At 41.2% G+C, this 132,903-nt stretch overlaps 5 protein-coding genes across 10 annotated transcripts in view; 3 read left to right on the top strand and 2 right to left on the bottom strand.

Annotated features, from left to right (window-relative positions):
• Positions 1-4,274, top strand: part of spock3 (SPARC (osteonectin), cwcv and kazal like domains proteoglycan 3) — a 19,616-nt gene extending 15,342 nt beyond the window's left edge. Inside the window, exons 8-11 of the mRNA XM_034542720.1 lie at positions 1-205; positions 1,118-1,180; positions 1,304-1,441; positions 2,051-4,274. The exon at positions 1-205 is cut by the window's left edge and continues 17 nt beyond it. Of these exons, the coding sequence (XP_034398611.1) occupies positions 1-205; positions 1,118-1,180; positions 1,304-1,441; positions 2,051-2,208 (564 nt within the window). The 3' untranslated portion in view covers positions 2,209-4,274. The remainder of the gene's footprint in view (positions 206-1,117; positions 1,181-1,303; positions 1,442-2,050) is intronic.
• A 3,002-nt stretch (positions 4,275-7,276) lies between these two features.
• LOC117736161 (choline transporter-like protein 1) lies at positions 7,277-15,837 on the bottom strand. The gene is made up of 16 exons (XM_034541283.1): positions 15,583-15,837; positions 15,247-15,333; positions 14,340-14,482; positions 13,215-13,351; positions 12,948-13,041; positions 12,454-12,623; positions 11,779-11,868; positions 11,487-11,629; positions 11,104-11,290; positions 9,997-10,165; positions 9,663-9,819; positions 9,471-9,554; positions 9,229-9,366; positions 8,882-9,118; positions 7,954-8,028; positions 7,277-7,761 (listed from the first exon to the last, which is right to left on the bottom strand). The coding sequence occupies exons 1-16, from the start codon at positions 15,604-15,606 to the stop codon at positions 7,738-7,740; spliced, it is 1,959 nt and encodes a 652-aa protein (XP_034397174.1). The 5' UTR covers positions 15,607-15,837; the 3' UTR covers positions 7,277-7,737.
• Positions 15,838-23,638: 7,801 nt separating this feature from the next.
• dlc1 (DLC1 Rho GTPase activating protein) lies at positions 23,639-98,667 on the top strand. Of its 6 annotated transcripts, none has more exons than XM_034545139.1 (18): positions 23,639-24,209; positions 25,376-27,326; positions 31,762-31,896; positions 32,239-32,352; positions 44,781-44,814; positions 81,943-82,014; positions 83,683-83,764; positions 84,923-84,986; positions 87,135-88,825; positions 89,525-89,704; positions 91,390-91,549; positions 92,567-92,774; positions 93,114-93,330; positions 93,791-93,905; positions 95,032-95,247; positions 96,128-96,345; positions 96,470-96,643; positions 96,757-98,667. In XM_034545139.1, exons 2-18 carry the CDS (start codon positions 25,443-25,445, stop codon positions 96,854-96,856), a joined length of 5,664 nt encoding a protein of 1,887 aa, XP_034401030.1. In that variant the 5' UTR covers positions 23,639-24,209; positions 25,376-25,442; the 3' UTR covers positions 96,857-98,667. The 6 variants fall into 6 exon arrangements, with proteins under 6 accessions (XP_034401030.1, XP_034401021.1, XP_034401039.1 ...); XM_034545130.1 differs by having other exon boundaries at positions 23,643-24,209; positions 83,668-83,764; XM_034545157.1 differs by lacking the exons at positions 23,639-24,209; positions 25,376-27,326 and adding exons at positions 30,997-31,068; positions 31,460-31,500 and having other exon boundaries at positions 83,668-83,764.
• A 6,559-nt stretch (positions 98,668-105,226) lies between these two features.
• On the top strand, positions 105,227-117,023 carry lonrf1l (LON peptidase N-terminal domain and ring finger 1, like). Its single transcript, XM_034534520.1, has 12 exons — positions 105,227-106,001; positions 108,605-108,714; positions 109,832-109,954; positions 111,318-111,503; positions 111,627-111,840; positions 112,142-112,247; positions 112,369-112,483; positions 112,591-112,712; positions 112,817-112,975; positions 113,146-113,308; positions 113,561-113,713; positions 115,275-117,023. The coding sequence occupies exons 1-12, from the start codon at positions 105,395-105,397 to the stop codon at positions 115,431-115,433; spliced, it is 2,217 nt and encodes a 738-aa protein (XP_034390411.1). The 5' UTR covers positions 105,227-105,394; the 3' UTR covers positions 115,434-117,023.
• An 802-nt stretch (positions 117,024-117,825) lies between these two features.
• cabp4 (calcium binding protein 4) lies at positions 117,826-132,439 on the bottom strand. The gene is made up of 7 exons (XM_034528585.1): positions 132,384-132,439; positions 131,389-131,527; positions 125,390-125,420; positions 124,909-125,052; positions 121,614-121,723; positions 120,002-120,149; positions 117,826-117,854 (listed from the first exon to the last, which is right to left on the bottom strand). Exons 1-7 carry the CDS (start codon positions 132,437-132,439, stop codon positions 117,826-117,828), a joined length of 657 nt encoding a protein of 218 aa, XP_034384476.1.
• Between the last annotated feature and the right edge of the window lie 464 nt (positions 132,440-132,903).

Genomic DNA, 132,903 nt, shown 5'->3' with positions numbered 1-132,903 from the left:
TCACCGATTTGTAAGGACCCTCTAGGCTGGATGTTCTCCCGGCTGGACACAAACTTTGATGTCCAGCTGGACCAATCGGAGATCAAGAGCCTCTATCTGGACAGGAACGAGCCGTGCTCTGACGCATTCTTCAAATCCTGCGATACACATGCAGACAAAGTTATAACCAACTCTGAGTGGTGCACATGCTTCCAGAGGTACACAGGTACGGTATCTCCATGCACTGACCTGCAACTCCTAAAATGCATTCACACTTGGATACGTTATTCCTTTTCATTCTCTGCATCTTGTGATGGAAGACATTAGAAGCAAAGCTCTGATTTCATACAACAATTAGGTCTTATTTTCATAGTTTTCTTATGTAACAAGAAATATGCAACCATTCTACAAACAACTAAATTATTACTCACAATGTGTTTGTTGTAAAGATCCATCACAAAAGAATGACTTTCAATTTTAACGTTGACTACTCTTAGTGTAGTTGTGCTCATACACAGCAATAAGGGATTAGTATCAACAAGCACTTTCACTTTGATCTCTAAGTTTAGTGGTTTCAAAATGTGGCTTAACTGGTGGCTTATTCAACCAGTTTGATCGCCTTATCACTCGTGACCGTTGCCCCTTCATACTTCGTTGTTCCCAAGATCAGCAGTTACTTTGGTTCATTGCACATTGTTCTGATAACTAATAGAAATTATTCTCAAAATCAAGATCCAAGTTGTCATAAACCGGAAATGTAAATGTTCTCAAATTTCTTAACAAACTTAACTATCGTAAAAAAATAAAAGACACCTTCCATTCAATCAGATTGGCATAGTCTTCTTTGATATGTACAAAATACATTATTATCCAATAACACAACCCAATACAGTACAACACACTGCGTTAGAATGCTATTGGATTAGACCAAGACGAATATTTGTTTTGTTTTTGGTAATAAAGAAACTGTATGGTTGAACCAACAGAGCTGCACTTGTAAAAGCAAAGACGAGGATAGCAAACATCACGACGAAAGCAAAAAGTACACAAAGGAAGCAAAGTTCACTCAAACAGATGCATCCCGAGAAAAGCAGACTTCTGCAGTTTGTTACCAGCCTTCTGTGTCTCTCCCGTTCAGATTCACCTTGTAAAGCAGAGCTGTCCAGTATCAACAAAAAACAAGCGGGGAAGAAACTGCTTGGTGAGACAACACAGACCTACACACACACACCTACACACACACACACACACACTCACACACTCACGCTCACACACAGTGTGTTACCCTAATTCCTTGTGTGTGTCTGTGTGTTTTGGCTTGTAGGTCAATACCTGCCATCCTGTGATGAGGAAGGTTACTACAGGTCCCACCAGTGTCACAGCAGCAGCGGCCAGTGCTGGTGTGTAGATCGCTATGGCAACGAGGTGGCCAGTTCTCGCACCCATGGCCCTGCAAACTGCGGTAGGCAAATAGTGTGTCATGTTTCAGTGTAAGAAAACAAAGAGATTATTTGCAGTTGATGCATCGTGGAGGAAATAATGCATAGATGTACACTTGATTTCCCTTTTTTGTATTGCATGACATCTGTCAGTAACCACAATATAATTGTAACATAACACTTAGATTGACAGGTTTGTTAGAGGCATATTCACTTGATTGCTAAGAGTTAGATGACGAGAGTACCACTCTCATATATGTCCATTCAATTTAAAGCTGCAGCCAGCAGCAACTGACAGAATAACTGGAAACAGGAAGCATGGCTCTTTGCAAAGGGAACAAAACCCACCCACCAACACCTCTGAAACTCACTAACTGACACATTTCTTGTTTTCTTCTAAAATAAAATAGTGTAAAGATCACAAGTTCTGGTTTAACTGGGTTCATGTACTTCTTGGCTGGGCAACTTCCTGCAGCGTTGCCCTTGTCCATAACATTGACAGGCTATGTGGCTTTATGTTAAACTAATATTGACTGTGCAGACATGAAAGTGGTGTCCATCTTCTGTGATGACTATCTACTACTTATTCCGCAAAACAACTCCTTTAATTGTAAGATGTGGTACATTTTCAGGCGTGATTCTGGAGTCTTCCGGAGACCTTGGCAGCGGAGACTCGCTGTTCACCGATGATGATGAAGATTCCTTTGTTCTCAACGACCAGGCTGGGATGGACGATGAGGACGACGAAGATGAGGATGATGACGACGACAACGACGAGTATCTGTCGTAATTTCAAAAAAAGGAAAGAAAAAAAGAAAAAAGAGAAAACTGTTTGTTTGGTCAAACTGCACGTTTCTAGGCGACTCCCCAGGCAGATACTTAATCGTACTAACAGCCTATGGACTACTCTCTGTGTATTGTTTGTTCATAAGTATAAAAAAACAAAAAAAACAATTCCTGGCAAACGTTTATGATTTCTCGTCCTCTCTAAGTATAAAATATGAGTGGTTAATGGCACTTGTGTGTCAGCCAACCAGAGAACATGGCCAGGACTAATCCACAACCAATCCAGTGTTTTGGATTTGGTCATATGTGCAAAGACCTCTCCCTTCTTTGGACAGTCCATATCTTATAGTGTGTCCTGTCCTTGTGCAGCACTCTGATGCCTAAGTCTGTTGATGCCTGAGGCGCAATGTTAAAGAGATTTCCCCTTCTTCATTCCACCATCCTCTTCCTCCCGACCCCACCTCCCTTTTTACTCCTTATCAAATGTTCCTGTGTATAGTGTGGGATGTTGATGATGTAGATAAGAGAATATTGCACTCTTTAGGTTTCTTTTGATCTTGATTTGTAATCGTGACTGTAACTGTGTGGAGGAACAAGATAAGAGTTAGACATGCTTCATTAGGAGAATTAAGAAAAGAAAAAAAAAGAAACCCAGCGAGAGTTGGATAACAATCAGAACCGACATGCTATCTGTTTTCATAGAGACACAAATCAAGTCAAATCATCTCAAAGCAACAAGACAATACAAATTACTGCTTGGCCGGTGGTGGTAGGGGGGAAATGTTATTGTTATCTATTTTTCTAATCCATTGTTGGATGAATACAGATGATGAAACAGATTTGTCGTAGCATGTCTAATACTGCGTGATGTTGTTTCAGTCTGTAGAACCAGAGGCTAAACCTTTTGTGGAACTCAAAACATAACGGAGCTCCAGGGGGAAATTGTCCCTCAAGTGTGTACAGAGGAAGCTGCACTTGCATAGTTATAAACTGCTTGAGACATAAGTCTGTGGGATAAAAAAAGAAATAGAACATGTTTAATGTCCTTTAATACGTCAGTGAGCTAAAACGAAACTTCACCACAGCTCAGAAGTGGAGTTGATGTTTTACATTTTACGTTATTTGAGCACACTGTTTAACAGAATAACTCTCTTGCAAGGTAATAAAACCACAGAGCCACAGAGACCTGGTCAAAATGTCTTGCAGGGATAAAGGGTAAGGTGTGCCTTTTACCGATAAGGACAGGCGGGGGGAATAGTAGAGAAGCATGCTTAATGGACTGACACCAGCTCGCTGTGCTCGACTGTCCAGCCCTGATACCATTTGGGTTTTGATATGGCTTGTGTTTTGGGTCTCTCTTGCGGTGATGTAACATAGGCCATATTTCAGATCTTGATTTGTTCCATAGGATCGCTAGAATGTAGAGAAGCACAGGTGAATTTAGCAGTTAAGGCATAAAGAACACTTAGATTCTGCTGGATTTGAAAATGTTTTATATATTAGTACACTGGCTTTGGTTTAGAGATCTTTGTATGAAAGACAGATGATTATCTTACAGTGTTTTGCTTTTACTTTGTTTTAAAAGCTTGATTTGTACCTGATTGTTCTAAATACTTATAGTGTATATCTGTCGGAGTTGAGAACTGAAACTGATCCCAGATGTGTCTATTCTTGACAAGTCCTGTGTCTGTTTATGCAGACCTGGGATTAAATTAGCTCCGATGTTAATTTTCAATTATTAATCTGCCTCCGGGCTTCATCTGTTGAAATTCCATGTTAAGACCTGAAAAGTGCCATCTAACTGTCCAATAGTTTAGTTTGCTGCTCCCTTCCTTCCTTTTAACTTGGAATTTCAATTCACTTTAGGAACTGGAACATGTTTCAGTCTTAAAGTGTCCTGTTTCACGAGTGTGATGACATGCAAATCATTTTAATGACCTCAGACACTGTAGCCACTCTCAACCAATCACACGTTGTCATCACAGCTCTGATATGTTTCAAGGTTATGATACAGATGCATTTTTTACAGTGTATGTATGATTTGCTGAAATAAAAGCTATATTGACCAATGTTTGCTTGACTGCGTGCTACTTGGAGAACGGACGTGAATACATACAGAAAACCTCTTGTTTCTTTGTTTCTGTTCCATGTATATTGTTTCGTTTCTGCATTTATCTGCATATATTCAGAAAAAAAGACACGCACGCTGCCTGTGGTTTGTGCTATACAAGTTGAGTAGGCTTAAATATATGAGAATGGGAGAACTGAGAAAACCCAAGTATCACAAGTTACCCCACCATTGGTGCACAGCTGTTGTTTAGAGGGGTTTATTAAAAGACACAACACCTGCCATAAAGGGAAGCTGAAAATATTATTACCAGTTTTAAAAGAGAGGAAGCTGACAGTCAGGAGTGACACACTCTCTTAGTACGTAGGCAAATGAGTTCTGGGTGCAGGAACATTACTCCATTATGTATGTGAAGAACAGGTGAATATTTTATAAACTCCCGTCACGCCCACACCATACATGTATGCATGCACAAAGCACATACAAGCACATGTAGAGCAAAACACAAACAACTCCATACTAGGCACATTCATTGACCTGGAAAAGTTGGTTTCCTTATTTTAGTTTTTTAGCTGTAAGAATTGAATTGTTTTTACACTGCCCAGTGTAAGCAGGACACAGGAAGTCACTGGGTAAATATCCAAAGTTCATTTCACACACTTTTCCTCAGCCTCTATGTGCTGACCATAGAAATGTGAAGAGATACCATCTCTGTGGCTAATTTCCACACAGCGCAGCCTGTTGTTGGAGGCCGTCCAACAATAAAAAGTCATTTGCCGGTGTATGGGGAGACAGTATGACTGAGCGCTGATGGGAAAAGCTTCAAATTGCAGGAAGCACTTATGATGTTTGGAAATCAGGTTTCTTGGATAAGCAATAACCTGTGACGCAGGTTCTTTTATCACTTCCACACTCTGCTGCGTAATGAGCTATTGTTGCTGTATGAGGTGTGAACAACCACTATGTTATTGGGCATAATATATTGATATGATAATATTGATAGGCAGTAGAAACATGTCAGTTCAAAGTGAAACGATATAACAACAAGGTCCATATAGTGGCTAGTTTTGAGCTTTTTATTGAATCACATGATCTTCATCAGCAGAAGGAGTTTGTATAGTGAAATGTCAACTTCTCCATTTCCTGAGCACAATGATCTCTGAACCTTAGTTTAGGTTTAAATAAATGCTTTTGATTTTGTATGCATTTGCCATTTCATGTACTGGTATTCAATATTTAAATAATAATAATAAAATACAATCGTTAACCTATTTTGACCATATCACTCATCCCAAATTGAGAAATTAAAAAAACTAATTAAACATGACTTGTATGGCCTTGTTCTTTTCACTCTTATTATGATTAGTTATCCGATCCTACATAAGAGGTTCACTCTCTGTTTGCATACAGCTGCATTGTGAGCTCTTTTCATTGTGGAAGTCTTGTTTGTGTGCTAAATGTAGGCGCCACTGAAAAAAAGGCCTGAGCTGAGCTGCTTATGAGGCAGTGTGGCTCACCTTAATGGTGGAGTCCCTGTTTGGTCAATACACTCTCTGACTCAGACATACAGACACTTAGCAGGATCATGTTACAACGCCTGAGTCAGCGCATACAATAAACATCCATATGGGATGGGGCAGAACGGGTTGAATGGTTGTAAACTATTAAACAGTTGAATCAGAGCATTAACGCTGCTTTCAAGAAGCAAATGATGATTTCATAAGCTGCCTGTGCAGAGAACACTGTAGGATGGCTTACATTATCTGCCATGCAAAGTAAATAAATAAAATGCACTTTAGAATATGCTGAAATGGAGATTTTAAAATGTAAAGAAAGGGAAAAAGCATGTTGAGAGATTCATTTAATATGTATTCTGAAAAGCTACAATTTTACAATATAGTGCATATAAAAACATATGTCGAATAACTTCCAAAAAGTGACATGGAATGAAAATGGCAACATCATTTATTCTCCTTAAGTGGATTCAGGGAACTCTAAACTTGTTATTGAAGCTGAAATGTCATTTTGTTCTCATTGTTTTTGAAGGGCATGACATTTAAATGCATTCAAAATGGAGATGTAATTTATTTAACAGGATTTGCTGCCCTCAGGTGGTTCCTGTCAGACCCCACAGCTTCATTCTATAACTAATGGTTTGTTACCTTTGATGCAGTTAAGGAATACTGCAATGAAAATTTTACATTTTGTGTTAAGACAACCTGAAATATCTTCAGGAACTTGGGCTGCAGTTTGGGTTATTTGTTATTGGCAGATTCTTTCCATGAATTTAGACTACTTTGATGCAGCATAAGGGCTGCTTTCCATGTGCATATTTATCAAATGAATGCTTCGTCTCCTGCACATCAGCTTTTATACTTTGTGTCAACAGACCCTGAGATTTAGGAACGACTTGACAGTGATATCTTCAACGTTGGTAGAATATCCTTTACTCAACACAATTATCAAATTGTTGCTCCATTTTTCTATTCTCTTGTATAAATAGCATTTGCACTACTTGTTACAGCTGTCGTATCATTTACAGTTTTTTGCCATTGCCATTGACTTGTGTCACAATAATAAGGACCATACCTCATGTAGCCTGTTGACCATCGATTATGAATCATTAGCACACTGTCTGCTTTACAGTTAGATATTCTAACGCTTTTTGTGAATAACTACACGCAGTTATCCACATTAGACATTCACAACTAAAAGCCTGTTGTGTGGTTTCTTTAACCACTGACGGTGAAATACGACACTCGGTTATCACCTGCACCATGAATTTGCATTTTGTTTATGTTATTTATGTGTATGTTTAAAACAGAATAATTAATTAGCTGGCCCAGGTGACTAGAAGTGATACACAGTATAATTACTGCCCATACGTGCTCTGTTATCTCAGCTGAAGTTAAGAGAAGTGGGCTACAATAGATGTGTGGCTAAAGGAGACAATATGTGACATATGGAGGAGGGTTTTATAGATTTGGAGAAAAGATAAAACATACAACTTTGTGTTTTAATTTATTTGAGTATAAAATTTGAAAAGTAATAAAACAACTTCAACAACCTTTGACAAAACACAGTTAGCCACACATTTCAAAATGTACACAAAACCATTCAAACTATAGTTAACACTAATTATGTAACAAAGATAACCAAACATGTTAAACCATGTCAAATCATTCATATTATTTAAAACTGAAATAAAAAGTAAAAATGAAGCAAACCCATCTAATTAGTATCAAAACACACCCAAATAAGCGTTTGCCCTATTACAGCTATTAGTGTCAAACTTTAAATTTAAGGTCACTCTTACTCAAAAATAAAAAAATACAACTCTCTCTTGTTGAAACTCTCTGTAGCGTCAGTATAAAAAGCATTGTTATCTTTATAACGTCCCTGGAGTGAAATGCTAGAAAGCTCTGAATGTGTCTTTTTAGTGGTTTTGGTCTTTCTGGCACTCGGTCAAGCAGAAGTCCCTTCACCTGCCTGCAAGAAATAGAATATATATCTTTATTCACTTTCATAACCACACACAACCTTATCTTATTTACTTGATCTGAGTGGGACATTAACCCAGTTGTATTTCTTTTAACATTTCCCATTGTCAAGAATATTTGCTTTCTAGCTGGACTGAAACAGCTTCCATACATTAGTACTGTTGAGAAGACGACGACTCACCATGGACTTCATCTCCCGTCCATCTCCATCACCGGGCTTGTACCAACCCATTTTCTTACTGTTCTCAACAAATTCCTAGGGAGGGAAACAAAGAGTTATAGGACAGTTATTTTACTTATTGTTCATTGTTAAGATTAAAAGTATTATGGTCAAGAATCAGAAAGCATTGGGGCTTGAGGCAAAAATGGACCTTCAAGTTAATATGTCCAAGAAATAAAAAATGTCAGTGACCAACTATTCATACATGAATTTGCACAAAATGTTCCCCATGATCACTGTGAATGATTCACTGCAAGTTCTGGATTATAAATATGGACAGTCTCTCATCGTAAATAAATAGCCATGCTGCCTGAAGCAGGTGAGAATGTGAGGACTGCCTAACCAGGTAGAAGAAGAACTAATCACCAAAATAAAATCAATAAAAAACATCCGACACTCAAAACAATGAGTCTCATGCAAGACCTTTTCAGATTTGTCAACTCTCTTAACCGGATACATTCGTAGTAAATCGCTCCCCGAGCACTCAACACATAAGGCTCCATGTTCCACACCAAAAGAAAAAGAGATTCAAGTCTGCTTTCAGATGTCAGTGGTGGTATCAGGGTGGCAAAATAGCCAGAAAATATTAATAGTATGTCTGACAAGGATGTGTCATCAGAGCAGCGCTGTGCTGTGACAGACATTAGAGTGGATGGTCGTACATAAAGTTTGATGCTTAAAAACTCCTTTCTGAAACAAAGCAATCCATGACGAATATGAGATGCGGTCAAGCGAGGGGACAATTAGAGTTATTAGATCGGAGAATATTATGGACTATAGTCTCTGCTTCTTAAACTCACTGGGGACGAAACATGCCCTCTGAATAAATATAATACATATAATGGTGTTACTTCATTAGTTTTTTACCCTTTCCACACTATCCTCTCACCATTAAGGCCTTGTCCATGTAGTACTCGTGTCCAGGGCTGCCATCGTTGTACTTTGTGTCCACAGCGAAGCAGAGGAAGAGAACGTCAACCACATTCTCAAAGACCGAAAGAAAAGTGTGAGCCACCAAGAAGGCAAACAGACAGACAATGAGGAGCGGCAGCACCCACACGGTGTAGTCCCTCTGGTAGTTCAGGGCCAGGACGCCGGCGAAAGCCGTACAGGAAACGACAAGCACCTGAGAGAGGAGATATAAAACTCGTTAAAAACATTAAGCGCAATTTGGTTTGAAGGAGTCGCTCACGTAATACATTTTTGTTCGTGGACAACGCAGCAGAGTGTGACTACCTTTGCCAAGAAGAGGACAAAGTCGCCCACAGTGTTGATGGCGGCCACTCGGAGGGCATTCTCCACCAGGATCAGGAAAGCGTCACGGGCAGAGGTGCAGAAACTGGTGCTGTTAATGGCCGTCGCAGTGTAAGCGTTCTGAAATGATGCGATATGGACATGTGCGCCGTCAATACGCGGAACCTTATTTCCACCATACAGTTGACGAGATTTCCTTCCTCCGTGAATCTGAAATGACTTACTTGATTTAAGTATGCAAGGCACTTCTCAAGACACCACAGACAGCAGACGCAAGCTTTCAGCATGCAACGAGCACACGCGTTCTCCTATGAAAAATTAAGGACAAACTGAATTAAAATGTATGTTAAAATGTACGTGTATGGCCATCGTGGAGTTTTTGAGTTTGTAGCACTTTGCTTAATTTCACGGCTCACCTTTCCTTTGAGCTGGCTGTGGACATACATTAGGATGAGACGAGGGATCTTAACAAGCGTGATGATGAAGGAGCCTTTGGCCAGAGTACCAAGATGGTAGCGGATGGTACGTGCCATGGAGGAGAGGATGGGAGTTATTGGCAACTGGGACTTGTTCCTGAAGTAAATTAGAGAGAGAGAGAGAGAGAGAGAGAGAGAGAGAGAGAGAGAGAGAAGCCATGTTTGTAATTATACAGCCTAAAAAAAGAAAACGATCAGATAAACATCACAGCAAAGACAACGTTAATCGTCCATGTGATAAACTACAAATGACATCCTGTTTCTTCTTTCATACCTTGTGAAGTAGTAGGTGACCACAGCTCCGGCGATGGTCATCTGCTGGAAGGCCAGTATGAACTCATTGATCCAGATGAGACCCACAGCGTGATACCACACCATGTACTGAAGAGGCCCTTGCATTTGATATTCAACAACACCCGTCGAGTTGTTTTTTACTGGTGTCCCTGTGGAGGAACACAAGCGTGAGTTTGGGTCGAATGTTTTGCTGATCAGTCAAGAGTAATTTTACACAATCTCCTGTTCATGCCTCAATATTTCCTTGATATTTTGGAGCATGCTTGCCAGAAACTAGTGCAATACATTGTACCTGTTTGTATGACTGACTACCTTTTCTCTGCTGTTCTTCATGAACACAATTCCCAAATTGGCCAAAGATTGTATTTGTATTCCTTTTTTTTTACAATTATATTGTGCAACAGCTCCTACTAATATTTGCCACACTTCTGTGGGGGTGAAGGTCAAACAAGTTACACATTTCATCTTACTAATGTAACCAAAAGACATGGTTTAAGCTTCATTATACAATATATGTCATCGCTAATGCATTGTGAAGAGATTTCACTGCTATTGAAATTAAATCAATAATATAATTTCCTACATTTGAATACTTACCAAAAAAAGTTTCTTAAAAATCCTAATTTCTTTTCAAAAGAATGCAATTTTTCACAAAGATTTTCTTTTTTTCTGAAAAATGCTTTCTTATGAAAAGAAATGAGGATTTTAAAAATAGAACTGTAAGAAGTTTTGACAGTATTTTTTGCTGGCCTCCATTTGAATAAAACGTTGCTGAATTATAAATCCACAGTAGAAAAGAGAAGTGGGAGATGAAGAAAGAAGTTGTTCTCATGCTCCATCCTCCCACATCACACAAGATTCCAAATGTGGGAGTTTGTTCATGCCACGAAACCAAGACAAAATGTCACAACTACCAAACCTAATATTCTACTTGTTTGGGAAATGCTACTACTGACACATCTGATGCTAGACACGTGTCTGTGTGCTGCATTGATAATAAATGCCAATGCTGAAGCATACAAAAATGTATGATTCTCACGTAAATGGAATACTCAAATTGGAACTCCCGAGGAGCTTTAGTCCTCACCTGAAATCCCGAGAGAGAGAAGCACAGTGATCCAGTAGACCCAGAAGAGCATGAGGCAGATGAAGGTCCAGAAAGGCTGCAGGGCCAGCAGGGGAAGGTGGATAAACACCTTACCAGCCACATGGAACAGGGAGATGGTGAGAGCCACGCGCTTCCTCATGAAGAACATCACAAGCAGGAGAACCACCTGGAGGGTTACACAAAGACTAGTGATCAAGTGATTCATGCATTGAATGGAGCTGTAGAGTTTAGGAATTCAATTTGAACACGTAGACCTTGCACAAAAGCACATCAATTCAACTTTATTTAACCCTGTTTAAATCCCACTGTTTACTAGTACTATGGGTTACTGTATCACCAAATTCATGTACACTCAGACATACCGTGAAAATTGTAGCAACAATTGCATACACAAGCAGTGCCTTAACATTGTCCGAGGCCACTTCTTTCCCAAACACCGATAAGGCATTATTATCAAGGGCTTTCCTGTGGTCCGCATAGAGCCACCAGAGGACACCGGTCCCACCTGCAACAGATCAGAGCAGAAAAGAGTTCAAGTATCACCTGAATATAAAAACATCCTGAGCCGTGTCTTGTGTCAACATGTTGTAATTAAGACACAAAAGGAATTAAGTGTGTCGGTACGACAATATGTATGCTGCTTCAGAAAGTTACCGATAGAGCCGATGATTACCAGGACCGTCAGAATCCACACCAGTACTTTAGAGATGTAACGAATGACGACCATCATGATCAGGGACAGCACTGAGAAAAAGAACACATCATTTGAATACATCGAACACGACTAACATCTGTTAGTAGTGTTTTATTACATGTACAGCAAGCTACAGAAAAGTGCTGATTTTATGGCATTGTAAGGTTTGATAAAATACTGCCTTATCTTAATAATTATCTTATAAATAATACAGGCTATGCAATACAATTAAATGAGAAAGGCCCAGATAAACTCTGTGCTGTTATGAATGGTGCAGCCATGACATTCAATACAACCACACCAGACAGATCAAATAATTGAGATGAAAAGAGATAAACTTGGGATCCCTTCTATCTTTTTGCTGTAGAAATGGGAGGAGTTAGAGCAGACCTCAAATTAATACTGCCCGTGGGCTAAACTTCAGCGGATACAATGTCTGTAACCACTCAGACATTTCCTGTTGTTTTAATGACAAAAATAGTGTTGCTTCCAAAAGTTGCCTTCCTACTGAATCCTCATGAGTAATTACGGTTGTGCAGTGGGCGCAGCAAAAGAAAAAAACAAAGAAAACAGTCATTTATCATTGGATAAAAACAATTCATCATGTGTCTAAAATAATTCCAGATGTGTTATACCTAAAGCCAGCACACAAAGGCCCATTATGATCTCCTTGCTGGCCATCACCCCGGCGATGACGCGGCGCAGCACACTGTTGTCACTGACGAATGTAATGAAGGCCTGGGCGAATTCAGCATAGCAGCCGATATCCACAGGAACGCAGCGGCGGAGTAGTGGGACAGACTTACTACAAACAAGAAGAACAAGAAGAACACGGGCTAAACCATTAGTTAGGAATACACCTTAAGCAGTGGAATACAGTCTATGTCCCTTTTTGGTCCTGGAATGTGTACATGTAGGTTAGGCTACGGGGCACAGTGGTGTGACATGTTGTTTTGGAATCAACCACTGAAATACATAATTAAACAAATTAACAAATGACTGAATGAATGGTAGAGTTTCTGTATTCATGATGTTTGTTTGAACTCACAAGTGATGTCATCGCTCTTCCCACCAACTTCCCACTCTTCAAGTCTCTTAACTAAAAACCTAACAGGACGCACTTAGTTACCTTGGAGGAACAGGGAGTTTGGGACATTTCGTGGATCTCTCTGAATGACTCGTGTATCTTGTAGGAGAAATATCGTAGGAGCAGAGATGAGATCCTGTCAACAGAAAAAACCCAAAATGAGATTAGATGTTAAAAATATTCAAAACATGTCTGCAAGTAATTGTATTGGTATGTCATACTGTATGTATCCCATATTAGTCCAACATTTTTAATAAATACATGTAAATATCAAGTGAACTAAAACTCAAAATGTGTGACTCTTCTCACCGTTATTTAGAGCAAACTGCTTTAAATCACTGAGAGTCTTCAGTTCAGAAGCGGGACATTTGGAGACACACAGGGCAACGGACTTGATCTTCCTGTTAATTAAGTCAAGGTTGCATGGTTCTAAAAAGAAAACATACCTGATGGGAAGAAGAAAAAAAAAATCTGAATTATTAAGTGGTTACATTTTCCCTTGAACCAAATATCAGTACATTTGATTCTTACTACGCCAGTGGGAACTGTTCCGTCGGGGCCGAAAATAAAAGATGGTGACATTTGCTACCCTCTCGCACAGATCCGTCTTTGTAGCTGAAACGCCTTTTATTCAAAGCCTCCATGGACAATCGGCCCATCAATAAAGCGTGACCCATTGTTCCAGTAAGACTGGGCCTACAGGCTGCATGCTGATGGAAAGCTACAGCCCAAAAGTAGGAATACAATAAAAGACTTTTCACATAAATTATGACAAGAGGAGAACATATTTGCGACAATTCTATTAACGGGGTAAAAAACACATTATACCAGTCTTTCTTATTGACAAGTTATTTAAAATAAATAAAGGAGATATGTTCTTAAACTATGCTATTCAAACATGAGTCTGTGTAACTCAGCATTTCTGATTTTAATATACATTAACCTTCTGACAGATGACATCCAATATTCTCTTCAATTTACACACATTAAGTTGCTCACACAGACCAAACATGGGACTGTCCTGGACAGAGAACTCAGAATGTGTCATTTTCAGGAGAATGTAAGTGTGTCTTGGTCCGGACCGCTCAACGGTCTCAACTATGTAAGCCAGAGAGGGAAGTGAAGTGTTTACAAATGCAGTGACCGGTTGATTGAAGCAAATTAGATTAGGATTACATGATGCAATCCTTGCATGCAAACAAGCAATGCTGAACGCCTTCTTCTGTGACACCAACACTCAGAGGGCAAAAGAGGTCTCAACTTAAAAGTACTGAATCTATAACTAAATGTTCTGCTACCGTCGGCGATCCGCTCAGGAAAACAGAGCAAAGGAAAATACTTTTTCAGCACAGCAGGGATTCAATGCATCTTCAACAAATAAATAAATAAACATCTATGGCACATGTTAAGTCATTTGTAATCAATCGGACTAACTTGTTTTCCTTCATGTCCCGGCCACTGAGGGGCACTCCCTCGATCTTGGTGTTATTCTTGCCACAGGTGTTGCCATAACTGTCATATCCAGAGATGAGCCTGGAGGTGGCTCCTGTGGCGATGGGAAAGGCACAAATGCACACCTGCAGGCGACACAGAAACAGGAATTTAATTTGCCAATTTGTCACCTGCACTTTGGCTCCAGTTTTACAGTAAACCGACAGTAACTAAAACTAAAGCAGTGCATCATTCCTGCAAAAGATATCTTCATAAAGACTAGAATTTTCCGTTTTTGTTGAAACAGTTTGAAGAGGTGTTGGTTCAGTGTTGATGTCATTTTAGAGGATGTATATTGTAGTGCGGTTGAACTTATTTTTGTTACACTCACATGTATTGATTATTATCTGAAATTAGGGGTGGATTGAATAGGATAAACATCTCTCAGTGTAACACTGTGTAATTCAACCGCACCGCAGATGACAGCCTGGGAAGTTGAATCAACACTTGGCTTTAGCCCAACCTGAGTTTATGACATGGCTCAGGCTGTTATGAAAAGATTACCAACTTCATTTCTAGCATAATTTGGCCAATATATGCAAGCCAGTAATAGACAGACATGCATAAATACAGAACAAGGTCAGTTTATTATGCGCTTCTGCCAAATAAAATGAATTGTATTTTTATTTTTTTTTAATACTTCAACAATGCAATAAAACAGCTACACAAACTACAGTCTCCAAAAAGACCATGCAATTGAATAAACATCTAAAAAGATCAACAACAAAAATAATATCTATATGTCTACCCTCGTGAATAAAAGACGTATAGCACATTTGTTGTATTAAATTAAAGCTTCAGCTGGGTGGTCAAATAACAAGTAAAAAGGCACATTCAACAGAAACCTTACCATCCCAATACAAAACAACAGGAATATGATGAGCCATGGGATGTCCGTGCAGCTGCGCTCTTTCAGCGGTTTCCAGTCACGTTTGCTCTGCAAAGGCATAAATGACAAAGACAGTCACAGATTTACAGATGTCCGTGATTCTTGTTGTTGTGACTGCGGTGCAGTAGCTTTCCCGCTCGTCCCACAGCAGCAGACAAATCCCGGACTTGTAAAACAAGCAGCTGCTGCTGAAGAAGTGACGCTTCCGCCCCACGTTGACCCAAAGTCTTCAGCGAAACGCGTGACAGTCAGTTTTGCAGCAGTAACATAACTTCCATCAGATCGGAGCTGACTTACCTCGGTGCTGTTGCAACATCCCATTGTGAACAACTTGAGCTAACTTTCACGAAAACAAAACTTGAAGTGCACTTGTTTCAGCTCATTTCCCGTTTGCTTTTCCCTTTTCTTTCTTTCTTCCTACCTACACAAATATGCAGCTCTGTTTGTGAACTTGTTCAATTCTGCAACAAACGCCCATTTAGGAGACTCCAGCTGCAGGTAAACGCGGAAGAAGTCAACTGTAGTATGATGCCTTCAAGGGCTATCGGAAATATCTTATTATAATTTAAGAAATACCACAGTAGGCGAGATAAAACAATTAGCAGCTGTTGTTGCCATCGGTGCTTTCTTTTGCTTTTTGTGTGTATTTGCCACTTGAGTAGTTGTGCGAAACATTGACAACCACACCACAAAGAAACATGAGCTTTGTTGAAAGAATATCTCAGTAATTGTGAATCTCTTCAGTTTCCTCATAAATAGCTAGTCGGATGATGTGTAATGATGATGTATAATAAAACACAAAATAACAACTCAGGATTATTCAAAACATATTATGACACCGTATACATGCAAAGTGTTGGGTGACAGCAACTGCTTTAATAATTGCATTATTATAATGCAATAAGTAGCTTTAATATCGCATTGTAAATACAATTAATGTTACTATTATCATTATTGTTATTATCGTTGTCATTATTATTATCATTAATGTTCCATAAAAAGTGAAGTCCCTGCGGGATTTAGAAAGTTACAAGGTGCAGTGAAAGCAGCATAACTTTGTCTGTTGACACGAAGTATGCAGCCTAGAGTCGTAAAAAGGGAGGGTCGCTCCAGCGGAACTTCAAAACCTTTGTTAGTCACGTGATTTAGACTTTAGATCGTACTTGGCAGGCAATTTCAATGCGTCTATGGTGGTCGGGGGCGGGGGGCATATTACATTTAAGAATTTAAATAATAAAGGAAATGAAAATGTCAAAATAAAATAAAAATGAAAGTGTGTATAAAGATTTTAGATTTGTGCTAATTAGTGGTTAATAAATGAATCGATTTAGAATAATCATATAAAGAAGCAACATACGCATTTAGAAACATCAATTTTATTCATTTTTAAAGTAAAATGTGCTAATATTTGAAGATTAGTAAGGTTAACAGCTAGAGTTACCTGCCTTGTTGTCATATTTTAGGCTAAAGTTCCATTGTTAAAAGGTACAGAATGACATTTGGTGGCATCTAGTGTTGAGGTGGCAGATTGCAAGCAACAAGATACCCCTCCGGTCATCCCTCCCCGTAGTGTGGAAGACTACAGTGGCTATCTGGTAGGGATAGGCATCTTTATGATTTTTTTATTACTACAAGGAGTTACGATTATCAATTAATTCATCTGTTCTTTTTCGTGACTAAATAATTGCTTTTAAAATGTCACACATGTTGTAAAAAAAGAATACATTCAGAACAGAATAATAAGTGATTTATAATTTATATAAAACTAAATATTGTTTCTAGGTCAACGACAGTAATGTGTACAACAATGTTACTATGTAAAGTTGTTAACATCTCACTAGAAACAAATCTAAAATGTCAATAAATAAATAACATTCCCGAGTTAAGTTTATAAATGATTAAAAAAGTGAATGGAGATGACGTGACTCACTAAACGGCTCAGATGTGGGTGACTGTGGGTCAGTGGTTAGCAGGTCTGTCTTTCAATCAGGGGGTTGGTGGTTCAATCCCCGCCCTAGTCGATGTGTCCTCACTTAACCCGGATTTGTCCCTGTAGCTGTGTCTACAGTGTGTTAATGTAACATTATTGTAAGTCGCTTTGACACCACGTTTAAAATCTGGCGCCGCTTGCTGGACTAATCAAGTAATGCAGGCTTACTGCGAAGATTTGAGGACGTTTTAAGGAAATGTGCCAACGTCAGAGTGCAACCACGGCTGCCATTTCCCCCGCAAAGGTGAGTGACGTCAAGGAATATAATGAGCTTCAGGTGCAGACTGCCTTTGCTCAAGTCAAGAGACTTTCCTTTACACTTGGTCGGCGTAACTCATTCTTATTTCGTCATGTGCGATACGTCTGCGTCTCCTTTTAGGAAAGCTACACTTTAACGTTGAAAGGTGTTTAGTTTCCTCTCCTGCTGACGTTACATGACGTTACATTCAGACGTGACATTCAGTCCGAGGGCCACGAACGTGAACCGCACAATTTAAGCCACTTAAATTTGATAGCAATGTGTCAAAAAATAAGCTACAAATCTAAACTTATATTATCCATAATGCCAAACAGTTTCTTATCTTTCATGAGTCCCCCACATGACGTGGTGTCGCCCCCAGCAGTCTGTGTCATGTTATTACAGCCATCACGTGCTAATTGTTTGACTCGTTGCACACAGCCCTGCTGCTGTTGGGGGACTACAGGACTGTATCTCTGGTCAGGCCCACTTCAGTGCGGCTCTCTGGTCTATGGTGGGACACCTGCTCACAAAGAGACTGCTGCAGGAAGGTCTCCTCGCTTGCTGCCTGTTCTCGCTGCATGTGGTAGGAGCTTTCCAGACACTATTCACAAGTCCATGCAAAGGGAAAAGGTTAGAGATCTGGGCCCTGTGTTGAATCCGGTCTCTTTCAGCATCTCTTTATATTTATAAACACTCCTTGTGCATCATTATTTCTGTCTCAGGAACAGCAGCTTGCTTCGCTTTGATACACTCGATACATTCTCTGCACTGGGCTTGAAGTTGGTTTGACCGTGGCAATATAAAAGCCATTCAGGGCTTCTGAGTGTATTGAGTCTGATGTTTTTTGTAGCGTCAATTTCAAGAAGGCGTCCCCCCCCTGCCTGTTGTTTTTCAAGAGGTTTCTTCTCCTCATAATGAAGGTACATTTCCTCAGTGGGCTGGAATGTCAAGCAGTGTCCTAAAGAAGAAGTGCCTTGCGTATGATTGTCCTTATTGCACTATAAACGTGTCCACCGCATTGCGTAGAAGACCAGAAGGGAAGGGAAATATTTAACTGTGGCAATCTGATCCACTTTTCACTCTATGGAGGTACAGTTGTGTACCCGACAAATGCAACACTCCTGCAGCCTGAGGCAATATAAATAATCCCTTTAAAAAAACTGAATGCCAGACTGATACAAAGGCAAAAATAAGTACGAGAACTTTGTGGACCAGAACATATGCTGAACGCTCCATTATGGAAACATGTGGGTGAACAAGGGCAGATGTCGGGCGGTTACATTTGGAACCAAGATGCAAACTAACGTGGAGCGCGAACATCGGTGTTCTGAGGTCTTTCCCCTCATATGAAACAGGCCTCTCATCTCCTGACTCTTCATCTCAAGTATTTCCTGCTAATGCTGCTGTAGCAACGGTGTCCAAGGACAACACATTTTTCTGGATCTACTGGATGAGTCGATGCCAGCACAGCATATGTTCAGCATAATTCTGGGTGGGGTGGAGTGGGGGGGTGGGGTGTAGTACGTCACTATACTGGCCCTCACAAAGTCTGGTCCGAGCTCAAGAATCATTCCTCATAACCAACAAGACAAGAAGATAAATATGATGTTTTCCTGTCCCCAGATGCTTTCAAGATTCAAGCTGTGAGAAAATGTGAAGCTGTGGAGGATGTGATGCATTTCAAAAGGTCATTGCACCTACTTTTTTTGTTTTTGTTTTTGCAAAAAGGGATAGACTGTGTGGTGATGAACTCACTTTTCTGTTTCACAATAGAGTCTTTGTGAATCACTTGACATTTGTTTATAACAGTGCATCATCCAAAATGAGTCATTTTTTAAAATGTAAATAAAAAAAGTTCAAAAGCAAAGTTTATCATCTGCTGGGTCAACCAATGTAAGTGTATTAGATGTGTAAGATATTAGCCTGTGAATCACTTGGCTGTGTGCATTCCTGCACATATTTTAAGGCTGCAGACGTGTGAGAATGTGCTCAGGTGCTGATACGGTTATTGGGCATTTGTTTGACTCAGACGTACGCAGATGAAATCCAGCTGTTGTCTGCCTTGATCCATATGGAGCTATCTGTTTGAGATGCAGGTAGATTGTTTAAGCACTGCAGATTGATTCACCCACACAATGTGTATCCGTCACTCACATATCCCCTTTTAAATAAACAGAATGTAAATGTAACCAATCGGACGTCTTTTAAGGAGAGTAGTTTGATTTTGAACAAGAGTCAAGTCAATTTTTCTTTATACTGCCAAAAATCACAACTCTCAAATCTGCCTCAAACAGCATATGGCACCCTCTATCGTTAGAGCTTTGGTTTAGATAAAGAAAAACTCCCCCCAAAAATTCCTTTTAGTGTGGAAACAAAATGGAAGAAACCTCAGGAAGAGCAACAAAGGCAGGATTCCTCTTGTAATAGATGCTATGTGTCTGAACCGGACATAAATGACATAAGTGAAACGACAGTATGGAGGAAACGGAACAACTACATTAAGTGGATAGATTGTAAACACAGGACCTGGGCCACACAACCTCCTCTCCACCATGACATGCTTGAAAGAGGACAGACTACACAATATACACATCACATCACATCACATACACAAAACTAAAGGATGAGGGAGAGCCAAGAGTTCTTATAACATTGTGATAGCTTTCTAGGTTGGACTGTTTGTTGTTGCCTTCTCGTTCAGAATGAGGTCACATTTATAGTCACTGTATTTCAGAAGAGGGATTTTTTTGGGGGAATATAAGTCCCATTTTGTGGCATCGTCAAGATCTTGTTTAGAATAACATTTACATGTGTATTAGTATCTTATTCTGTGCTCCCCACAGAATTATATTATATTAGTGTTGGCAGCTGAGGGGTATTGGAGAGAGAGAGAGAGAGAGGCAGCTCAACGATGAAATATGATTTTACCTATTTTAAAAAGTAAAAAAAAAAAGTATATTAAAATATCAATATGTGGGGGTCAATGTGGATATTGTAGCGGGCCGCCACAAATATATCCATGTATGGAAACACTGTATTTTCCAAAAGGTCTGTATATGATAGTCATATTGTGTTCAGCCGTCTTAAAAGCAGGATAAGGCCTTATTAAAATATTTATAAATGGAATATCATGTTTAGAAGCAGCAACACAAAAATTGGACATTCCAATCACCTGAATATTATGGGAAAGTGTGTGTGTGATTTTTACATAATTTGGGCAAAAATAATTGGCAGATAATGATGTTCCTCCCCAGTGAAAGAAGCTGGTGGTTTGGAAGTCTACAGTTACGGGACATTCTCAGTGTGACACTGTGCTTTCAGTTGAAGGCCAACATGAAGCAAGTCTTTATCATTTTATTTGACAAACCAAACAACAGTAACAACAGTTACACATAATGAGCTCTCTTATCTCTTATACACATAGACACACACACACACTCTCACAAGATTAGATAGATTATATTAGCCTGTTTTTTTTTATGGTTTGTATCCTCAATAACTTGTACTTCCTGTTCCCACGGTAACAGTCCCACTAAAACCCACGACCAGGGGCCAAGGTTCCCTCAGTTTCTCCCACGGCGACTTGTTGCATTTAGACCCAGATGATTAAAAGACATCTTTTTTATTTAGACAGCAATGGAGCCCTCAACTGCCTTTCTAAGTGCACGTAATCTGCTTTGGAAAGTTTCATCCAATAATATTGCGATTGCCAAAGCCAGGCCTGAAATGCTGTCATTTAAAGCAGCGTGACTGTCGGTTTGAGAAGGACTTGTTAACCACAGGGCAAAGCAAGTGCCAGGAAGGATATTGGTGTGGTTTGTTGATGATATCTTTAAATCTTCACATAAGATTCTGGCATTTTGTTAAATTTTCTTTTTTATTGTAAATGACGCCAAGATCCGTTTTTACAACTTTGCACAACTACCACGCAAGTATAGTAGAAAATGGTTATTTAAAGAAACCTTAAAATTTGTGAAATAAAATCTCCTCAAAGCAGTCTTTGTATATGCAAGCTCAGAATGACTCAGTTATTGAAAGGGCGGGATATTCTTTTCTAGAAGCGTCACCTACATTTTCCTACATGGGCAAACACTCAGTGTTCTTCAATGCCCATGATTTAGATTTATTTTTCCAATAATAAACTATATCAGTGAGGAATGTGAGGCTGTTTCCTTTGGACCCTCACTGCTCCATTTAAGAAGCCCAGGGGTCGAACAGTGGGGTATTATAGGGTGAATCATGAATAGGTCTTTCTTAACCGTGTATATGACTGCTCGTCCTCTGTGATGTGGGACTTAGACTCTCTGTCTGGCCTGTAGTAACAATGACTCCTAAAAGGCAAATACATATTCAGTGCATCATCATCTACAGATTCCAAAAGAGACTGCACACACATGCACTCATTCAGTTCATCTGAAAGACTGGGACTTGTTCAAGCTACATTTTGGTTTAATTTGTCCATTCTAATGCTTCATTACTCGAGCAGCTCACGCTTATAGTATAATGCACATTATACTGTACCGAGACGTTGCGTGAAGGGCATCTAGTCTCACACATGTTGTTGATTGAACATGTGCTTGCACAGTGTCACTGATGGATCAGGTTGTGACGTAGACCATTTGCCCTGTGGCTGTGCAGGATGGTAGACGGGGAGGCCTAGCTTTTTAAATGATAGGCTCGTGTTGGATATCCACAGGAGGTAATGAGTGGATAGCCTGAGTCATGTTCTGTGTCGGCCTCTGCACTTCAATCACAAGCCATATCCACATGGAAGCTACTGTGACCGAACAGATCTGCATGTGGTTACACTGCACTCGGCGTAACCACATGTGACATGCTCCAGAGGAGTCTTGCTGAACTTGGAGGCTTTCCCTTGAGTACGACCATCTGTGTCCCTGGAGAGCCGACATTGATGGCAATGTACAATTTCCCAGCGAGGCCCCTAAGAAAAGACTCATCCGGACCAGAGCCTCACCTCACATCTGGACGACCCAGAGGCTAGAGGCCGGGGTTGCAGATAGTTGGACGGGGCTTTGTTCATGTTCTCGCATTGCCCTTGTTGCGTTGACGTATCGCTTCTTTTGTGCAACTGCCCCGACTAAAAACAGATAGTCTTGATAGCTTTCGTCATAGCTTGTGTTTTTAAAACTAGGTGACATAACTTGGATGAAGATGCTGTTGTTAGAATGTCGTAAATTTATAAAGCACACATTTAATGTAAATCAGGAGGGGTCTGGGCCCGAGAGTTCTTTGACTGGAGATGTGCTCTGCAAATGGAAGTCCGGAGTATTTAGTTTTCTCAATCAAACTTTAGAGATCAAATTAGCTGATTAACATTGTTCTTAAATTGTCTCAGTGACATCAAGTGTAAATATCCTTGGCTTTGTCTTTTTTTATTCTGCTGAGTGCCTCTAGAAAAAGGACTATATTAGGAAATGAATTACTGTCTTTTAGGTCCTTGAGTTTTTTCTTCCCTACGGTTTACTATAAAACAAAGATATCAGGTGGACAACACCTTTATCCGTGTCTACATCGTCATACAACTGTTCAAAAGGGGTTTTACATATATTATATATATTTTCTTACAGATTATTTGGAAAAGGGCATTCTCATTGTGTATATATATGTGTGTGTATATATATATATATATATATATATATATATATACACACATATATATATATATATATATATTGCCCTCGATGGACTGGCGGCCTGTCCAGGGTGTCCCCTGCCTTCGCCCTATGTCAGCTGGGATAGGCTCCAGCGCCCCCGCGACCCTAATGAGGATAAGCGGTATTGAAAATGGATGGATGGATATATATATATATATATATATATACACACATACATATATATGTGTGTGTGTGTGTATATATATATATATATATATATATATATATATATAAAAATATATGCTCTCTTTCATTAATGCCAATGTCTTTGGTTAAAATTCCTTGTAGAGTTACAAGATGACAAATTAAAAAAAAACTACCTCAGAAATAACTGCCAAAACATTAGAGCAATCTCTCTTGGCCCACAGCCAAAGGTCTTACGAGGCAGCCTGTCCTGTTACTAATCTAAACCAACTGGTGGGAGCCTTGCCCAACCTAGTGGATAGCAAGCTAACGCAGAACAAGAAAAGTCCACTGGGAAGAGGAACGCGACAAGAGAAGAAGGCGAGAGGAAGTTTCTGAAATAGTGAGGAGTAAAAGTACATTTGAGGAGTGTGGGGAGAATAAATGCGTACAGTGTGCTGGGTGAGTTGTCAGACGGGGGATGGGGCTCCAAGGATGTGACTCAGACTCTCTGTCAAAACCAGCGGGGAGGGAACCTGATGAGAAAAAGGACAGAACGGAGGAGAGCAGGGGTGGAGTGGGGGAAAGAAAACCCGGCCCCTCGAACACCACCCCGACTCTTTGGCATTCAGCGTCAGCAAAAACCCTAATGTGATCAAGATGGAAGTTGTCTTTGGACTTTTCACTGCTCCCCGGCTTTCTAACTGCCTTTGGGGGCTTCAGTTTTTTTCCGACAGTTTTACAGCGAAGATCCTGACTGGAGTCCAGAAAATGGCTTGCAGAAACTAAGACTAAGGACTGCTTACACAATTAAACGGATGTCGAGTCACTTGAAAAGAGATGGATTCATATTTCCCAAACAACTACGCATTTCTTTCCGTGGATGAATGAAAAGGTAACTTGCACTGTATTTCTGGATAACTGCACTCAAATCAATTTCAGAATCCATAACCTATTTGTTGGATTATCACCCGTTGTTTAATCACTGAATATACCGCTATCAGATTATATTGTAAAACTCTGTGTCATCACTGGAGAATGTACAATAACTAAACATTGTTACTCCAGCATAAAGTAATCTGAATTGTATTGAGGTGTCAGCTTTGCTGTCGGTTTGAGGGCAAATAGAAGGAGCAACTGCTTTGAGACACTTTTTGGGACCCCCCCTTACTTAACTAATACCCAGCAGCAGCTTCATGCCATGATAATACTTTTACTGCTTAGGAAACTGTTAGAGGTGTTGTAAAAATGGACTCTTTAACGGAAACAATGATAGATAAATTGTATTGAAAGTAGATTTGCATGCTGCTTGTTGAATCCCTGTGTTCCTTAACTTATGTATATTCTGACCTGGACAACAGGGGAACACAACTTGGCTTGATTCATGCAATATAACCCACAGTATGCACTATAATAATGTTGGCTTGTGGACACCCAGCTGTTAGGGACACTGACTGTCTTTGCTCTCTAACTCCCTTCAGTTGCATCATTCTCATTTTAGTGTGTGCAGAGTGACAGTTAACCAACACCAGTCATTTTTCAGACCACAATTGCACAGTTATAATTAATGTGGATTGAAGATATGTAAATGTGTAAATATGACAAACTGGTTCTGTTACAGTTCACATTGTCAAGATGTTCAAAAGTACAACATTATTCTTTATAATTATCATGATATTTCAGGCAGCTTTGTTGGCTTTATTCCTGGAAGCTTCTTGACACTTCAGGCAAAATAAAGGGTTCCAGATCAAGAACATTCAATGTAGTTGGCGTGCTGTGATGAATATTGGAACAGCCCTGCTTGAAAAGATAATCCCATGTTAGATTAGCATAACTGGGAATCGAGTTGTTTTATACAGATCCAGCAGAGTTTATACTTTCCAGGGAATTATGATGCATTACAATTACGCCCTTCTTGAACTTCCACTCACTACTCCCAAGCTGTTTACTTTGAGAGTTAAATGTTATTTACCATATTGTCATCTGCACATTCAGGTTCTGTAAACTCATAATTTGCCAACACAGGCTGTTTCTCATCCCCATTTCTCATCTTGATTGCAGAATATCTGGTTCTCCACTTTTCCCTGCCCTCATAAGCAGCTCTATGGGATAGCACTGGCTGTCCACCATGCCAGTAGCCATACGGAAAAGAAGTTGGGAGGAGCACGTGACTCATGCTTCAGGATTACAGTACAGCTATGATGATCTGGACCTGGTCTGCTGTCATGGGGTGGGCAGCGAGGGGCCTTGGATGGGAGCAGGGTCTTCAAAACAAGGTCGACGGACGAGGTGTGCCTCCATGCCTGAGGGCTGCCACCAACTGCCCACACAGGACCTGGCTCAGACACTTGAGGTGACGGCCTCGGTTGTGTGTGATAACACTGCATCAGAACAGCTGAAGCTAATGGACAGTGATGTAAAAGTTCCAGTGGATTTGTCAGTTCATGGTCCTAATGAGCTGGTGGATGTTAATATTGCCCATAGGGCCTCTGAATCAGAGCATCTCCATATCGCAAACATTGGGAAGTCTGGAGATTTTCACTGTAACTCAAACAGGGAAATTATTTCTTGTGCAATTTGTAGCAGCAGTCATACGAAGAAGACTATCAATGGTGAAATTGGCGGTGAGAGTAGCCTGAGTCACAACATCTGCAATGACGATAATGTCTTTAAAAGTCCACATATCTCACGTGAAGGGCAACAATGCATCTTTATCTCTTCCAACAATGGGCCTCTACTGTCTAGATTGGCTGGTGAACCGCCTGGCAAACTTCCAAATCATCAGGAAACAAAGGAGAGCCATACAGAGGGTTACAGCAGACCTCCTGAAATCTCTGAGGCCGCACTAAACCAGTTCTCTGCTGAACTGGAACCTCAAACTGACCTTCCAGATCTCGAGGGAGAGAAGATTTCCACTTTTGGCCATGCTGATACAAGTGTAACCTTACCGGTCGGTGTGCTACACAGTTCAGTTAATACGATGGAGAGTGGTGATGTGATGTCACAGGCTAACAACACTGTGGAAACAGTTGTGACTTTAGTGGTAGAGGAAGTATGTGACAAAGGAGTATCTGAACACCAGAGCACAGAGGCTGCTGTCAAGCTGGATGGATTAAATGACCCAGAAACTCTAAATGAAAATACAGGACTTCACTCAAGCGAGGCACAAGGAGTCGAGCAGGATCATCACGACTGTCCTGGGGGTTTGGATCCGGCTCATGGTTGTGAAATATCCCACCAGGCATTGTTGGAGCCGTGTAATGCTGGGATGACAGCGATGAAGGGGCCTCAGGGAGAGGAAAGTGCACAAGAAGAAGGCAGCCAGAAAGCAGCAGCAGAGGTCAGGTATGAGCCAATCATATCATCCGATACATGTTTCAATGGGCAGTGTTGCTCTGTGACAGTTAACAGCAACATGTCATCTGAAAAACTGGATACTGGATATTTAGAAGAAAACCCCATGCATACGAAAATGACCCAGTCTTCAGACCAGTATGTGGAAACGACGACCTCCATTAGTCAACCAATAGAAAACACTGATGTAAGAGAGTTGGCTTGTTGTGACGATGAAACCATAGCCCTGCAGTTGGATACTATCCCAGAAGTTAGCTATGTGGAGCCAGATGACACCCCTGTACTGGATCCTCAAAAGAACATCGCCTCAGATTTTAACCAAAATCCACATGTTCAGCAGTCTCATATGGATGTTAAACATGCAGGATCCGAACAGCAAACTGAAAACTTGCCACCGTGCCCTGCTGAGGTCAACGATGAGCTCTCACCAGGGGGACTCCATGGCAACCAAGCCCTTGGTTGTTACCTCAGTGAGTCACCTGCCTCCGAGGTGGCAGATGGTCAGAGGGAACACCAGAGGCCGGGAGCCACAGTCTCGAGAATGGACGTGCACGCCGTTATTCACAATGACACACAACTTGCCAGTCCAGCTTTAGAAGGAACGAATGAAGCTGGAGATCCAAAAGTGGACGGCGTGGTCCAAGTGCGTATGAGAAAGGTAAGGCTTTATTTGATATTGATGTGGAAGAGATGCAGTGGATCACAATGTATATTTAAATACATATTGATTTTGTTTCTGCGTAGTAACTGCAATTCTGGCACTCCAACCTGGCACTTTTTACATTTTTCTTTTTTAACTGACTCTTACTGGGCATTTATGGACTACAAATAATTTTTGTCCCACACTCTGGCAATTGTCTCAGGAAAAGAATGACTTCACTCTTACATGCTTACAGATTGTTGAGTGGGGGGGGATCTGTGAAATGTTTTACTCTTTCTCAACGGCTCATTGCAAAACAAGGTCCTATAAGGGCATGGACACCATGAACACCGAAGGGGCTGGAAGCTCAAGGGATCTGTGGGGTGAAAGGCCTAAACTGCACTCCAGAAAATACTGTGTGTTGTGCTCTTTCCAGACTCTTTACACACTGGTAGCGAGTGTCAAAAGTGCCAAAAACCTAAAATAAGCAGTTCCTGGAGTTGGGCTAATTTAAGCAAAGCAATGATCCGGGAGTGGACACAGTATTTATTCATTGTTAGTAGTCGCAGTGTTTGCCTTTTTGGAATGACAACAATAAATCCATTATTTACAACGCAGGCATGTTGTTTAGACAAGCATCGTATTGTGGAAAGTCAGATTCTTGCGATTCAGGTTCTAGCTGAAGACGATCACCCGCTTGTGAACAGCAACAGTTTGAGATAAAAATCCCAAGCATGAGGTTGTATTCAAGGTTGTGTACTGGTTATACATTTTGCATTTTGAAGCGTTGCAAAAACATTTATTAAGTTGTTTCAAAAACACTATACTGTAGTTGTGAGGCCATATAAAGGACATTTAAAAGTGCTTTTTCATTGCATATCAAGACTATCTGTTGTTTTCTGAGGTTTATATATTCCTGTGAGAGGATATCATGAACAGAGTTATACTAAAGCGTGCAACGTGGCGGTTAATAGTGGCTTGTCGGTCAGTGTGTGGGATGATTTGATACCCATGGTTTATAAAACGTGACACAATGTGCTGCACTGGTAATGAAGAATGGTTCCGTCTTGTCCTGTTCAGTTGACTGTTTTGAACTTACTGTAATATATTTTCAAAGGAGTTTCTCTGTATGTATCCGCACAGATAATGTGGGATGTCATGTTGTTGCTTATGCACACGCCCACTGGCCCCTTTACAGAGTACACGTCATGTCACATGTAAAGTCTTTCGACCTTAAATTGAATGCGTGGCACGCGCTACGATGCTGACGGATTATTTCAACATAAATTTTGTCCATGTGTGCAAAAACTATTTTGGAGGCCCTCTCAGTCATGACCGATGGTGAAGTCACTCTCAGCAGCTGCCAAAAAAACAGAGATGACAGTCCAGTGCAAGGACATGGAAAACCAGTGCCTCACTTATTACCACTGGCTCCAGTTTCAATCTTAGAACCTTTGGATTTAATATGCGAGAAAAATAACTGTCCCCTTGAAATCAAGTAAAGCAGTTCGGCCATTAAATTGTAGGGCACCAAAGCAATGTATCCACCATATGGGGATGGCTTGCCTCTTCTTTGATAGCGCCACCATTTACATTCTGTATGAAGACAGTTTACGAAGAAAATGTGCTTCAGGGAAGGTCATGAGGACAGGAAAGAAATAAGGTTGTACAAATTAACATTATCATCTCCAAGGGAGGTAACAGACTGTATTCATCATCAAGAAAAAGGAGAAGAAGCTCTTGGATATGATGAAGGAAATTGCAGAACTGATGTTATTATCTGTTAGTGGGCAATGGCAACAGCAACCTGGAATTATCTCTGACAAGATATTGTACTAATAAATGATTATGTCCCCAGTAAACCATGTTGTTGTTGCAGATTCCGTTTGTAAATTGAAGCCATCTGGTTTGTATAATGGCTTCAGATTAACCTGATATTGGGCTTTGTTGCTGTGTTTATTTGTTTTAGCAACAGGGCTTTATCTTGACCCCAGGGCCAAACTGTTGATTATCTGACAGCCGACCTCTTGGCAACATCATCATCTCGGTGCTCTCTCCGTCTCTTGTTCTGCCTTTCAGTCCTCATTTATCAATCAAATGCTCATGCTTTTAATGTTTATGAATGAGATACATACAGTAAACAGTGGATGCATAATTGTGTGCGCACTATGTTTAGCTCAGCAGAGGAAGAGACCCTCAGTTTAATGGACAGGGTTGAAATATGGGATTAAGGCTACAGGGTAGAAGGAGGGGGTTTGAAAATGAGAGCAAGTAAAGGGGAAGGGGGGGGTCTAAGAGTTCAAACAGTGTGGGAACTGTCTCCCATCTCAAAAAAACAGGAAGTTGAGAGGAATGTAACAGAAACCTCAAAAGATTGGAAAGAGAGAAGAGAAACCTTCTGAGAAAACCCAAACCGCCAGAATGCCCCCGAAAAAGCGTTGCCTCTCTGGGCGCCTGACATTGCACTGCACTTGTTTTTTACTCTGCTGTTTTGTGGTTGTTGTTGCCATCTCAGGCCAGATGCTTTTGTTCATTCAGTGATGTCTCGTAAAGATGTCATTGTTTTACCACAGTACAATGTTTCATTGTGATACTTTGCCAAGGAGACTGAACGTAGCGATGTGCACTGCCACTAGCTGGGAATGCCAATGAATGCATCAATGTGAGACACATTTCCACGGCCCTCCATGTCTATTTGCTCTCTCAACAAAAATCCAATAGGGACGGCTTTTGACAGGCTAATTGGGCGCTAACTGGAAAATAAATGTAAGTGCAAGTCATAAGACATTATATGGGGCAGAGCAGGGAGCCAGGCGGAGCTGAAACTTGTTTACCGTGATGCCGATTTTATCTCGGATCCATAAACCTGTCAACCTCAAATGCATTAGTCACATCTCATATGAATGTTGTCATCTGAATACACCCATTGTAAACTTAACTCAAACAAAATATAGCCACCTCACAGGAGTTGTTTAGTACTTAATAACTTAACTGTAAGATTTCTCTCTAATTGATCATACATAAGAAAAGATGGCGCATTAAATCCAGTCTCACATTCACACAGTGACATGCCTCCATACCTTTGCAACATACAATCATAGCTGTGTGTCCCATGAGCTCACCCTCATAAACTGTTTAACAGAGTCTGTTCGTGGAGATTGTCATGAGGTTGGTAGGGACTAATGAACCAGCCGTGTGATGTCATTTCGTGGAGAGAAGCTCAGACAGCGAGACACACCCGGAGCCATTATAAAAGACAGGCAAGAGGAAATAATAACATATATACTGTGTTAAGAATTCCAGAAATGGACTTTACAAGATTGAACTTCAGACAAGGGTTTATGTTGTATCAAAGAAAACCGGATTGAGGCACAGCAAACAAGGACAGAGTGGTGGGAGGAGTGTGAAGGTGGGCTGGATTGCAAGTTTTTGAGCTTGTCTTACTGATGAGACACCACCTGAGGTCACTGTGAGACTTGTTATCGCAGCGTGAGAGCGGATAGTTAGGCACTGCAGAATAGCAGCCTATGTTTGTGCTTTTATATGATCAAAAATGGACCAGAGATATATATTAAATGCCCAGGGGGTGTGGAAAAAGCACAGGAAACAACAAGGACTATTTTATGTGCAGAAGGGAGACGGATTCAGAAGAGCAGAGGGTGAAAGTGTCAAGATCAGAATTATCTGCAGCAGTTGGAAAGGAAGAGGAAAGAGAAGTAGAAGCAGGGAACGATGGATGAACATAGTTAACGGTCTTTTGGTATGAAGGGCTACAAGCCCATTAACTGAGTTAGTTTTACATACTTGTTTGGAAATGTAATGAAAATATATTTCTACTGTTATTTTTAATATGATGATGATGATGATATATTACGGATCAAGGTAGGCCTTACATGAAAAAGAAACCCAACAAGTATATTTTATCTTTAGCTTATTCGAATTTCTTTAAATCCAACTAGTCTGCATCTGTTTTATGTTTTTCTTTATTGACTCAATCTCTTGTATATTGTTAATACCCCGCTCATTTAGTCCTTTGTTCAGATCAAGTAAGAAGCTGGTAAGCTTCCCTTTTGACACTTTAGAGGAAGCAAAACACATCTAATCTATATCTCCATGCTTCCAACTTTACAATGCACTTTTGTCATTTCCAGTGGCACTCTCCTGTCTCATTCTCCATCCTTGGAGGCATATGGTAAATGGACTATATATATATATATATATATATATATATATATATATATATATATATATATATATATATACATACATATATACACACCAGACAAATGTGCCTCTCATTCACCCACTCACACACTGATGAGGGCAGAGCTGCCATACAGGGAGCTGGCCTGTCCATGGGGTGCCATATGGGGTTCAGTGTCTCCCCTAAATTCATGAGCTGGTTGCAATGGTAATATTTCATTTTTTTTCTCTGATTTGTCTGTTTATTCAGCGTGAGCATGCTCGTCTGGACTCAATGGTGTTGCTGTTGATGAAGCTGGACCAGTTGGACCAGGAAATAGAGAATGCCCTCAGTGCCACCTCCTCCATGGACAGCACGCCAACCCTTCATCGACGACCACTCCAGGTACACACCTGCATGTAATCCTGCTGGATTTGGCTGCAGTTTCTACTGCATTTGAAACAACTGTTCTCTTTATATGAATGTATTGTACCCAATGGATCTGAAAATTACCTTTTATTTGTTGATTTTGTCGAAATGAATCTTATCTGTCCCTTAGTGGCCATTACGAGGCATAGCAATGTCTACAAACAACGTATCATTCATCTGCAGATGAACTTTGTAGTGTGCTGATAAAACTATGAACTTGATAATTTTTGAAGAAATACTGAAATATTGGAGGAAAACGATGCTCTTTGCACAATAATATAATGCCGGCATTGTCATCTTTGTCTTTCACCTGTGCAGGAGTTTGATTTAGGATCTGTGCCAGCAGCATCACAAAATCCTCCACATCCACATCTTCTTGCTGCCTGCACCTCAGGACCTACACCAGCCCTTGGAGCGAAACCTAAGAGTGGGGTAAGTCAGGAGCTCATTATCATGCATCTAATTCTAAACCATAATCAGCAGATTGCTTTGAGACCAATTAAGACCCCACCCTCCCCCCTTTCCTTGGCTTCCTGTCCTCGCTTTACATTAATAATGGCCAGGCTTGTTGAAAGTATGAATGTTATTCTGTTTTTGCAGTTTTATATGATTTTAAAACCTGCACAACATCAGTTGTCCTTTGTTGTGGCTGTTTTAGTTTCTGGTGTTGAGTGAAGAGCTGTCAAATAAAAAAAACCCTCTTCTCTTGGGACATAGTGGTAGAAAAGTTTAAATTAAAATGGCAAACACAGGACACACACACACACACACATACATACACACACTCCTAGTGAATCCCCCAGTTGTAGGAATGTCCCCCAGCACTTAGGGCTTAGCCAAGCAGACGTTAAAACTCTATAATTAGCTGGTTCCAAAGATCTAGACCCCTTCTCCCCAACAAAGGGGTCAGGAGGGGGGTCTGGGGGTGAAAAGCCAGGGCAGGGGGGAGCGAGGAAGGACACGCTTCAAGTGAGACGTGAGTCTCCAAACCTCTTGCTTGCTCACTTTATGACTTTGTCCGCCTTGCTTTGCAAATGCTGTCAGGGCAAAGTGAACGACGCTGGGAGCCAGTGGACTGAGCACTCAAACAATTGTTTGAAGGGAAATATTAAAAATAAATAGATTTGAACTGCTTTGAGACATTTTATCACAAGATGCATGCAAAGAACGTCACACATTCGTGATTTATCTTTTGCGGTTCCTTCTTGATAATGCTAGGTTTTGTTGCACGTCACAACTCTTACGGCGTCTCAAAGGAATGCAATATTTCCCTCCCGCGTGACACTTACTTTAAGGGACACAGAGCAACATGCTCGGTGATGTATAATGTCTGCAGCCAACTGTTTCCACAACCTCCATTCCTGCAGTCACCCAAGGTAACTCACTAAGCTTGGGTAAACAGTGCTTTCACTGCGCCTAATAGGAGGCTTTTTACAGTGGAGGCCCAGCAGGGTGATTGATGGAGGCCAAAGAGATGATGACTTCATGAAGGGGATTCTCAGTGGTTAGTAGTCAAAGGGACTGTTGAGTCCTTTCAAACTTAAGTGTTGGGACGGCCACTTAATCTTTTAAGCCAGACAATACAAATCCTTTAAATGATGCAAACTCAAGGCAGATGTGAGGAAGAACCATGATTGAGGTTTAAATTCAACCAGACATTACAGTTGTGCTTTACAAGAAGTTGTTGTTGTATAAAAAATACAACTCTTACAGCTGTTCAGGAACATTTGTTTCCCTTTATGTGAGGGTCATCTAATGTTATAATGGGGAAACAAATCTCATTCTTTCTCCCAGTGTTCCCCATTACACTGTACGGTTGACTGAACAACCAGGGCTGCTCACAATACAACAAATACACCACCATAAACTACACCATCAACAATTTTGTTTATTTAATACCTCTCTGGCATTGTTGACAAAGGCTTAGCATTACAAGCCTCAGAGTAATATGTTTTATCGTAGGACTTTTGGATTATATTTAACTGCTTTAAACTTGTTCACTTCATACACATTAAATACATGCTTTACTGATTATACTGATTCACTGATTTTGGCTTTTTTTAACAAACTGCATAAGGCACAAATGTAAACCAACTTTGTGCTGTGTATATATAGTATGTTAAAAAAGCCAAAGTCCAAGCCTATGAAAATCGATGAAAATAAAAAAAGAATGCCAGATAATAGATCACTGGCTCTGCTACATAGCATTTGCATTAGCCTTTCGTGTGTTGCCTTAAACATGTCTTGACATCCATCCCAACAAGAAACTATTTGCAAGTTAACACATGACAGCAAACAACATATATCTTTCTGGCAAGCCACTGCTGAGCGCAACCCGTTTTAAAGTCAACACAGAAATGGCTTTTCTACACACTCCTGTGATATATTAGCAGAGATCCAAGTAATCAAAATAAAAGGGAGTAGTATGTCAACATGTTACCACACAAATGTTATACTATTTGTAAAGTATTTAAGATGAACATCTCCATGCAGAAGGTCATTGAGAGGTTCACATTTTAAATTCGAGCAGGAAGTACATCTCAGACCAACTGACAGCGAGATCAATGCAGTTTAGGTGTCTTTTTTCATGTTTAAAAGGACTAAAATCCCTTTTTTTCAGGAGCTGTATTATGTGTACTGTCACTTAATTACACTATCAATTGATCCTGGTCCAAAATCCTATCTAACCCTTTTCCAGTGAAAAGTAAGCCCAGAAATTCTTTCCTCTGGACCAAAGCAAATACTTTGGTTTAAGACACATTTGGATATTAGTACCTCCAGTAGCCACGCTAGCCGTTCAAATGGCTTTGAACCTCCATCTTGGCCTTCAGTGAATGTGCAGAGGAGTGGTTGGTGTGTCTGTGGATTGTAATTGGTGTTTTGTATATTTGTAGAGGCAGTGTGATTCGTTATGTGTTTATTATTGTCCATTTGCATTCCTTCCGTCCTCTGCTGGATTATGCAAGAGGTAACTGGTATTTGTGTTCTTACTGTCCCCCTGACACCTCCTGGAACTCAGTGTAAAATGTTGGTGTGATTGTACCAATTGTACTATTCTGCCTTTTATGTAACAATGATACATGTGAAGTGATGATAAGTAGACATTCACTTGGCATGTACTTTGTCATTTACTCAGTGTTGTGGATAAGTTCAAGTGAATAGATTCTTGGCTCCTTGCTAACGGAGCTGATGGCTATTGTTAGCCTTCAGCAGGTGGCTGTTATTCTTGCACCAAATGTGGGGCTAATATCTAGCGGATGTTGTGCCACAGCAGGTGTTTTTTTCTTATGGTGGAGCTGCTATTCTTTGCCCTTGAGTGTTGTTGTTGGCAGGTTTCTATTACTTGCTTAGTGTAGCAGGTGCAATGTTATTTGACGTGCATTGTTGTGTTGCAACAGATGGCTTTCATGTGCTTTACAGCCTGATGTGTGTCTATTGATTTGGCTCTATTATATTTAGGGCTGCAACTAGTCATTATTTGTATTATTATTATTATTATTATTATTATTATTTTGTATTGTTTAGTCTCTGAAATGTCAAAGATTGCTAAAGCTCAAGGGGAGGTCGTCAATTGTCTTGTTTTGTCCGACTAAGAGTCTTATTAAACAGTCAGTACAAACGCATAAAGCCAAGGAAAGTAGAAAATATTCACTCAAGAATCGTAAACCAATGATTATTTTAAATGAATATTATTATGTAAATTATTGGGGGGGTTTTGGACTAACTAATCAGTTCTTTGGTAAGTAATTATCCATAATGACTTAAGTGTCTAAATACAAATAATGTATAATAAATAACGATTAGAACAGCCTGTTAAGTTCAGAATGCAGTTTGTTAAACCAGGAAAAGAGACAACATGATTCAATCTACCAACGTACTCATATAACAATATCGAAATATCAATATATCGTCCAGCTCTTGAAGAATGTCCTTTTTTTAAAGAATTTGTACAATAGCTTGTCATAGCAGCATTATCATTGATTTGGATTCATACGTGTAACCTGTCGTAACAAACTTAAGTTATGCGTGGCGTGAGAGTCATTTGTTATGCGACTCTATTTTTAGAGCTCTGTGGCTGTAGAGGATGTGCCAAGCCACAGAGGCGGGCGGAGGCTGCTGAACCCTGACCACCTTCCTCTAAATGTTACAGTCGGAAACAACACATAAGTCACCCTCGGCGTGGAGCATTCCCACCAGAACAACATAGTCCGAATCCCCTGCATACCTCCGCTATATACTCAACGAAAGCACAGACTATGGTTGTCCGTTAAATTTAGCACGGGGGTGTTTAACGTTTCATGCATGCACTGTATGGTGACAGGGAAGTCACTGCCCTAACCTAGCCTTAATTGTCTTTGGTATACATTCCATAACAGGGCAACCTTTGACCCTTGGTTTGACATGATTGATTGAGAGATATTTTAATTTCAGAGTGACAGAAATACTTTATTCCCTATCAGATGGTTATGTATGTATATAGCTCTTTATCTGTCTGTAGTTCGGTGGACAATAGAAGTGCTGTGGTTTGCGTGCTAAGGTCACTAGCAGATCTCTGCTCTGTGCTTCCTCCATGTTCCGGTTTGGCAGCCTCATAGTCACCAAACATCCTTTATCCAAACCACACCTTCTCTCATCCCACACAACACAGACTCAATATTGTGCTACTCTCACTGCCTTTTATTTATCTCTATATTTGCTCCCACTCTTATTGCAGCCCTCGGACCATCGTCAACACCATGTGCAGCAGCGATAATTATGTTTGCCTTCCACATTACATTCCACCCACATATTTGTCTTGAAGGCTGTAGTAGGCCATAATGAGTATGAAGCCATCCGCCATTCAGTCTAACAAGGGGTGCCAGTTGTTGCTCTGGTCATGGCCACGCTAGCCGCTTTGTGTTGTGTCATTGTCCCCAAGGTCACTCCTCTGCTGAGCACAGCTGTAAGAAGGAGACAAACATAGACCTGCTGTGGTTAAAAAAAGAAAAAAGAAAAGCTTGTGTTTGGAACAGGATGTGGAAAGTGAACTTCTCTATAACCCCATGAGACAATCTTGTTTTTCCTGTTGATTCAAGGCTATAGCCATTGCATTAAAGACACAAATATACCGAATAGAGTTATCGTTTCTTTTTTGTGCTAATTTTGTAGCCAAAACTGGCCATCATGAAATGTTTCTACATACATCAGCCTGACTCAATAACCATACTCAACATGTTCTCTCAATGGCTTTGAGCTATAAAATTTCCTTAATTGTTTCACAAAATACAGAACGTTTTCTGTTATAGCATCTTTGTGGAAATCAAACGTCACATAAGTCCCTGTGCTCAATGACAACTCTCTTGACAATGTTTGTTTTGATGACAACATATTCTAAAATCACCTAAATCACATCAGCTCAATCACCAGGGGGATTTGCTGGCTTCATGGGTTTTGTGCTACATTTAAAAAAACTTCAATGAATCATAGATTTTCATCCAGCATAAAAACCTCACTCTGCTGTGTGTGTTGCCAACATTGGCATCAATGGTAACCTACATCTGGGACATAAAGGAGGCAGTACACAGTGCAGGGAATAGTAGCAGGATGATGTACTTGTTGACAGTAAATCTGAAGAGTGACTGGATAATGTAGGCATCTGAAAACACCCCTGCAGCCCGCTGATAATGAACCGCCATAAATCACAGAACGAACAAACAAACCGCATCCAAAGATGCTGAAACATGTACACAGGAATTCATTGTAAAACCAGGTGCAATTGAGCTGTTTCAGGCTGATGATTGAGGGTTGTCATTGTAACGTTCTTTTGAGCATGTGTTCACATTTTTGTTTTGGATGTGTATTTTCATTCAAGTTTGCTTCGAAGTAGCATTTCCTCAGCGAATATACACCTGCGGGTCTCGTCCAATCAATCATCTTTGCCCTCAGCTGTAATGTTAAAGGAGGGCATGTGGCCTACTTATCGAAGGCGTTCGTTTTTTATTTCAAAGTAAATATCCAGTTACCCAACAGTCAATGCTTTGCTCACCAGCTGAATGCAGTGCCCTCTACAGCAGACAGTCAAGTGTGTGCGTTCTTTAGTAAATGTCACAAAACCTTCTGCGACCCAGCAAGGTCTCGCCCACTGGTCCTTCTGGTAAGTCAATAAGGTGGATGTCTGCCATCAAACTACTATGGGGCCACCAGAGTCTTCTACAGAGGACAGTCTAATCCCTCTGTGTTGTTAACCCACTCTCTGCTTTCTCCCAAAAATGTCAGTGGCTAATCCACAGGCTAGCATTGTTGGTGCAGTTGGTTTCATAAGACTTATCCCTTTTAACTTCTTAAGCCACAAATTCAACATGGTGAGCGGGAACAGGTGACACATTTTGTCTCTTAATCAATGTAAAAAGACGGGAGGAGAATAATGCATGGTGTTGGTAGCTTTTATATTTGAGTGGGCCCCCAATAGGTTGTGTTTATTTTTTTGGATAAATTAGTAAACTTGTGTTCGATCTTTTATCAATTAATATGGTTATAATTATGCTTATAGTAATGTATATTGAAAATGTATCTCGAATTGAAACAAATGAAATGCCCAAACTGAAAAACGTTATTTATAAAACATACAAAATCAATGTGAAAGTATAGAGCCAGACTTTTTTATTCACATTACATCAAACTTGATTAAATGTCCCCTGTCACATACTGCGGGACAGGGGACATTTAATGTGACAATGACCAATGCTGGGTTTATGCGCAATCCAGTTGTTAACATAATACGCTGTTGGCATAAGAGTAGCATGATGTGAGAGACAGAGTGACGAGTGTACGTGCTCAGAGCTCATAAGCTGTTTGATTGTTGCGGAGAAGAAGTAAGCGCGTTGTCTCGTGTAACCAAATGGACGGACACACACACACACACTTTTTGGAAATGAATACAGCGTATCTGATTATCAGATATCATCAATAGATTGTTTTAATGTTTGAGAATACATTTTAATCCGTCAAAGACGCAAGACGCGTAGCTTAACATAACATCATTGATACCGTGTATAAAACAGTCCCATAGGTTTTTTGTTATCCATTTCCAAACGTATTATTTTGCATTCATGCAACCACTGGAGTTCATGATGTCACTTAATTCAGCAATAGCTTGCTGAAAGGCTTCCTGCCACAAAGCCCTTCCTGGATGTTGATCATGGATTTGTTCTTTTTTTGCCCATAATAAATAAGAAGACCCTTTGAAGACTAACATTTGACTATCAAACATGTGAATATTACAATGTCACTGCTGAAATTATGTTTAGGTTATCTTATACTGACTTATACTGTACTTTGCAATATGTATCGTGTTACGTCATGCCAATAAATCCATTTGATTTGAGATAAAAAAGTTTTTTATTATTTGTATTCATTGTAGCTGAAGCATTTCGATACATGATTCATAAATAGACACTCAAAATGCCATCCTATACACAAGACACAACTTTTAAAGTTGTATCTGAATTTACACATTATAAAGATAAACCTAGAATATGACCTGAGTGAGTTTGGTGATTACCAGCTGGTTTGCTGTTTTGGAAGAAGAGTCTTATGCTTAGACAAATTAAGTGTTATTCTGTTGGATTCCAAGGGCCAGTCAACAGTTCACCGTATATGCTCCAGGGGCCCAGCACTAAATCCCACCAACAGGGCCTGAAACCAGAAGCCTGTTGCTTTGGCTTACTCTTGTAAACAAAGGCAAATATGTTTATGTATCTGTCTGTGTGTGTGTGCACGCATATCCTCTTTTCTCACTGTCTGTCAACCAACATCACCCCACACAGAACATGCCTCACAACTTAACGAGGCCTCGGCTGGTGTGTGTGTGTGTGTATGTGTGTGTGTGTCTGTCTGTGTGTGAGTGTAAATCATTAGCCTCCTACATACTCATTCCCACTAAAGACTGAAAGTGATTTCACCTGGGCTTTTAGCGTCATACAAGTCAGTAGACGTTACTGAGACACTTTTCAAATGTCACCAGATTTCATCTGCGAGTTGTTTTCTTTTGAAATAGCTGTTAAATCCAACATCTGGACGCTAATATACATCTTCTGCGGGAAACGTTCCAACGCATCATTACACCAAGTCCTCGCATCACTTCCTGTTGACACACTTCAAGTGTGGCATATGGAAACTATTTAATGTGGAACGGGGATGCGGGGGAGAAAGTATGAGGAGTGGGGGGATTGGTCTTTCCCTTAAGTAAAATACCAAAATGAAATTGTTTCCCACGTTTCCCTGCACACGTGCACTCAGGGGTCGACGTAGCATGGAGAATAAATTCTTTTATAAGTGCAGGGCAGAAAGAGCACATTCATGCCAGTCAAAAACCAGAAATGAGCAACAGATAACATCTCCAAAGGCCCTCGACAGACGTGCGCATGCACTCACAGACACACACACACACGCACACACACACGTGCACACACACAATGTCTCTGTTCCCTCTATCACACACAGTTACCTTATATGCTCAGTGACGGAGCCGCTAGCTTACCTGACCATAAGCCATCTGCACCAATTTAGCCATTTGCGTTAAGTGGTGGAGAAAAAGGTTTGGGTTAGCCTGAGCCCCCTAATCCTTGGCCAGCCCAGACCATGGGTGGTCACACACACACACACACACACACACACACACACACACACACACACACACACACACACACACACACACACACACATACACACATACTTACACGCACACACATACTCACACTCACACTGCAGCTGCAGTGCAGGAGGGGGGCTGGGGATGACAGGGTGATGGTGGGGTTGTAAGAGGCATGGTGGACTGCTCGGATTTGTTGTGCAAGAGCCACATGCCAATGGTTTGCTTCACATCTCTGACTCACTCCCTCACCAGAAAAGTGCTGTACACAATGGGTCTATTACTAAAAAACGAAATATTATGTGTTACTAGGGCTGTGTATTGGGTTTTTATTTGGTACCAACTGAAATGTGTTTTGTAACACACAAAAAGGAAAACTGTCTCATCATGGGTTTTATATGTTGTTCATCAAACTATTGTTTTTTGTGTTGCTACTTGTGTTTAGACTGTTAAACACCAGCATATACAATATATTTGTTAGTTGAAACATAGTCAACTTTTTCTTTCAAGATTACTGAAAGAATTAACTAACTAACTTTTTCTGTTTGTAATTGTACAATTATTACAAAAACCTAAATACATTGTTGTAAAAGCTTGCTTCCTGCTACAGTAATGACTATAATTACCCATCTGTGGTTAATCGTGTAGGCACACCTACACACACACACACACACACACACACACACACACACACACACGTGTAAAGCAAACACATACCATACTCCCTGTGCCCCCCACACAACCCACTTCCAGTAAATTAGTGGCCGTAAATGAGGCAGCTGACGCTTGTGTGCTCTGCAGCCTACAGCTCCCCAGTGGACACCTGACACGGCCCGGACAACCTGCACCGTGGCATGCCGGGAGGGAACGCAGGCAAACATTGGGAAAATATGTGACCGTAATGCTGTGAAAACACTGGTACTTGCTGGTACCCATTCATTCACATTCTTGTTAGGCTCGGTGGTCTTTCACTCACCTTTATTCAACTGTAATTGCTATTATGAGGGAAAACACCGCATTGTGTGACGGTGAGATTTACACCGTGTGTAAGTGACTTCATGGGTCATTGACAGGAACCCGTGGTGTGGTGTTTACACAATAGGAAGGGCGCACACTGGTGAACTGAAATGTCTTGTTAGTGCTGAGCAGAGAAGCCACACAGACCTCCCATATTGATTCAGTTATTCAAGGCCCTTCTTTCTGCGAGTTGTAGCTGATTATTAAATATACAGAAAGCTTTTGATTTTGTGTTTTTCTCATTTTAACACCACTGGTAAAACCTTCGCACAAATCAACATGTGATGTGTTGCAACTTTTTTCTAAATGTAGCATACGATATGTGTAGCAGTGGAATTGAGGGATAAGGCTGAAAGGTGCTATATTCAGTCAAAATCAAGCGATGTGTTACTCCATCCGTCTTGATACTTAGCTCTGCCCCAACTAAACCCAAAGCCCATTCATGCACTTAAAATGTTAATCAGGTCAAAAATATAAAGTTTCACTTTTAGAAAAGACTCAATAATCTGTTTAAAACACCTGGGCAATGTAGTTTTCAGGAAATGTTACTCAAACAGAATGGAATATGGCATTATAATGGACTATTTCCATCAGCGGATTAAGCTAAGGAGTATTTTCAGAAGCAGGAGGGTGCATGTGTCATTGACTCAAATAGCTACAGTTTGAATAGGTTTGTGACGAATACATTAATAAATTATATCAGGCGTTGGCTACTCAAGACGCACTTGTTAGTTGGATCAATTCAATGTTGTTTTTTCTTATGATTTATTGACGATGAGAAAAAAACATAATAATTAGAAAAGAAAAGAAAGTTTGAGGAATGCCACCTGTTTGCCAACGGAGTCAGTTTATATGCAATTGATAAATAGGCAACAACTAAACAGGTTCACACCATATACAGTGTTTTGCACACAAGGGAATGCAGCGAGGACACTTCTGTGGCTGAAAAAGCAGAGCTAATATTACTCCGGAGTTCAACAGCTGAAACGGCACTGAATATAAATCTATCTCTGATTTCACCTCACTGTTGTTGTTCTGTTTGTGCTGCTGATTTAGTGACCGAGGGTGAGAAGGAAGCTTCTCCATGGTGTCTTTTTAGGTCATTAATCAGCAATAAATTGTAAAGCTATTTGTCCACAGGGGATATTTTACTCACTCTGTGTCTGAAACTTGACCCAGAAAGTGATTAAATGCTGTTTTTGCCCACACACTGTGCTCAAATACATGTTCACACATTTAGACACACCTCGACAGACGTACCACTAATGAATTTAGGTCAAGTTTGCAGCTCACCCACTGGCTTCTGAAGTATCTGAGTAAGAGAGATTGGGACCAAGACAACACTTTATCCAGCGTTAATCGGCCAACAAGTTAGCAGAAATACGTATGAGCCGGCATTGTATTCACTCCCACCTGACTCACATTGTTGCTTTTATTGATTCATTCAGTTTATCTCTCATATTATGACACGCTCTTCCGTCTGATTGTGTAAAGTCAGAATGAATAATCATGGAACTAAAAATCTTAAATTTGTATCTGTTTATCAGCCACAGCAAGTGAATCAAAGGAGAAATTCACAAAAGCTACAGAACTTCACACTAATCAGATTTATTTATTGTATAGTTACAGTGGACTATTTATGGGGAAAATTGTGTAGAACTTACTGTAACGGTTAGCTGCAGTGACACAATTATCATAATGCTGAGAAACAAAGGCATAAGTACACCTTCAGCTGACGGGTAGATCGATGGAGCCGTTACCAGCCGTAGGACTATTTCTTGGTCTCACTTCCCGGAGTCTTTCTTCACTGTGCGGTTGTCAGGCAACCAGAGGAGACTAAAGTAATTACTTCTCCCAGTCGAGAAATCTGGCACATATCCCTAGTACAATTAAAGAAATATATAACCTGTAATATGAAATAATTTGTGAGTTTTTGAGTATTTGGCAGTTGTATTTTGTAACCTTGGGACAGAGGATACCGTTGGGATATATTTTCAAAATGTCAAACTGCTCCTTTAAGATGATAATCAGTGTGGCTTTGGCTGTCCTGGATCTGTTGTGTAAGTAGGTGCTAAAGGGTAAACAGGCTTTAAAGTAGTCACAGCGGGACACAGCTAAATCACTTTAATTAGGCCTCAAGGGAAACAATTATCACGGAGGCATTTATCTGAATAGAAATATCAGGAGAAAAAGACATTTACACATTTTGCACACCAAAAGTTATTTGGACAAAGTGGATGAATCGTATTGAGTGTGTACCCTATCCTCCTTTTCCTGTCTGATCTGTTCCAGGGGAGTCTGGATTAAAATAGGTCAGCCTATGGAGGTCAGCCAAAGAACCTGAGGTCAAAAGTCAGAGGCGAGAAAGACCTCTGCATTCCTATTGACTGCTGTCCTACACGCACACACACACACACACACACACACACCAAAGTAATGACTGCTTGATGTCATTTTGACCAGAAACCCTGTTTAAAATCAGTTACATTTTTTAGAACCCACTACAAATCCAAAGAGGAAAATATTGTGTGCGCAGAATAATGAGAATCTACAAAATATGTTGTGATTTGATCAGTTTTGTCTCTGCGGACTATCTACATAAGGTTTGAACATTGAATCAGAGGAGAGTGCACTGTGTGCTCTGACTTTGAAGGATGTTATATTGGTTCACAAGTATCAAGTGGGTTATTAACTGTGACCATTTATTACAAAGTTTGCATTTTATTAAATTATGCATCCAGAGTCTGTGTCTGTGTGTGTGTGTGTGTGTGTGTGTGTGTGTGTGTGTGTGTGTGTGTGTGTGTGTGGGGCCAATTTTTATTTTTTCGTATTGGTGTGTGTAGCACTATATTACTGTAGCTGCACAATCCTTTAGATTTCAAACAATATTCTTAAAATCCTTTTAAAATCTTAAACTTCTTCAAGGATTATTATACACGATCAGACTGGAAATACACACAGACAAGACATAGACGTAGATTCTGTTGCTCAGATCCGAAGATGTCCATCAATTGGGAGGGAGAACATGCAAAGGAATTGGATCTAACAGCATCATGTCACTGCATGAATATTATTATTTGATGTTTTCCATCAATATGCTTTTTCATGAATTTTCATGCACCAGACACATTTGATCAAGGGATTCTACTGAATGAGTTTGAATAATGATGACACTACTACTTATCTATAATCTTTTTTCTATTCTCTTTCTCAGAGCACATCTACCATTCCTGAGACAGAACAAGCTGGTGAGTCATTCTCATGTGTTCAGTTAACTCACAAACCTTGAGACTTAAAATATTAGGGTTGTGTTTTGTTAGATTCATTTTTCATAATTGTGTTGCGTGTTTGGGAAAAGTGTTTGTCTGCGTTTGATCTGGTCCAGGTGTGGTCTGGTGTCATGTGAAGAGATTCTTAGGCACATTTCTGATTGATAATCTTGTCCAGTGTTCACAACATGGGGCAAGAGAGGAAGAAGGGAGGGAGTGGAGGAGGACAGGCTCTGTTTCTATGAGACACTGGATGTGAATGTAGATAAGATCCTAGACTCATCTACAAAACCATCAAGCCAGTCGCCTTTCCAAGATAAGAGCCAGACTGGATGTCGTGAATGATGCCAAACACTTTTGACCTGTATTTATTTACCTTTTGCCCTCACGTCTTACTTTCCTTCCTGATAAGATGTTTCTGTGATCAAAAAGATATTCTGGTATAGAAAGCAACTAAGAATAGACAGCTAAAAGACTGAAATAAGTCAATCTATCCAAATACACACCCTTGCACATATGCTTTTTCAATCAACCCTCATTTGACTTCCTCCTGAAGAAAAGCCTTCACAGTATTGACATGCAATGTTATTACTTTGAAAAGCTCGCCGTCATCCTTTTTGCACACTTATATTATGAATCAATCTTCAGAACAAACTCGATGTGTAGTGACTGGCCCCTCCATGCTGGCTCCGGCCTCTCCGTCAGCAGTCTGCTGGTAATGCACAGGGTCATCAGCAAGGATGGACAGACCTGCTTTCAGACAGCCGGCAGGGGAGCAGTGTTCATTAAACACCCCCCTGTGTCGTCAGTCCCCTGATAAACAATACCAGAGAGGTGGTTCGACGTGGGGACAAGGCTTTCATATTCCCCCCCCCCCTGTCTCAAAGCCTGCTGGGAGTCCTCACTCGCTCTCGCTCTGTCTCTCACTTTAATTATCGTTCCTTGCTGTGTGTGTGTGTGTGTGTGTGTGTGTGTGTGTGTGTGTGTGTGTGTGTGTGTGTGTGTGTGTGTGTGTGTGTGTGTGTGTGTGTGTGTGTGTGTGTGTGTGTGTGTGTGTGTGTGTGTGTGTGTGTGTGTGTGTGTGTGTGTGTGTGTGTGTGTGTGTGTGTGTGTGTGTGTGTGCGCGCATATATAAGCACTACCTTTTGGCGAAAGGCACTCTCTAAACTTTTTTTACAAGGAGGTTCAAGCTTGCAAAAGTGCACAGTGCCAACTTCAAAGGGGTCAAACGTCCTTGGTCATGTTTCTTCATTTAAACCAGTCTGACTTCCTGGAAGCAAGTTATGTAACCTCCATCTCTGGGTCCATGTGATGGAACCCAGGACTGAAGTGGGGGTGGGGCTACAATTGGGAATTGGCGAAGTTTTGGGGGACTTGATGGAGCACAAAGCCCAGTGTTCATTGTGACACTTCAAAGCCCCCTCTGTATCTCCACCGTTTAAGCCCCTGGGAATGACACATTTGTGACATTTGTTACATCACCCACCATGCCCTAAAGGCTCCTGCCGCACTGCCATGAAAGAAACCTCATTCATGGTTAATTTTACTATCACTGTGACAACAGAAGCACACCAGTGATCAACAAGAACTTTCCGTAGCTCAGGCTTTGAAATGGCTCAGTTAATGACCTCCCTGCGGCACTGGGTGTACCTTGGTGAGCGGTCAGTGTCACGGCTTTCCTGTGCACAAAGACGATGTGCTTATACAACTGACAACCTGTTGCTTAGATGTGTTCTTTATAGGACTCCTGTGATGCTGCATAGGCTGAGCCTTGTGAGCCATGGGGCATGCAGAGTGCAACTGCACTGGAATGGCAATGACCGAGCATCTGGAGATGATGAGGACCTTCTCATCGGTTGGGCACGGTCTAGTGGGATGATTAATGTGAAGGGAGGAGAGATATTATGCAAACTCTAAAATGGGATTTAAAGAAAGCCCAAAATAAATCTACTTAGTGCTGTCTGCCAATTGGTTTTCACTATTTTCAAACAACACATTGAAAGGATTTTGGGACAAACCCTATTATAATCTTTTTATGTGAGCTTTCATCATAAGACTTACTGGATTTTTTTGTCTTAGTTTTAAATGATGAATGGTATTGTCTGTTCATACAATATGAACATGATTTTTGATATTGTAAACAGAGTTGTTTCTAGCTGAGCTTCTCAATATCTCTCTCCTCGAGTCTATTATGGCAAAATCATGGCAGTTCATATTCAGGAAACAGATGGACAATGGAGAAATCCATGAGGCAAAAGTGGAAACTAATGTCTACTATGTTTCATACAGAAAAGGTTTGAGAAAGACAACATAATACATGTGTTATTCAGTTTAGTGTCTATTTAGTATGCACCTTTACTGTAGTATGTAGGCTGAATAATATAGAGGTAAAACACAAGACTTCAAATCATCCAGTGCTTATCTTCAGAGGCAGCTTGTTTAGCTGTGACCTCACATCCTCTGATCCAGGAAGTTAATAGGTTTACCTTGTATGGGTGAAGGACAGTGAAGGACAGATTAAGAGGTCAGAGAGGAATGGGATTCATATTATATTGAAATTTACCATCTATTTAGTATTGGTTGTATACATTTTTTTTTCTTGAGTTGTCCAATGCTGTGAACACCTATATACCTATAATTTTACATTATGTAAAATGTAGTTTTGTTATGACTGGACATATGTACGAGCTTAGTGGCAGGTCTGTAAAAACCCTTTTTATTGTGTCCGAACCGCAAAAACTAAGAAGGAATATAGTTCTAGTTAAGGCTGTTTTGAGAGATTTTTTCAACCCCTATATCAGAGTAGATACTCACATCACAAGAGGAACCATGAATGACATAATTGTATGATGATTGGTCGAACACACAAGCCGAATGCAGCACTGGCAAACGGCATTTTTAAATATCAGTCAACCATGTCAGCAACAAACAACCCAAAACTGTACAGTAAGAAAACACGGATGAAGAACGAGTGATGGCCACGCATTTAGCCCAAAGATTAGCGATGGAAATGCAAACAGGAAAACGCCCTTCAAGGTAAGAAGTAGGGCTGGCAAAATTGCCCAAAATTTAAATTGCAATATCCCCTTTAAAAGTGACATATCATTTCGAACTATTCAAATGTCTATCTTTTGCATTATGTCAATGGCATTGTGTCCTAAGTGGCCGTGGGCGATGCAGCAATGCACAGTGTTGAACTTGTGTCAGACATCCTGTTTCTACTTCCTCACTCTCCCCGTTGAAAAGAACGCAATGGACGATGAACAGCTGTTTGGTGAAGTTGGAATGAGAAGTTATTGATACAATACCTATTTCACAATGAAAGCCTCAATGAGCTGGGTGGAGGGCGATCACCTCTAGAATGGTCTATATGTGTTCTCCTTGATTGTATCTGCAGAGGTTAGAGGTACCCTGCGCCGCCTTCCTGATCTAAATATAAACCAGTGGGAATACATAAACAGAACACAATGATGGGCTTCCAACCACCAGCAGCAGCGTTAAGCCTGTTCTTTTCCCTGGATTCATAGCCTCACGGTCTACAGCACTTGGTTGTAGGTGGAGGAAAGGAACGGATAACTAAGGAAAGAGGAAGTGGTTTAGCACCCTCAGTGGAGTCCAGAGGCAGCGCTCTGACACTCGGGAGTTGGTGGTTCCTGTGAAACACTTGTCTCATCATTTCTGTCTGTCTGCCTCTTCTTTTTGTTTCCTTCTCTCTGTTCCTCCCTTGTTTCCATTCTAGTCACCATCCTTCCCTTCTTGGAAATCCAGTGACAAATACATGTTCCTGGTATTTAAAGTTGTTTCTAAATGCAGCTGTGTTTTTACTGTTCCAATACACATGTTGACCTAGGAGGATTCCAGTATTTATCATCCTATAATTATGCACTTGGAAAATAAAAACAGCACCAATCTGTGGACCTAAAGGAAATAGTTTATGTTGAGGTCACTTCACTTTTAAAGTTGATTTAGTGAAATACTTATATTAATTTTTTTTAAAGCTTAATGAGGACTTGAATATCACTAACAATGGAGGTAGAGCCAGCAGTTGATTAGCTTAGCAGAGCATAACAACTGTAAATGGCTAGCAAAGAAGAAAGGCCTACCAGCACCTCTTGATTTGCATAATGAACACATCTTGATTATTAAATCCGTAAACAAACAGAAATGTAGAAGATTTGGTTCTCATCAGGCTATCTGTTTCTCCTTGCTTTCAGTCTTCATGCTAAGCTAAGACAATCATCTGCTGGCTCTCGCTTCATATTCATCTGGCATACATGAGAGCGGTAATGATCTTCTCATCTGACTCTTGCCTAAAAAAAAATATTTGTATCCATTTAATATTTAATTTGAAAAGATTATTAACAACTGATACAGAAGGTGACTGTGAGGAATATTGACGGACTTGGTTACCAGGGTAAAACTCTAACAAAGTCCTTTCGGTACAGATGGTGTCTGAGAATCCCTTTTCAGCCACAGATCATGATTGACCTTTAAAACTCAACACATTTCCACACCAAGTTTCACTTAATTCATATGACGTCACAGTGAAATCCACTTCAGCATTCATATGGAATGACTTGCTGTCCTCATTTGTGACCGGTGCTACTTTCTCCTGGTTTATACCCTGCAGCAACATGACCTTTGAGGACATTGCTCTCATCTGAGTAGTCTTTGACGGATGTAATGAAGTGTCTTTAACTTGGAGTCAACAATAGCTTGTGGCAGATTTTTTGTTTTTCGTTACTTGGTCCTGCTTTTTGATTGTCGTCTTAGCCAACTATTTTGCCGCCCCTCCATACACAGCACAGGAGTTGCTGTGCTTGTGCAAGGTCACATTCCTGGCCTCCCCCGTCAGTCTACGCCAGCCTCAACACCTCACCCCAATCAGCCCCGCCCATTTGACACACTTCCTGTGTCGAGACTGGTACTGTACTGTAACATGTCCATTCCTTTTACATGTCACACTTCCAACTCAGCTGTGAATACATTTACAGGTGTGATTTGAACTGTTCCCCTTGGAAGCAAATAAATATATGTTTTTTTGCTTCATTTTGTTTTGTCACACATACTGGATATTTCAAAAGATTTAAAAGTTTTAAATAAAACATTGTTTTATTTAAAAGTTTTAAATAAAACATTGTTTTGTTGTGCCTCTTAATTTTAATGTTAACGTTGGCAATAAGTGTCTCTCTTGCTCAAAAGATACATTTCGTATCGTATCACCGATTTACTTAAGTGAAAGCTCAGAAACCTATTATCTTTTTTGTGAGTTTTGAGATGTCTTTCTTTGGAAATCTATCTCTATATCCATGGTGCCCTGAACAGGAAAACACAAGGGAACAGGGGAATTTACAGGAAGTCAGCTTGCTGAACTCCCAATTACAACAAAAGTCTCCCCTATTCCACAGAAAGAAGCCTTATGAGGGTGTGTGTCATTCTTAATTCAGCTTTATCTTTCAGCAGATTGGTATGTTTCATCACCCAAGGCTTATAATCGATGAGCAAGCAGTTGTAAAGAAGGCAATCTTATAATTTCAAATAACTTATGTCAAATAATGCTTAAATTAACCAGCTAGCTGGTTATGCTAAAGTCACATGTTACACACAACACTAACATTATAAACAATGTTAATATGTTATCTAGATTGATGATTCTGCTGCTGGCCCCAGAGTCAAGATAAGACCCAGGGCCATACATTAATTAGTACAGAAAAGTATATTTGCATGTACTTAAGTACAACTTCAGTGTGTGTCATTTTAGTACAAAAAAGTACATTTGGTATATTAAAGTACAACTTACACTACAAAGTTACACTTTAATATATTAAGTACAAAAATATTGTATTTCAATTTAGCACATGTATTTAAAGAATACTTATCTAATACACTTTGAGTGTACTAACCAATAATGGAAAGTTAAATACAAAAAAGTATAGTTAGTACACTTAAATTTAATGTACTTAAGTGTACTTTTTTTTCACCTGGGCGGGCTAATGAATCAGTCCTGGCTCAGCAGGCTCTGTCACTCCCTGGCGGCTTTATTTCCCTCGTTTGGGTGAGAGATTGTCTTGTCAACATGCAGGAGATGTGGATTGTTTGGATAAACTATATTTGGGTTTTTAATTAATCTTGAAGTGTCTGTTTGCCCGATATCTTACTGGAGACATTATTATTTAGTTCCTGAATTAACTGGTGCACACATACACAAGGTGCAAATGTATCTGATAGTTAGAATGGAGTCTTTAAAAGTAGGGCAGACAGTAAGGGTGAGGGAGTGTATGTTTGATAGCAGAGTGAGACCTCAAGCAGATGGTCACATCAAAGGGACTCCTACACAATTACAGTCGCACTCGGGCACACCCACACATACGCGCTTCAGCATACACACACATTTTTGGCCGTGCTGTAAAGACCATGGTGCATTGTTTTTCACAGACATTTTGATAATAGACTCTCACACGGTTTGAAGTCCACCCACAATCCCCCCTCCCCCTCTCTGTTTTTCACCTCCCCTGTATTAGTTTCTGGGCCAGCATGTTGGCAGGTAACCCTCTGTTGCCTCTGTTCTATGGAGTTATATGTAGGTACATACTCCTGGCACTGTGCACACATGTTTGACAGAGGGGGAATTTGGCAAGACTTTGCTTCCTGAGGTATGAGCACTCCATTGTTTTTCCTTCTCCTCCAGCCTTCAGGACATTTTCCCTCATATCCAGGTTACAGTCTTCGTATTGCCCCCTTATCACAGGTATACCAGAGAGACAGAGAGGGAAAGTACACTGATATGTTGTTGTGATACGAGTACTGACCCAGATGGTTTGAGTGCCTTGGAGTATGCACACACTCACACACATGCATGAAAGCCATAGTGTGATTCGGATGTCATGTTGGTCAAACAGGTGTGTAAGCGAGGACACTAAATACGTGATACTATTATAGGATATTAGTTTTTTCTGTATCCCATCCTGATACAAATTTCCAACATTGTTATGGAGGTCAGTGCAATATTGCAGAAGTGCAGGCTAAAGGGCTGTGAAAACGCGGGAGTCTAAGCCTTATCAGTCTCTGCGAACCTCGGAAGTCCATAAAGTCAATTGGCCGCGATGAGCACATTGTTATCAGCAGGCTGCAATAAGCCAACGCTGGGTACATTACCTTCACTTGCTGTAGCAATCAGCAAGATTGGCTGACTTTCTCAAGCGTGAGCTGAGTGTGGAATGTAAGGGAGGGTAATCTGAATATCTCATAGTACTCACAACTACATGCACATATGAACTCGCACACTCGGGTGATGAGTAACTTGCCATGTAAACACGTGAATGATGTAATTATTATATGCAATGATATGAAAACTATTACTAATCTTAAACCTGATTGCAAGATGTATTTGCATTTTTGAGAGCAAATTAATTCATCTTCCAAAAAGCCACAGTGTAAAAAAAAAAAACCTTCATCTATACAGTAGATCTGAAGTTGCTGTTTTTCACCCGGTATGTAGCCATTGACTAAGCTTCTCCACAGACCCCAGAGAGTTGCACTTGCCTAATAGAAGCTAAATCAGCATTATCCGATCAACTCAGCAGCAGTCTAAGTATCGGATTCCATTGTGTTGTTTTTGTCCATTTCAGTAGCTTAAATTTGTTACATAAGGCCTACACTACATATCTGTTTTTCAGCAACTAATGGGATGTACTTGTGTTTGTATGTGTGCACTGCATTCCGATTCCTACCATATTATATTTACAGTCATGCGGGACCTTTCCCCATGGCTCAGGAGAGTAATTATTGACTGTGGGGAATAACTGAGAGGTTCCTGATGTGCAGGAGAAACCAGCAAGTGCACAATTTTAATCATCAGCATTTTTACCTTCTTGACATTTCTGTATCCTTTTGGGGAATCTCTCAAAATGTTTTAACTATCAACCATTCCTGGGATCCGTTCAATTGACCTGCAGCTTTGTTGTGAGCGACCGCTTCGTGATCTCACTTCCTCTCTTTTGGTTTCAGTTGTGTGATGTCTTTAGCTGTTTGTGAGCAAGGACAGGTGGATATTCATAACAAGCAGGCTGCCTGGGCAATTGGTTATATAACTGGCACTGATGCTCTCTGTGTCTAGTCTAGACAGGGTAGGGCAGGTGTAAACAGAGTGGCTGAGAGGAGGAAGGTGACATAGAAGAGAGGCAAAGATGAGAGACAAAAAAAGATATGGAAGGGAAATGAAGATGGCAGTTGTGATTCGAAACCACTCAGATATACACATAGAGTGCTGGAGCTTGTGTCAGAAAGCACTTACTCACACACGACACACATATACACAAGCACACCCACACACACACTGGCAGAATAGAATATGAGAGCATTGCAGCACTGGCTGGATGTGTCCCAGCAGTTACTGCACGGATGCTCACTGCAGCAGACGGGAGGGTCCAGTCCAGACTGGAACAGAACAGAGTGAGAGCGAGAAGGAGGCAGAACACAGACATGTAAGGAGGAAAGAACAAAGCCAGTTAGATGGAGAAACTAGTCCCGATTGGATACTTATACATAGATATCACCCAAGCTAACAAAAATAGGAGAAGTGGAAAGAAGTGGGATTAAGATGGCACGAAAGCTCAATAATCCATCTGATCAGTGACAGGAACAGATGTAGGAACAAGGTCTGACTTGGATACATTTGGGTGGATGCTAAACGGCATGTCTCGCTCTATGAGGCTGCTGCTGCTGCAGAAGTCCTTCAGTGACCACATAAGGTCCTCTACCTCCAAAGCCCTTGATAGGCTGAGCAAGCCCTCTCCAGAGATTCGACTGGCAGGTGAGTGACTGAAACAGCAGGTGTATGTCTGTTTATATGTGTACAGTACATGCAGATGTTTATTTACCTCTGTTTTGTATGTGATTGTGTGCACATGCATATGATTTGTTCCAGAAGACATGGAGTTTCAGATTATTTAACAAAATACACATGTCATTATCTCAAAGAAAAGATGGGATACGCTGCAAGGCTCATGCAAAGTGAACCATTTTTTGTTGTTGATTAACAGCATTTGTTGGATGTGTTGGGATGGAGCAGCTCAGAGAAACCGTCACTGACTAGTTCAGATGTGTCTTGTGCCATTTTTAAGATGATCATTGTCAGGTTTGTGTCATATTTATATTTTTCTTGTGCTCTTTGTGTCGGTAAGTAATGTTGTGTTGTTGCATGTACATTTACAGTATGTGTAGGACTCTCACCTGCATCCACCACAGTGGCTTGAAAACTGGGTTTTGTCATTCATAACTGATGAGCTGCACGTAGGACTGAGTGCATTAGAATAGACATCCAACTCCCTGGCAAGCTTGCTTTTAAATAATACAGATATTCCAATATCACATAAGAGCAGCAGCAAAGAAAATGGATTAACCGAGTTGTTCTTGAGGAACATTGGCCTCAGATGCCTAATATGATCTGCAGGTGCAGGCGGCTTCAAAGGGTTTTTAAAAGGGGTGTGATCCTTTTTAAGGGTCCCGAGTGACATGACATTGGGCTGCATCACATTTAAAATCTCTGCGCTTTCAAACTCAGTACAGGTGTTGTGCTTCTTTTCAAAAGAGGTAACCCAGTCTTCCCACAGAATCAGAGGTCAGTGCCCTGTGGCCTGAGCTCTCTATTGAAGTAGAGAGCACTAGGTGCTAAAAATCCTCCAGGATGTTCCAGGCTGTTGCTACATCGCCCACTGACACACATCAAAAAGGAAAGAGTAGAGAAGCGTGTCAAATAATTATGACAGGAGCTAATTACAGCTCTCATGTCACTAATTTCACTTCTTTTCATTTGCTCTCTGTCTTCCTACATTAACAGGAAATGCATCTGTAAACAATTATAAAGTGCAGAAAGAAATTATCCTGACTACATAATATTTCATATATGATTGTAACAATATGTTATGCCATTTGAAAATACACCAATTCATTTTGACATATTTGATATAGTAGTAGCAGTTTGGCATCCTATGAAAACTATTCCAGACCTTTTGGATGCAAAATGATCTTCAGCTGCCTTACAAAAAACAACTAGGACTTGATATTCTCTTTACTATAACACATGACATTGACATTGATTTGGTACGTGATCCTTGATGACTCATATGCATTAGCTAATAACATTCAGGGCAGGCTCCCAAGGACTGCATGCCAGCTCTGTGCAGCACCATGCATCCTGAAAACCCAATAACTTTGTTGACATTGTTCCACCCATATCATCCTTATGATCACATCATATAGTTCAGCATGTTTACAGCTGAAGGGGAAAACACAGAGTGTATCCACTGAGAAAACCCCACCTATCACTCACAGTCTGTGTGCACACTTTCTATTAGAGACGTCATCAAAAAGATCATTGCTTCGCCAGGCTGTTGTCCTCCGGAGCCCCCTAAATTACCCTGGTGACCCCCCCCCCCTCCTATTTTTAAGACCGACCTTCTTGAGGCAGTGAAGTTGTATGAATGGAACTTTAAAGGGGCCGAAGCTTCAAGCGGACATCTTTTTTCTGATCCCTTCCTTTAGGCCAAAGGTATGAAATTCCAACAAGACAGTACTGCACCATTGAGGCTGCTCAGAAGTGTGGACTTCCAGCCTTTTCATCAGCTCATGATTAATAGCTCAGAGAGTTCCAGTTTACCAGAGAAAAGGTTTCTCTCTTGCTGTGAACAGTGTAACCTTTAGACTTGTCTTGTTCGGTGATTCTTTTAAATATAGATAGATTCAAAGTTTCACGTCCTGGAATAAAGTGGCCTATTGATTTGTAGGAGGTATGGACATTTTGACTCAGTAAAGACTAAGAATAATCAGACATAGTCTTGAATGAGCTGCCTTTTGGTAGGTCGAAGGGCATCTTGAATCAGGACAGATAGCTAGACAGAAAGAGGGCAACAGATGCATCTGTCATCATACCTGCCTGCAACACATTTCCCTTAGTCCATTCATTAAGGACTCGAATCATGTCGTAAAGTTTTCTGTCAAATATATTTTAGATTAAGACGTTTTGAACCGAGCTGTAGATTTTATTTGCACAGATTACCAGGGTAATCCAAAATTATAAAGATTGTACAAAGAATAAATTATAAGCCCCAAAACCCTGACATGAATGGCACTCTTGAGGCAGTTACTCATTTCCATGATATAAGCTGATTATGTTTTTAATGAATGCAGAGGTGTGAGCAAGTATAAACTGAAAAGGAAAAATCATTAGGAAATGCTTAATGTATTATTTCAACACTCAACACCATTAATAGTTGTATCTTTCCCAGCTGACACAGACAGATGTGCTCACCATCTGGCCCTTGTACTAAAAGCTTTTGTATGACCAGGATATTGTGGAACAGTCTCTCTAAATGTCTTGTTTTTACTCTTAAGAGTCACGTATAATGGAGTGCCACTTCTGAAGGATTTCGGTGTGAGGTAATCATGATTTGCATCACGGTGAAGGTTATTGCTGCTCCCTTTCCACCACTGTTGGCTGGTTACCTGAGAGGCCTTATTAGTTTCTCATAATGCTACCAGCTAATGCTCTTGCATAACGCCCAGAGATTTGTCAATCAATCCATTTTCTAAGGTCATGTGGATGGAGGTAATAGGCCTATTAATTTAATCTTGGCTTAGAATGCTTCAGCAAATGTCTAGATATTGCGTAAGTTGTGTAAGCTTTCGCTCAATGAAGATACAAATGCATACACAGTATAATTTGTTGGTTCCAATGTCTCATTTAATTACAAAAAGCCATAGTTACAGAAGATAAGGAAATGTTCATTGGCTTAAGGATTTGTGCTGTACTCTGTCTTGCTGTTTTGCTCTTGAGGAATGTCAGATGAGTGGGAACATGCACACAGCTGCTGCATCACTTCTGCCATCAGTGTATAAATGGGTGAGTGATTTGGTGAATGATAACATGTAGTGTACATGTAGTGTACAGCACTTTGAGCGGTTGAAAGAATAAAAAGGCGCTTCACAAATGGAAGTCTATTACATCCATTGAGTGACTGAGTTTGCATATAATTTGACCTTGACATTGATAAAAGAATGTTCTCTTAATGTCAGCTGGTATTACAATGACTTGTCCAGATCCCTATCGCCTAATATTTAGAAAAAAAACTAACTTTTTGTATTAATATTTTCGGGAACCTGAGCAGCTCAAACCTCAAACAGCTGACTTTCTGTTGTGCTTCTTTCCAAAAGAACCCAGTTTTCCCACAGAATCAGAGGTCAGTGCCCTGTGGCCTGAGCTCTCTATTGAAGTAGAGAGACTAGATGATAAATATCCTCCAGGATATTCCAGGCTGTTACTACATCGCCCACTGACACACATCAAAAAGGAAAGAGTAGAGAAGCGTGTCAAATAATTATGACAGTAGCTAATTACAGCTCTCATGTCACTAATTTCACTTCTTTTCATTTGCTCTTTATTCACAATGAAGAAAGAATGTTGTGGCTTTAACAGGAAATACATCTGTAAACCATTATGACTGTGTGTGAATTCATGCACGTGTGTTCCTGGCCATAAAGTACAGGAACACAGTGAACTGTACCAAGAGAGCTGTCGGTGTTCTGAGTCAAATCATGAAAAAGCTCCTTGTGTTGACGTTGTCTCACATTTTAAAACCTAAACAAATTACCCTGACTATATAATATTTCAAACTGTCTTTTTTATATGGTCGTAACATACACCAATTCATTTTCATTTGTAAGTCTGTTTGGCCTCTACTCAGAGGAAACAAGGCATTGTCTGCCTTGGTTGTTTGTGGAACTCAGTGACATGAGTTTGTCAATGCACTTTTTGTAGGTATTTGTTGCAAAAGTGCAAAACTAAAATGCGTACTGTTTGAGCAATTTGTAAGAAAGTCAAATACATGTTTCCTTCACAGGGTTTATATGTGTGCTAAGTCTTAGTGGAGCCACAATTTAATGCCAAAATGAAAACTAAAATGGCACTTCATATCTGCATGACCACACCCCTAACTTTGCCACTTTATTCAGCTTGGCAAGCACTGCACCGGTTGGTCCCTATTTAAAGCACAAAATGACTACACAAGCACATGTAGACAAGAACCTGCCTTATACCAGATGAAACTGGGCCAAAGTGGTTTGGAAGAAAATGACCCACCGACATTACCATCCATAGAGCCTTGTGTACCCAGAATGAGGAAGTCCATGGACTAGTTTGGTCAAGGTCTACAACACTATTAATGAACCATTTTCTGAAATTGTTTTTTTTGTCAGTTAGGCACAGGTTGAAAAATACCGAAGTTACCCTTTTAAGTGCAATAAATAAAGAAACCGGCCTCTGTATTCATTCATAAACATATATTTGCTATACTTAAGTGCCAGTGTCTGAGTGCGAGTGTGTCCCCACTTGTCCATGACTGTGTTATTGTTAAGTGGCAACCAGGCTTTTGTAGTGGGGCTTAAGTGTAGGCCAGTGGGAGGTCCATAGACATGTTCCGGTCTCCTCAAGCCTTGCCTTCTGTTAAACCACACAGATGTCCTGGGCCTATTGTGGCCCTACAGGACTCTACAGGGACCCAGCGGGCCATTTCACGCCTCAAGGATGGCCAAAGAGGAAGTCAGAAAGGGTGCACCACTGTGACATCAGTGGAGATCTCTTTGAATGAAAACGCAACAGGCAACCATGTAACAAATTAGCTTCAACAAGAAACTTTCACCCCAAGAATGAACCAAGCTATTTAAGTTTAATCAGGGATTTAGCTTGAAAACATGAGGAGTAACTGCAGATCAACACAAATATGAAATGTTTACATCTTTGGTGGAATTAGTTCTGCATATTTCACGACAGCAATCATTTTAGCTCTTGGGATCAAACTACATAGTATAAGACTTGGTTATTTTTATGTAAACACCCAGGGCTGCCTTGCTTTGCTCAAGAGCTGTTTGTTGGGTCATGGCATTAGACTTTTGTGATCTTCGCAACAATTAAAGTATTTTTTTTTTGTAATCATTGTAAAGTCTTCCCGCACATCTCTGTCCCTTGAAAACACACTTTTTCCATCTACATCATGATGTCAAAGTGAGAAGATAAGACCACAACACTCCAGTAATCGTGTAATCTTTTCTAGGCCTCTTTCATTTTCAGTGTCAGATCTGCTATGATGTTTTAATCATGTGGTCGTTCCTTTGGCAGAATCTGGACAGTTTAAGTCTTCAGTCTTTCTGAAGAACAGCCTGTGAATAATTCTCTTGTTGTCACCTCACGTTTCAGTATGCAGTATTCTGAATGCCTTCACATTAAGGTCAAGCTGCTCTATTTGTGTGTCTATAAATAGCACCCCTTATTATTTTATCAAGGGAGATGGACTGCTCTACTCTATTTTTGTGCCAGTATCCCATCATGAGGATGTGAAAAAGTAGGCCAGGACCACTGTTACTGTCATCTACTACTTAAAGAGTCATGAAGACAGTGTTTGTAGGTGTGTGAGTGAGTGTGAATAATTCAGAGCATAGCTAAAAGCATGCACATACTCTTTTACTGTGTAAGACATGACTGTAAGACATGACTGTTGGACATGTGGGACAGTCTGCATTTTTATTGACTGCCTCATCATCCGTCTTTTCCCATCTCTGTATGCTTTTATATTTGCTCTTGTCAGTCAAAGGTGTATCTTGTGGTTCCCTCGGGAAGAAAGAAATTCAAGACTTTATAAATACATAGTGTATATATAATTTTTTTAAAAATCAAAGACACTCTATAGAGCATAGAAGTTCATTCTTGAACTTGGCCTAAGTATTTTGACTGTACCAACCATAGACTGTGAATAAGTCGATGTAGTCACTGTGACGTCACTCATTGGTTTTGAGTTCAGCATCCTCCAGCTGGGAAGAGGGAAGCCGATGTGGAAGTGCCTTAAACTTGCATTCTTTCGTTTTTTGGCCATTCTGTTGTCATCACATGCAAGAACAGAAGCTGTTTTTTGTCATTATGTTCATCAGTTCATTCATTGACAAAACAATCCCACTAAATAGCTTTTTCCCCCTGAGCTTGTATTTATTGTACACTATGAACATAATCTAAGATTTCTTTCCAATATGTTTACTTGAAATCTCTATTTTTACTTGAGATAATCTTTCACATGGAGTTCCCACAGTGCTCCGAAGAATTGGTGGTTATCCTCATTATGTTGGATTAAGATGATAGAGAAGGGTTGCACTCAATGATCATAAGTCACTTTAGTTACAGAAGATAACATTATTAGCCTTCAGTGTCACATTGTTGCAGTGTGTATGCCTCTTCAATAACAAACACTCGGGTGATCCAATTTAGGGTAATTGGCATTGCAATTGGAAAGGCAATTAGCTCCTTAACAGCCTATGAGTATCCTGATCAGGAAAAAGGGACATGGTGGAAACTAACACAAATAATGTGATGCTTAATAATACCTCAAATGACATTACACATCAAAAGTTCATGGAAAGTGAGGACTATACAACTTTACACAAGAGATTCTTTAGGATCTAAGTCAGAAATGACCAGAAAAACCATTGACTTTCTTCTTTTGGGTGTAAAGTTTTAAGGATGTATATATTCTCTTTTCAATAGAGATCATTCAACGTCACCATCTCTGTAACTCTTTTCTATTTTGTTAAACTCCCGTTCACTGTGGACCTTGATTTTGACCCTCCCCTTAAACTCCCCCTAAAAGATGTCTCCGTGCATTATGAAACCTCCCAACGGCAGGGCCTGGCTGAAAGCCCATGCAAAATGCAGAGTTGGACAGGATAGTTTAATTAAAGGCATTTATTTTTAAGGATTCAATTCTACAGTAGGTGTTTGCATTATTAATTGTTATTGAATAAAAACAAATTCCACATGGTTTAGTATGTTATGCATGTTCAAAGTCAAAGTCAGCTTTATTGGCAATTTCTCGACATGTACCAAACATACAGAGGATTTGAAAAAAACGTTTTTCTCTTGTCCAACGGTGAGGTGCATAACAGATAATAAAGTGCCAATACATAAAAAGAAAATACATTTCTAAAATACAGACAATATTTGAGACAATATATATATATTTAAAAACTATCTTTCTGTATTAGCAGCAGTCACACAGAGGATAACCACCTGGCTTCATCCTAACTAAGATGCTGGTTGTATCAAAGAATTCAAACAGTGCACAAGTGTGCGGATATCCCATATGTCAATTTAATACCAAAGGGTTAAAAATGCAACGATTATCTTAATCCCAAAATGGAAAATCAAAAAAAAAGAGTTAATAATTGAATAGTCAAAACAAATCAGCTATTTTCTTGGATATTTGCACTCTAAATCTTTCTTCTGTCTTTTCAGTAAAAGTATCGTGAGCAGTCTTTTTGGCGTTTGCTGTCTTTTGTTTGTCAAAGGTTTTTGGCACTTTTATTATTGAATTAAAAAAAGATTAAACTGGCTTGTACATCAGCAAATATGTTTTCCCCAAATTGCATTTTGTGTCATTTTGTAACATCAACATGTAAAGCCGGTGTTTGAGTGATGTGAGGTTTTAGTCTGTTTCATCTTGAGCAGAAATGTAATTAGACTTTACATTAACCGCAGCCTATATATCAACATAACACATGACCTTTTGATAAATGATGAACACATCTCACTGTTTGTAAGGTCAAATTTCTTCAGTGTACTAAATCATCACATGATTGTTTTTTGTCTATATATTTTAATGCAGAAACCATAGTATAGATATAGACTGCATATCATTTATGCTCCAGTGGGTTTGTGTTAGTGAACCATATTGTCCTTTTCCAGTATGTTAGATTTGGCAAGCTTATTCTGGCTGTCATGTAGATGACTGGTAGTCACTTAACTTGACATGAGGGTGTGTGAGGGTGAACACTTGAGATATTTATGATTGAATTAGTGTCCTCCAACACGGTTCCTGTTCGGTGATTTAAAGCCCTCTTGTTTCTGCCCCTGTGCACTCACAAGGCCGCTTGTTTCGAAGACTTTGGAATGTTTTCCTAAACCCAGTGACTCCAGCAAGCTCACGCCAAACTTGTTTACTTAGCTTGTTCTATCATGCTCCCTCTCCTTCAGTATTTTCTCACTTTCTCTTTTTAACACATGAACTCACTGAATGCATCTTTTGACTCTAATCATGAGAGCCCTCTCTGTTGTATCGATCATCCTGCAATCTCCGATTTGTTCTGTGTTCAGTAAAAGTCTGAACCTTGAAGAGATGTTAGATCCAGCGAGCAGCTTCTCTTACCATCTTTTGGCATGAGACAGCAAATAATGATATTTAGTTTTTCTTCCTAATTATTTTGATGTGGTTTTTACTTCGCTGAGTGTCTTCAGCCTATCATCGCTCAAGTGAGACGTCTACCACTTTTCAGCGAGACCACATGTATCCCACTTGATGCACGCTCTTGACTTCTCATTGACCCATAGGCTACCCATGCTTTTAGTCTGCAGCTGGAAGGTTAGGTGGTTATTCAGCACAGAACTTTGCAAACACTAAGCTCCCTCACAGACTCTTCCAGATATAACTGAGCCGGAACAACAAGGCTGCTATTTCAAGTGCCCGTTGACATTGTACAGTACTGAGGAGGAGGTCCTCATGGAGCCGACACTCACAGAACTCCCGATTTGAAAAAGCATTGGATTCCAAAAGTAGTGTGCGCAAATATTTGCACACATTGTGGAATTCGCTCCTGCCTCGGCACTCGAGAATGTCTGATTTCACACCGCAGACTTTCAGGGCCGAACACTCCTCCACCTTTCCTCCCTCCGTCAGCAGAAATGGTGTGAGAGCAGCTTTGTTGACAGAGTCTTTATATCCTCGAGTCACTGTGCGGTTCACCTTGCCAGCTTTAATCAGCACTACTGATTGGCGGTGCTGTGTTTGAAGATAGTCAGAGAGAAGTAGAGAGAAAAGAGGATCAACTGCTCATGCATGATTTAGAAAAATCTACAAACAATGAGGGCTTTTGCACAATAAAAAGATATAAAAGGGCAATTGTGGTTTTACTCCATAAATACTGGGTTTTCGTCACCAGCACATTGTTAGTGGTGTCAGTTTAGACAGATGATGGAATGATGGTTTGACGATTGCTTGACTCTGAACGAATATGACATATAGGAAGGGAGGCCACAAAAAGGTTTTGTGCACATAATTCATGTGTATCGGGACTTTACTACAATGTACAAACCTTTTGTGTGTGTGTGACCATCCTCAATGCACATCCATCCACCCTCACCTGTGAGGTATGATGGAAGATGAGGGGTTGAAGACTTGAAGACTTGTGATGTGAGACCAGAGGAAGATGTTGGCGTGACGACTTGTCACTGGTCATTAGTTGTAAATCAACCACATTCCAGAAGAATCTCTTCCAGATGGGTTCTTACTACAAGTTTTAGTGCCCCATTAAAACGGTCTCATCTCTGGTGACTTAACTGCCTCTTGGGGTGCCTGATCGCATGGTATGTTGTTTATTCACTCTCCAGTGGGCCTTCATTTCCTGTGTGTCTGCAGCTTTTTGTGGCTTCAGCAGGTCTCAGTGGGTTAGCCATCCTTAATTTACTCAGTCAATCTGCAGGGGATTTTCAGCTAATCCTGTTGTTCTTGCTGGTATTTTGACCCTTCGAATGCCGTTGATTGGGGGGCATTTTCTTACAGTTTTGTAGCAATGAGTTATGATGGAGACTTCTGTTTTGGCTGTTCAGTGGAACAAGACCAAGAATTAATGGGAATGACACTAATCTCAAAATCACACCTAAAATGCTAACGCAAAAAGAGGGCATCACCCAGATGCACTGACCAGCGAAGAAAAAAGAGAGAGAGTAGTTTTGGAGAGTTCTTTCCACTTTTCCAGACTCAGAAACTCAGAATATACCTTTCTTCTTTATGTATTTGGTGTAATCTAAAGTTTGGCTATCTTGGCTAAATTGTTGAGTGTCTTTTAGGGTTAAAATAACTAGGAAGGTGTGTGTGTTTGCTTATGTAAATCTCAATAGTTTTTATTTGAGATATAATAGAGATATTTCGTCGAGATCAAAGCATTGGACGATGAGGAGACAAACTAATTGTCATCCATAGAGCTTTGCCAATAGCCTGGCTAACTATCACAAGCACTGGCTGTATCAAAATGGGAATGGGGCCGAGGGTAGTCGAGATATGAAGAGTGAGCAGATGTGCCAATTGGGAAGGGAAGTGATGACAGATGGATTTCCACAATCCAGAATGGCATTCAGCTAACATACTACCTCATGTCTGACTGGGCTCTTATTTTCTGCATACTGTAAAGTGACCGGTATTTTTATTCATGAGGAGGTTGACAGCTGCTCTGGGTCCTCAGGCAAAGGCATTTTCCTCTTTCCGTCTCCTTCTATATGTTATTCTGTATTTGTCATTGTGTTAGAGTGGACTTGAAGATCCCTGACAGTTGAGGCTATATTACAGATAAAAGCAGCACTGCGAAGTGGACCATTTCCAGAGTGACTCCTTTAACCTACACTGTCCTCCAGGTATTTGTTGGATCTGATGATGAATGTTCTAAATGTTATAGTTATGGCCTGCGGCTGTTTTCTCAAAATGTAATTGTGGTACTTGGATGAAATCGTCATTGTCAATTATATGATGAAAGTTACCAAAATGTGAGCCATTCTGAGGTTAGTCTGATCATCAGTAAATAAGAATGCGGTTAGAGGTCTGAATCTGTGAGTAGTACCAAGAAAAATGCTCCCACTTTTCTGGTGAGCTTCTGAGGAAGGAGTTATGGCTGCCTACGGGCCCCTATCCTTTTCAAAGCCTTTTCTCAAAGGAAAATGTTGTGTCAGGGCAACATTTTGATCATGGACTTCCATCAAATGGCATAAAGTTCATCCAGTGCTAAATCAACTTTATAAAATCTGTATTTCCTATTTCATAGAGTCATAAGATGAGTGGCTGGTCTAGTGCTGACATGCCCAAATCTTTTTTAGTGTCTTGTTCCCTGCTCATCACAACTGAAACCTCCAAGGAGCTTGAACATACTCTCTCTTTAGACTGAGCGCCTACTTAATGTCCCTTTCTCCCTCTGATCGAGGGGTGTTGCCTGTGACCTTTCACCTTGTAGTCACTCAGGGATCGTAACCCCTTTGCCAGCATGAATGGATGAACACAAGGCCACTGGCTGAGTGTTGTCACCCTCCGTGTCCAGGCCAACCTCCACTTTAACACCCCACAGCTGGTAATGATACAAGCACTGAAGCGCTTAGCATTAGCATGTTGGATAAGTGGCACTTTGACAACTTAATGTCTTTATGTGTGTGTGTGTGTGTGTGTGTGTGTGTGTGTGTGTGTGTGTGGTTGAGGTGTGGGTCAGTGAACATGTCCAGCATTTCTCAATACCCTGACAGGCCACAAAGTTGCCATCTGCTAACAATATTTTTCGGTCACTGGTTGTAAAACAAAGCAGCAGGTTTGTAATGTTCTGAACAAGGTATTTTGGGACTGTTATGAAAATGAGGGTTTGTTTGATTTTGCCCGAGGTGACGTCCAACCTCCAGTTTTTTTCTAACAGAGATTTACATGTGTCTCTGTCCCTTTTTCAATTAGCTTTCATTTGAAAATGAATGAATGAATGATAAACATGTTGTTGTTTTTTCTCTTTGCCTCTCTTTCATCAGGGTCCATATAGCTGTCATGTGAACCACTTGAGTGGCTCTTACCAATATGCACGCACTGAAACGTGAGCTAAAATCCTGGCTGTCTGAAGTCTCATGACCATGACAGTTTTGAGGATCGAGTTCAAAACCTTGAGGCTGAATGAAGCCAGAACAAAGTCCACTGTAACCAAGCAGCCTCTTCTCTTTAATGGCTTTGCCTCATTGCATTATAGCCATTAGTACTAAAAGCCAGGAAGCAAAGGGAGGTTTTGTCTTGTTTTTTTAATGATTCTTAACGCCTGAAAAAAAGAAATCTTCAGAGAATGATTTAGTTTGATCTCCTGATGGTCATACCATCACAACACAAGTATAAGAAGGACTTTAAGAAAAGAAATTGCATGTGATTTTGATATGAATGTGGTCATTTACAGTTACTTCAGTCCAACGTTTTTACCATTTAAAAAAATGTGGGTTTACGTTACAAATTATGAAATTTGGTAGAGATGTTCATGGCCCCAAAAAGCATGAATCCCTAATGTCAACATCAAAGAGCTGCTGGACTAGACTTAGACTCTCTAGTCTTGTTATTATGGTCTGTGAAAAAAGTACCCGTTACCCAAAGTGTTTTACTGCATTTATGCTTGTGTCTCTTTTATTTTTCTATCCACTCCTATTCCTTCGTTCCTTGAAATGTGGGAAGACTGGGTAAACAGAGAAGGGTCAGCATGAGAGCCAGAGCCCAATCTGTCGGGCATATGGAGGTTCTGTCACTGCTGCCAACCTGCAGCTGGACAGTATTAGTCCCCCTCATTTCTCAGGAGTTGAGCTATCATCCCCCAGGGGCCAATGAGGAGAGGAGGGATGAGGGGGGAGTTACAGGTCTGACTGCGGCTCCTGTTCGTCACTCAAAGGCTCCTCCCTCAAACACATCAGTGCTGTCCATTAGCTTCAAAAGTAAATAAACCAACGGTGTCTATGCCTAGGAAAAGAGTGAAGGAGTGTGTGAGTGAGGGTTCAGGGCATCAGGGCTCATCCCAAAAGTGATAAAGTGTGTTTAAGGGATAGGAGAATATTAGATGCAGACATGTATAGTTGTATACAATTAGTATTGATGCTTAGGAAGGAAACAGAAGGACTACAACTGAAATTGAATAAAAATTCTTAAATATGAATACCTTAAACTGAGTCATTTTAATCGGGCCATTAAAGTGCTTGACCCTGAATACTAGTTATCATTAACGGGTCACAGTCCATTCATAACAAGTTTCTGTCCACTGCATACCTCGAGGGATGCTGCCTTCTCCTTACACAGCTAAACACATACACTAACTTCCTTCTGTTTATTTTTATTTGGCTAAACACCAGATTCCTTAGATTCCTGCGCAGTGGATTTGGGTCAGCTATGCTTAAAGACAAACATTTAGATGTTCCAACTGAAGTAAAGCCCTTCATAATCATATCAAAAACCTCCCTTGTTGGTCGATGTTTGCAGAAGGCTGCCTTAAACATGTATCAATAAACGTATACAGTATGTAGGTTAGCTCAGAAACACTAAAAATAACTAACTCGCCCTGAATCTCCTTCATATGAATTCCTGCATATGCGAGGCACTTGTCTTGTGAGTGTCACGTCAATCTCTAGTTTAGTAGGTCAAGGTTGTCACACGAGGAATGAGGACGGAAAAGTGCTTGCAACAAGAGTTTTACTTATAGGAAGAGGAGACCAGAAATCATTGGAAGTACACCAGCACTGGGCGTTTTGGTCAATTTACAATTGATTTTATGCATTTGTCATATTTTTCATATAGGATTGGCCATCGTGTGTCTGTTCTTTATCTCATCTCTCTTTGATCTGCAGCAGCACTATCACTTATCTTATCTTCTGAATAACGACACAGGAGCTGGAAGAAATCACTCTGAAATTCAAACCTGCTCAATGCACTTTTGCAAAGGAGCCTCTGGATCAGCGATAATCTCCCAGCTGAACCTGGTTTGTGTTTGTCATGACAGTCTAGATGTCTGCATGGTGTGTCACGTGACTCCCTAGAGGTCAGGGTTCAAAGGGTGTCACGGGTCAGGGCAGGGAAGACTAAAGCATCAACTTCCTGCAGTACTCACTGGCTGATTCTGCAAAGAGGAAGAATGGACATATGGTACTTTGGAATTTGGTCTTCGCTCCACATGTCTAGGACTCCATAACAAAAGTCCAAAACAGGAAAGGAAATAGAGAAGGGAAGATAATTCTACACTTTCTATTGTCAGGAGTGTTATTGGACCTTTCAGTATGGACGTGCACATGAAGGACACACAGGCATACATTTCAAAGATAGCAAGATACCGCTCACACAAACAGATACAAAAAAGACATGCAACCACAAACACACGCATGCTTCAATTATTTCACCCTGATGTCAAATGTCTAACATCCATCCACTCACACCTTGTAACTCATTCATACACAGTTAACCTTCCACAATATTGCTGCAGGGCTCGTCCTCTCATTGCAACTTAAATCTAGCACCTAAGGCCCCATGATCTATTGCTGCTGAAAGGAAGCTGGCGTAAGTTTGACGTCAATGTCAAAGCTTCCAGCCGTATGCCAAGTCTGTCTTGGAAGTTGTTTTTCTCTCATGCCTCCCGTGTGAACGAAGAAAGCAAAAGCGGACAAATGTCTTGATGAATTTAAGTAACAACATCAAAACTGTATCATAAACATCCGTTTAGAAACTCTCACACAACTTGTGCAGGATAATCTAAGTCTCATGTATCTCTAGTTGTATGTTCACTAGTTCCTAAACACATGCATGTTTGCTAAAATCTTACGTACTTATTAAAACTTTTCTGCATAAACTATTTCCCACTTGCCGCCTGCCTGTTTAAGCCTGTTTTAAAGTAAATGCATCCAAATACAAATCAGACTTGGATGCTACGAGTTGTATGATATTTTTTTGCTGTTGTTAAACTCGGCTCCCATTTACTTAAATTCATCGAGACCTTTCTCAACTTTTGGATTCTCTGTCCACCGTGGAGGCATGAGCCAAACAAAAATGACTTTTCTTTAAGTAATTGATATACAAATCGTCATTTTGGGGGTGAAGTGTTATTTTCAGATTGGACAATCCATCATGATGTCAGACGATAGCAAAAGTTATAACCATCTTAGGGACCCCTGTCAATTATTTTCCAAGAACGTTTTAACCTGGCAAAATGTGCACTGTGGCATGCGCATGCTGTGGCCAGCAAAGCAAATTAATTTGAGTTCAAAGTCCATCTAGTGGTTGCTAAAAAAAGGATCTTGTTTGAGTTAATTTAATGTAGTTGATGATTCAATGTGTCCTGTCTGGAAAATCGGGCACTGTGGACCACACCGTCTTTCCAAACAGTGATTATTATACCTCACTTGGTTTAGAGCAGGAATTCTAAAGTGTTGCTGTGTGCTCATTTCACAGCCATATGGTTGGCATCATTAACCACTCCCCAAGTGTTCAGTTGGTTTCCCAAGCACACCTCCTCCTCTTGTAATTCTTAGAAAATGTGGTCACACACACAGTAACTCTTTATATGTTGAAATGTGATTGCACCAGTGTTCAAGCTTGTAGAAGTAAATCAAACCAGCTTGGTGCAGTCACTCTCGGCCAGAAACAACTGCACTTGACCAGAAAATGTTGTTTTGAGAATAATGGAAAAGATCAGCCAGATTTTGCAGAAAAACCACAGCAGTTGTTCAAAAATGCTTACGTTGGAAGAACTGCAGCAATACTACATTGATTCATTGGCAACTATTAAAATAATTGGCAACTATTTTGATAATTGGTTTGAGTAATTATTTGATTCCAGTGTCTAACATTTTAATGTTATGGTTGCTCTTCTGTGACAGTAAACTGCATATCTTTGTGTTGTGGACACAATAAGACATTTGAGTTAGGCCATCTTGGGCGTTGGGAAACACTTTTGTACATTTTTCACAATGTTCTGATATTTTATAGAGCAAACAGCTAATCAATCAATCAAGAAAATAATCAACAAATTAATGAATAATCTAAATAATCGTTATTTGCCGGACAAGATGGGAGAGAGGTTTCTACTTACTTTTCTTTATGCAATGTTATGTCATCAGCTTTATTAGACGTGTTTGATTCTTTTTTTTTATCTGTTTAGTCTTGTGTTTATCCCTTGAATATAACTTTAAATATCCACTTTTTCTTTCCCTCATACTTCTGTCTTTTTCCAACAATTGCCCTCTGGTTCTGCTCTTGCTCTGCCCTCCCTCTCTCCCCCTAAAGCAAAGCATCACTAATCTGCTTTCATGATGCATGACTTATAAGAAAAATATGAGCAATATTTTGGAGCTGTGTGTTTTTTTTCCATGCTTCTTTATCTTGACACGAGAGGGCTGCTGATCAGTGGATTTCCTGGAGATCCAGATCATTTGTGAACAATGTCATCAAGATACCAGTGGATTTGATTTATAAAAACTTATTTGGACTAAATTTAAATATAAAATATATATAACATTCTAATATACAATATACAGTAAATGTAATTAACATATGTCATGTCTAACACCAGATATTGTATGTAAACATATAGTGGCTCAGGGCTTTTGTCTTCCTGTTCCATCACTGATGTTCAAATGAACAGTACATATTATTGTAATTTTCTCTTTTTACTCTGTGTGCAACCACCTGTTTGTGGTTGGCAGACATTACATCAGGTAGAGAATACCTCCGTTAGTATGTAGTGTAGAGTCACTAAAAACGCCTGTCCTTGCACACGTGTGTTTAACTCTGTGTTTTTATATTTCGGTGTGCGTGTGTACGTTTGTGTGTGTACATGTTAACTTACACAGTGTTTGCTTTAGCCTTTACGTATTGAGTGTTGGCCAATAATTCTCCCTGTTATTGATGGAAAGCCAAGGTTGAGCAGAAGCCACATATGGTAGTGCTTTACAAGGAAACAGTGATTGAACTCTTTTAACATTTCTGTCGTGCTCGAGGATTTATAGTCTGTGTAAAATAAATGTACCTTTATCACAGATTCTGGGCACTAATAGTTCTCCACTTGTTAAAGTTGTTCAAAGTTCTCATGTGTAACTAAATATGGACTTTCTGATGTGTTACATTGTGTATCCAAAATGCAAAGGTACAGTCAAACCTGATCCATAGATGAATCTCTGGCCAACTCCAAGCTCAAACTCATCAGACAGGACAACTGAGTAGACTGATCTGAGTACACTCCAGAATAATTGGTCACAATCAAGAACATTTTCAACCCTCCCAAACCCTCATAGTGGACTGGCAACAGCATTATTTGCCACTAATTAATATGCAGCCGCAATCAAAAAGAATGTGTAGCAACACATGTCATCGTCTTCACAGTTCTCAGTGACCTTAACAAACAATTTTTATTCTTTAAAGATCTGACGCACCACATGATCAGAGCTGGTAGCGATTCTACTGGGATCCATGCATTGTCATATGTGTTGACATACAGGCCCAGGACCTGTGGGAATGCAATTGCACCCTACTCAACTCTATTAGATTGAATATAGATTGGATCTTATCTGCTGCAGGTTCTAGGGTAAAGGTTTAGATACAAGCTACTGAATAGACCTGTGAAGACCCCGAAACTGCATTTTAGAAGGATTATTAGTTGCCACAGAAACCGCTGATAAGGATCAAAATAAGCATTACACAATAAACTTCCAGGAGACCCCTTAAGAGGACTGGACCAGTGCTGCGTAATCTGGCACTCTGATCATGTAGTAAAAGACTCACTTGCCCGTGTGCATTTGTCTGTATTTGTATTCTCATGATTTCTCTTTCAGACATAAAGGCTGTTACTTTTAATGTTATTTGGTGTTTTATAACTATTCCTGAAACCTACTTCCTAGCTGGATGTGTTTAAATTGTGAAATCCTGTGCAGACACACACAAGACCCGAGCACTTAACTGCCCCATTTCCCCTGCCCAGTATTCAGCAACCCTCCTTCAATGTTTAATAATAATTTTTTCTGATTTCTTTTGTACATTTATCATAATCTAAATAAACTTTTACGGCTGGGGTCGACAAATAAAACTGCTAAATGGACAATCCAACATAAAGCGTTTTTAGTTGTTTTTTACCCCACCACCTGGTTGAAAAACACATAGTATACCACACCGATCCATTGTTTGTGTAAGTGTGTGTGTGTGTCAGCCTCCTGCCTCTATTGTGATGGTGGTCAGTCCATCAAAGCCCGGAGAGGGTGTCGGCGAGGCATTTGGTCCGCTGTCTGCTTCATGCTTCCTTTGTTTGTGTGTGTGCTGGTCCAAGCCTCTGTCTCCCTGCACTTCCTCCTTGCCATTGTGTGTATGGAAGCATTATGCTACCTCTCTTTCTCTCTCTCTCTCTCTCTCTCTAATCAGTGTCTTATTGGGCTGATCCCAAAGACCATGGATGAGCTATTTCTGGAGATTCCTGTTATGAAAAGATTATTACCCTCCCTGCTCTGTCTGTCTGTCTGTCTGTCTGTCTCTCTCTCTCTCTCTCTCTCCTCTGTCTCTGTCTCTGTCTCTGTCTCTGTCTCACACACTCTCACACAGAGAGCAGTCAATCATTATTTTAAACTGCATCAGTGAAAGGCAGAGGACACACGCTTGTCAGTGTAGGCATTTCAATTTAAGTTTCAGGGACAGTGGCAGTACCTTGCCTCTGAACATAACACAATTACACACATTACATTGACGGAGTAGCGCTGTAATAAACAAAAATGCCTCTTTCGTACCTGTTTTTGATCACTTTATGGACCACATATCTGTTATGGAAAGCATCTTTATGGACTTATCTGAAATGATTTGCCTCTAAAAGAAAATCTGATTATAGCCATTCAAACGCGTACACACAACCACCTAACATGTTCTTCCCTATGTCTGGATGGCCACTATGACCTTTGCGGACCCATAATTTGGTTATCTCTTTTGTTGTCTTTGTTGACACGGCCTTGGGTGTTTGAGTGTGTTGGACTGACTCGTGGGTCCGCTGACCCTCACCTGGCCCCGCTGTTTGGCTTTAGGAATGGTAGAGCGGGGGAGCTATAACCCCAAGGCAAGGCCAGAGGAGAGCTCTGTGTGCGGGGAAATCTTTCATCTTTCTAAAAAAGAAAATCGTACCACTCTGTCTCAGTTCAGCCTTTTCTTTTTCTTTTGTTTCATGCTCACTTCCTCTATGTTCCTCATCCAGCCCCTCCCTGTGTGTCTCAGGGTCAGAGGTGACACTGTAATGTTTACAACCCACAACAGTAGCTTCACCCAACAACCCGGCAGCAACAAGTTGATGGGGTTCACTCACAAGGTCAATTTTAGGGAAATCAAATTTCTGCCGTTTAATTTTTACACCTGGAAATTGTGCACATTTTATTATTTTTTTTAATAAAAAGTTAAACAGTTTGAGACATGATTAACATTTACTATGAATTATGAGATAATCCACTGAATCTTCCCTTATGATATACCTGAAGCGTTGTTTGTATTGTCTTTACAGGGAAAAGTTGCATTTACTGAAGGCTTAATCCCTTGCGTCTGCCTGTTGTAACACTGATGCATCTTCTCATTTCCTCTCTTTTGTCCAAAGCCCTCATTGTGTATTTGATCTGTATCTGAATCATAATCCAAACAAGGGCTTGACTCTGACGAGCTTTGGTGAATGAAAATTGCAGACACTAAAGAGACGCACTTATTTGCCCCAGAGCAACTGGCAGCAGCAGTCTGCTTGTCTGATCTCTCACACTTTGCCACACACACTCATCAACAATCGCTCGCATTATTGTGGATTCATTACCACAAAACAACTTTGACCCATCTCAGTCGAGGGTAGCCTTGGATTGGGGTTTTGGGTGCAAGCCTCTGGGTGGTCGGCTTTTGTAACTCAGGGATTTGGCCATGTTAAGTAATCTCTCTTCATCTCTCCTTCCTCTTTGCTTTTTCTCTCCTTCCACTATCCCTCTCTCTGTTTCTCACACACACTAACAGACCGTAATTATCGTTCTCCCTTCAGGTTACAGATTTAGGATAAACCCCCTCAGTTTATGAGCTCATATGATCACGTTTTCCGTTGACGTATTATTTGATATATAACATAATGCTTATGCTTTAGCTGGATATACTGACGGGCAGCAAACCTCAATACATATTGAGTACTGTCCACAGTATCACATGTTTAATACTTGACACCATCAAGTATCGAAAGTTGATATTGAATGCTTTTTCAGGGTCATTGTATAGTTTACTTTCTCTTTGTCGTTTCTTCATTTTAATCAGAGCATCAGAAAACTCTTAGACTGCCCAGTGTTTGTGTGAAGCTGCTTGTGTTAACCCTTGTGTTCTGTTGACATTGGCTTAGCTTCGGTTTGGGTTCCCACAGACCCCAATGCTGTGTGTGTAGAAATAATAATAACTGCCAAAAATGCAAAATCAACCCATTCTTTCCCTTCGACTATGGAGCTGACAAAATACTGAAATGACCATAAAGCATTGTTATTCCAATAACAACAATCCAAATATACTTACTTGGGATTTGTAAGGTGTTGTGCTGAATAAAAAGTACAGTCAACACCAATTACAGGTAAAAAGCATATGAAACCCCAATTGTTTTGAACCAGCTTTTACAGCTGCGGCATCTGGGCAAACATTTCAAGTGAATCCCCCCAGGGGGCACATTTTTATGAAAGCCTATATAGACTTGTGGTTTTTCTCCCTTTTAATAGCTGGCAGGATCTCTTTTGGGTGAATCACTTGTGACTCCCCAGTCAGCTGGTACCGGTGTGGAAGCCAACAGCAGACTGCACAGTTAGCTAGGATTGTATGCATCATCCTCTCCCCCCTCATAGCCAAGCTTGGGATTACATGTATTTCCCTGCAACACGGTGACACGTCTGGCTTTCTCTCTTTGCACCACCTCAGCGCCTGTGTGTTACCATGGCAATAACACAAAGTTGGCTGATGCCAAACGCTGATGTCGTTCTTGGAAAACGGTGATGAAAAGTTCCTGAGGATCGAGAAGATGGGAAAACTGGACTCGCTGTTTTTGAAATAGACCAATTATAAATGAGTAATATGTTATCCACACATATCACACCACATTAACATCTGGAAAAAAACTTTGAGCAAGGTTTCAACACTTTTCCTATCGAAATGAGGCATGGATTGTAAATTATCCAGTTCCTTTAAACCACCACTTTTATTCTGGCGCAAAAAAAAGAAATTTTGAGATAGGAATAAATAGTTTATCTCAACTAGCCACATAGTCAGGGCACATTTAGGCTTATAATAACGACTAATTATAGTGATTGTTCTGTCTTTCTTTGTAAATGCTTACCAAATGTAGTGCTATCAGAGTTTACATCATCAAGGCCTCCTAAGATCTGCAGCCAGGGCGGAATGTGTTGTTATTACTGAGTCGACCTGTGCGTGGTGTGCGTGGTGTACGTGCGTGAGGCGCGCCATGGAGAGGGGCAGGACCACGTGCATTAGCATACCTGCCACAGTTCTCTTTTCACTGGGCCACTTGCGCTTTTCAGACTTAATCTCGCGTCACAAAGGAGCGTCTCGCAGTTGTCTCCAGTACTTTCTAATGAAATGCAAACTGGGCACCAACCTTCGAGTCAATTGCGGCCTATTAGGGGAAGAGGTTGGGGCTCAGACGAGGCAGAAGCTGAAATGAATAGAGGGAAGTCATGCGGAGCACTTTCGATTTAATATGGGTGACGTTTGGTAGGCACATTTATTTAAGAACGAGTCAAATCAGTTAATTAGATTAGTAGCATGCAACATAGTGAGAAGAAGATCAACAGAGGTTAATGGTTGAAGTGCGGACCCAAAGAGACGAAATGGTGCCAGGGTAAAGTGCGCGTTGTCACGCTGTTATGACATGACACGCTATTGTAATTGTTATAAACTGTTTCCCTCCACGCGAGGATCTGTTGATGTCCCGAGTGGATCCGTGTGTCTCCAGCTCCTTATCAGGTGGACAGCCGCGGGGAGCGGGGTGGGGGCGGAGCCACGGCCGAGTTGCCCAGCCATTCCCAAAGCTTGAATCACACCGCTCTCCATTCACATTCCTGCTGGGCACCGCTTCATTCAGGGACTCGCCGCTTTGGAAAGGATTTTGAAGAATCGTGGAATTCTGTGTATTTTGCAGCCAAATCTAATTACAACCATGGATTTACTGTGCCGCACTCAGAGGACATTTGCACCCGGCTGTGTAGTTTGAGTTTGCTCTGGATCTATCATGCGGGCTTCGTCCTAACAGGAGTAGAGCTGACTGGGGACAGTCGGAGCCTGTCGGGGCGCAGCCGGGAGTTTGGTTTTACGCTGAAGCTGGAACGCCACCTAGACATTACACAATGATATTAACACGTAAGTCAATTCCACGAATGGCCCAAATTTGTTATTTGTGATGTTTTTTTGGGGTAATGTTTAAAGCCATTCATTCAATCGGTGTCCTGTTTCATCTAGGAGATGAAGACTACAGCGCACTGGTTGGCGTAATCATGAGTCTACAGTGTGTTTATTTGTTGTTACTTTTAGTATTCAAGCCACTGCAGGTTTGTTTGAATGTAACCCTCAAGTAAAATAGTCTTTAGGTCGTGTTTACGTCGCAGCGCTGCAGGCTGTCAGATAAGAAATCTCCCGGCTTTGCGCATAACTCCGCGTCTCCAGTGTCCTCACTACAAAAAAAAACACGTCTTCTTTTGAAACTTTACCAGTTCAACCCAAGACCATGCGAGGTGTCTTCGAATACTTTAAGAAAACAGATTTCCCTTCTTACGCACACAGCGCAGAGAAGCGGGTTGAATGTGACTCGATGGAACCTGGATCCGTGTGGTGAACTGGAATGTGCCTAAAGATTATCAGAAGTTATGGTACCAGTCCGCGACACTTGCGCCTCCAGTTGGTTTAACTGCCCGTGCCTTTTGCCTGACTGCCGGCCTTCTGCTAACATCAGGGGGGGATCGCAGGAGGATGTGTAAAACCCCGTTTTCAGCCCTGTGCTGGCATGATTCACTTGATGTGTGGGCTTTGGCGTTTTGTGTTAGTTGTTTTAACCGTGTGTTCCAACACATGGCTCCTTATCAGCTTTCTCAGGCCTGAAACCGTTATGAGCCATATAACCATTCAGAACGCGCACAAAGACCATCAGACACTCATGATGATGAGAGGTGGATGAACACTACCTTCACAAACTGCTAATGTAGAGACTGACACAATACTTCTACACACAGAAGGTGTAGCCCAGTTACAGAAATAATAATAATAATAATAAATCAGGGATGGGACAAGATGGTTTAGTAGATAGTTTTGGGAGGAGAGCAAACGAAGGAAACACACTTTGCTGCACTCTGTGTGAAACAGGAAGTGAGCCGGGGCCTTATCTGAAAGATTTACATCCAGCTGGCGTACTGTTTCTTTGTGTCCTGTGAGAAGACACACATGTTCATTTTTGCTTCAACCGTCCATCTGTCTGACCCCAGGGCACCAGGTTGTCCTGGGGTCTGATTATCAATAGAGAGCTATCGAAAAGGGGGGGGGGGGCAGGTAGGCTGTCATCTGGTAGTGGAAATGCTTTGAATATGGCTGGTCACCTGATATATGACTAAGGCCCTCTATGTGAGCATACATCTGTCATGAGGGAGCACAGGGGACTGTGGGGTTAGCCCTGCGATGATCCATCTTGGACCAGCTGTGTGTTTGCACGCATATGTGTCTGTGCATCCGTGCCTGTCCCTGTAACTGCAATGGACCATTGGTGGTAACCTCATTATTATTTTGTGTGAGTGTGCGTGTGTGTGTGTGGGTGTCAGTGGGGCATAGCTTGAGGCCAGCCAGATGGCGATAGTCCTGGCATCGTCTCACTTAGCTAACAGCCAGACCTTCTCAGCGAACACCAGCTGTCTCGACTGTGGAATCACAAAACATGATACCCATCAGGAAGAAAATCTGTTATCGCCCATCTTTGCATTCCAGTAGAGTACTGGAGGGATTTTACATTGGTCACGTTAAAAGAAAAGCTGTTGTCTCCAGTTGTCCTGGTGCTATGCTACAGATTCAAGCTGTTAAGGACAGTGTGATCGCAGATGAAATAGTTTGACAAAGGTTCAGACCATGAATCAATCAGAAACATGTTCTTCAAGATCATGAACACATCAGGAGTTTGTCCTTGTCCCTGTTGAGGTAAAGGACAAACATTGACAGCATGCAGGCTCCGGGCTTTACTTGTTGTAGATTACAGTTGAGCCACAGAGTCTAGCCTCGTTTATCACCTGTCGAGACCCACTTGGCAGCCCCTTCAGAAATGAGCCACTCAAACCTGGAGTTGATAAGAAAGAGGGTTCTTGCCTGCCGTTTGGTTTGGTTTACAGTCGGCACTTTGAGACCCAGCGATGACTTGGTAATTCCAGATAAGCCTCCTCAATTCACAACAGTTGTTAGTCAAGCATTCTTCTTAATCTGCCAACTTCAAAGCCCTAGCAGTGATAACTGTATTCAGACTCATGACCTCCAGTGCGCCATGTCAGTAGCATAGCCTTTGAGGTGGGGAGCAGCATCCTCTGCTTGCTAGCTGCTGACAAACTCCCACTGGAGCTGAGCGCTCAGGCTCGGCCAAACAAGATCCCAGTGCCTCCTGCAATGGAGGGACATTTTGGCCGGCAATTGTGAGAATTTCCTGCCACAGGAAAGGAGAGAAGAAAAGGGGTGAGCAGAATTGAAATACGCAGAGTGCAGAGGAGATGAGGGTGCAAGCAGGGAAAAGGGAAAGAAAAGACTGTGATGGATAATTTTAGAAGTAGACACAGCTTGGCAGTGAGTGAAGCTTAACCCCGACTGGCAGCTCACCAGTCCAGCTTTGGCCAAATACCAAAAGAAAAGCCACTTGTGACCCATATGAAATCTCGATTTGTATGGGATTGGCTCTTATTCATGTGCTGATAATCACTCTCATCTTTGTTTCCCACTGAGAAAGAGTGTGTCTCACTGTGTTGTTTTCACTCATTGAAATCAGCTCTTTTTCAACCTCAACTTAGAGGATTCGTCTGCATTTCAGTCCACATTTAGCTTAAAATGTGTCCAAATTCTCAGAGGTTGTAACATGTATTCCATGTAACTTGTTCGTATGAGGCCAGTTCAGTTTAAGCCACATATCCATCTGTCTCTCTGTCCCACCCGACGGACATGTTTCAGACATCCTGTGTGGCCTCCCTCAGCAGCACCAGAAGTTCTGGTCTGTGATTCACATTTGAACCCATCCAGCTGTTTGTCTGTCTGTCTGCAAGCCGACCAGAGATCCTGATTAGATGACCAAACAGGAGAACGATTTGGTTTAGCCGAAGGTTACTTTTGCAGTCAGGAAGTGACATGTTGCTGATACCTTATGTTGCTCATGGGATCAAAATGACAAAAGGCTCAAAGTTCTCACGGACTGCAGCATCTATTGGGAAATAACAACATTTATCTGCACTAACTAATTTAAACATACAAAGAAATGTTTCGTGAATGTGCAGCTCTAGAAATTACACTGCACAGCATAATTAGTTTGCAAAGAAATGGATTATTTTCAGAACCGTATGGTTTAACTTTGGCGCTTTCTTATTTGTAATCTGTTGTACTTCAGCCAACTTGGCACATGTAGACCAAATATTACCATCATTATCAAGGTAGTGTACTTCAGTTTTCTATTTGAGGATAACCCAGTGATGTGTGATGTTAAGTGCTTACTGTAAGACACACATTTGTCTAGTGTGGCTTTGTAGCCGTCGTTAGCCACGGGGATGTTTGGTAAGCACACACAATCCCCGGAGCCAGTGTTTGTCTTGGCTGCCTCCCCGCCTATTATCTGGCCGGGAACAAACGAAGGCAGGGCCTTACAGCCGGGTGGTCGGCAGCCACTGCAGTGCCGCGCGGCTCTCTTCCTGTAAGGGAAGCAGGAAGAGGAAGTGAGGTAGTTCCCTGGCGAGGGCTAGGGAATTGGGATGGTCAGTGAGGGAAGACCAACAATTCATAAAAACACCTATGCATTTCAAGTTATGGAATCAAATATGAATATAAAAGAGTAGGGTTGGCAAAACTCTTTTATGGCTTTGTTGGTCCAAGATTTTCTATTATTTTTTAAATCCATATACACAAGACTGTATGTGTGTGCGGCTCTATTGTTAAGTTGTTTCTGCCAGATGCCCATTGCCCCTGTCCACTTCCTTCAGCCAAACAAAAGATTGAAAAATATGCTTGCTTCACTCTGTGGATGAGTGGAGACACAATGCGTAGCAGTGACAAATATTGTTCAGCTGTATCCATCTGCGTGGTGAATACAGTTGTCAAAGTCCACAGTATGTCACTGTAAAGTAGATTTGACACACATTCTAGCTCAATGGGCTGTTGTTCCACTGGATAGTTTCTCCCCAAAGATAATTAATGGATCCCATCGTCCTCTTTTTGGGATTTGGGGGTGGAAAGCTAACCACGTGTTTGTATGTCTAATTTGCATTTCAATAGCTTTACTGTCTTTTGAGTGGTTTGTCTTTAAACATGAGGTCTGTCTTTGCAAACACACACAGACCTGCATGTGCACACAGTCACACACACATCGATGCACAAGCAAACAGAAGACTATGTAGTTCTGTGCAGTGCTCCCTTTCAAGAATGTTGGTATAATTACCCCTCGGTTTCAGCACTCCTGGGTTCACGACGCTCCAAAAATACCAGGCTCCAAAACACTCGGCTTCGGAGAATTTTACATCCACAAGCAAAATTAAAGCTTATTTCTTAAATGCATCAGTGTTAAAACATAGTTGTTTGTGTGTTTGTTGACACTAGAGTGGATGCTGGTGTCACAGTGGTTGCTTCAGGAGTGTTGGCCCCTGCAGTGGCAAAGAGGAGACCCTGTTTTGGTCGTGTCACACCTTGTTGTTAGTCGGGTTTGTCTGCCGTCTAGGCTTGTTGTTGGTATGTAAATGCTTGTATATGGTTGAGACCAGACCCTTTGCCGCAGCAGTCTTCTTCTGACCTGTCTGTCTGTCTGACAGTACTTTATGGTGACTGTTCTTTTGTCCACATCAAGTCAATTCCCATGTGTCATATTATTTATTACACATATCTGTGTATTATCTCTGGAGTTCTCTAACAAATGCGGAAACACCGTGTGTCTCTCTTGAATCACAATCTGTTCTCCTTTTATGCTCCTGTTCTTAAACAAAAAGTAAAACAATTGCAATTTAGCCCTGAAATGATGTGGAACCGCTGGTGTTTCAAAAAATAAATAAATAAACTGCTTGGCATCTTTTAGCTCAGTCAGATAAATATGTGCAATATGTCTAAATGCACAGATTATTGGATGAGTAATGGAAATGTTTTAATTATCCTGCCTGAATTTCCGACATGACACACATTTCCATCATTTGTAACCGGTTAAATATGTATTTAGCTTTCATGTTTTGTAGTCATTCCCTATGTTGTCACTTTCATCCAGGGTTTACCCGTGACCTTTCCTGCCTTTGTTCCACTGGGTTTTTTTACAAGTTTTTCTCAAGGTTGTGCCACATTTGTACATTTGTCATTCCACTAAAGAGGACATTGTAAAGTCAGATCCTGAAGGCCTGGAGACATGTTTCTGTCTCTCTTCCTTCTACAAACTGCTGGCTGAGTAGGTGATGGAGCAATTGAGGAGGCTGGAATTCGGCCAGCCATTTGGCACATGTCAACTAAAGGGCTTTTGCAGATAATTGGGAGACATCACATGGCTCCTCTACCACAGTGAACCTCAACATTCAGTTGGTATTTAGCACATCAAGCCCAAATGTTACACCTTGTGTTTAAAGGGAGTAATGGAAGAGTGGGTTTGGCAGTGTTGGAGAAGCGTTGTGAACATGCTTGACTTTTGTAATGGCATTGATGGACACTTGAGAAACATGCTTCTAATATGCATGTAAAACCTGTCCTGCGTGCATCTTAATCACTGGAGATTCTTGAACTGTTCCTCATTGTCATCATGAGGGAACAGACGTTGAAGTGCACCACTGCTTTAACAAGATGTTGTATGTCAAATCAAACCCGGAAAATAAACAAAAGCATTTGTCATATGGGAAAAGAATCCTAAGAGACGTTTGCTGTTGAAGATCTCTGTGTGAACAGCATACCACTGCTTTACCTGGATAAGGAGGTTAAGTGGCACACACTTGGCGTGTGAGGGGGTTAACACAATTTGCACGAATAATGCTTTGAGCTCAAGCTTTAGAAGCATGTGAGAGAGAGTGACCGAGTGTGAGATAGCTAATAAGGTCAAGGGGTTCACACTTTGTAAGTTGGCATGCTTAGTTCCAGAGTTCTTATATTTAGCTATGATTTGCATCAGAGGATTTCGTGATAAACATTGATTATATTTTCTATTTAGGTGGGTTGAAGTGTTTCCTACAACACCTAATTTGCTTTTTGTTTTCTTCCACTCTTTTATCCTCTGCAGAGATCGAAGCCAAAGAGGCCTGTACCTGGCTCCGAGCAGCAGGGTTCCCACAGTACGCCCAGCTTTATGAAGGTAAGAGCTCCCAGAGACACTAAAAATAATAATAATAATAATAATGAAGATGTGTGCTGGTGCTGAAATGAAAAATCCACAGTTATGATGGGAATTGTGCCATAATCTGACAGGTTTTCCAAGTTTTGTTAATTTGGTGACGTGAGTTTTCTGAAAGGCTGTTATTTTTACCACAGTGGTGCAGGCTGAAAACAAATCTTAATTTAAATCTGTGAAGCAGATCTACAGGTAGTTGATCAAACATATTTTCTTGAATTTTGGATTAAATAAAGATCACATGAATGTACGTAAATAAGAGTAGTGGTCTTTGGTAAATTACATCTCATGATTTTTAGCTCATATCAAAGATGTCTCTATGTCAAGCACACAAAACACCAACATGCACACTTGCGCCTGATTATGGGGTGTATTTTTCCTTAGCACCAGCGTTGCTGTTCTTATGCAGGAAAAGCTGCATAAAACACTATATTTATATATCAGGTAACCTACATTACTAGCTCTTTGAGGACCAAAGGTTTTTCTTACCTTGTTAAAATGAAACCACATTATACCACTTCTATACCTTCGAAGGTTACTCTTACAATGACATGTGGTTGGGAAAGAATGCTTTTCCTGACCCTTGAGTTTTAAATACACACTTACTGAAATACATCAAACATTCTTGATACTCCATATAGCTACTCTAACTATATTATGGCATGACATGGGCATACCAGTTGCCTTTATGTAACTCCAGGACGATGACAGCAGGACTAAGCTCCCATTGTCAACAGATCATTGCCTGTTGCCACTTAACCGTGAAATGGTTCCTATTTGAACGGAAAGCTCACTGTGTTTCTGCACAGGTGACAAGACTGTTTTAATACATAGACGAAGAACGCAAAAGTACAAACCATAATCAATCACTGCAGAATCTACACCGTCGCTGGTTTGTCTTGACACCCGAAGGAATTTGTGCCGATGCATGACACATTTTTCCTTCTCTTGTATCCGTGGGACAATCTCTATTGTCTGTGCTGTCAGGACTATTGCCCCACTAAAGATAAGCAGACTGATAGGCCGTATTTAGTACAGTAGGCTAAAGGTGCTGGCCTCCCTTGAACATCATTTTCTTATCATCATCGGCCCAGGGGTTTGGATGCAAGATTCCCATTGTGGGTTGGGTAGAGGCATTCCAGAAAACATCTTAAAATCCATCCATCCATCCTTGTGCCAGATTGCTTAAATATTCCTTATGATTGAAGGCACACCTTAACTGTTAACCATTACGACTGCTGCGACTCAGTGAGTAAGTGATTCTGTTAATGAGGTAGACTTGGGAGAAAGAGGGAGAATGAGAAAAGGAAGTGGGACCTCTGAGCAGCAGTGGAGTACCTATTGTCATTCTTCAATCAATCCCCTGTTCTCTCCCTCTGTGCTCCACATCCCCCCTGCCTGCCGGGTCTGAAAGCTGCAGCTGTGTTTGTTTGGTCGGCTAAGACGCTACTTCCTCTTTTTTGCTTTTCATCAAGGCTGTATGGGGGTAGAAGGTGGGACGGAAGGCCCTGGTGGGTGTTTGAGTGGGTGGGTGTTTTTAACGCCAGGGGTTGTATCTTTAGTTTTATCTGAACTCATTGATCCAATCAGCGGCAGGAAGATGCCCACACTAATCAGACCCTCTCTGTTTAGATGCCCTATTCCCCATCGACATCTCTTCAGTCACCAGAGACCATGACTTCCTTGACCGGGACGCTATTGAGGCTCTCTGCAGGTGAGATCCAAGTCACACTGAACCTTTCATGTATATTTTCACTTTCTTTTGATGTTATGCGCCATTCTTCTCATTCTTCCCCTTTTCAAGCTCTTGCTTTCCCCCAAATGAAACCATGAGGTCATGACTTCAAAAGGAGGCATGCGTTGGAAAGTTGCAGATGAGATGAAAGACTGACATGATAAGCACTTTGGAGCCATGCACTGCACCTTTTCCTCTTTCCATTTAGGTTCCTATGACCATATCTCATTCCCTCGTGCTGATCTTCTTTCTCTGATAGTGTTTATTTACCTCAGTCAATTTGTATCATCCTGGCAAGCACATATCTCTGGATGCTACAATCACGCAACGCTCTCTACATTCAGTCCTTTTATGCTTTCGGCAAAATATGACACACTAGTTCATTTGCTACCCACAACTGGGTAATAAAGTTTCCCAAAATCTTAGATAGTGTGTGTGAGAAAGGGCTAAATAGCAATGAGTATCATTGGAGAGGACTTACATTTTTTAACATTTACATTTACATCCTAGTTGGTGCCCCTGCGATATTAATTAGCATCTGAGGAAGAAGTTAATGGCTCTTTAATGGAGTCAACCCCTTCATCAAATTCCAACTCTAAGTATTAAACCACAGCAGGTGTCCCTCCATACATCTGGAGGCTATCATCTCAATGTCCCCTAACTTGGCATCCTTTCACCCCCTCCCCACAACCCCAACTATCCCCCAGTTCCAATACCTTCATCTCTCCATTGTTATATGATCTGCTCTAAGAGCTCTCCAGAGGGTGGACACCACCACCACCCTCTCACTCCGCTTCTCCAGGTGGCTAGGGGGATAAGCTTTCTGTCCCCTCCCCAAGTTTTCGTCACCACTCCAGCAGATTTCATTCTCTTCGCTCTCTCCATTTCTGTCTCGCTCTCTTTCTCTTCCCGCTCATGTGGAGATTATCCTTCATCAGCTCATTAGCCAGCTGGGGAGCACCCACAATCCCCCTCTGTCTTTCTCTTCCCCTCTTCTTCTGTTTTTCGTCGCGTTTTATCATTTCTTCCATCATACATCCTCTTGGTGGTGAGAGTTTTGTGTTTTAGGAAAAATCCAGCAGCTAGAATATTTTAAAGGCAATCTTAAATGTAACCTATATGTGTGTGTTTTTGCAGGAGACTGAACACCCTCAACAAGTGTGCTCTAATGAGACTGGAGATATCACCGCAAAGAAAAAGAGTAAGTGCAAATGCACACACATTAACTCCACTCCTTTCTGAAAAGCCCCTTTGCAAGTCTCCTCAACCACATCTGCATTCCCTCACCTCAACCATCAGTTCACTCTTAGCTGTGTTTTCCTCTCATCTTGTTTAATGAGAAGGCACCTGTTGGGTTTATTTCTATATCAAGTGGGCTGTGAGGACCCTAGGGGGAAGGAGGATAGCTTTAATGTCTAAATGAAGGGGTTGAATTCACCAGAACCTCCCCCTACTCAGGGCATGCTCCCCTTCTTTTTCAAATACTTCCTCATACTTCTGGCTCCCCATAAAAGGAGTTTGTTTGCTGCTTTTGTGACACCCTTGCAGAACGAACTAGAATACATCTCTTGTCTGTGATCATACTCCTTAGGGTCTTTCAATGAGTGCAATATGGTATGTTTTTAAGTAGCTTTTAAGATCAATTTAACTACCGAAATCACATTCTTAGATTTCTAGGAAACAGGCCTCTTGGAAGAAAGGTGAATGATTGTGTGAATATCCCAGTTTAGGATCATGCGTGTTTGAAGTAAACAGTCTAGGCTAACTTACACTGTATACTGCTCCTTTTTATACAAAATACAAATGGCCTTAAGTGGTACATAGTAACATCCTTGTTCTGTGTGCAGTGGTATTCATTAGGATGACCCTTTCTGTGTCACCTTTCATTTCAGGAGTCAACAAGACTAGAGGTGTCCCCCCTCCCTTAGACAGCTTAGGAATGCACTGATCTCCTCGTGTCTCTACATTCCCTCTCTCTTAGATCGCCATCTCCATTTGTCAATCTTTCTGGTTGGTTCTTTCTTTCAGTCAATTATAAAAATAAATAGTTTTCATTCTGCAGATTTGTTGTGACATTCAAATTGCCCACCGTTGCAGTGAACACTTTGATGGTTTGATGGTTTGATGATAAGATATCTCCACAATGTTGATAAATGGTGGACGCACTATTGGCCAATCACCGCTCTCTATGCCGTTATCTCACATTCCAACGAACATAACTTGAGAAAGAAAGCCCACAATGGAATGAAAAAGTCTCTATTGTCCTCTTGAAATCATTAACTTTAATAAAAACATATCATTAATGCTGATATGAGCAGTGACAATGGAACACATGCACTCAACTAGTGGAACATGGATTTTCTAAACGTCTAATTTCCTGGCATCTTTGTAAAGTGGGTTCTGATTATTGCTGAAAACCATTTTCTAGTCAATTGCTCTCTGAACCTTGTTTTGGTTTTGGCCCAGATTGTAGATATGGCTTGTTAAAGGGAAGCAGGAGGAGGTTAAATGTTGATGTGTGGTTTGGTTTTATGAGCACTGTGTTTGGGAACTGAAGATGACTCCTTTGGAAACTCCTAGCTTAGCTTGTGTGTATGATGGCGTGTGTTTGAAAGAAGGTGGATATCTCTGTCATGGAGAAAGAATAAGGACCAACAGTAGCAGCGTATCAGTGACGCTGTCTGTGTATACGCACAGACAGAGGGGATAAAGACTGTAGGGGGGAACGACCCCAGTCTGGCCGGCTGCATTGTGAGCTATGGGGGTCATAATGGAATTTCCTGAACTCCCTCCAGGCCCTGAGATAGATTAACCAAATTGGGGGAGGTGTGTGCATTTTAAAGAAAAGGTGCATGTGCACTCTTTGCAACTTAATAATGGTCACCTTTTGACTTTGTCCTGTGTTTGTATTGTCCACATTGTCAAGAAGTAACCAAATCCTGTTTACTGGCTCACCATGGGTATCTTTGCTACGAGTCATGTGCTTAACCACAGCACCTCAGTTTAATATAATGTTATATAAAAGTGGTGTCTTGTGTTATTGGCCTGTTATGCCTCATCAGATGTTTGTTGTGAAGGTTTTTGACAGCCATTGTATATATATATTTCATATACTTCCAATTAGATAGATAGATAAATGGGATCAGGACGTTAATGCACACAAGGCAATGTGCAAGTGCAACAATTATAAACTAAATTCCATAACTCTAAGTTTCCTGGACCAAGGTGAGGAATGTTTGAAAATAAATGGAAAACGTAGCTGTACATAATGTTCTCTAACGGTTTCTCTCCCTCCCTCTCTATTTCCCTCCTCTTGTTATTTCTTTCTCCCTCCTTCCCCTTAATACAGAGCGAGGACTCTGATGAGGACGAGCCTTGTGCCATCAGTGGCCGCTGGACCTTCCAGAGGGACAGCAAGCGCTGGTCCCGTATGGAGGAGCTGGAGGTTTTTTCCACATTGCCCACGGACGCTGCCCCACCCTCATTCCCCAAGGATCAGATATCCCAGAAAGGCAAGCTCGCCCTGCTTGAAGGCAATAGTTCAGAGAGTGTGCTGACCGACCTCAGTGAGCAGCCGGAAGTGGGCTCCATCCACAGCAGTGGAAGTAGAGGAAGAGGAGAAGAGAAGAGCCACGGAAGAGAAGAACCTGCTCTGACAAATGAAGCCGTACCCACCGGTGCCACTCGTGCCAGCTCTGTAGCTAGCATGTGTTCGTCCTCGGGCACGGGCGGGTCGGGATGTGTTAATGAGGACTCTCTGTCTGATGGGATGCCTCCATCACCCCTGGAGACACTCGGACAGTTCACCTTTGATATGAAAGCAGGGATGGGGGGGCAGGGAGGAAGTCTGGACATTGGAGGTGACAGCGGCAAAAGCACACGATCAAGAGCTAAGAGCTTCCTCAAGAGGATGGAGAGTCTACGGCTGCGCAGCGGCACCTCCTCCAAGAGAAAGAAGAAGGTGAGCGCCAGTGGAGGGAAGATAGAAATCAGTGGCCCTGTCATCAAAGAGGGTCTGGATGATGACAAGTTGCGGAGGCTCAACTGTGTGGACATCTCCAGTATCAACCTCAACCAGAACCTCAATCACCAACGCAATCCCACTCAGACGATGACGCTTAACCGGAATCGCTCTGTATCCTACTCCACTCAGACCAGCAACGGCAGCACTGGAAGTACTGGGAGCAGCCAGTCTGAAGCTAGCAGTGAAAGTGCAGTGAGCACACCGAGCCCAGTGACTCGCGCTCGCAGCCACAGCACAGTGGCGGGCTCTAGTAAGAGGGGAGGAATGTATTTGGAGGGTTTTGATCCTTTCAGCATTCCCCAACAAGATTCAGATCGACAGCCAACACCCCCACCCAAATCTGCCCCACCCATCCCCTGCCAAGCTAGTAAAGGGAGAACAGTTGATGAGCAAAATAACAGGAACAACTGCAGTGTTCGAGACAATAGCAGACAAGCGGAAGAAGAAGAAGAAGAAGAGGAGGGAGAGGACGGCATGATCTTCTTCTTCTTACCAGAAGGTCACAAGCCTGGAACCTTCCCCAAGGCCCTGCAGGATGGGAGTTCACGCAATAACAATGGGAATGATAACGGGAACTCAGTGATCCTCAGGGGGCGGCAAAGTAGACGCCAGCGCCATTGCTCTTCAGGCTCTGTCGACAGTCGGCTCAGTTTTTATGACAACGTCCCCTACAATGAGAGGGAGGAGGAGGAGGGAGAGGAGGAAGAGGGGGATGAACGGAAACTGGAGCAAGTGCTACAACACGTCAGTGGTTTGCAGCGGTTTGTTAATGCCTGGTCAGAGGTTGTGGCCTGCGAAGAGGAGGAAGAGGAGGAGGAGGAAGAGGAGGAAGGAGACTCAGATTCGGCACTGGACTCAGCCTCCCCGTGCCCGTCCTCTCCTCTGCAGAACCGACTGGAGGAGACAGAGAATGGAAGTGACCAAGACAGCACAGGAAACCCGCTGGGAGAGGGAGAGGAAGGGATGAGAGAGAGAAGAGACTCTGGTGTCGGGGCATCTCTAACCAGAACCAGCAGGTCAGTAAAGCTGCAGTAAAACTGATACCGTATAACCATTAAGGGGTCAGTACACTCAAATACAACATTTTTGGTGCTCAAAGCATTAAAATTGTTACTCTTCTGTTGCGATGAAAATCTACATTTATATGAATCACTATTCTACTGTTTGCTTTTTGTGTAAACTCATCCTCCCAGAGACAACTATAATCCCAAACAACAGGCTCAAGCGTTTAATCTTGTGTAAAGATCCTGCCAAACATTATCTAAATGCATGGAAAGCTCAAGGACAACACAACAATAGAACGACTAACACTGAGGCTCCAACAAAAAAGAGTTTTCCATAGAAAGTGACAGCAAAGGATAAACAGGGGGACACGCTGAGACTTCTCTCCTTACGTAATGCTGCTGGATACTCTGGAATGCTGTTTGGTCTCCATGGGGACTGTTGCTGTCCCTTCAGGAATCCAAAGGCAGAATTACATGTGGGGGGCGTCAGAGTTTTCAGTCTTTAAGACAGTCTCTTGATTGATGTGTACATAAATCCCTGTAATCCCTGAACTGATCGCTTGGCACATAAAACTACAAAGACCGTGCGTGTCTTTGTGTTATTTTCTCAGTTTATATGTACACAAAAGCATGAAAGCATGTCCCAAGAGTTAACGTGCTCTTTTTTTCAAATCACATCTCAATTTGTGCTCTCTCCGTCTCTTTCTCCAGACCACAGAAACTCCGCTGGCCGAGCTTCCAGAACTCCCACCGGCCCAGCTTGGCCTCGGCCCAGCTCCAGATTAGCTGCCAATCTGTTCTACAGATGAATCTGCTCCAGAAGTTCTCCCTGCTGCAGCTCACTGCTCTGCTGGAGAGACACACCCCTACAAACAAACATGGTTTCAGCTGGTGAGTAGACTGGAGGAAAATGAAATGCAGAGAAAGAAAGAGGGCGATTTCATATTGTGGTTGTTTGACACACACTGATATTTTAAAGCTTGTTTTTCATACAGAAGGCCTTCTGCGTCAGGTTAATTATGCTTTTGTAAGTGATGCCCACGAATTTATCCATTCAGCCATCCATCCATCCAACGGCTACCCCTCCGTCCACCCTACTCCAAAGCCCCTCTATCTGCAGGTTGTTGTATAGTATGGTGACGGCTGTCCACAGAGGTTGGGTTTCACATTCTTTTCCCAGGCCTGTAATTGCCGGGAAGGGGCGTACATTGTCTTTTTCTCAACGGGGCAATCATGGCAGTTCGCACGCTAGAGGCTGAAAAGATCTGTTCTCGACACTTATTCCTCCACAACTACCTTCTCTATCACTTCTAGACGTTGGTCTGAGGTCACTTTACATGCGGCTCTTGATGATCCAATGGCACCTAATATCCTCCCTGTTAATGTATCTCCTTTAGAGATTTTACAGCCACTCGATTTAACGTTTACCTTCTCATTCGATCTGTATATCTGTGTTTCTTTCTTTATTTCTGAAGTCAAATACAAGAAGTGCAATATACAAAGTCATAACTTTGTTGAGCAGAATATACATTACTGGACAAAACACAGGATACATTGTGAAATAATGTTGTTTAGAAACACACGAACATTAGCAATTACCTAGAATGACTGAACTTTACACGGTCCAGTGAGGGAAGTGAAAAAAATCTCATAAGAATTTTTTCCCCACTTTCCATGTTTTCTACCCGAGTCCTGCCTTGGACAGGAATAGAAAGCGTTATGACAGTCTTATGACCGGCTGCGGCTCACTGGAGACAGAGGCCACTTGTTGCCCGTTGGAGGCATATTCAGAATTCCTTGCTGAGATCATAATGTGCTCTTTTTCCATTTTTCCCCAAGCTGTGGTTCTGAGTTTAGTGAGTGGCTGTTTTTACAAAGACGAGCTTGTCCTGAGTCCCGCAAGTGTCTCTCTGCTAAACACACTCACACCCATGCAGATTGATGCACAGCCATAACTCTGTGGGTGCATTCTTGTGAAACGGTCGGAGTTGCATGTTTCAACTCTGGGGTTATAGACTTAGTGTTCACTTGCTCCACACGCACACACACACACACACACAGAGTAGCAAACAGTGAGACCGACACTTTGTGGGGATGTATAAAGCGGTGGGATCCTCCCCTTTGGACACCCATCCGTACAGCCTACTCCCCCTCTATATTCTCCCCTCACCTTGTTCATCCACCTCTCTCATAAACCTGCAGACAGGTCTCTACAGCCGCTTGGTTTCCTCATTGCACACACATAAAGCAGACACACATGTTGGTAGCCAAAATTATTCTGTAGTGATGTTTTTTAGTCTTGATGTTTTTTTTTACATTAAATAACTGAGATTGCAATATTCAACATTTTTGATCTCTGTTGGTGTTTCTGTTTTTCAGCAGAGCTGTTGAACTAATTGTAAGATGTGTTGATTACAATGTAGGTTCTCCGTATGAGACCTCGTTAAAATGAACAACAATGTCATGACATTGAGAAATCCTTTTACTGCTCCTTACTGCTTTTGTTGCTAAAGTAATGTAAATATTCAATATGCAGTTATTGATGAGTTTTATTTTCTTGTGTGTGTATGTTGCAGGGCTGTGCCAAAGTTTATGAAGCGCATCAAGGTTCGGGACTACAAAGACAGGAATGTGTTCGGTGTGCCACTACAAGTCATCGTCCAGCGAACAGGCCAGCCCCTCCCTCAGGGAATTCAGCAAGCCATGCGCTATTTACGCAACCAATGTCTTGACCAGGTAACATTAAGTAAACAAATAAACACAGTATGGACATATTTATAGTCTTGTGCATGTACAGTAATTGTATTGGACATATAATGTCAAAGTTCTTTGCCGGTCTGTCATTTAGCTTTAAGTACTATTTTCAGTTTACAAAGCTCAGAGAAGAAGAAAAGAAGCCTTTTCTTGAAGGTGCTAGAGTTACAAAGTATTTTAATTGTAGGACATCTGCAGTCAGTCAAATATCCATCCTTGATTTCTTTCACTGGATGTGACGTAAAATGGAATAATGAATCGTCAAAGCCTGATACCTACGTAATCAGCGTGTGTATATAGTTTATTTTTCTCCTCCTTTATTTCTTTTCTCTGTCATACAAAGGCTGAAGCGTGGAGGTCTGGAGAGATTCAAAATGTGCAGCTGTTAAATCACCTGTGTCTGCTTAACCCAGCCACATTTTGGCAGATTTGTGTGTGTGTGTGTGTGTGTGTGTGTGTGTGTGTACATTTATAAAGGAAAGAAAGAGGTAGTAAGGAGAAAATAGCTAATAACGAAGGGCAATACAGAAAGTGATGGTGTTCAAGGCGCCTCCGATTGGAAATGGTGAAAGCTCATGGAAAATATTCCGGCTGGACAAGCAGACGGCCTTTTTCTTTTTCACTCCCCAACATTTCATGCAGCCATAAAAGGCCACTAATGAAGTCCTAAACAACATTCAGAACAAAAATGCCTACTGGGTGTCGTGGGAGCTTCTTATAAATACAGTCAACAGGATCTGCTGTGATGTAACCATATTGACTGTAAGCTCTGGATTTGGGGATAAGTCAAGAATATTATTTTTCAATGATGCCTGCAGCACTGTACGGGCTTTGGGCACATCAATCATTTTTGATATGCCTGAATGATAAGAACGAACACTGTGCTCATGGTAATACTGAGACTAATAAGGAATAACAGTTCAAAGCTGACTTATCAGGTTCCTATGTATGAATGCATGGTGTAACTCTTTCTCCCTTTGTCCCCCACTTTTTGTTCAGGTGGGACTTTTCAGGAAATCAGGCGTTAAATCTCGTATCCAAGCTCTCCGTCAGATGAATGAGGCGAGCGGCGTAGATGGGGGAGGCGTCAACTACGAGGGCCAATCGGCTTATGACGTTGCAGACATGCTGAAGCAGTACTTCAGAGATTTACCAGAACCCCTGCTCACGAGCAAGCTGTCTGAGACCTTCCTCCAGATTTATCAATGTAAGAAAACAGACGCGTTCAGTCAAAGTATAAACAAACTCTTGTCAAGACATTACATGCCTTTACTTTAGATACACAGCCACACATCTGGAAGCGGATACACATGACGGTATTGTTTTAGAGCTGAAGATGCTTGCCTGCCATGGAGGAAGAAATTGTGAAACCGTAAAAAGAAAACAAACAAGATGAGTGCAGGAAATACCTGTGGAATGAGGTGATTGGTTCATCCTTCTGTGACTCACTGTTACATGACATCCCCTCAACCTGAAGCATGATTGTGGTCATCAGTCGTTGTTATATAAAAAAGAGAGCCATGACGTCCTCCCTCTTCCTCTCCAGACATGCCGAAGGAGCTCCGTCTGCAGGCAGCGCGTGCTGCCGTGCTGCTGCTGCCCGATGAGAACCGCGAGGCGCTGCGGACGCTGCTGTGTCTGCTGAGCGATGTGACGGCCAGCGTGTCTGAGAACCAGATGACTCCCACCAACCTGGCTGTTTGTCTGGCCCCGTCCCTCTTCCACCTCAACACCCTGCGCCGCAAGGAGAGCTCCTCGCCACGGTGTGTGTGTGTGTGTGTGTGTGCCTCCACACCACTTTAATTAGCTTAAAGTGTAACTTTATTTTGATGGCCATCGCTGGCACAGTGATTGTATTAGCAGTTTACATAACATGTAATATGTCGTGCATTCTCAAAACAGGAAAGGGTCGATCGAAAGAAACAAAAGAAGAGGATACTGCAGATGGAGGGTAGAAAAAGAGAAGGGGAGAGTTAAGCTGGAAATGGGAGTTGGGGAGAGAGACAGAGGAAATAGCAAGGTTACATAAACATCTGTACCTAATTAAAAAACGCATACTTTGTTTCACGTTTAGCTAGAAGAGGGTTCATTAGATGTAACCGACGACATTTATTTCTTTATTTCCAACCTCAACCCTCTGCCCGCGCTTACTCCCGTTATCGCGCGATGATGGATGCTGTTACTAATCTCGTCGTCCTCTTTTCCTCTCTGCCTTGATCAAAGGGTGATGAACAGGAAGCAGACACTGGGAAAGCCGGACCAGAGAGACCTGAATGAGAACCTGGCTGCCACTCATGGCCTGGCACACATGATTCAGGAGTGCAGCAAACTCTTCCGGGTCAGTAGTAGACACCAGGAAGTAACACAGCAACGTCTTCACGTTTGAAATTAAAATTAACATGTAAACAAAAAGATACATTCTGAATGGTTTACTGATTGAGATATTGATGAATTAAGTCGATGAAGGCCTGATTGCGAACAGAATGACCAAAGTCACCTCTGGTTCACATTGTTTCCCTGTGTTTGTCCTGCAAACAAACGGAGTCCCAGTTACATTGATCTAATTAATTTCATATGCGCAAGCAATATTATGCTGCTGTTATTATATTATTATGTTGCATAAAGTAAATGTGCAAGCCATCCTTCTGTTTTGTAGAACTGGACTTACTTCATGTTTCTGTTCAGTTAAACCAAACTTAAGCATTTGTGAAAGGATTTAAAATACAAAATAGTGACTCATCCAGTTTGGTTCTGTGTCCACAAGGATACACAGGAAATAATCATAAAACTACACTATTACTAATCCAATATAAATCCCTTTCAGCCTCAACTGTCTGCTGTGCCCAGTGCAGTCTTCTCTGACATGCTACAGTAAATGCTCAGAGGCTGCATGCGGTGGGTCATTAGTTTTAGTTTCATTAGATTGCCTCCTGGCTTCCTGTTATTTTCACATCACACAACAAATAAACTTGATTACCTCACAAATGATCTTCTTCTCATTAGATATACTTGCCAGTGGTGGTTCATAAATGGAAGATGACCTATGAAATAATTTGACTGTAATTTGCGTTCCATTTTCAAAAAACCTTTTCTTATCTAATGAAAATTATTTTCTTAGACATCAATATCGCTAGGCAAACAAGGAGATGAGAGTAGGATGTGGTGTGTTTCCATCCTTCAACGCGTAATACAGTTTTCCATTAATTGAGGGGGAATTGATGCAATCAGAGTCGAGACAAACACACAACATTGAGTAGAGTCTTAGTGGCTGAATACGCTTATCATAGGACATTTATAACTTAAATATCCCCTTCAGACAAGTTTTAAGATGTATACAATTACTCCTGAAAAGTCTTAACATTAAATCTCATTTACTTCCTAATCAAATTGTCACACGGCCTCCAGAAACCAATGGAAAGGTAAGGCCTGGCTCTCATGGTCCTCCTTCTCCTCCTTTCACACAGATGCCAGAGGAGATGAATCGCTGCAGGAACTCCTATGTGGAGCAGGCGTTGCTCCCGCGCCGCTTGCAGGAACTCGCCGGTGAGGAGGCCGGGCCGGGAGGTTACAGGGTCTGCCTGCAGGAAAGCCTAGACGCCCTCCTCAAAGACGCCAAGGACAAGTTTAAAGGTTACGACAGCTGCTCCACACCTGAGCATGCAGAACTTGCCTGTAGGAAGGTGAGCCCACTGGTTTATTCATCAACTCTCTTTAGTTAATTTTAGGAAGAGAAATATACTTTTTTCATTGTGTTCAAGGGCGAAAATAATAAGATTCATGGAAGATGATTTAATGAGAGAGAGACAGATCATCTGTCAATCTGCCTTTTAGCCACCATTCACCATTCACCATTAAAGCACACAACTATCTGTGTTCCTTCTTCTCCTTTCCTCTTTGGTTCTGACTTTCCCTTTCTCCTGCTTCTCTAAATATCGAGTGGAAAACCCAGCCATTAGTGTTTCCTGTATGGAGACACATCCGTGTGAAACTGGCCTGGCCCTTAGCTTCTCATTCCCATCACAGTGTTGGACTCTATCCCAGAATGACATCAGCTTGACATAGACACACAAACATACACAAGCTCGCCATTATCCCAAGCTTACATTTCCGGTGTCTAGTGTGCAAGGGCCCTGTATGAGGAGGTTATCTTTTCTCCAGTCACAAGGCCCAGATTGTTCTTTATTATCTGATAGCAGAACGAAGCAGCTGACTTGGCTAATGGGCATTGGGAGGTTTTGAAACACAGCCTGACTGAATAATGGCTGGAATACCAATTACAATTTCTGTAAAGCTTCCAAACACTTGCATAAGATACTTGAAGTGTATATAAAAAATAAGTGATTTCCAGTATTTAACATCTCACACAGTTTATCGTACCATTCAATTATCCATGTGAACTTAGATTACCTTCAGGCATCCAACCCCAGTTTGTGTCGTTCCAGATTTCTCTCTCTGCTCATTTCCTGTCATCTCTTGCACAGATCAAATAAATGATGCAGAAGGAGAATTTTCATGAAAAAAAGAAAGCATGTCAAGTTGTCTTTGCACATATTTCTCCAGGTGCATGATGGTTTTCCACTGCGGCTGTGGAAGGTGACCGTGGAGGTGCCTGCGAGTCCTGAGGAGGTTCTCATGCGAGTGCTGCGGGAGCAGGGCTACTGGGATGAGGACCTGCTGGAGAGCCGGGTGGTGGAGACCCTGGATGAGAGGACAGAGGTCTACCAGTATGTCAGGAATACCATGGCACCACATCCCACCAGAGACCACCTGGTGCTCAGGTAGACATTGTCCTCTTCCTCCCTATCCGTCTCACTTCTCTCTTTGTCTTCATCTTGTTTGATGTTCTGCTCCGATTTCATGTTTAAAAATAAAATCCAAACCACTCGTTACTCTCCCTCCCAGAACGTGGGTAACGGACCTGCCGAAGGGAGCGTGTGCACTGGTGTGTACATCTGTGGACCATGAAGGCGCACGTGTTGTGGGCGTCCGGACCAATGTCCTCACCTCTCGCTACTTCATCGAGCCCTGTGGAACCAACAAATCCAGACTCACACATATTTCCAGGAACGACTGCAGGTGTGCGAATGACTGACCGGAGCATGGACAATTAGTGGATTAAAATTAGTCCGAGTTATTTGGTCACTCAATGTTTTGTAGTTAACAACATGTCCTTTTCTGTTTTCTTTCAGGGGTCGTTTCCCAGAGTGGTACAATAAACTATATGGACACTTGTGCGCTGCTGAGGTGGCGCGGATACGTGACTCATTCACAGTGCCCATGGACAAATAAGAAAGCAGTGTGCAATTTGGACAACAGCGCCTTTGAAACATCATTTGGATTCGACAGAGGACTCAAAATGACTCATTCCACCAGAGAGGAAGATGGGGTGCAAGCCTCTTTATAGTCAGATTTTAAGGACAAATCCTGGATCCTGGATTGAAGGAATGTTTTGCTTTGATTTTGTGACAACAGACTGACATCATCGTTTAAAACTGTTCCGTTTGGGCGCTCAGTGTGCTGCCAAGAGGACTTGTGACACACAAAAAACTTATCTGGGCCAAAAGACATGATGTCGCTGATACAGGATGTGATCCAAAGGGTGCTGTAGCTTCTGAGAAGCATGTGTGTGTGTGTGTGTGTGTGTGTGTGTGTGTGTGTGTGTGTGTGTGTGTGTGTGTGTGTGTGTGTGTGTGTGTGTGTGTGTGTGTGTGTGTGTGTGTGTGTGTGTGTGTGTGTGTGTGTGTGTGTGTGTGTGTGTGTGTGTGCGTGTTCAAAGCAACAAACGGTTATTAGATACATATTCTTCCCACTGGTTTTCCAGTGGCAGCATAATGTGTACATACAGTATTCTGTTCACAGTCGTGGTATGTGTCTGTCTTGTGTTAGCTCTGTCCCGTTATTGTGTTACAGCATGGCACAGGAGGAATATAGACAATATTATGGTCAGTTGATTGATGGATCCATGAGTGAAGAAAGATGTGAATTTGCTGGTAATATGCAGAGTGAGTATAGAGACAATAGGCGGGATAGAGTGGGATGACAGGTGGCTGATAGCAGGGTTTAAGTGTTTCAGGAGAGGAAGTCAAAGACGGATGAGAATCGGTGGCTGGCACACCAAAAAGAGAGTGAACTAGCAAAGAAATGGCCTCATTTCCAAACATACACATATACATCCATTCATGTTGCCCTTGAAGATGCGAGGGCAACATGAGTTTCTGTGCTAGCAACATGACATAGTAGAAACATAATAGAAACAGTCAAAGGAAGTGGTTGTGACCGAGACAAGGAATGTTGCATATTTTACAGGATCACACCAACAAAGCTAGAATTTAATACCAACAGATCTAGCTATATTAATGGACCAAATTTTTAAAAAAGAAGCTAAAACAAGTAGCTTTCAAATATTGAGCTTTTCCTCAAGAGCACAGTCAATTCACTTTTTTATTGTTTAAGGATGGACTTGTATAGGTTTTGAAAAATAAGACAAATATTGATTTCACAATAATTTTGATGTACATGAGAACAGACAACAACAATGCACTGTTCTAACTTGCAACAGAAACCTCCGGCTAGTCATATAAAGATGAGAAGTAAACAGACAAAATGGGCCTTTTATAAAGGTGGAGATTTTACAGGTTTTACTGTAAAGAAGAGGGCAGATTGAATGTTTGTGTGATTTCAAAGGAAGGAAAACGATCTTTGTGTAAGCTTCTTTCTCTGTACTGTCGTGTCAGTGTTTAAAAAGAAGTAAGAGATTTAGGTCCTCATGACCTTCTTCATTCATAACACTCACGCTTCAATCTGAGGGCGCGCATATTTCGTGTTGAGTTGTATGATTAATTCGCTACGCCATTGTTCATATCGTAAACGTTCGTACCTTTAACTGTGTCTCCGCCAAATAATAACGCATGACAATTAGTTAATTTAAAACAAATATATTTATACCTCAGATATATGTTTGTTTTGTATCATACCATTTTATTTTATTGTAAATGTTAAGCTTTGTGTTACAGAAATGAACAAATGTTTTATCTTTTTTATTAATATTATTTCTGTACAGGTTAATCAAAGTGCACTATTAAATGTATTAAAATAAGAAATGATGAATTTGTCATTTGTTTACACTACAGTTAGTTCTGGGGTTTTAACACCTTCTCAGATCCAGACTAACTGGATTTTCCTCACCGTCATATCCACCTCTTTCCGTGTCTAACCTTCATTCCACACCAGTACGTTTATGATTGAGCTGTATGCATTCGGGGTACCAACTGGCTTCGTAGATGGTGATCCGACTCCCCACAGCTGGCCTGGTCTGGATCCGGCAGACTCAACAACGAGGGGCGCAGTCATGCAGAGAAGAAGAGGTCAGAGCGGAGGCCAATGTTCCCCATTATGTTTTTAATTAATCACTTGACAAAATGAGAAATAGCCACATGTAGGAGCAAAACACTTATTTTCTATGAACATGTTTATGATCTATAAACCTGGTCTGTGTATTTATATAACTCAATACTCTTGCTTTGGACCATGAACTATCACGTATTCAGGAACTAGAGATTACCCAAAGCCTCAAAAGAGTCAAACACGAAACCACAGATGTGGGCATGTCTTCGCCTTTGAACTTGAAATGTGCATTTGACAGATTTGTCTTCCCTTTTGTTTGAATAACAGATGAAAAGTAAACCTTTACAGGCTAATTCTGTTTATCTCTTTCTTTTTTTCTATCTCTTCTTCTGTTAGTGTCTGGCCACACTCACTATGATTGCTGGTATGTTTCTGCATGCACATGTGTATGTATTTTGCTGGGAACACAAACACCTCGAGGAGATTATGCAGAGCAAGATAGGGTCAGCCCCAGGGCTGCGTTTCTGCCTCGTTGTTTGAGAATCAGACGCAGAAGGTTTCCCACATTGATAAATGAATGCAAACGAACGTGCGTGTGCGTGTGCGTGTGCGTGTGCGTGTGTGTGTGTGTGTGTGTGTGTGTGTGTGTGTGTGTGTGTGTGTGTGTGTGTGGGTGTGTGGGTGGGTGGGTGGGTGGGTGGGTGGGTGGGTGCGTGTGCGTGCATGAGTGCGTGCGTGTGCGTGCATTTCTTCCAGTTTGTCATGCATTTATCAAAAATGTTGTAATCATTTTGCAACAGAACAGTATGAATGTTATTGCTGGACACAAACCAGGAGGGATTTTAATGAAATACTTACTTAAATACTTTATTTTTTTACAATTAAAGATCTTCCCCCTTTTGTTCCTCCTGAACAGAGGTTATCAGCACAACTAGTGTGTTGCTTGAAAAGATGTAAAGGCTGCAGTAAGAATAAAAGATGAAAGTCGGCTTCAACCAACTGCAGGTTAGGTCAATACACTAGTTAAATACTACAAATCAAACACATTTTTCTGCATGTACTTGCACATGTTCATTAGTTTTCAATGCACATTCACCAGGTGTATGAACAAACCACCAGCAATATCCTCCTTATTACAGATTGTTTTACATGTCGGGTCACACATGACAGGAATGCTTTGGGCTACTCCTCTTCATGTGGATGGGCATGCTCTGTTACATTACATCCTATTGTTGTGGCAACATAAATGGTATCTCATCATTGATAACACAGAGTTTGAAGAGTCAACATGGAAAAGAACAACAGATAATTTAGTCAGTGTTTATACAGTTGACCTCATATCATTCCTCATCATATCTCCATATTCCAGAAATTCCAACGGTTGGAAGTAAAGCTATCAAGCAAGGAAAGACAGATCTGTCTTTTTGTCCTCCAGAAAAAGGAGTTTGGCGTACAACTCCAAATATAGCAGTGCATGTTCATGTTTGTATGCACATTTGCATGTGTGAGTGTGGCATGACGAGAACATACCGCCATGTCTGTACATCCTTCTTATATTGAAGCTGTTTATCTGCTATCCTTCAATTATTATCTGTGTTTAATTAACCCATGTGATATTGAGCACGTCCAGCTAACGCCTTGTTACTTCTTGACTACGAGTCACAACGTAAAGTCTATTTTACAGAACAACACTGCCCTCTGGTGGTGGTTTGGAATAAAACGTGTACCCACGTCACAGGCATCTCTTAGTCACTCTGGTGTTCCACTCTCACTTAAAATACATCGATTTAAGTAATCCGACACCAAATACACGTACGCCATGGAAATATATATTGAATTGCTTCTGTTTGTTTTGTTTTGTTTTGTTTCATCAGAAAGCTAGGTTGTTTTTAATTAAGTTAAATAAATAAATAAAAATGTTAAACAAAGCTTTTAAATACATTTTAGGAAAAAACATGGCCGCCAATGGGCTATAAACATAACCTCATGATAGGAATACACAAAACCCAGGAAATGCGTATACATTTTTGTATACGCATTTTTGCATTTTCTTTATTATTTAATTTTTCTTAAATTTAATATCTCCTGCTCTGCTATTTTATTGCAGTGTATATATATTGTGCATTTTTTCATTTTCATTCTTAATATTAATTAATTAATTCATGTTATGTTTATTTTTGTTGCTGTGTTGGGCTGTGTTGGGCTGTGTTGGGCTGTGTTGGGCTGTGTTGGGCTGTGTTGGGCTGTGTTGGGCTGTGTTGGGCTGTGTTAGGCTGTGTTGGGCTGTATTGGGCTGTGTTGGGCTGTGTTGGGATGTGTTGGGCTGTATTAGGCTGTGATGGGCTGTATTGGGCTGTATTAGGCTGTGATGGGCTGTGTTGGGCTGTGTTGGGCTGTATTAGGCTGTGATGGGCTGTATTGGGCTGTGTTGGGCTGTGTTGGGCTGTATTGGGCTGTGATGGGCTGTATTGGGCTGTATTAGGCTGTGTTGGGCTGTATAGGGATGTGTTGGGCTGTATTAGGCTGTGATGGGCTGTATTGGGCTGTGTTGGGCTGTATTGGGCTGTGTTGGGCTGTGTTGGGCTGTGTTGGGCTGTGTTGGGCTGTATAGGGCTGTGTTGGGCTGTGTTGGGCTGTGTTGGGCTGTATTGGGCTGTGTTGGGCTGTGATGGGCTGTATAGGGCTGTGTTGGGCTGTATTAGGCTGTGATGGGCTGTATTGGGCTGTATTAGGCTGTGTTGGGCTGTATAGGGATGTGTTGGGCTGTATTAGGCTGTGATGGGCTGTATTGGGCTGTGTTGGGCTGTATTGGGCTGTGTTGGGCTGTATAGGGCTGTGTTGGGCTGTGTTGGGCTGTGTTGGGCTGTATTGGGCTGTGTTGGGCTGTGTTGGGCTGTATTGGGCTGTATTAGGCTGTGTTGGGCTGTGTTGGGCTGTGTTGGGCTGTGTTGGGCTGTGTTGGGCTGTATAGGGCTGTGTTGGGCTGTATTAGGCTGTGATGGGCTGTATTGGGCTGTGTTGGGCTGTGTTGGGCTGTGTTGGGCTGTGTTGGGCTGTATTAGGCTGTGATAGGCTGTATTGGGCTGTGTTGGGCTGTGTTGGGCTGTATTGGGCTGTGTTGGGCTGTGTTGGGCTGTGTTGGGCTGTATGGGGCTGTGTTGGGCTGTGTTGGGCTGTATTAGGCTGTGATGGGCTGTGTTGGGCTGTGTTGGGCTGTGTTGGGCTGTGTTGGGCTGTATTAGGCTGTGATGTGCTGTGTTGGGCTGTGTTGGGCTGTATTAGGCTGTGATGGGCTGTATTGGGCTGTGTTGGGCTGTGTTGGGCTGTATTGGGCTGTGTTGGGCTGTATTAGGCTGTGATGTGCTGTGTTGGGCTGTATTGGGCTGTGTTGGGCTGTGTTGGGCTGTATTAGGCTGTGTTGGGCTGTATTAGGCTGTGATGGGCTGTATTGGGCTGTATTGGGCTGTGTTGGGCTGTATAGGGATGTGTTGGGCTGTATTAGGCTGTGATGGGCTGTATTGGGCTGTATTAGGCTGTGATGGGCTGTATTGGGCTGTGTTGGGCTGTGTTGGGCTGTGTTGGGCTGTGTTGGGCTGTGTTGGGCTGTGTTGGGCTGTATTAGGCTGTGATCGGCTGTATTGGGCTGTGTTGGGCTGTGTTGGGCTGTGTTGGGCTGTATTGGGCTGTGTTGGGCTGTGTTGGGCTGTGTTGGGCTGTGTTGGGCTGTATTAGGCTGTGATGTGCTGTGTTGGGCTGTGTTGGGCTGTATTAGGCTGTGATGTGCTGTGTTGGGCTGTGTTGGGCTGTGTTGGGCTGTATTAGGCTGTGATGGGCTGTATTGGGCTGTATTGGGCTGTGTTGGGCTGTGTTGGGCTGTGTTGGGCTGTATGGGGCTGTGTTGGGCTGTATTGGGCTGTATTAGGCTGTGTTGGGCTGTGTTGGGCTGTGTTGGGCTGTATTAGGCTGTGTTGGGCTGTGTTGGGCTGTGTTGGGCTGTGTTGGGCTGTGTTGGGCTGTGTTGGGCTGTATGGGGCTGTGTTGGTCTGTGTTGGGCTGTGTTGGTCTGTGTTGGGCTGTGTTGGGCTGTGTTGGGCTGTGTTGGGCTGTATTGGGCTGTATTGGGCTGTGTTGGGCTGTGTTGGGCTGTGTTGGGCTGTATTGGGCTGTATTAGGCTGTGTTGGGCTGTGTTGGGCTGTATTAGGCTGTGTTGGGCTGTATTGGGCTGTATTAGGCTGTGTTAGGCTGTGTTGAGCTGTGAACCCTTAATAGTTGATACATTTCCTCAAGGAACATTCTGTAAAATGTTACGGACTCCAATACAACTGCCCGATTGTTTTATTGCAGTCATGGACCACCTTGAGCACTAGAGGGCGGGCTCCTTCCACACGATACAAAGCTGTTTCTTGTCCAGCCCTGTTTGTCCTCATACAACCCCAACTTCATTATGCAAAGGCTGTCCAACCGTGTAGGCACAAAATACATTATTTAATAGACGGAGGCAGGAATACTGATCTTTTTTTTGTATTGTGACTTCACAAGACAACATTGTTCCCAGTATGCCTGGTTTAAGCTTACAATTTACAGCAAAGCAAATCATTTCACAATTTATCAACATAGCAATTGCAGAATAATGGTATTCTTATTTTGTTGATTTTGGTTATTTTGCTCTTTAATTTGTGGTTATTCTTCTGCTGTTTGGGGTTTCAACAGTACTGTCTCGATTTTGTGGTAATTAAAGTACAACTTTTCATGCCTCATTCATTTGAAATTGTCACATAACAACAGAGGTCGCCTACAGCACATTGCGTGTTTCCTTAAAACCAGAGCTGTGTTTAGGACTTCAAATCAGTTGGTTGTTTGAAGTATAGTTTAAAAACACTAGATCTGTTTTATTTGTCTGTTCATTGATGGACTGTCTGCAACTGTATCAAGACACCACGATATTCGTGGAATGTCAATTGCTTTCTTATTTTTTTTTATTGAATGTCTTCTGTATTGCACAAAGCAAATTAGTGGTTATTGCCCATCAGTAGCCCATTCCTCCAGGCGATGGCAGGTGATGATGGGAGGTGGCAGACAGTTCAACGTGTTGTGACAGCCAGTTCAACGTGTTGTGACAGCAGATATGCAGTATGCATATATTGTGGTTAAACTATACTTGGTTTGGGAAGGAGGATTGTAAGGACTTCTGTCAAGAGGCAGAAAATAACTGCTTAAGTTGAAGGAACAATCTGCCATTTTTGGACTTTACACTATTCAAACATTTCATATGAAAATTATAATAAATAGAATAGAATACAACTTTAAAATCTTTGGCTCACCACAACATAAAAGCACACAACCACATGTAACATACTATACAGAAAAGTAAGATGTCCAAAAAATGTGGCAACAAGATACTACAAAGATGACAATACAATACTAAATCACCTCTGTCCAGATCCTCCAATTGAATCAACATCAATAACCCTTGCACCACTTTCACGGTATATACTGCGTATACACTTAGATACACTGTATACACTTTTCATTTTTTTTATTATTTAATTTTCTTAACTTTAATATGACCTGCTATGCTATTTTATTGTATTGTATATATTGTGCATTTTTCATACTTAATATTAATATGTATATGTTTACTCTGTAACTTTGTACAAAGATGATAACAAAACTAAACAAAAACCCAAGAGTAGGCCTACATGCAAATACTTTAGACACTTTAGAGCACACTGCAGTACATAAAGTGAATGCAAGGATCCTCTATTCTTCAGCAAGTAGAAGGCTCATGTTTGCAAAAAAATATTAAAATAACTAAAATACTAGACACACTATTCACAGGCCATGGAGGTATTGCAATGTTTATTGTACTTTCTTTATTTGTGCAAATTGTGCTAAATCAAACAGGAGGTGCACACAATTAAAGGTGTGTGTGAAACACGTGATAGTTCATATCATAATTAAAGGCAGACAGGGAAGATACAATGATAATATACATATGGTAACTTGGGTGTGACAACATCCTATTACATAACCGGTTATGAGAGTGTCAGTTTTCTGACCACTCCCCAAAACTCCACAATTGATAAAAAGGACCAAGGACGTGTATTACATGTTTTTATTATATAGTTTTGTTTTATATTCGCCTGCTGGTGCAACCTGGGGGATTTCAGAAGCAGAGGAGTCTGGGACAAATGGGTGCGCTGTAAACTGGCCCAGTTTCCATCAACTTCACTACGTCCTTTCCGCAGTTATGAAACTTTCGAGCGCAGGTTTTGTAACCACGCCGTCCTGACCAATCAGAGCTCGAGTTTGCTGTTCACGTGACGGTGTTTTTTTTTTTTAATCTAACAAACGTGTGTCTACGGGAAAGTCGGTCCTCTACACTGTGAAGGAACGCAGCAGCTATAGAAATGAGTAGACACGTTAAGAGAAGAAACCCTGAATCTACATAACATTTTATTTTTCTATATTTTGACGCTGCAATGTCGCTCCAACCGCAAGTGGAGGACGCGCAGGGTGCGAGAAGCGCCTTCTTCATCGGCGCTGACTCGGACAACGTCTTGGAAGAGCAGGACCACCATCCCCTTATACTACAAAAAGCCAAAGCTCTGGCGTCGAAAAACTGCCTGAAAGAAGCCATTGACCTGTTTTCGGTGGCTATGCGGTACGGCCCCGTGCAACCGGAACAACTGGGCACCTTGGTGGACTGTATCCTCCGCAACTTCAAGAGACAAGCGGCCGGGCCGCACTCACTTTCGTGTCGCAGTCGGGACTCGGAGGAGAGCCGCGAGGAGGACGTGTTCGACTGCCCCAGCTGCCACCGCTTTTTAGGCGAACCTGTGACGATAGCCTGCGGACATTCGTATTGTAAAAGGTGCTTACAGAGACAGCTGCTCTCCAAATGCAAGCTGTGCAGCGCGGCCGTCGGCGGCGGCGAGGAGAAAGCGAACGTCATTCTGTGCGGACTTTTAGACAAATGGTTCCCCGACGAGCTGAAAAGGTCGAAAACGCTGTGCGAAGTGGACGAGCTCTGTAGGAGAAGACGCTACCACGAAGCCGTGTCGTTAGCTACCGATGTCATCCAGGGTGGTGAGTATTACAACAAAATGAGCCTCCGTGCATGTTTTCAGAAGCGGAGGTGTGTTCCGGTGATGCGTCCGCTGCGCACTCTCAGTGAGCATGACCAGGAACATGAATTGTCACTGGGACGTTTCCGTGTAGAAAGAAGACATTTGCACATGATACAGCAGTCTGTTGTTTTATTGTTCGGGGACCAGGGTCGAGTTAGTTCTACTGACCCACATTTTGAAAACCAGTAACGGTTTTACCAGTCTGTTGCCAGCCTCCTCCCACAAGCTGTAGTCGAGCCTGCTTATGAAATTTCACAAACTGAGCATGCGCGACACAGCGCAAGTTGCGTAAGTCGTGACACGCAGTGAGGCATGTTTTGTAACTTACTAAAGGACATTTGGATGTTGTAACTATTATGGCCGTCGTGAGCTACTTTCATACGTACACGTACGTTTCACATGAGCACAAATGCGCCATTCATGAGGCCGGTGGTCCAGCCTCGGCCGGGCAGTGAGTTAACTCTTTGTAACAGATCCTAACGTGTATGCAGTGAGAGAAACGAAGCTATCTTTGTTTCAAATGATTTACAGTTAACAAGTCAGTGTTTTGTGGCAGCTCGAGGCATATCCCAGTAATTGTTGCAAAAGCTTGTGCTTCTTTCACCATTCACAACAATGATCTCAAGTGCCCTTGAGCAAGGCACCAAGCTGTTCCAGTGGAAGTGACCTGAAGTTGGACACTACCTGTTTGTCCACTGACCAGTTCCCTGATTAAAAGAGCATGAAGTGTTGTGGTTATCATGGCCTGCCTGCGTTAGGGTCTCGAGAAAGTAGTTGCTAGTTTAGTTTTGTTACACTTGCGCAGAATCCCAAATAACCTCAAACCAGGTGGTTATGAGCTGTAAATGGCATTTCTATGTATTGTTATCATAATGTGACATTTGGGAGGCCCAATGTGCAGCACAGTGTAGATTGATTACATTACATTTCATTTTAGCTGACGCTTTTATCCAAAGCGACTTACACCGTAGACACAGCTACAGGGAGCAATTTGGGTTTAAGTGTCTTGCTCAAGGACACATCGACATGGGCTAGCAGAGCCGGGGATCGAAATGCAGCTCCTCTGATTAAAGGTTGGACCTGCTAACCACTGAGCAGATTCACATCTAATTGCCCACACCCAGAACAATAGATGTCTGGTTGTCTGACAGTTTGGCTGGAAATGGTCCTGGACTTTCACCCAGTTTATGGGAGTTTATGGAAGGCATCCATGGAATCTGGGTCAAATGATGTAACACAAATGTAATGCTGCTGTAACTTGTACCTTGGAAATTGAGTCAAAGACGTCGGCTACACTTCTGCGTTATAAGAATTTCAGTGACCCTGACATCAATGAAATGACTGACAACATTTAAGAGTTCAACATTTACCTTTTTTTATAACTCAAAATATTTGCTCAATGACAGATCGGGACTGTGGAAAGGCTGTATAAACACGACATGCCTTTGCAAAATGTGGTTACACAATCCACTGTGTACCTGCATTAAGTTACTCAGTTAGATTTACAAAAAGGGCACTAACTGATTGTCTACAGTGTACAGGATCTAAGGTTATGCGCCCACTGGTTCTGCCCTGGGACCTTTGAGGCATGTCATACCCGCTATTTCCTGTCTGCCTTTACTGTCCAGTTGAAAATGCCCACAATAATGTAAGAAGAAAAAAAAGAAGTTATACATGTTATTTCGAGGTCAAATGAGGGTAACTGGTGTGGACCTTTCTGACAAGACAGTCACTTGACATCGGGTCAAAGATGCACACGGTGGCAGTTAGTAAAAGATTGCTTTTGACAGTTCTGGTCCTCAGAGCTGCAGAAAACCCGGGAAGCAAACTGCCTGTGGTCCTGCTCACATTAGCATCTGCTAACATCAGAACAATTAACTTACCTCTCACTGAGACAAGTGGGTTTAATACAGTATTTGGAATGGTGAGACTCAAAACTAAGTGACATAGTTGAGGAATGTCAAATGTCTGCTTTTAACATGATCCACATTCATTGAAAGTCATGGACACGTTTATACTTAATTACTGTAAAACCCAAAATACTTTAACCATCGAGTTGGATTAGGCTAATATGCCTCATATCGTTTGCTATTGATTTTGACTACATGCCAGTACTTGTGGCCCCTTTTTAATGTAATATTTTCACAGATTCTGGAAAGATGTTCTTCCAAGAAATCAATTGATCAAACAACGTTCCTCCTTTATCATGCATATTTGGCATAGATAATCCATCATATCTCCTGAAATTATTTGCGTGTCATGTAGCTAAGTAGCATATGACATGTGAACTGACAGAAAAAAACTTTCTTTTGAGTTGAACACTACCTACCCTTGCAAGTAGAACATGTTGGAGGTTTCCTCAATAAATTATAGACAGTTTAACCTAGTCAATATTATTAATATTATGGTGTATCTTGTGTTATGTTGATAATAAGACATTTATTTTTGAATGATATTTGTTTAAACTAAAAGAATGTGCTTTCTGACATCTAAAGATGAACACTCAAATAAAAACCTTTTCTCATCGCGAATAAAGATTTTTCTTCCCCACTTCTCCTGCAGATTCAGAGACGATGGCCGCAGCACGACTGTCTCGGGCGGAGGCATACATGGCTCTCAAACTGTACCGTTTGGCTTTGGAGGACACAGAAAGTAGTCCCTGTTCTGCTGAGGTAAGTCGCTCACTGACACTGCAGTCAATTGTGATCCTATGCTACAGAAATGTTATTTTGGATTGAATTGTATTCTGTTAGGCATGTGGTCACTTTTGGTATTTTGATAAGAGGAAAATCAATGTCCGATTAGGCACCAAATCTCTGCCTGGCATATCCAGGTTGTGTATGCATGCTCACTTGCATTTACTAAGGAGAGTCTGCCAGTCACTCTTTTCTGATATATTAGTCCGCCAGTCATTATGAAGATAAACTGTATTTTAAGATTGCCACACACAAGGCCACAGACGGTGAACACCTCATTTGTCATGTCATGGGAGCTTAGTGACAAATTCATTTTATGCTAGTTTACATGTCATTTAGCTGACGCTTTTATCCAAAGCGACTTACAATCATGTTACATTCATACACTGTAGACACAGCTACAGGGAACAATGCAGGGTTAAGTGTCTTGCTCAAGGACACATCGACTAGGGCGGGGATTGAACTGCAAACCCCCTGATTGAAAGACAGGCATGCTAACCACTGACCACTGACCCACAGTCGCCCCACTTAAAGGTGAAACGTTGCTGTGTTTCTTAGCAGCTGAATTCATCCCAGTCTAAAAATCATTTCTTAGGATTGGCTTTGCTTGTTTTTGTGGTTACAAGCCTATTTTTAATAAGCAGCCATTTTTTGTGTTGTATAAAAGGCCTTTTCAGAGGGTAAGTAGTTACAAGAGCATCGTGATTAAAGAAGGTTTTCTAGACCACAATTCAGAATGCAGTGATTAAGCAAACATTCACTATTACATTTGAGACCAAATGTCTGTGTTGAAGCGTTGGATATTATTATTCACAGTGAAAAGTATGCCATGCATATGTCATATGGATTTATTGGCCAACATTGAAGTATTTCATAGAGACTTCTTTGAGTTTAAGAAAATGGTGGTCTGTCTGTTTTTAAAAACAGTTCAGCATATTTTGGAATCCGTTGTTTTTAAGATGCATGTAAAGCATGAACACCTGCCATCAAGAGTTTTGTTGTTAAAGATGGACATTGCATGAGAGTGAATACACTTTGAAACACAACTGTTGGTACAGAAGTATAACTTTTCTCTTTCCGTCCTTCCTTTCAGGCTTTGTTTAGGAAAGCTATGGTGCTGCACGAGATGGGCCAAGTCGACGAGTCTCTCCAAGTCTTCCTCCACTGCCTGGCTGTAGACGAGGACTTCCCCGGTGCTAAGAGACAAGTGGAAAAGGTTCGATAAATTAAGTCAAAGGACTTATGACTAGTCTGCTGACAATGTGGGAAGAGAAAGAAATCCTTAAGTCCGAATTAGCTTTCATGGAATTTGACTCCGGTTAAACGTACGCTCTCGTCGTACATACATGTAATTTACATAACAAGATGAATATAAAAAGACATTAAAGACAACAGAGTAGCAACAGGTATGTACAATATAAAAACAACAACAGTGACAATGAATTGGGGATGTTAGTGCAGAAAGTGGTCATACTGCAAATAGTGCAGATGGAGGTGTCTGATTCATTGTTCATCAGAGTGACGGCCAGTGGGAAAAAAAAGATTTTAATAGGATTTACACCGTACATTGTCATCTATTTATAAACAATGTCTGGTGTGTCCTTTCACAGTTAAAACATTTGTCACTTTTTACAGTCGGATGTCTATATTTCGCCTTTCTCTCAGCCACAAAGGTTGTCCAGTCTTTCTATAAACTTTATTCATCTTGAGGTAATTGCAGTGCAGCAGTTGCAATACAAAGTGGGAAGAGTGCCAATATAATGTATCAGGTTACAATAATGTACATATGAGGTGCAAATCCAATGTATACAAGTGAAAATAAGGTTAACGGTTGGGATCAGTCTTAGTCTCTGTCATGGAATTGCATAAGTTGTGGATCAGGACTTGTGACTCTGTGTAATGACATTAGTACCACTTAATAGATTGACCACATGATTGTATTTACGTAAGAGCTCCACAGTTGACCCCTGGATGCAGTACTACATACCTTTTTGTTGCATTGAGTTGTTAATGCTGCTCAAGTTTAGTGTAGTCATCTCTGAATCATCATTGTATAATGAATCATACACGATGACATTAGTCATCTCATACCAGTTTTCACTTGGTATAAAGTTTCAGAAATTGATTGGACCTTTTTGTTAATGGTTGCTGGTTATATTGACTTCTTGTTTTGAATTCCTTATCATTCTGAACCAGAAAGAGACACTGCTTAGGCGAGACATCAATCTATAACGGTGTGAGAGTCAGATGGCGTGCATCAATAGCATGTCAAATTTGTGTCGCCTCTAATCCCATATATAGTCTCGAAGACCTTCCCAAAACCCAAATAATGAAAACAGCTAATTAATGCAATGGAAAATGACAAGATGAGAGGAAGTTTCGAGCTTTTGTAAAAGTAAAACGTGTTGTTTAAACATGTTTTTAAAGTGCTCGACTTTTCCACTAAACCTAGCAATTATAAAATAACAGAAACTTTGATTTAGTTTGTGCACCCCAAATACTTTTCAAACATAAGATATAAGATTATATTATTAATATAACAATTGTGTACTTGCTGACAAACTGAATGCTTTTTACAGATCCTGTGTGACTTGCTCTCCCCCGCTGATGAGAATGTCAAGGTCGGCCTGAGGGAAACGACACAGAACACGTCACCTCACTTGCGTAATAAAACCCTCGTGACCGAAGCTCAACCACCGAGCCCGGTCCAAAGACAACACCAGGTCCGCGCCGCCTCGGCACACAACCATCTGGAAAGCCTTGAGGTACTAGCAGACTGAGTAATGATATCACATTGTTTGAAGAATAGCTTCAATGCTTTTTGTCATCACAGGTTTATAATAGAATCATCATTAACATCTTAACCGTGGTCTTCTTTTGTTATTCAGAAACGGTGGGAAAGCCTGGAGCGGCCCGGTCTGGGCAGAGCTCATTCGCTACGCGCGCATGGCTCGAGTTGTGGCGAGGAAGGGCTGAAGAGAGTTTGCTCTGCCCCTCAGCTGGGGGACGAGGACAAGGGAAGCCTGCTGAAGAGGAAACTGTCGGTGTCGGACACAGAACCCTGTGTTGTCGACACTGGAAATAACAAGCTTAAAAAACAAGGTCAGTGGCCAACGCCACCGTTCTACTGCTTTCTGTTCTTCCTAATGTTTTAATTTCAAAGTAAAATCTCTACTGTTTCTGTTCTGTTAACACCAATATATTTTATTAGAACTCAAAACATATAATGGTAGTCAAATTAAGCTGAATTAGACACTTAAATATGGACTATTTACAGGAATAATGTACAATAGGTTGGGGAGACACTCAATCCAAATGATTGAACGTATCTCATTTACCAACAACCTATACAATGACTATAGAAAATGAATTGTGAAATGCTTCCTTCTTTGGTTGACTTAAGGTGTGGTGAAAGGCTCCAAACACAAGGTCGCCGAAGCTAAACCCTGCAGAAGTATTCCTAAGGACCTGCTGGACCCCAATGACTTGGAGTGCTCTCTCTGCATTAGGTAAGCTCACACTAGTGGGCCAGAAGCAGACATTTACAATGAAGTTTACATGCATTGTACACTTGTAAATGACTGAGGAGAAACAATTGACAATTGAATGTTGCATCTCTGATCAATACAGGCTGTTCTATGAGCCTGTGACTACACCATGTGGCCACACCTTCTGTAAAAACTGTTTGGAGCGCTGCTTGGACCATACGCCCCAGTGTCCCCTCTGTAAAGAGAGCCTGAAAGAGGTGAGACTCTTTGCATGTATTGAATCTGGATATTTGTCTTTTTGTGCTGAGTAAAACACGTGTTCCTTGCTTCCTGTTTTAATCAACGCATATCCCACTGTCTCCAGTATCTAGCATGTAGGAATTACTTAGTGACATCTGTCTTGGACATGCTGATCAAACAGTATTTAAGTCAGGAGTCTGCAGAGAGGACTAAAACACACTTGGAGGAGACCAGTGAGCTTTCTGAGTAAGCCTTTCTGTCTATGGCCTGGTTAATTCCAATGTTGATCCTTTTTGAAGTTTCTGAAGCAGAAGTTTAAACATTTGTTCTACTTATCTCCCGCTGAGCAGTCTGACGAAGAATGTGCCTATCTTTGTGTGTACCATGGCCTACCCCACCGTGCCTTGCCCCCTGCATGTCTTCGAACCACGTTACCGCCTCATGATTCGCCGCTGCATGTACACGGGCACGCGGCAGTTCGGGATGTGTATAAATGATCCCCAGAAAGGGTAAGCATACAAGCAAAACACACACTTGCAGGCACATTTATTTGTATGAAATATAATATGATATTGCAGGACCTTAATACCAGACTTATCTCCATTTTAAGAAAAGAGTTTCCGTTTAGGACATCAGCGGAACCACTGGTGCAAAACTCAAATTGTGTCCTTCCCTGCAGCTTTGTAGATTTTGGCTGCATGCTGACCATCAGGACTGTCCATTTCCTCCCTGACGGCCGGTCAGTAGTGGACACCATTGGAGGAAAACGCTTCCGGGTAGTGTCCCGAGGAATGAAGGATGGTTACAGTATTGCTGACATTGAGCACTTGGGTGATATCAGGGTAAGAACCCCGATAACATTTGAATGATATCAACAGCATGTTGTGCTGTTATAATCATACTCTGCTCTAAATCTGTGTCTTAGATATGAAACCACGTTTCAAGTCTAGAGGGGTTGATTCTGAGAGGGGTGTCACTTTAAGTAGATTTGTTTTTAACATTATCATTCATTGCCTATTCTTTTCAAAGGAATGTATTTTGAAGTTCAAACAATCCAAAAGTGACTGATTGACTGATTGATTATTTTCCATTAGGTTGAGAGCAGTGATGAGCTGCAGAGACTACAAGAGCTGCATGATGCAGTCTATGAACAGGCCCGTGTCTGGTTCCAGAACCTCAAGATCCACTTCCACAACCAGATCCTGCAGCACTTTGGGCCAATGCCAGAACGAGAAGCTGACATCCAGGTAAACATCCCACCCTCTACTTCCATCAGTAGAGATGTGTCTATTCTTGTCCAGATTAGTTTAGATGCCTGAATCGGAGCCACATATTCCCACAGATCTTTGGGCATGTTTAAACAATAGAAACATGTTTTTTTTTTCTCCTTTTTATCAAGGATTTACTTCCAAATACAGTGGTTCCCTTGCATCTGCTGTCTTATTACGCGCACATATTTGCACCTCGCTGATATATTGGAGGGTTGGAATGTGTGGCTGTCCTTGGTCGTATTAGATAGAGTAATTAGAACAAGAAAACTGGAAAATGATACCTTGTACCTAATTAACTCTGCGGTGTCTCCCGGGATAAGAACTAAGACACGGTGATATTAGCAATAGTCGCTGCTGGAGGCATTCTGGTTCCCGGCGGTCTGTCTGCTTTCTCATGAATGTGTCTCAGGAATTACAGGTTGAAATTTCTTCAAATCTGACAAACATCAATAGGGACTTGAGGATGAACTGATAATAGTGGTCCAAGGTCAAGGTCACTGTGACCTCACTAAACACATTTCTGGGCGTAACTCAATAATGTATATGCTAATTGTGACAATTTTGAACACGTCGGAATTTCTAAAAGGATACAATTCTGAGGCGATGACATTTTTAACAGACGTGGATGTAAACTGCAACTTGACTGGTTGGCTGAGGCATACAACTGCGAGGCGGTAATCAATAATGATAATAATGCATTTTATCTGTAAAGCACATTCTAGTTATACAGTTTGTAATTTGTGAAAATACTCTGCAGCAGTGAGTTTGGCAGCATGTCACATCTCAACAGTCGGGGGTGCAGAGTCGGTTGAGAGCAAGAAGTAATAACCTTTTCAAATATCCAGATAATCAAAGCAACACTATATATCATATTTTATATTTATTATTATCGGTATCAACTGAGCTCGAGCACTACTTTTCTTCAAAACACTGCAGGGGTAGTAAAGCTTTTATTACCTCATCTGGCACGGCAAGACTCTGCCGATTCTTAGACTAAAAATGGATCATCTTGTGACCCACTTGCATTCAGGGGAAGCTCATATTACCATGGATTCACCTGCTTTAGAAGTCATAATACCAGAACTTAGTTGTTGTGAGTGCTCAGCTCCGGCTCATAGCCTACAGGGTTGAAAGGGATTACAGATCCACTCTTAGGACAACCGAGGGGCGGAGTCCATTGACGATATAGGCTAAAGAGCTTTATGGGTGCTTCATACCTAATCCCACCGGCCCTGTTGCGTCAGAAGAGTGGCATGAAGAGAATTCCCAACTCTACCACACACACCATACAAGAAAAAGAAAGGGAAAAAAAATTAGGAATGTTGGTGTAATTCAGAAGAACTATTGGGTCTGATGGCCAATGTAAAATGTAGCACAGTGTGTATAATTCACTGGAAATCCTTAGACGTGTTAAGCACATTATGAAACTGGCTCAGGCTTTTTTCAGCTGTGTAATTCTGACACAGACGTGAATTCCTCTGGCAGAAGTGTTCCACAACTTTCACACAGGTCTAATACTGGTCCTCCTCTCTGGTAGGAAACTCCTAATGGTCCCGCGTGCTGCTGGTGGCTCCTGGCTGTTCTGCCCATCGACCCACGGTACCAGCTCTCTGTCCTCTCCATGACCAGCCTCAAAGAACGCCTGGTGAAGATCCAGCACATCCTCACATATCTGCAGAGCACCCCCAACAACTAGAGCTTCCTCTTCTCATCCCCTGCACAAATCCTTTGGACTTAAATGACATTCAAGCAACCCAGTATTAACACCACTTTTGTTTCTTCTGCCATTTAATCATCTCCAAGACAGTTCTTTATAAAAGGCCACAAGATAAAATCAAAGTTGAAACATCCTTGAACTGTGGATCACTGAAACCAGAGAAGTGGCCAATCCACCTCAGGTATACTTCCACTGATGCATCATTTAAAAAGAAATAAGAGAAATATCACGGCAACTATTCTCATCTGCTATCGTTCTTAAGGCTGTTCATTTCCTTAACAACATACTTGAATGACCTTGTGGAACTGGGAAGAGCAGCTACTATTCCAATTTGTTAATATTTTGTTGATACTGTTGAATTTGACGACAGAGAGTAGTCTATCCAACAATCAACCTTTTAGTGTACCTTCTTGAAGCGCTGAGGCACAAAGAATATTATAGTTTGTGTTGAATCATCTCTGTTGAGATCTTTGAAAATTACCTTTTTGGCTGCTGGCTCTGAGATTTATGTTAATGTAGAGGAGTGAGGTAATTCTGTGAAACTAAATCCTGAATGCTGAAAGTCCAAAAATGTGAGAGCAAGACATGGTTTAGATGAACCATTGAAAAGAGATTTGTGCAAAACCAAGTGCAACTTAAGGCCAGCATATGTTTACCAAACACTTGTGAAAGTATTAATCTATATCTTCTGAGCATCGCGTTCTTTCTAACTCCCTTCTCCCACATGCCATGCACAACGCCCGTCACTGCCTCCTTAGTAGTGGCAAGGACTCTCTTGTTGAAAGAATGAGACGATCTGTGTTTCTTCCCATCGTTCCCCACTTTGAGTTTCTTCCAAGTTGTTAGCCATTTCTATTGCCCTGACATCAGGTCAAAGAACTCTCACAGTGCTGAAAGCTCAAAGCTTTTTAAATGCTTTTCTTCCTCTCAAAACTAACCATACATACAACTTATCTTCCAAAACGTTGGTTTCATATGGACCTTTGGAGATCCTGGTGAAGGTCAAGGATTAAGTGTTGAAGGTTCAGTGGTTCTGTTCATGTATTATTTGTCTGTTTTCTGAACCAAAAGATTCAGCTACCCGTTACATCAGCATATACTTAATTCATTTATAGGTAAGAATACTATTTGTACATTCTTCCCATGTGTTTGTATGACAACTGTTAAGGAGGTCTTGCAATATTCTGACAAATCAAAACCAGACAAACAGTTTGCATACAACTGATGGGTGAGCGTTGTTCTTCAGTCAGAGCTGATCTTTGTTTACTTGGAGGACTTTACTTGCAGTGCTTCAGTCAGGCCTGCGTTTGCCTTAACACCATTTTGCATTGTGATTTGAATTATACTATATGTTGGCTTTATTTCCATTCCTTTTTCCCATAGTGAGAAGTATGTTTTAATAGTATTTTTTAAGTTGGTTTAAGGCCCCATTTGTTCACAATGTGTATAAATAAATATTAAAGAAACACAATTCAAGTCAAGGCTGTTATATTTAAATCATCTGTAAAGACGCTTTTTGGACAGATGTTTAAGTTATCAATTTTCAATTATAAATGCACTTTTTTTCAACTTCTGCCTCAGTGTACACTGCTTGATCAATGTCATAGAAGGCGCTGAGCAATCTAGCGGCATGCGGTTTTACCTCACAGTGAGGACCTCACTTGAAGCCCCAAAACATTGGATTCAAATCAAGTATTTCTAAATAACATTGACTATGAATGAATTAAAACATATCTATGTATTATTTATCAAGAGTTTCAACACAACAACTCAACTCAGGACTGTGTGGGTGTGGTTTTATTATATATGACAGTAACCATACTAAACATATCAGATTCTAATTAAAATGTTGCTAAATTCTGTTTGGTCCATTGTAGTATGTGACATCACATTTTCCCAACAGAGCCCCTTCAGTCAGAAGAACATAGAGTAGAGGAAAAACTATAATGTGAATACCGGCAGAGAATACCGAGTCCATGTAGAGTAAAGATGACACATTTATGAGGAAATTATATATATATATATATATATATTTGTATATCCATGAACCTCAAGTTAATATGTAATTGTGGGTAAAGAATATTAATCTGGCGCTCTGAAGAGTCTGTACACATTCTAACAACAAGGGGGCGATAATGCAGCATTATTGTTCCATACATTGAAGCGTTTCATAACTCACCCTTTACCCTCAGTACTCACTAAAACTTAACTTTTGTAATGAAAATATGAACAAAGCTCTTTGACTACATGTGTGTCTTTTTACAATCATACATTACAAATGCATAATGTCACTACAAAACAGAATTACAACAGCAGGACGAAGAACGCGCTTACATCCAGTGTGGTACGCTCCATCTTCTTCCATCAGACGTCATCGTGCAGAAAGCATCATAACAAACTCTATAGAGGGAGACACAGACAGCGGCAGATCCACCGATAAGGACTAATGACACTCTCACATCATAAAGGCACAGCACGGGATGCAGCACCGTCCTTTTCAGCCCGTGAACTGGAAACAAACACAGCTCATGGTTTGATGTAATAACAAAATGTTTCCATTATCACCGAGTTAATGAAAAGTCGAAGCGGTGACGACGTGATGTGTCAAAGAAAGAAATTGTGGAAAGGATACAGGAGCATTTTAATTCAACATTTAAATATGACGGTTTTAGTTTTTTATTTATTTTGATGAAGTAAGATAGAGCATGTTAGTAATCAGTTTGATTAACACTTAATTGAGCTCCCTGTGGCCATTATTGCACATTCACTTGTCAATCAAGACGGCTATTGATGTGTGCCTGTCGATGAAACCCAGCTGCAGATGGCTTGAGGCAGGTTTCACTCAATCAATCCAGTCAATCATGTCTTCCATTGTCCTCATGAAGAGCTTTGCTCTGAAAGGCTTCTGACCGTAGGTGTGAATCTATCAATTGACTGAGCAGTAAAGCTTAATTCCGGACTAAGCCACAAACATTATCTCTTGAGATACTCCTTCGAAGCATTTCACTGCAAAAGAAGTAAATCAAGCGGAACAGCAGCTCCGAGTCGTCCTCACACCTGAGCTCGACCTGCCACCTGTATACTGGGAACAAGCTTCTCACTGAATGCTTGTTTTCTGGACGTGGGGCCCAGCAGCTAATTGATGATATTGAGGAGCACCTGTTTATTGATCCCTTCTGGGACTGCAACACCTATTCATATGTTCCCGATCACTGTAATGTATTGGATTGCTGAGACAAGACAAACAGGATCATACCTCTAAGCCCTTTGTGATGGAGGCCATAATCACAGACCTAAGTGTGTGGCGTTGATGGCGCCTGCACATGTGCACATCGACGTGTAAGTGTGCAAGTGTTCCTGTGTGTGTGATTGTATCCCATCGTGTTGTTTATTTGTCCTTGAGCTGCCCATGTTTCTTGTCTTTGTGTGACATGTGACAGGTGTCCAGGCATGTGTATTGATTGGCTTAATGCACTCCTGATTAGATCGGATGGGCAATTCCGTCTAACCCACCTTGACTTAACCGACCCTTCTTTCCCATCTCAACCTTTTGCCCTCCTCATTTCTTATATATGTTCTCCTTCTGTCCCCCTCATCCTGAACCCATTCCAATGAGGTGCATTGAGCCATCTGCTTTGTCTCCTTAGTTCGCTCTTCAGATCCTGTAGACCAGCAGTTACCAACCTTTTTCATCTGATAAATGTCTGTTCCATATTGTACGTATGCTATTATATAACAAAAGTTATTGGCAGAAAGTTAGAAGTTAAAATCATTAATCCATTACTTTTAGCAAATCATTTAAAAAAGATTTCTTCTTCTCCATTAATAAGGTTATCCATTACCATTAAGAATCTATTTTAACCAGTTATTGGTTTGCCTACTTTTAACTATTTGACTGATCTGCTTGCTTTTTATTTGCACACTAAACTGACTCAAGATGGGTCGCTTGCTGGTTGATTTAAAGTCACAATGAAGTCTGATTTGTAGGTTCCGGTCTGTGAGCAGACCATTCAAAGTTGGCCCCTCCTGCCCGGCTCAACGAGGGTAGGGTGCTCGCCAACCCCAGATTCACTCTTGTTTTGGATTAAGCACTGTGTCCACTATTCCTCTACGTTTTTTTTTAGAGGTTGATGCCCAGAAATGCCCTGAGCTCCACAAAATAAGTAAATACAGGCAGAGGGCCGAGTCTCTGCAGATATCGATATATATATATATATATATATTTTTGTGTGTTTCTATACAATGTTTTGAGGAAAATCCTACTCTGTGTGCATTTTAAATGTACTCAGCATCACCCAATGTATTGTCCTATTTAGTTTTTGTATTTTTATTTTTTGTTTGTTGAATACAGTGAGGAATTTGTTCATCTTTCCTTCTGGCACCTGGGTTCAAGTACCTCTTGATTTGGGCATCACTACTGTACATCGCCCCTGTGTCAGTGTCTGATTTGACATGGTTTTGTATTCATTGTTTTAATGTCCTCTCACACTTTGCCTGGAGTCTGTCCACTCCTCTCCAACACTCCCCCCAAATCCCCAACCGCTCACCATCAAAGTCAATGTTGCCGTCTTTGTTGAGGTCAATGTCGCTGAGGATCTCCTCCAGCTCGCCTTTCTTCAGCTTCTCCCCCAGGAGGGTCTTCATGCCCTCCTTCAGCTCATCAAGTGTGATCTTTCCATCACCATCACAGTCAAACTGCAGCACGTGCGGTTAGTGGAGAGCATCGAGCAAAGAAGAAACATATATATGAAGAGGATCAGAGATGACACAATAAGTATATAGAACACATCTCTGTTGCTGACGTGGAGGGTGGAGATTGATTACGATGTGATGAATCGGGGTGGAGAAAGTAAGACAGAAATAGAGGGAGAGAAAGTTATCAAGAGACCGAGATAATGGCATGCAAAGAAGAGCTGTACATTGACAGTGCATAGTTATAACGTGGCTGCACGAGGTCTGAAAACAGCTTGAGTGGCAGATGGGGCGAAGCTGACTCACGAGGTGTTAGTCGAGTGTTAGTGTTGGTACTGAAGTGAGACAGACTTTTTAAGTGAATATGAAGTGAAAATGTCATCTGTCACAGAGTGAACTAAACTCTGAAGTTATGGAGGTTTCTGTGCAGAAGTAGAAGCTCATTCAACATCCCCAGACATGGATTTAAAGGTCAGGACATTAATTTCTAGTTAGGACCTTGGTGATGGCGCACATGTGATAAAGAAACTGCAGATAAATTGGAGATAACTCACCTTGCATTCCTCAAAGTAGAGGACGCATTGTAAAACCTTTTAAGCAGAGGAATAATGGTGCCTTAGTGTATTTCATACTGCTGTTGATAAAGATGGATCAAGCAAGTCGCCCAAGGAAGAGATTGTTGGTTGTGATAGAAATATTGTGACAAAGCTTTCTGTTCATGATCGGTAAAATAGTTGGTTATTTGATTGACAGGATTTTCTATATCGAGTCCCAAACTGTTTCTACAATTTGAAGTGTACAAAGCTGTATTTCCATATCAAAAGCACTTTTAAAATATATATATATATATTTATTTACTATCACTTCAATGGCAATAATAACTTTAGTGAGTCAGCTGATGTCCAATTTCTACCCTTCCTTTTAACAACCAAAATAGTCAAACTAAATGCCCGAGGCTTTATTTATAATACAGATACATTAATCCGTGTACTCGGTGATTAGTTTTTCAGTTCTAATCATGAAGAGCATGTTTAGCTGTAACCATTAAAAACCTATCCTGCTGTCTTGTGTTCAGTGGATGAACTCTTCTAAATAACGTGATTGCTCTGTTTGTCTCGCTTGGCTGCTTGGACTACGTCACACCAGGGTTGTCTTTGGGTGACAATCAATGCCTGCCTCTGTATTGACGTCAAGGAGAGCAACTCAATAAATGTCTCCTCCAGACCAATGAAGCACAAACTAACATGTGAGTCAAAGAAATGTAAATATGGTGGCACTTTGGATGGCAGGGACCATCCTTCATTAGAAACACAATATATCAGAGTATTTTCCTTTCTTCTTAAACCCTACACCTGCCTCTAAATTCATAGACTGGTTGACAAGCAAGAGCCTCACACTCTCTAAGGAAAGGTCCTGTAACACATTTACGAGTACTGTCACAATATCAATGAAGAAAAACATCTGCACCTGTTTGAAGGCACAGCGGAGCTCCTTCAGCCCGACCATATGAGCCGTCTCAGCCAGCATCCTCGGCCCCATTAACTCGCAGAAATCATCAAAGTCCACATGACCACCCCCTGCAGAATGACAGAGGACACATGCATAGATGTTGACACACACTAACACATGCACACGCACACGCACACGCACACACACGCGCGTGCGCGCGCGCACACACAGGTTGACTGGGCTGAGGTGTTGTCGATAAGTCTCTTTGGGTTCATCACTGAGGGACCCCTTTCAAATATTGTTAATATATATACATATATATATATATATATATATATATTGATTTGAGATGTTTTAAGTAAATGTAGCAACAACACAATTCAGTTAAAACATTAAACTGAGAGAAAAACCACGTTAATCATGTCGGTTACAGGCAGGTTACAGTTTTTCTCAAATATAGTGAATATATATATATATATATTTGTGTCTCAAATATAGTGAATCGAAATGTTAAAAGTACAAACAGCAGTACTAATAATGTTCCTCAATATTGTACTTACATGCAGTAATTAGGTATTATGCACCTGGCCCTTTATTGACTCGATGCCACGCTTCTGTGTTAAAAGTTAATAAGTGTCCTCGGTGCGTGGAGGCGATGACAATACATTTATCTCTCCGCTCATTATGTCTCCATCAATGCAGTTAGAAACTGTTTTGTTTTGTTTGATCCCTGTGTTAATTATCAACACAGACTGATACAATGGGAAGACTCATGCTATTAGTTTGACAAAAGAAAGGCCTGTTTGCTAGTGGCCACCATTAGACTCTGTCGGTTTTCATTGTCTGGTGGATGTGAAAGACTACTCCAATATAGCCATGCGGTCATTTTGTGGTCAAAAATGTAATCAGTGCTCAGAGTGTTAGGACTCTTGAGGATGAAAATCAAACTATGCCAAACTGTGCTTGCTGAAGGATCATAAAAGACCACTCATAATGATATTTGATTATTCCTTGATTTTGGAGGCAGCAAAGGACTTTCATACTTGCCTCAAAGTACTGGCTTTACCCTTGTTGGGCAGCAGTCTTTGGGGGGATTTCCTGACACCTTGAAGAATTGTGCCTTAAGTGGGTTGGTTCATACTCATGGAGTGGAAAAGATTCTCCCAAAAGTCGTAGGACTTTATTATTAATTTTTTAATTAATAGTGCAACACTAGTTATATAAGAAAGAGTGGATTTCATGGTATTAATGGCTCTGTAGGGATTACGCTTCAGAGATTAAACTAGGGATGTCTGAAGCTCCATTCTACCTCATGGGTCAAATTAAGGCATCAAGGAACAGATTAATAATTCATATTACACAGTATGCAACATAGCAGAAAATATCAAACGTAGTCACCACCACCACCAAAGCCCCGGTGTTATGAACAGTGTCCCTTTCAGGTAGAGCTATAACATGCTTTTCTATTTACTTTGGTTTATTTGATAAGGGACAGTGCACATTAATAACAACATTTCTGTAAATGTGCCAGAGTTTTTTCATTTGTAGTCCCGAGAGGCAGTTTGAGGCATCACATATTGTGTCATTACATCAAGTGGTGAAGTGCCAATGAAAGATCATTTCAGACAGATTTCCCTGTTATTCAACATGATGTATTTGCTATTTTTGTGAATCTTGACAATCATTTTAAACACAAGTCTGTAACCTCAATTGTTTTGCAATTTTGCACATCAGATGGGGACATTAATGTGAGATTAATGCAGCGGTGGCTGTCTCTATTTTCTTTTACAAAGATCCTTGCTGTTGTTATTCTAACCATCTGATCAGAACATAATTTACGACTGGGACATCAAGTGAAGCCAAAGAACTAGCTGGTCAGACACAGCTGAGAAACACTGCCTCACTCTATCCAATGTGATGCAATTGTTTTGAGGCCAATAGTTTGCATTATTGGTGTTATTGTCCTCACGGCTCAATATACGTTACTTTATTTAGGCTGCTAAAAAAGTAGTTACGGCTATACTTTTCAAAGCAGGCACATATAGTAGTCTCCTATAGAGTTTTAGGAGGAATATACATGTTGATATTAATTGTCCAGCACCTAGACAATCAATATAAAAATATTACTTGTTTAGTTCTATTTGCCTACATTTATTTTATAGTTATGATGTGATGTTTATAGAATTGGAAATGGCAAGGCATCAACAGCAACATCCCTCTCCGAAACAATGTTCCCATTACTCAGAATTTTGTGTACATTTTGGCTGCCCCTGTGGACAAAAGAGGTTGTGTTATCGAGCGCCAATGTCTGTTGCCAATTATTTTTCATCTCAGGAGACTGTGCTGTCGGATTTTATAGAAATCTATGAGAAAATTACTCTACTTTAACTAAACATTGTATGATTTTATAGTTTCAATTACTAGTTTCAAGTCTTTTTCCATACAGCATAGACGATAAAGCAGGGTAAGCTTTCGGGCATGGCTGCCTCGTGATTGACAGGTCCCACCGCTGTCCTCTGCACATGGGATATGTTTGTCGTCAGTGCTTTTTGCCAGAAAAAACGTTGTCCACAAACCAATGTGTCAATGTGAGGACGTCCACTTCTTACATACAGTTTATTGTCTTAGGCCAAGTAAGGCAAGGGTAAAATATTGTATATGAATCCAATTTGCATTTTGGAAGAAATTCTGTGTGCAATTTCATATGAACATTAAAAAAAAATAGTTCTAATGCATTGTACGTTTGCCATAATTAGTGTTTGCGTAGATGAAGCTGGATTGCTGCACCCATGTTATCAGGATATTTCAAAACATCACACCTATAGTGAAGTCCTGTGTGTCCATTGAAGGTTTATGACACTTGGCAGGTGTTACAGGAGGTGGTTTCTAGGCTTCTGGCAAAAATCAATGCAGTGATGATTCACCTTAAACTTTACCACACACAAATCTATACTTGATCATTCAGCAAAGACACAAACACACTCATTAAGAGCAGAGAGAGGGAAGTTAGATTTCGACCAAACGCACACTTCTCCATGCAGACTCGCACTCTTCCACCCCTGCACCTGCTGTGTGACGGCCATTAATCAGTCTGCTAAAATGTCTCGAATGTCCCCAACTTCAACGACAAACATCAGTTCCTCACAGACTCGTAGGAAAGAATGTGCACATATACAAGCACACGCCTTTGCGCAACAGACACATCAGTCAGGCATTCCCACCTACTCACTTCAGAGAGACCATCAGTCACGCACACATGCTTGAACCAATCAGGGGGAAATAAAAAACAAACAACCAGATGATATGTACACACATTTCATCTTGATTTGCTGGATGATTTCTATAATCTCCATCTCTGTAGGCATGTAGCCCATGGTCCTCATGCAGTCTGCGATGTCTTTGTAATGGATGAAGCCATCCGCATCGTAGTCGAATTCCTTAAAGGCCTCCTGGAGCTCTGACAGACAGACAAACATATTACAGCAATCGCAACCAACCGTAAAGTAGGGTAAATATTTCTCCCCAGAGTCAAACAGTGAGACAGTTAAACTTTGTGTACACGTTTTAACTTATCCGTAAGTTGTTGGACTCCAGCAGCAGATGGAACTAAAGTGTTAGCTCTCAAGAAGAGCGAGTTATGATGCTTTCATTGGTTTTGTAGTTCCAAGTCATCGGCAAAAATGTCAGTCTCAGAAACCTTCAATCTTTTTTTGTGATTCATGAAGAGCAGCAAAAACATCTAAGCTTTTCATATATCCTGTGTTTGCGTCATAATTACATTCGCAACATCTTACCATCTAACTCCTCTGGCATCAGCTCTCTCTCCTGTGGGGCAGAGAAGAAAGAACAGCATCAAGGGACAAGGCACAAAATCAGGGAGGCTTTAAAACGGAAAATTCTCCTGAGGAATATCCCAGTGGTGATCTGTTTTTGACTACCAAATTATGTTAACATGCATATCATGTCAACACTGCTGCATGTCGACAGTAAATTGTAATAGGATTTCAACCCTGCTACATGTCTTTTCTAATTTGCAAAATGACACGATACCACCACACACGTTGCATCCACACACACTTGCTACATCTGCAGCATCCCGAGGGACATGCAGCATAAGCTCATGTCTGTGTGCATACAAACACACACCCACGCACAACCACGTGACTATGAGTTGCACAAACCTCTCATAGTCGCAAAGAAATGGACACACACACACACACACACACTTGCCTACACAGACACAAGACATATCATTTGCATAAAGCCTTGTGTGTCTGTGTGAATCATTGAGTATTCTCTGCCTTGTTTTGACATTTGCCGAGGGACATCTCTCCTTATCTTTCCCCTTCTTTATCTCCCTTTTTGATGTGTTTTCAGGGAAGGTGAGGCAAAGCCAGGAGCAAACTCTTCACACCGATAGTCATTAGGGGGAAATGATTGCCGTAAAATGTAGGTTTGCTTTAAATAGCGATATTTGTAGACAGACAATTCAGAGAATGTGATGACCAAAGTTGCAATACTGTACATTGCATTTCAATTCAGTTTATTTTGTATTGCCCAATATCACACATTACAAATTTGCCTCAGAGGGCTTTACAATCTGTACACATACGACATCCCTGTCCCAGGACCTCACATCGGATCAGGAAAAACTCCTCCAAAATAATATCCTCAGGCAAGACATTTTCGTTTAAAAAGACAAAGTATGACATAAATGACGGCTGTATACCACCACATTACACACAACAATGACACACTCTGGTTCACAGCTAAACTCAGACAGCTAAGGTTAGAAAAAGGAGGCGTTTAGAAGTGGGAACTGGAAAGTACAGCAGGCAGTGAAAAATGCTAAGTGGCAGCACTCTGAGAAACTCTTAACAGTTCACAGCTAATGACTACACTTCGGTCTGAGGCCCCTCCAGACAGAACAACTACGACAAGTCCAAAGTTTCGGTTATACTCCAAACAGACACATGGGCAGCTGCGGAGACCACCGAGAAGTAGTCGTAGTACTTCTGTTAACTGTACACTGCTACAAACATGCACAGTAGATCGCTACGCTACCACACAATCTTGACTGATAGCCTACAAAAGTGCAATACGTGCACGTCTGCATAGAGCCTGTGTGCGCCCTTTGGTGGCAACGTTTGCTTAATTTTTGTGGCAACATTTTTTTTTCGCCTCTCCGTTCACATGGAGTTACAAACTGTCTCTTTAGTGAATATTTTTATATCATTTGGAGAATTAGATTCCAGTGGTGGCAGCAAAGAATTGTTTCTGACTTGTAACATCCAATAACTCCATAGTTGTACAATCCAAAAGTTAAAAAAGTCTCATAACATGTTTTTGTCTCTCAAAATATTATGCTTCAATCAACTTGTGTTGCATTTAGCCTGTGAGAAACGTCAAAAACAATTTGCGCTTCTGAGTTTTATTCAGTGATGGAAGTTGATTTCGTAAAAACATACTTAACTGAATCGCTTTTTCAATTTGAGGATTTCATGGATTACATTTTTTATTAGGCTTATGAATTTATAAAAAAGGACGACAGATCTTCAAAGCTTGATTCGAAAACGTCAATAGAAGCTTTGAATGAGACAAAAGGGCATAATGCAATATTTTGAGCTTTATCTGTTACGGTTGGTCTCTGACCCCAAGCGCACGACAACAGGAAGGTTCTAGTCTTAGCCGAACACACGGCGTAGTTTATTTGAGCACAAACGAAACACAAAAAAACTCCTCTTCTCCAGGGGAAGGGAAAAAAGGTAATCCACTTGATGGTCGAACAGAAAATAATCTATACAAAAAATCCAAGAAAATACTCAGCAAAGACACGAGGGAAAACAGCAAAGACCCGAGGAGGGAAAGTCCACAGACATCATGGCACGAACTCGCAACGTCAGCACAGACAGTCCTGATCTTTATTCCCCGGAGACAACGAGCTGAGGAGGGAGTCCGGCTGGCTGAGTCCTGACATTATCTCTGTACATTGCGTATTAGTTATACTTCGTACTGTGAACCTTTAGACAAATTTGCACATTTCCGCACAAAACTACTTGTAAAAACTGCACTGCACAGCTGCTTGATTTCAATTCAGATACATGTATGTACAGTTTCTTGGTTTTTAATTTCTTTTAATGTATCTTCGGCACCAAAACATCAAAGCAGATGCCTTTGTATGTAAAAACTTGATTGGCAATAAACCTTATTCTTATTTTATCAATAAAAAATCGCACGCATACTTCCCTGAAACAATGTTCTGATTAGTGCATTTGTAAACGTGTAGAGACTTAAATTAACATATGTAACGCTTTGATATTGAAAGATCTTGACATTAAATGCATTTATATTGTCTTTTATTAGAGCAGCTTGTGAATTACAGGAGAGGGGATGAGAGTCAACAAAGGATCTGAATCTTACCCGGGCCAATGCCAACAAGCTGAGCTCGGTCCAGGTTGTACCTGGATCTTTTGATCAAGTGTCTATTTCTATTACTGATGAAAGAAAAGGTTTTTTCAAACTTCAGAACTTTTTTTTACTGCTGAAAATGTGAGTATTAAGAAGGCAAATTAGAGCAGCAGTGGAACTGAAATACAAAGAGAACCTCTATATTTTCCTCCTAATACATGTTGGCACTCAGGCTGGCTAATACATAAATCATACAAGGTCATCCTGCTTAAGTGCACAATGGCTTGAGGAAAAGGAGAGGACCCCACTTTATTTGGAAGCTGCTCGGCATGGCAGCCGTTCAAATGATTATTTACTGTATAATATGGCCAACAGAGTTGAAACACAAATGCAATGCCAAGATGCAGTTACCTCACACCACGTGTACTCTGCCTCAAATTCTAGAAAACCTTTTATATAAAGCTCTGATTCTTTTCTTTTTTTACACTGCAGCATAAAAAGGAAAATAAATCTTTGCCCAAAAGTCCAACAGTGCCGTTTACCCTGCACAGGATCCTTCAGCCTTCAAGGACATATTAAGATAGCAAGGTCAACACATTAATTGGATTTTTTTTCTCATCCAGAAAGGATGAGACGGCATGCAATGCAGACTCAATGGATCCGTCAGAACGAAACCTATTAACAGTTAATTTCATTCTGTCTGCCTTCACATGGTCCATTGAACAGCCCACTGCTTTGCAAGCATGACTCACGCATATAAGTGGTATGTGACATGCACATGGTCACCACGGTTATACATGATGCTCTTTGATGGGTGCAGTTGATTTTGCTTCACATCCATCTCTGCTGTGGCTCTGACCTGTAAATGCATCGATTGTTTTTCTTTCGCAATTCGTTTCTCCAGGCCCCCTCTTCCATTGGGTCTAATGAGGGCTGACAGTGAACCTTGCTGAGGGGGTTATTGATACTTGTGTTGAGGCTGAGGGATGGATGGTCTCCCTGCCTCAGTATCACTGATACTGTGGATACGACGCAGACCTCTATGTCCGGCTACTACTGAATTCAAACCGGGGTCCGTCACAATAAAACGAGGCAGATCAGTCGTGGCAGGTCAGGCAGAAACTCAGAAGGATGTGGAAATCGAGTCCAGTAGCCCAAGGTCACTGGGATACGGTTTCCATTTCCTATACCTTGCTCTAAAACAATGAAACGGTCCCATTTGTTATTAGGAAATCTAGTTATAAAACCTTATTTAAAAAAAATCATCAGCACGTAACTCCCTTTGGCATGGATTTCTTTGATCTTATGTTATCCTTTACAGTATATCCCTTCCCTTGTGATGAAGCCTTTGGCTCTGCTTTGTTATATGGTCTCACCACGGTTCCATATGGTTCCACAATTAACAGGATCCGAATATCATCCTATATAATGTTAATAACTAGTAATATCCCCATAATTGTTTTATGAAATAAGTACTTTAAACATGTATGTTGGGACAGTAACTTTTTCCTTCTGCCGACAGATTCCCACAGATTATGATGTTTGATGAAAAGCGGATTGATATTGCCTATGTAATTACAACTATTATACAAAGAGTCCCTGTCAAGTCTACCAATTACACTACAAATATATATTGTTGTCAAGGGAATATGTATTAATGAATTAATTGCATATTTATTCTGAGCTGAATCCTTCTCTCAGAAATTACATTTATATACAATTAATTTGCAGCAGGAAATATATTTAGAAGGAAACCTATTGTTGGCCGGATTTATACACACCATTATGTTTTGTACCACAACGTAACTGGGGAATCAATTTAGTTGTATATAAATCTAATTTCTAAGCCACAGGGTTGTAATGGAGCTCAGCGTTAGATCAGGCCTAGCGTTCATGCATCAGCAATCACTTACTGATGAATAACAATCATATTCATGCAGGGAGACAGCATGATCATTATAACCTGTCATGTCTCACTGTAAATCTGTCAATACAGTCATGCCAATGCTCTTCTGCAACTCCCTTCACCACCTAAACCGCCTCCTTTGTTTTGCGTATTGTTTCATGTATGTATGTATGTATGTATATTAATTAATATATATATATATATATGTTTTTAAAAGCAATTATTTAGTCATGTAGAAAAGCAGAGCATTCCTAGTTATCCGAGTTGTACTAAAATCCTAAAGATAACTAACTTAAGGCCACCGTAGTTCTCCAACACGCTTGGAAACGGAGGGGTGAGCAGAGGTGAATTTAGTTTCTTGCAATCTGCAACACACGACTAGATGTCAATAAATGTTACACACTGGCCCTTTAAATCATAACAACGGACTCAAAAGCCGACCAGCGTGTTTTAGCAGAACATGAATGCAAGACCTATGACTAATTTCAATTTCCTACCAATTTTTGTAATGGGTATTTATTGGTAAGTCTCATTAACATCCCGGATCTGAGCCATATACAATTTTATACACAAAGAAAAAGTTGTTTGCTGCTACATTAATACTAAAATATACCACATTTTAAAGATATAAAAATGGTGCTCTCTATTGATCAACTAATGATTTTAACAGGAAAGGCGCAATTGAGGTGGATCATTTCATTGAATCTTTTCCAGTTGTTATTTTCCCAAATATTCAGTGATGTCCTGCAGCAATCAGGGATCAGGGTATCAGGCTTGAACACAGCCAATGCTTCACTTGATCCAGCCGGGGCATTAATGGAAGCCAGCCCAGTGTCCAGGAAGTAAATCAACCATGAAGTGGAATAACTGTGCATGTGTGCGCGCGCGTGTGTGCGTGTTAGCTTGAGGTAACATCCTTCAGTCCTGATCAGATGGTCCGACATTTGATTGAATAGAGGTTGGTACTGATGTTGTCTTTCCACAATCGTTTGACTGATTCTATATCAACAATTGCTGATTTGTTAACAGTGGCATTCATTTTTGGTTAGTTCACACTGCAAACAAGCTGCAACCAGTGTTTATTTAGTTTAATCGATTGTTACTACTCCATGTTGTGTAACTTTAAAGTCAATGTGTTATTTCTCTCCGCTGTGGTTCAGTCTATAAACCTCTACGTTATCAACCTTCAGCGTTATCAATTCTTCGCCGGTATTGTGAAAAAGTGTTAGAATTAAATGTTAAAAGTTTCTCAGGAACATGTAGATGTATCAGGAAACAATTTATATGATGTTGACACGTATTGATCCCACAAGCGGTTAAGGCCTGTGACACAGCTTAATTGATGCAACTGCGTGACCAGTTTGCACACTATTTGCTGATTCATGATACATCTACTTGCTCCTAATGGTGTTTCATATACAAAAAAAGAAGCTTGAAACTGCAACTGAGTATGACTATGAGTGGTAATGTGGAACTGACCTGTCCAAAGAGTTTATTGAGGAAGGAAATGTAGGCAGCGGCCACCACCGAGCTGTTGCTGAGGCTCCTTTTACCGTGCCGACATGCCTCCTCCTCCCGAGAGCCCTTCCCATGGGCCGGGGGGGACTCTGACTTTGAGCTGTGAAATTTGTATTTGCGTTCCAAGTGTTGAGAGCATCATCATCAAGGCCAGGTCCTATAATTTCCCCTCCTAACGTACTTTAACAAAAACACTTAGGTGCCTTTTGGGTGATTTATTCCTTATAGCCTCCCTTAAAATAATTGCTTAGCTTGAGCAAAATGATTGAAAAATGTCCAATCACCTGACATTAGCAGTTAATCGACACAATTTGGGTGCACACATATACACTACTGCCTCTCCTTGTGCTAATCAATGTTGATTAGAAAACAGAGAATAATAATAATAATAACCAGAATTTCTTGGAGAGGCTGAGCTGAAGAGCCTTGTTTTTAAATCTCCCAGAAGCGGGCGATCTGCCAGCAGCTGCACCCTTCCCTCCTCGTGGAGCAATGCTAGGAGAGAAAGAAGCCTTAATCAACTGAAAGTGCACTAAACGTCTCGTAATGATTGTGAATGCTAACAAAAAAAAGATTTATCACAAGTAACCATAAAAATCGATTGAAGTCTGTGGCTTGTATTATGGATGGACTTGTTGTTGAGGAAATCGAGGTGAATTCAGACTGCTGATAGACAGCAGCAGCAATGGGAGGCAATTGTTTGAATTTTGGAAGTTTCACGGACTGATACCCAGAAACTCTGTAAAAATGTAAAACATCTTCCCAAAGCATGCTAGACCATCTCTCTCTATTTCCCTCCATGAAGAGCTTGTTACAGTATGACACAATGATGTGGGGATAGGTCTCTTGTTTATGTTGACTAATGAATGTTTAAAATGAAAAGTGCAGGATTAAAACTCTTGACTTTATAAAAGCCTTTTCATTTCCTCCACAACTTTTGGTTCAATCTCACTGACCTGGCAGCAGAGGATGGTCTACTTTCTGGTCCTCCCTTTGCACTTTTCATTGACATCCTGGATGGAAAAAGATAAATGTGAAAATGATTGTGAGTGTTGGGGAACAGACAATAAATCTCCAAGTGGAGTACTGAAAGCAGTAGTCAAATTTGAAAAGGCTCTGCATGTTTCTCAAAAGATCTTTCACAACTTAATTAGGTCAGTAATGCAGAAAATGACATCTTTAACATTCATTTGTAGGTGTGTTTCTGGCAATCGGATGGATTTAAGTCCAGTGTTTTTAGCTCTATTTTGCTTGACACAAACCCCTTTAGAGAAATATCTGGCATGTTGACGAGCTAAATCCTCTACTGTGTTTACCAGCATGTTGCTTACTCTTTGTATCTGCCGTTCGATGCTGGGTCGATCGATGTACAGGGACTTTATCAGAGCTTCTTTGCTCAAAACATCTACCTGCTGTGGTGGGAAACAAGGTTGATTAACCATAACACTAAATGTGTGGGTCATTAATTGAATAGAG

This window comes from Cyclopterus lumpus, chromosome 1 (assembly GCF_009769545.1).
Source record: "Cyclopterus lumpus isolate fCycLum1 chromosome 1, fCycLum1.pri, whole genome shotgun sequence".
NCBI classification, from domain to species: domain Eukaryota; kingdom Metazoa; phylum Chordata; class Actinopteri; order Perciformes; family Cyclopteridae; genus Cyclopterus; species Cyclopterus lumpus.
This window is presented reverse-complemented; position numbering and strand designations above follow the sequence as displayed.

What these genes read in the sequence shown, in the direction of transcription:
- LOC117736161 (XM_034541283.1), bottom strand. Translation starts at nt 15,606, where the DNA reads ATGGGATGTTGCAACAGCACCGAG. An exon ending in CGGGACATGAAGGAAAACAA is followed by an intron (nt 13,352 to 14,339) that starts GTTAGTCCGATT and finishes TCTTCCCATCAG; the next exon opens with GTATGTTTTCTTTTTAGAAC. An exon ending in GCAGTTTGCTCTAAATAACG is followed by an intron (nt 13,042 to 13,214) that starts GTGAGAAGAGTC and finishes TTCTGTTGACAG; the next exon opens with GATCTCATCTCTGCTCCTAC.
- dlc1 (XM_034545130.1), top strand. Translation starts at nt 25,443, where the DNA reads ATGCCAGTAGCCATACGGAAAAGAAGTTGGGAGGAGCACGTGACTCAT. An exon ending in TCCTGAGACAGAACAAGCTG is followed by an intron (nt 44,815 to 81,942) that starts GTGAGTCATTCT and finishes TATCCTCTGCAG; the next exon opens with AGATCGAAGCCAAAGAGGCC. An exon ending in CAGAACTTGCCTGTAGGAAG is followed by an intron (nt 95,248 to 96,127) that starts GTGAGCCCACTG and finishes ATATTTCTCCAG; the next exon opens with GTGCATGATGGTTTTCCACT.
- lonrf1l (XM_034534520.1), top strand. Translation starts at nt 105,395, where the DNA reads ATGTCGCTCCAACCGCAAGTGGAGGACGCGCAGGGTGCGAGAAGCGCC. An exon ending in GTAAAGAGAGCCTGAAAGAG is followed by an intron (nt 112,484 to 112,590) that starts GTGAGACTCTTT and finishes CACTGTCTCCAG; the next exon opens with TATCTAGCATGTAGGAATTA. An exon ending in AACGAGAAGCTGACATCCAG is followed by an intron (nt 113,714 to 115,274) that starts GTAAACATCCCA and finishes CCTCTCTGGTAG; the next exon opens with GAAACTCCTAATGGTCCCGC.
- cabp4 (XM_034528585.1), bottom strand. Translation starts at nt 132,439, where the DNA reads ATGTCAATGAAAAGTGCAAAGGGAGGACCAGAAAGTAGACCATCCTCT. An exon ending in AGACCATCCTCTGCTGCCAG is followed by an intron (nt 131,528 to 132,383) that starts GTCAGTGAGATT and finishes CAAATTTCACAG; the next exon opens with CTCAAAGTCAGAGTCCCCCC. An exon ending in TCAATAAACTCTTTGGACAG is followed by an intron (nt 125,421 to 131,388) that starts GTCAGTTCCACA and finishes TCTGCCCCACAG; the next exon opens with GAGAGAGAGCTGATGCCAGA.